This window comes from Aethalodelphis obliquidens, unplaced genomic scaffold (genome assembly GCF_003676395.1).
Source record: "Aethalodelphis obliquidens isolate GAN/ISIS:26980383/991018 unplaced genomic scaffold, ASM367639v1 scaffold1, whole genome shotgun sequence".
Lineage (NCBI taxonomy): Eukaryota > Metazoa > Chordata > Mammalia > Artiodactyla > Delphinidae > Aethalodelphis > Aethalodelphis obliquidens.
In genome coordinates this window covers 58,806,392-58,950,570 of record NW_020837945.1, presented here as the reverse complement: position 1 = coordinate 58,950,570, position 144,179 = coordinate 58,806,392, and the positions used below count along the sequence as shown (strand labels likewise).

Below are 144,179 nucleotides of genomic sequence, written 5' to 3'. Positions count from 1 at the left end.
CTGGTAGGTTATCCTGTTACAAACACCAGCAACCATACTGATGACTTTGGAAGTAGAAGGGTGAGACAGGGTGGTGTATGGGTCTACTCATTGTAGAGTGACTGCCTCCAGGTGCTGTCTGCCTCCTCGTGGTTTTCAGTCCTTAACTTCAGGGCATTTTTTACCCAATGCTTTTAGCCATTGGGATACCTGCACTATGTCCTCCTCAAGGACAGGAGATAGTTTGGGGGCTTACAATTATAAAACCTTCACATTCTTGGTCACAGGTAAAATAAGTTTTTATTTTCTTTTCATCATTTTTGTTAAGAACAGCTTCTTTTTACTCAGAAGCAGTTAAGGGGTCTAAATGGCTCTAAAATTACTTACATTCTGTAATTATTTTGTCCTAAGTCACAAGGTGTATGTGTATATTTATTTCCTCATATTTATATGTCTGTTTCTGAATCTGGGATACAAGTTTCTGAATCTAGAAAGGAAGTGGGGTGAGTTTTATTTTTATGTCTCAGAGTTTGAACTAGAGTTGGATTGAATTAAATGCTAATTGCAAAGGTCGAATTTAATAATATACAACAGTCCATATATCAATGTAGAGATTTGTGTTTCTTTGAAACCCTGTTCTTCTTTAACAGCTCTTTCTTATGCATAGCTTGTAACTAGATATTAATTCCCCTAACTTGATATTTAATATGAAGTTAAACTTTTAGGGAAACAGTTAATTTATATTCTTGGTTCATTGAGTCAGGGAAATACCATGGGTCAAACATATTCACAGCTAAGGCAAACCCCTTGGTTGGTGGCAGCTGCTAAAGGAACACAACAAAAGAAAAATGGCATCTTTTTCTTTATGGCAAATATCACAAGATCCTGACCAGCTGAGTTTAATTTTCCTGTTTCCAAGCGGTGAAAACAAAACCTCTAAGGGTTTCTTTGATCTGACCATGATCGTGCAACAGAATGCCAAAGAGGAAACTCCGGGCTATTCTAGGTACCAATGTGTTCCATTTACCTAGTTCACTTCCCTTCTACTTGCAGAACTCAATCTGATCTCAACTTTACTGACTTAGACATTTCCTCAGATAAATAACCCCAAAGTGGATTCTGAATCATATTTGCCTCAAAATATTTGAGTACACTATTCTATGAACTCCTGGATCTAAGGGCTTCAGAGAAGAAGTAAAAAACATTCTGAAACATCCTAATGGGTTGGCAGAGGCCAGGAAAGGCAGCCCTGTTATGAAGAGGAGTTTCACTGAGACTTCTGAAGGAAGGGAATGTTTTATTGTCCTACTTTCAACACAGTCAGTGAGCGGGGTGTCAGCTGGATGCCAGATAAGGAAATTAAACCTGTAATGGAAAAAACCCACATCAGAAATCCAGCCACATCTATCCTAATGTTCATTTGAATTTTGTAAAAAGGCTCTTACAAAGTAACCTGATAAATTTAACATTACATTCATTTCCACCTACTGCACCAGTGTGCTTGGGATTGGAATGCCCATCAGCTCCACCAACCAGAGAAATAAAGGCATTCCTAACTTTATCCCATTCAAATGATTTGTGATCTGAGCCAGGAAGAAACCCAGATAGGAAAGCCAAGCCCAGCCCGCATTGGCTGCATTCTGCCTGCAGAAGACAACTTAGCTTCTAAAGAAACTCCAAACAGCCAAGAGTGAAACTTGACAAAGGCCAGAGGGTTATCTCAGCAACCTTCACTTAGACCTGCCTTGGAGGGTGTACCTAGATCAATATGTTTTAAATGGCTGAAATCACGTGAAATATACTCTCTGACCACAATGGAATAAAATTTGAAATCAATAATAGTAGGAAATTTGGGGAATTCATAAACATGTGGAAATTAAACAACCTATTCCTAAATAACCAATGGGTCAAACACTACTAAAATTAACTCAAGAAGAAATAGAAAATATGAACAGATCTATAACAAGTGATTGAGTTAATAATTTAAAAACCTCTTAACAAAGAAAAACTCTGGACCAGATGAGTTCACTGGTGAGTTCTACCAAATATTAAAAGAAAAATTAAAACCAATCCTTCTCAAACTCTTCCAAAATAATAGAAGAGGAGGAAATAGTTCTCAACTCATTCTAAGAGATCAGCATTACACTGATACCAAAACCAGACAAAGACTATAAAAAGAGAAAACTATAGAACAACATCCCTCATGAATATAGATGCAACAATTCTAAACAAAAGTTTAGTTATTTGAATCCAAAAATATGTAAAAGGGATAATATAATATGAGGAAGTTGTGTTTATCCCATGAGTGTGTAGTGCTGGCTTAATATTCAAAAATCAATCAATGTAATTAACCATATTAACAAACTAGAAAATAAAAACAAACCATGCTGTAATAATTGGATACCTTTATGCAAAACAAAGCAAAAGAGGTTTGATCTATCTCACACCATGTGAAAACTTAACTCAAGATGGATCATAGACCTAAACTTAAAATCAAAGCTATAAAACATAGAATAAAATCTTTTGTACTTGGGTTAGGCAAAATTTTCTTCTGTCCAACACCAAAACCACTATCCATAAAAGAAAATAAAAATAAATTGGACTTAATGAAAATTTTTAAATTTCTACTCTTTAAAAAGCACTGTTAAGAGAATGAAAAGTCAAGCCACAGACTGGATGAAATATTTGCAAAGCACATATCTGAAAAAGGACTTGTAGGCAGAACATATAAGTAATTCTCAAAAATCAATAATCTGAAAGCCAACTATCCAATTTTTAAAAATGGGCAAAATACTTGAACAGACACTTCCCTTCATTAAATAAGACAGATGACAAGTAAGTATATTACAAGATACTCAGCACTGTTAGTCATTAGGGAAATGCAAATAAAGTCACAAGGAGCTAACACCACTTATTAGAATGACTAAAATGAAAAAGAGTGACCACTGAGGGGAGTCTGGGGGAGAATGGACACATGTATATGTGTGGCTGAGTCGTTCTGCTGTGTGCCTGAAACTATCACAACATTGTTAATTAGCTATACTCCAATATAAAATAAAAAGTTAGTGGCTTCCCTGGTGGCGCAGTGGTTCAGAGTCCGCCTGCCGATGCAGGGGACATGGGTTAGTGCCCCTGTCCGGGAGGATCCCACATGCCGCGGAGCGGCTGGGCCCGTGAGCCATGGCTGCTGGGCCTGCGCGTCCGGAGCCTGTGCTCCGCAGCGGGAGAGGCCACAACAGTGAGAGGCCCGCGTACTGAAAAAAAAAAAAAAAAGAAAAAGAGTGACCATATATAGCATTGATGAGGTTGTGGAGAAACTGCTGGTGGGAATGTAAAAATGACAAAACTACGTTGGCAAACAGTTTCACAGTTTCTTAAAATGTTAAAAATATATTTACTCTATGATCTAGCCATTTCTTCTCTTAGGTATTTACATAAGAAAAACAAAAACCATGTCCACACCAAGAGATGTATACACATACTCATAGCAGCTAGTTTTGTAGTAGCCCAAGCCTAGAAACAACACAATTATCTATCCACAGGTGAATAGATAAATTATGGTGTATCTATACAACAGAATGCCACTTAGCAATAAAAAGGAATGAACTATTGATACGTACAGCAACATGAAAGGATATTAAAATAATCCTTCTGAGTGAAAGAAGACACAGAAAAGAGCACACATGATTCTATTTATATAAAATTCTAGAAAATGCATACTAATCCATGGTGACAGGAAGCAAATCAGTTGTTTGTTGGTAACAGGGAGTGGATGGGAGTGTGGAGGACTGGAAGGAGGGACAACTAAAGACCACAAGGAAGATTTTTGGGGTGATATATATGTCCACTTTCTTGATTTTGATGATGGTTTCATGGGTGTATATAACCTCATATATATAATATGTGTGTATATATATATATGTACTCAAAATTTATCAAATTGTATACTTTAAATATGTGCAGTTTATCGTATGTCAATTATAACTCAAAACCAAAATTTTGTAAATAACAGAGAATTATGACTATAGGTTGAAATTTTTTAAAAATTTAATTCAGTGATCAAAAAAAAAAAGTTGTGGTATTGTGACTAAACTCCCTTATTCCTCCCAGCATTAAGTAATAATAAACAGCTTACCATGAATGAGGCCAAATTTTTAGCTACTTTACATGTATCAGCCTTTTTAGTACTCCAAACATCCCTGGGAGATCAATAACCCCATTATAGCATTTTATAGCTGGGGAACCTGAGGCCTGGTTAGACTCCACCAAGAACTCACTGCTAAAACTAGCCAAGCCAGGATCTCAGTTCAGACTACCCTGCCCTCCTATGTTCACGCATGACCACCTCACTGTACTACCTCTCAGAAAAAAGTCTCAGATGGTTGGGAGCTGAGCTTACTGGCTTGAAATAGAAATATTAGGACTAGGAGAGAGACCTCCAGGGAGCCAGGGAGGAGGGCTGAATGGGGGGCAGAAAGAGTCCAGATCTGGCTGCACACGTGTCCTGCAAGGGCCCACCTGGCTCTGTGCCTGATACATCACCGCCTGTGTCAAAGGGCTTAGCCTAGACCTCGACTCTCTCCCTGGGTTGTGCATGCTGACTGCTTCTGCCCCAGGCCAACCTTGATGCTCAAGGCCGTTTACCAGCTTTCACAAGAAATTCAATCACACAATTTTGTTTTTAGTTTTCACAAAGATCTGGGGGATTCGTGGGAAAGGGGCACACCTCCCAATGCACCGGATTTACTCAATTCCTCCACCTCAGGTAACACGAACTTCTGTAAGTCTCTCTCCCCTTCCCAACGAGTCTCCCGTCATGCCTCATGTTTGTCCTGCAAGGCTTGGTCCCAGTCGTTTTAAAATTTTCTTTCTCTACTTAAAACCTAGACCATGGCTTTTAGCCTCATCGCAAGCCCATCAAAACCATTTCTGCCTTAGGAAACTCTCAGATCAGCCGCTGAGAAGATAAAGTTGTCAGCATATCCTAGTAGAAGCAGACTTCCTAAGGTGAATCTATGTGTAGCTGTTGGGACCATATCCGTAAGAAAGGCATAGCCAGCGGACAAGGACCTTCCTCCCAAACAGAACCTCAGCCCTTGGTTATTGAACCGAAGGCCAAAGCTCAGTGCACCCCTCAGGAACCCCGCCGAGATTTCCTCAGACCAGTACTGGGTGTTCCCTGGTGGCTAGTGGACTCATCTGCCTCAGTTTGTGTGGTTCTGTTTTGGGGGAGATTAAAAGGCTTGCACACTTCTCTCTCCACAAGCTTTGTATAGCTGCCTCACTTGGGCTTGCAAAACATAGTTATAAATGTGAAGGTAGCATTGGCAGCGGGGAAATTTATACCTCAGGATCTCAGGTCTCCAAGGGTGGAAAAAGCAGAACTGGGATGATCTCAAACACCAGTCTGGATTGTCCCAGACGCGCCCTCTCTACGATTGCACATGGGAGGCCAAAGGCTGGAATGGGAGGAAGAGAAACACATGCGGCTTCTCTCCAATCGTTCGTGCAGTGTGAGGTACGGGAGTGAAGTGAAATCCCCCGTGGGACAGTCTTGGCCAAGCCTCTTGTTTGCTAAGTCACCCCCTCACTCCAGCGATGACTAAGCTGATTCATTCATGGCATATCCATTTTCAAATGTCGAGAAACAGGTCTTGAGAGAGAAGAAGGAAGGTACAGGCCACAGTGTCCCCTCCTACAAGAGGAGAGATGTGTGTATAGGGCAGAGGGGTCAGTAAACATGTCCTTTGATTAGCAGTCGCAATGTTACAGAAAGGCCTGAATCAGTTGCCATTTCTTTTCTTTTTTAATGGATTATTTTACATAAAAAAACAGAGTTCGTGACTAGCAGGTGATCTGACAACCTCACCTATATTTACTTTAATAGCTTCTTAGCAGGTATCACTGCTTCAGTCTGTTTTATTTTTTTTAATACCATTTGTTTTATTTGGCAATAGTGACTTTTTTAAAATAAATTTATTTTTGCTGCATTGGGTCTTCGTTGCTGCGTGTGGGCTTTCTCCAGTTGCAGAGAGCGGGGGCTACTCTTCGTTGTGGTGTACGGGTTTCTCATTGCGGTGGCTTATCTTGTTGTGGAGCATGGGCTCCAGGCACGCAGGCTTCAGTAGTTCTGGCGCGCAGGCTCAGTAGTTGTGGCTCGTGTGCGCTAGAGCTCAGGCTCTGTGGTTGTGTCACATGGGCTTAGCTGCTCTGCGGCATGTGGGGTCCTCCCGGACCAGGGATCAAACCCGTGTCCCCTGCATTGGCAGCAGATTCCCAACCACTGCACCACCACGGAAGTCCCTACAGTCTGTTTTAAGCCCAGCAACCAGACAGATCCTTTTACAATGTAAATCAAATCATATCACTCCATTGATTGAAATCTTCCCATGGTGTCCCGTCTTGCTCAGAGTAAAAACCAGAGTTCCAGAAGTGCTCTGCAAGACCCTACAACGGTGGGACACCCCCTTACGTTTGATGTCCTCCCCTTCCTCTTCCTCCTCCTTCTTTCCATAGATTATGCAGATTCAAACCCTGGCTCTATCTTCTGTGTGTCATTGGGTGGATAACTTAACCAATCTGTGTCTCATTTCCTCATCTGTAAAATGAAGCTAATAATCCTATCTTGCTCATAGTGTTGTTATGAGGACAAAACATTTAATATTTTAAAAGCCCGTAAAATAGCCTGACACGTAGTAAGGACAATCCTATTTCTCCCCTGCTCCAGCCATGCTGGCTTCAGTGATTTTCCTCAAATAAGCCAGGTTTGTACCTGCCTGAGTGTCTTTGCAAATATTGCTTTCTCTGCATGGCCCTGGCTTCCACAGATACCAACCAGACTTCCCCTCATCGCCTTCCTCTCATCGCCTTGCTTACCAGTATTTGGGATGAATCAAAAATTTAAAAATTCAAAGCAAAAGTAGACCAAAAAAAAAAAAAAAGCCAGTCAGGAAGAAGTGAAATGAGTAGTGATCAAATTCAGGAAAGAAATGGAAGAAAAAGACAACATTATCTCACAATGAAGACTCAGTTACAAGGTGGCTAAAGGTGAAGAGATTTTTAAAAAAATTTAACAAGGAGCATAGAACAAAGACTGGAAAATAACTAAGAGAATTAAACTGTGTGATAACTTTTTTTCCTAGAAAATCATGAGGACACCTAAAGTTATAAACTAGATATAGATCAGCACTGTCTAGTTGCGGATTTACCAAATTATTGTTCTAGATATTTCTGTCTGAGAGCCCCAGGCCAGCTTGTCACCATCCTTGGCTATCAGAAAACCTTTTGGGGGCTTCCCTGGTGGCGCAGTGGTTGGGAGTCCGCCTGCCGATGCAGGGGACGCGGGTTCGTGCCCCGGTCCGGGAGGATCCCATGTGCCGCGGAGCGGCTGGGCCCGTGAGCCATGGCCACTGGACCTGCGCGTCCGGAGCCTGTGCTCCGCAGTGGAGGAGGGCGCGGCAGTGGGAGGCCCGCGTACCGCAAAAAGAAAAAAAAAAAAGAAAACCTTTTGGCCGGTACCTCCATTCTGCTTCTTCCCCTCGACCAGGCTGACGTGTCTTTGTCTGGCCCTATGGCCAGCCAGGAAACAGAGAGCTCTCACTCTCTGAGGCCGGGCTGAGATGCACCCATCACCAGGCTCCCCAGACTTTCCGAGCAACCAGTCATGCCACATGCCTGGTTCCCCTACTCCCTGTCCTTTCTCCTCCTTCCCCTCCATCTCCAGGGCTGCCTTTGACCCATTGCTTCTTCCAGCAATCACACTGCTTCTAATTCTGTTCAGCATGCTGGTGGTTATTACTTTCATTCTTTCATCAACAAGATTTATTTTAAGCAATAAGCGCCTACTTGTTTTCTTCCCCAGAGAATTCTAAACAACTTTATATATTTTTTCTCATTTCCAGAGAGCTCTAAACAATTATAAATGGAGACTTCCACGTGAGCACTGTTGAGGCCCGGGGCAGGCTGCTGCAAAATATGGCTCAATGGCATATTGATTATTTTGAATTTTAGTTATTTGAGAAGGAGCCAGTGGGGAAAAAGCGATATTTAAAAACCCCATCCTGACCCCTTTTTCCCTCTGAAAGCAGGAAATAAATCTCCCCTATGAAGGTATCCTCCCCATACCAGGAGGATAGAAAGCATCCTTATCACCAGAGTTAGGGAATTCAAGGCTAAGAAAACTGTATAAGCAAGCTTTGTTACTTCTCCATTAGTCGACTACCCCAAGCATAAGCCCATTCTTTTGTTAAATCTTCACAGATAATTGTTTCTTTGTCTAAAAACGGTATATAAACAGCCTGTTTGGTGACTTCGGGGGTTCTATTTCTATGAGACCTCTGTGCACTAATTCAATCAGTCTTTTCTCCTGTTAATCTGTCTTGTGTCAAGTGAATTATTAGGCCAGCCAAAAGAACTCAGAAGGGGTGGGAGGAAATTTCCCCCTCCCCAACAATACAGTGGACTCTTGAACAACACGGGTTTGAACTACTCAGGTGGATTTTTTTCGATAGTGAATACTACAGTCCTCTAAGTTGGTTGAATTCACGGATGTGGAAACACAGATGTGGAACATGGACTGTAAGACTATAAGTTATATGTGGATTCTTGACCATGTGAAGGGTCGATGCCCCTAATCCCCTCCACCTCCGGCATTGTTCAAGGGTCAACTGTACTTTAAGTAAATACCACCTATTCAGAGACGAAAGTCAGGGGGAACTCTCCATACTCCAACTTTGCTCCTGTGGGTGGCGGGACTACTGAAAAGGGTATCTTCTAGGCAGTTTGGAAGATTGTAACTCCTTACCCATCCTGCCCTTGGCCTTGCCTGTACTGCACTCCATGGCTCTGTGGGGCTGTGTAGGGAGGCCCGGTGCAAACTATAAAAGAAAAAGATATTTTCTCTCACTCCTGGCATGAACCCCCTCTACACTCTATCCTGGAGAAGTGAGACTTAAGTCTGGGAAACCCAAACTCACTAAAGTGGCGTCAGAACTAAATAAGCTGTCAAAGAGATACAAAGAAATGTCACATGACTGAAAAGTTTTCAAAATACTAAACATCTCGGAGTGGGGAAGGGGAACAAAAATATAAGAAGAAAAAATTTCAAAACACATACGAAGATTTTGTTTGATGTCCTTTGAATTAGAGCTGGGGGAAGAGTGAAAAGGATGAAGTTACGGGCATCTCCCCCAGGAGAATCTTTAGGGGAGGGAGGAGGACTTAACAATCCTCAGGTGTTGACCAGTTTGTTTTTCTTTTTTTTCTTTTCGGGAAACTTACCTGCTGGAGTCCTCATCTAACAACTGCTCTCAGCACCTTCAAATGATATCATTATTTTGCTGACAAGTTTTGGTGTGAAAAAGAGTTCTGTGAATTTGTCCCGGAATAGAAAGTGTCAATTTCACTGAGGCTCACTCTTTGATTGCAGAGTTTTCCTGCAACCTGAAACAAAACCAACTTCCCCATTTTGCCACATCCGTCTTCTCTCTTCTCCTTTAACCAGAAGCATGCTGATGCGACCAGAGTGGAGAGGAAGTGAGCTGACTCAGTGTTCCCACCCCAAATAGAACCCTACAGAGCATGGAATGACCTGCTCAGGATGGTCGTCATCACCGCCCGCTGGCTCTGACCTATGGCAGAAGGAAGAAGGAATGAGAAGCATGGGGAGGGAGAGGATTAAGTTAAGAGACCAAACATAAAGAACATTCATGAATAGTTTTAAAGTTGGAGTTTACATGCACGTTGATTCTATAAATACAAATTCTAGAGAAATCCTAAATTTGTTCATTTTCACAGTTTGAAGGCCGTATTGGTTATCATTTTTGTAGTTATGCAATATACCACTTCCCCTAGTTTCCTATTCAACTCCAATACTACTGCAGCCTGAATTTAAGATTTTACTCCTTGAGTTTTGACTTTTGACATTAGATGTTTGTAAATATAAAATAAACTGCCTTTGAAAATCTAGAAGTGAATGGCTTTTAGTCTGTCAGCCACACTGAGAATATTAGGGTTTGGGGGGCACTTCTGTATACCCACCCCACTCCCTTTAGCTTTTACTCTCTGCCCATGGACATACCTGCCCACCTCTACTCTCAACCTGCTGTGCCTGGATGAAACTTGGCTGCTGTTCACACATTCTATGGGGTGTAGTGGAAGAGTGGTTAAGACCACATTCTGAACACGACTGACTGAGATCACAACGTGACTTTGCCACTTATTGGCTGTGTGACTTTGGGCGAGTCACTTAATCTCTCTGTGCTGTATTTGCCTCCTATTTAATATAAGGGATAATTTATATTGGAAGGAATAAAATAAATTTTTGTGTATAAAGTGCTTGGAACAGAGCCTGGCAATGTTACATGAATGTTAGATACTACTTTCCAGTCCTAGAGTTCATATTATTCCTCCATGACCCCCTCCTGAGTTGCTCCTCTCTCTGATAATCTAAAACTTCCCTATTGCTTTTATTTATTTATTTTCCAAAGAGGTCTTTATTTTGATTATTTAACAAAGTCACAATGAAAGCCAATATTTTAAAGTAATTATACTTTTAAAATAAGGTATATAAAAGATCACTTTTTAGTGTTTATAACCAATTTATATAAATAATAACATAAATCACAAGATATATACTTCAAAATGTCACATCAAATAGCTAATGGAAAGCAATATACTGATTTAAGCGATAGTATCTAAATTATTTGGGCCTCCTATTGATTTCTTTTCAGGATTTCAAATGTTCCTGACAACAAAATCAATACGGCACTTTACAAGACAGTTGGCCAAAAGTGAGGCCATTCTCTAGGCAGTACTTTCAGAAACATATCCACCCCATACCGATCTAGTTACCCATATCAATTTGTTAATAGAGATATTAATTTGAAGAGTACAAGGGACAACATATATTTGCAACTAAGTACAGGACATTCAGATATTTTGTACAACTAGTTGACAATGAAAAAAGGGTTCTAGATCTGGTTTTTAGACTGAATTCCCAAGATGGTTTAGAGAGATTTGAGAGATTTGAGAGATTTGAGAGATTAAGAGAGTGAAGACTCTGCTCTCATAAACGAGACCCCAACAGGTGAATTGGGATGTACATAGTTGCACTTGTCTAGTATGATATTTCAATATTAGAAGGTTATGGTCTATATCCAAAGAGCCAATTTTGATGAGAAATATGATGGAACACATTGTTGGGTATTGGGTATAGTTTTAATGGTACTTAATGGTATTTAATCAGAATTTAAAATTATATTTTATCCTAAATGATAAACTATGAAATATTTTATCCTAAGCATTCATTTTGCATCACCATTAAGATACTTTCAATTTTATGTTTTCCTCTGTTGGAAATCCCCTAACATTTTTTTTCAAAAGACCAGAAGTTAGAAATAATATAATCAAGAGAAAAATGTTTATGAAGTTAAATAATACCAAATAAGAAGATGTAGTTTCAGCAAGAGTAATGAGACGGGACATTCATTGACAACTGCTTTCTCCTGTTAATGAAATTATTTAAAATATTACTATGTACTTCACAAATAATTCAGAGAGATACATTTTGACAAAAAAGATATATATGCTTTTATGTTATTGATTCATAAGTACATATCTGGTTATTTCTGTTTTTTTCTTAGGATTCTCTAAGACATATATGCTTTACCTAAATATACAATAGCATTGTATTCTATACATAATATAAAGTAATACTTCAGGAAGTTTACACCCTTGGTTGTAAAAATAGAGGAAGAAATAATCCCCAAGAAATTTACAATTACATGGGGGAAAATAAGAGAAATAACACTGTGGTACCAAATTTGAGAAGCGCCAAACTATGGTCACTGTGTTGGCCTGACTCACTGTTGGCTCTGAATCTCTCCAACCCATGCAAATAGAACACATTACTCTCCAACTAAATGCCCTATTTCAGATCTGAGGACCAATTCTGCCTTTAGGAAGATGGATTGTAAAGATCTCCATATCTATAGCATATTTTTGGAAATACATTTTTTCTTTCGGCAACTCATTCTGCCAGATGCAGATCCCTAAGAAATACAGCTGGGGGCATGACCCAGCCAAATGCATATTCTTATCTTTGCCCCATCTTATCTTTGTATACGGGCTCCATAGATAGAAAGGAACATAAGCTTTCTTGCTGAAGTCTAGAACCTCGAGCAAGTTTAGAGGAATTATCTCTACCCTGGGACCCTACCAGTCTTTCATTAAAATATGCCTTCTGAAGATTGAATCTCTCACTCTGTGGATCCCCTGAACTTTTATAATCCCCACTCTCCTCCTTTGCAAAACCCAACTGGGGAGTCAAACTATACCTTCTGTGTGAACAATGGCAGGCTGTCTATGTCCTCTCCTCTTGGAAGTAATTTTTTGTAATTTTTTTCATTTTAATGTACTAATTAGATTCTATTACTATTATTATTTAGGTGATGAACAATGTCAGTTAAGAAAAAGAAAACCAATAACCAAACATTGTTATTGACTATATGATCGATAATAATATATTGTAAATATGTGTGCACACAAAAATATGAAAATATCATTAAAAATTATATCATAAAATGTTTAGGTTAGTTTTGAAATTATTTTTTAGTCCAAATATTTACTTTTTTTTTTTTTAACTGGAATACCTTTCAGGTTTATACCAGAAAGTATAAACCCTTCCTCTCACCCTTATTTAGTATATAGCACTTAATCAAATTTTACAACACAATGTTTTGTTTTTTAAAGTTAATTTTAGCTTATTCAGTTATAATAATATCCACAATATAGATAAGAAAGATAGACTCAACTTTTCACCATTGATCTTCTATTCATGCTAGAAAACTTCATAAAGTTCGTGGAAATGGCAGTAGCTATTCTCCTTTCAGAAACTTCGGTTACAGTATCAGGAGTCTATTTGCTTTTGTTGTTTTTTAGTATATCTCAGTAAACTTTTAAATGTAATCATCCATATGTACCATAATGGGCATGTATCTCTCATTTCATATTTTATTTCTCTGTTATCCTTTTCTCCCTATTGCTTTTAATCTCTGATAACTCTCCTCTTTTCTGTGAAACCATTGTCTGGATGATGTACTTAATACATAGCCTATTTTACCTTATTGTGTTATTCATTTTTCCTTATACCTGCTTCAGTGAGACTGAAGTCTTCAAGGACAGTGATGCTCTATTATGCATGTTTGTATCTCCTGTGCCCTGAACAGTGCTTTGCACACATAGGTCCTCAAGTAATTTGTTGCTGGGACTAGTGAAAGCAGTGACAATGTAGAATTTGGAAAGAAGAGCATGACAGAGAAATAGAAAAACTCTACTTTGGGTATGTTGGCTCCTAGTCTAACACTAAAGATTCCAAATAATCTGTGCAAGCAAGAAGGATTGGAGAGCTGGGATGATCACAGTTTCCTTTGTGGACACCATGTGGGTTTTATTTGAAATGTCTCTACAAATGACATGGGGATTTTCATTAACCTCAGATTTGTCTGACAAGGTAAAGATGCTGACATGCTTTAGCCAATGCAGTTCTGATTCCAGCTTAGCATTTCGCCCACAGTAGTCTGCAGGGCCCTCTGCAGAAAGCTCTGCAGGGCTTTGGCATGTGGGTTGCTCAGCACTTTGTCACCACACATGATTATCTAGAAGGCAGGGACTCTACATGGACCAGTGTGACTGGTGTTCCCACTGTGATTCTGATAACGAAATGGATGCACAAAGCTAAGTGCAGAGGGAGGGTGGAGAGAGAGGTGCATAGAGCTGGCTCTACATTCTCTCCTGCTTAGGGGGAAGAGTCTGCCTCTTCTGGCTTAGCTTAAAGGATATGGATTTGTCCTGGGGCCAAGTTGATGGGAAGCGTTTGCTCTAGCTTTGAGCTCAGTTCTTGGAAACTCATGCCAAGTTAATGTCTGTTGAATGAAGAATGAGTTGGTAAGTGTGTGAGTGAGTAACCTTAAGAAACTGAGGTTTCTCAATAAGATGTTTTTAAAAAAGAAAAAAGAAATCCAGATTTGGTTCTAGGTCATCAGCTCGAAAATGTGAAAAGGACTACGTTGTTTTGTGTGTTTGTCCCATTGGCTCAGGTGTCTCCTGAGTTTTAGGATGAAATGGCATCATGAATTTATGCAACCTTTCCACCCAGGGCTCTACACCTTATACAATACTCTGATCCATTTTTAGAGTTATCTAAGAGGCAAATGTTATCATGATACACTCACTCCTTCAATGGCTTTTTGCCGCACTCAGAACAAGTCCAACACCTTTACTGTGGCATGCCAAGGGCTCTCTTCCCTCTGCCTTTTCTTCCCATCTTGTCTCTTATTGCTCCTCCATTCAAAATTCAAAATTCCATTTCTTGTGCTCTGACTATGAAAAGCTGTCTGCTGTCCTCCAGTGTGCCAGATTCTTTCAAGCCCCCTCACATTTGCATAAATGGTTCCTTCACCAGGCATGCCCACTCGTCTTTTTTCCTTGGCTAACATCCACTCTTCTTCCAAGGATTAGCTCAAGAGTTTCCTCCTGGATGAAGCTCCCTCTGGTGTCTTTCTAAGCAGAGTTAGGTGCTCTCTTTCTTGTATTCTCCAGGCAACCTTTGCCAATTTCTATTGTAACAAACTTTCTGCCTCTCCAAACACACTGTGACCTGAGAAAAAATATTCTATCAGTATTACCACTGAGCATAATTCTGGTAGAGAGCTGTTGTTGTCCACAAATATAATTATGGAATTTAACATAGAATAATGGTTATTTTCTGGATGTTGAATTTAATCTTGCCTGAGTTTGTATCATAGAACCTCCATTTTCTGAACTGCACCAGTTTTGTAACCTCTCTAAGCCTCAATTTCTCTGTCTGTAAAATGAAGTTAATAATCATGACTACCCCTTAGTCTGTGTGAGCATTAAATAAAATGTTGACTGTAAATGTCACAGTGCCTTGAGCACAGTGTGCATTCCATATTGTAATGCAGGGACTTCCCTGGTGGTCCAGTGGGTAAGACTCCACACAGGGGCCCTGGGTTTAATCCCTGGTGAGGGAACTAGATCCCACATGCATACCGCAACTAAAAAACGATCCTGCATGCCACAACTGAGACATGGAGCAGACAAAATAAGTAAATAAATAAATATTTTAAAAAATATATTGTAAGGCAGGCACAGCTGGGGATAGAATTTGTTTTTGTTCTCTCTGCTTCAACAAGAAAGAAGCTAGAAAAGCACTTGAACTCACTGATGCCAACATTTCTTAGAAAGAGGTTGAGATAGGAAATGTTCTCTAGAGTCTCTGTAGGTGGCTACCTTTAGAAGGTGACTGCCTCATTATCTGGGGAAGAAAAGATGGAATAAGACTCTCTGTTTTGACGCCCAGACTCTGGGCTAGAGGGGAGGAGAGGAAGATGGGTCCCTGCTTTGGCAGACTTGAGCCAAACCTAACTCTGTGCTCTAGGTCTGACTTACGGCTAGAGTGGGCTGTGCCTAAAAAAGAGAGAAGAAGCACTGATTGAAAGATGCTGAAATAGAGGCCGGGCCTTGCAACCGAGTGATGGCCTCACTTCTCCTTAATTGTCAGGGCACAGAGCTCTGTGTATGGTCTTTGCAAGATGCTTCCTAAAACCCACATTTTGATTTTGAAATAGTTAGTGGTTAAAATTAATTTACATAAATTAATGTTTGTATAAAATTTGATTATACCTTTCAGCTGGTCTTCATGGATTTTCTGGCTTATTCCTCATCAATTGAAGGTATCAGAATTGTTCCCTTGGTATTGGCCTTGTGGTTTTGTTTTATCTCTTCTCTTTCACTTATTCTGATTCATACTCCTATATCAAAAGAAGAGTAAAGCAGAAAAGGGCTGGAGACACACAGAGAATTAAGAGAGAAAGACAGAGTTTATAGGCAGTATAGGCTGTCTTATGATATTAGTTAGACAACTATTGCCTTCAAAAATCATTATCTCCATTCATTATAATGTGCACTCACTGGGTATATCTTGTCAGAATCTGAAGGATGAACTTCTTCTGTGTCAGTCACCTGGGGTTATATCTGCTTTGAACGGGAAGAGGCATTAAATAGCTATTATGGTGGGAAATTCCAGTGGAAAAAGGGGACTAGAGAAGTTTACAAAATAGGCAGTAAGGATGAAGTAGGCCAGAGCTCTACAAAGACCAGAACCAGACAACTGAAGAGAAATGATGTTAAACTTGATGGCCAAGAAATGACAGTTAACATCAAGGTGTACGATAGTTATAAATCCTGAGAGGTCAAGACTAAGGACTATGGTAAGGAAGGAAAATGGTGCTCATCACATTCAGCCAGAAGTGGCAGGGGTGATGGACAGAGCTCTAGAGGCATCTGCAAGGACGCCTTCTCTTGCCTTGTGGTTCTTGAAGGATGCTGATCTCTCTGGACCTGGGGACTCTGCAGAACTGACCTGGAGCCCTGGAGTATGTGTGTGGATATAGGGGCCCATCAAAGAAAAGACTACTTCCCTATCTTCAGAAAAGGAACTTCTGTTTCTATTTAAACTGATGCAATTATTTAGAAAACTCTAATTTAGAAGGTACGTTTTTATTTTTTTACAGTTGGCATTTCCATGTCCCAAGCTCCCTTTGCAGATGTTTCTTTCAAGGTTCTCTTGCTATAAAAGGGCAATAAATTTGAGGTGAGACCATGAAGACAGTAGTAAGAAGACATGAGATGATATGGTTTCAATAGTCACTTTGAAAAATTTGGGTTCACATAAGTATTTTGCACTGCAAGAATAGCTACAGGAACAGAAATTTCTATAAAAGATTCTCTGTGATGTCCGTTTTAGATGCATTTTGAGAGTAATGGCTCCATCCAGGAATGATTAGATGTTGCTAATCTGTCATGTTTTTAAAAGCTTTCTTTAAATCCATAACATAATAAGAAGAACATGCTGTGGAAACCAAGCAGGCTCAGGGGAATATGGTGTTAGAGAGCAAAACTTTGGCCTTAAGGTCTTTTGTTTTGATCAAATAGACTTTGTGAAAACTAACTGCTTACCAGTAGTTTAATAATTGAGGTCTGCACAGAAAAAGCAGAACACTCTGTGACTAAAGACACATTAAATATTAAATACTTATTAAATATTAAATATTAAAGATGCAAATTAAATGATGGGTAGTAAATATAGATTAACGTAGATTTGTAAAATATGAATAAACTGAACTTCCTCTTAGAAATCATGTTGAAACCTTTCAAAGCAAGTAGTTTCAGTCTTGACTTCCCAAACGTGGGTTGAGAAGGAGAAGCTAAAGAAATATGCAGATCTTATGACAAAAAGAATACAAACACGTTAACTCATTGTCATCATCATCATCATCAGACATTACTTAATTCCACTTTTGCAGGCTTGTGTTAACCAAACACAAAATTTCGAGCCCAACGGCTTAATCACAGTATTAAAACACTATGAAAGAAGACTGAAAAAAATACAAATTTAAAGTTTCTCCTTTTGATTTTAGGTATGAAAAATGTTTAATCAGAAGAAAATCTTTGCCCAAATTTCACATAAAGAGAAAACAGTGTATTTGGACAATTGCATGATAAATTCAATTTTTTAGTTGAATTTTAATAGATATGAAAATAAACTGTGCTTAGAAATAAAAGCAATACTGTCTTCCCTTGTAAAATAGAGGAGATAATAATACTTACTCATCAGGTATTAACCTAAAGAAAGTCCTGGCTTGAGGAGATTGCTCAATATATGTTCATTTCCTCTCTTCAGTGACAGTGATCAAAATGTAACTATGAATATTCCTCTGGACCAATTAGGACAAAATAAATTGCGATGGGAATTTAATTATGTTTCATTCTTAGATCAAAAGAAGGAAACTACAGAGGCAGAGAAATCTGTAAAAACTTATTTCCTCTCTTCCAAGAGTGAACTCCCATCTACCCTCAATGATACTGTTGAACTTGGCAAGTGACTAACACACTATCCAGTATTTTGTAACTGTTTATAATTAACAGAGTTAAATATTTGAGTTAAGGTAACTCTTGAAATTTCTTTTTTTTAAAAATAGAATTATAAAGCAATTAAGCGTGAAAACAACAACAGCAACAAAAGAAAGACAACCAAAGGCACTGATGGTGTCATGATAAACACATAACACCTATAATCATGAGATCTGGGTTTCAATTCTAGTAAGCACTGTGTGCCCTGGAGACTTAATTTCCTTGCCTGTGCGATAGAGATGACATCCGCTGTGAGAGTAAAATCGTTCCGATAGAACATTCAGCCCACTGCTTGTCTCACAATATTGACTCATTCATTCATTCAGACATGTTCAGTGAGTTTTTACACTATGTCCGGCACTGTGCTAGGCACTGGAAATACAACACTGACAAAACAGACACAGCTCTGCTCTCAAGGAGCTTAAAAATGTGGCAGAAGAGGGCTTCCCTGGTGGAGCAGTGGTTGAGAGTCCGCCTGCCGAAGCAGGGGACGCGGGTTCGTGCCCCGGTCCGGGAGGATCCCGCATGCCGCAGAGCGCCTGGGTCCGTGAGCCATGGCCACTGGGCCTGCGCGTCCGGAGCCTGTGCTCCGCAATGGGAGAGGCCACAACAGTGAGAGGCCCGCGTACAGGAAAAAAAAGTGGCAGAAGAGGCAGACATTAAGAAAGACACAAATAATAGTTTGATAAATAAGTAAAAGTTAATTCTGACTAAAAATTAATTCCCTTTCCTCTCTCCTCATTTTTAATAAAGGGAACACGTGTGCTTTCTACTTTCACTTATGAGAATTAAGTGAGTTAATGAATTAAGTGAATCCACTCCGGACACTTCAAAGCTCTCCACAAATGTCTATGGCTATCTCTGTAACAAAAATTTATCAACTATGTACTAATTGCAAGGACCTAGGGAAGGCAGAAAGACTAACGGGATGCAGGTTCTCCCTGCTTCTGCCGGGGGAGGTAGGCAACTGGGCACTGTGAACCACAAGTCCAGACATAAAGTATGCGGTAGCCAAAAGGTTCATTCGAGTTTTTCTGTAACATGTTATGGACAAACCGGAACGAACTTTTTGGACTTCCCAATACTAAAATGTGCTTTGAGAGAGGGTGGGGAGAGTCATTGGCTATCTGGAGGTGGCAGAGGTGGGCTCAGCTGGGAAGGCTCTATGTAGCAGGTGCATTTGGACTTGACAGGGGACAGCTGGACTTGAGATCAGCCAACAGAGTAAGCAAAAGTACAGAAGGGGGAGATCATCAAGGGGCAACAAAGAAAACATATGTGGTGTATTTTGGCTAGATTGAAGAAGGCACTAATGGCAGTAGTTGGCAACAAGAATTCGGACAAGCGGTTTAAGATCAGATCATAGAGGATTTTGAACGCCGAGCTAGAGTGTGACCTGTATTGTTGGCAGCTGCAAGTCATTAAAGGAGTTTGTATAAGACAGTAACAAGACTGGAGCTGTGAGTCAGGAAGAGTAATCATCCTACAACAGTGTGTCAAATGGATGGTTACGACTACTGGTATGATTTGGCTCAAGGGTTCGGGGAAAGAGCTTCAGGGTCTTATACTTTGGTCCTCTTGAAAGCCAGGGTCCTGAAGCTATCAGAGTTGGAGTGGTCTGTGGAACTTGAAGCATTTGTGTATTTGCTGGTGCTGAGGCATAAAGAAAATAAACTTCCTTTTATGAATAACATGGAACTCATAATGTAGATCCAAAGAGCATATTTCCTTGGTGAAAATAAAGCACTCATTGCAACTACATCTCTCATTTGCCTTAGCACAGGTCACATTATCTATAATGTATATCATAGACATAGGGAAGAGAGACACCAGGAGGTAAAAACAATTGCTCTGGGCTTCCCTGGTGGCGCAGTGGTTGAGGGTCTGCCTGCCAATGCAGGGGACGCGGGTTCGTGCCCTGGTCCGGGAAGATCCCACGTGCCACGGAGCGGCTGGGCCCATGAGCCATGGCCGCTGAGCCTGTGCGTCCGGAGCCTGTGATCCGCAACGGGAGAGGCCACTACAGTGAGAGGCCTGCGTACTGCAAAAAAAAAAAACCAAAAAAACAAAAAAACAAAAAACAATTGCTCTAAGCACTAAGCTGCTATGACCCACCGTTTTAAAAGGCACAGACCAGACCCTCTGCCTGCTTCACATACACACAAAGTCCAGTAATGGCTGCTCAGAGCAGCTTAATTAAATATCCCCGCTCCTGGAACTCCCATGGGCTACATGCACAGAACAAGCTGACCCTGACTCCCTCCCTCCCCACCCTGGAGCCTCTCAGAGCCAAAACAGCTGTGGGAGATGAGTGGTGGCCTGTCAGCCAATCAACAAGCAGATGACAGGCTCCATTTGTGACTCTGCAGAGGTAGTGGAAGAAGCCAAGCTGCCCTGCCCAGCTGGGTTCAGAACCTTTAGACTGAAAGAGAATAACAGATGTTCATTTAAAAAAAAACAACGACAAACCCCAAACATAATTTTATTACACAAATTCATGCCAGTGAATATTTGGAGAATAAGAACATTTTTGCCAGCCCTCACAGGGTGTCTGGAAGACAGCACAAAGAAGGGTCTACATATTTCTAATCTCTATCACATTTCCATGATGAACTCCAGAGGGTGTGAGACACTGCCTTGGTATGTCCCACAGAGGAGCTTTCAGGGTTTGCTCTGGGTTTATTTAGAGCCAGGAGGAAAGAGGGGATTGGGTTTCCCATTCCCAACGCAAGGAGATCTAATTAAGTAGGAGCAAAATAGGTAGCTGAAGACTTTGTCCTATTACTTCATGTAAAAGTCATCACATTAAATAAACACATTTGGCATGAATTTACCAACATAGAGGAAAGTGACACTAAGCCACCCGGATAAGCTTTTAAAGAATTCAAAGTCCAGGATTTAAAATTCTCTTCATCCAAATAAGCCACCAGCAACTAGGTTGGGCCCTCAGTGATGAATGGATTATGTAATAAAGGAAGGCAGCCAGAGGTTAAACCCTTTCTCCCAGTGATGAGCAAATAAGCGAAAAACTCCCACAGAGAACGCTACCTAAGGGCCCTTTTGCAAAAGCCTCACCTTGCTGCCTTGGCCCAGAAGCCAGTGTGTTTATGGCCAACATGTGAGGTCATAAGCTCTGTAAAGGGCAAGGAAGGTGCCTTGAAAGGCTGTTTGGGCTGATCTTTGGGCTCTTGTGTACATTTGAAGCTCTGTCTTTTCTGACTCTTCCTCCAAAGTCTTCCTAGCTCAATTATGAGAAGATCTAAATGTCCACCTCAGTACCAGGATTTCCTGACCTCCCAACTCTCTCCTGGGGCGTTACTCTGTAACTAGGAAAGAACCAAATTGGCTTCCGGTAAACTAGAAGTTGTGCCTATCCAAAGCAGTCTTTCTTGATAATTTACTGTTAAGATGGAGCCTTGGGGGTAGAGATAGATTTACTTTAAGAACCCTAGGTAATACCTGTGGAAGAATTTAACCTGAAACTGGAGGATATAAAGAGAATCTCACACACATGCCCTCAGGAAGACAAAACTTATGAACTAAGAGACTAATTTCCTATAAACGCCTGATTTACAGAAAACTGATAGTGTGAGAATTCTCTCAGATGATGGGGGTTGATCAGAGGTTGTCTCACATCAACCGTGAGAAGTTTTGCCAAAGGCACGAACGAGAGATGACCCAGGTCGTGTCAGTCTCACAAAGTGGGCTGGATCAAGCTTTGTTTGTGTGACTAGACTGATTTTGTCTGCTCGGAAGTTTTCAAGTCTGGTCTTCGTTTGTTTTTGATTTTAACTGACTCTAACTGAACCCTCCCCTCTACATCCCCTGCCTGCAAATACAACCTGTTATAAACCCTCAACTGACTCACCTGTAGCTTGCTGTAATTTGCTTGTCCCAAATTGCAATTCCTCCGCTATTCCCAAGTAAACTCATTCTTTTGAGTTTGCCTCACTTTACCTCTTTATTTAGGTCAACATACCTGTGAGGATTGTGGGAGTAGAAACTGACTCTAGTAGGTACTCAGACTGATATGTTGGACCCCGAAACCCCAGAGGTAGGTCAAGAGGCCAAGGCAGGGTTCATGGAGCAGAGGTCATAGGCAGAGGGGGGACCGACCTAGTCCAAGAGAAATACCTGACTGTAGGTATGCTGAATCACCTAAAAATATGAGCCATGGTCATTGCATTCAAGGACAGACATCCCAGGGGATGCTTCCTGCCTTGCACAAACTGTTTTTGGTATAATTAATTAATAGAATTATCTTAGATTTCCAAAAAAGCTTCAGATTAGATTTTTTTTTTTTAACAGGCTTAGATTTTTCCCTTTGAGGTTGACATACGTCGGCTATCTCTGCTGTAGATTTGTGTACGGTAGGAAAGTTTAAATAATTTCTTAAAAATTATTAGTAAAATGCATCTCATTTTACATGTTTGTTTTCAGATTGTTTGGAGGAGCTCTTTGTGAAAGTGCAAGAGGTCCATGTGACTCAACAAAAATTTAATCCTGAAAAAAGGCCATTAGGATTAACCCATCTCAACAGGTACTAAATGTCATAGCAAATAATTTAAAGTTTGTTTGCAACCTTATCTTGAAATCTGAAAGGAAAATATGAAGTTTATTTCAGATTTAATAAATTGAGTTGTAATTGCAAATGTGCGCTAAATTTCTTTTCTTTATGGCTGCTCTATGCAGCTTGCAGGATCTCAGTTCCCCAACCAGGGTTGGAACCCAGCCATGGCAGTGAAAACCCAGAATCCTAACCACTAGGCCACCAGGGAACTCCGTGCACTGAATTCTTAGGATGATGGAGTGACTCACCTATTGATTTGGGGGAGAGTAAGATTTTCCCAACAAAACTGCATAACGTGACCTAGTACCCATCACTTCACAGTTGGACTTTTACAGCACGGTCCCCATGAGGATCACATTTTTAAGCTTATTCAATAGCTTTTCAATGGCTTAACTGATATTCTAAAAGACTTAATCTGTTGATATCCAAATAATTTTCCCTTGAGGTACCATTTTTTTTTCCATTCTTGTTGATTTTCTCTTCTGCCAGATCTATTTGTTAATATCTCTGCATGTAATTTCAGCAGTTCTTTATCACTTCTTATTAGATAAAGGTGCTAATTGATGGGCAAAGTTGTTATATGGAGAAAAATGTTTTGGAACTAACTTTGTAAGTGAACAACCCACTAGTAAATATTTCTGTGTTATGATGACACTTCCTTCTCTACCTTGTGCCTTTAGAGGTAAACTCTGATGACAAACATTTCAAGTAAATTTTTCTCAGAAAGAAGCCAGGGAAATTCATCAGTTCATACCTAGTAATCATAGTAACCGTAGACTCCTACAGGCTAAACTTTCACCTGAGTTAGCCACTCACCTAATGCTTAAATTCTTTGCTAAGGAACCCCTATTTTAACACCTCCAACAGGGAGCTTACTGCTTCTGCATACATCTCTCTTCATCTTTGAACAGCTCTGACACTTATAACATTTTCCTTCTAGCAAGCCGAAATGTTATCTAGTATTTGGGCATATGAAAGTGCAGCTATCAGGATGCTGGAAAAACACAGTTGGGAAAGGGAGGAACAAAAAAATCAATGGGGTTATTTTTTCCACTGAGATAAATTGAGTTTGAAAAGTTGGATGAACATTTAGCTGGCTCTACTGCAGTTGAAAACACAGGGAAGAAATTGGTTCTTTTAAGCATCGGTCAGATTGTCATGCTCTGAATATCTGTGAAACAGGTAGTTTCAAATCTCTCGCTAATACTTGTGTCATTTGAATAAACTGGGTGAATATTACTCATTTACACATAATAAAATATTTGTTTTTCAAAAAACCTCTTAAAAATAACATCTGGGTTTAAAATATTGTTTGATGCTATATTTCTATTTATAATCACTTATACAGAAATCTTGATAATTTAGACATACTAGCTCACCATGAATAGTGTACATATGTCATGTTATAATGTCCATCTATTTTGAGACATTAAATTAAAAATAAAAGTCAAAAAAATAAATTAAAAAAATAGTCACAGTCTTTTAAAAATAACATAAATTATTTTGTTTATAAAATTAAAATCACAGTCTTCTTCCTGCCTTTTTCCTTTTTCGAAGTTTTAAATATAACTAGGTTAATTTAGGTCTACCGTGCTGAAAATAAATTATTTCCGTCTTATTCCAGGTTTACACTCAGGCAAACTTTCTTATAACCAAGTCGTTAAGACCCATAATTAATGGAATCAGTGCTCTTCAATTTCCAAATCATGCAGTTGAGCTGCTCTTTAATTGGAAACAGAGGCTCTGGGGCTCTGCTTTCCCTTCATATATGGTGGTGTTCTCTATTCAATTTACCCTGTGAGATGTGTCTCTAAGGGGTTTCATAGTTCCAGTAAATTCTGTGCCACTCACACTCAAAGTAGCAAGTGGTTTTTTTCCTGAAGACCATGGCCTTGAGGCCATGCATTTCTCTTGCTCCTTAAGCCATCTTCTACACCATATTCATCTGTTGGTTAAAGTTCAAAACCTTCTTTGCAGGAGGAAATCTCAGGGTGCCAAGCTCCACTCGGGTATTACATTGCAGGCATGAAGTCTCATTCCTCCTTTCAACTTGATCCAACTTCACACCACCACCAGTTTTCCATCGTTACTGCTAGCATCAGTGCCTACTTTCCCATGTCACTTCTAGGCCAGGGGAGCCTTGAGCTTTCTCTCTGAAGTTCTCTGCTCACTGTTGAGGAATTTGCAGCAGGAATGAAACGTTGATGTTTGAAGAAAATTATAGTGACAATCATTTGGAGGATGGATTGGAAAGGATGAGTCTGGTGGCCAGAAGACCAGTTGGAAGACTATTACAGCCTTAGAAGTGAGAGCCAACAGGAGACACAAAGCGTAAACACTGCTCCAGCTTCTGATTTCATGACAGATTGGCACAAAATACATAATAGGTGAGTCTCCTTCCAATGCTTAGTCATTCCTCTTTGTGTTTGATGCTTAGCACCTCTGTCTGACCCTTTAGCTCCTTCCCATGTTGTTTCATTTGCCTTTTGCCTTAGGCTAGAAGTCTGAATTTATGACTGCTCTTGTGTGGATACCATTTCCCCCACCATTAAGCTGAGTATTAGGCACGTTTCATACATTAAAACTAGCCATTCTCAGTCATAGAGACAGATTCATAGAGACGGAAAGTAGAATAGTGGTTACCTGGGACTGAGGAAAGGGAGGAACAAGCAGTTATTGTTTAATAGGTACAGAATTTCAATTTGGGAAGATGAAAAAGTTATGGAGATGGACAACAATGTGAGTGTACTTAATGCCACTGAACTCTACACTTAAAAATCATTGAAATGGTAAGAGTTGTGTATATTTTACCACAATAAACAAACAAACAAGACTGAGAACTTTTGAAGCAAATCAACCCAAAAGCTTGCCACACTTCAGGATGTTTTATTTGTGTGAGCTGACAAATTTCCTGTCATTTACAGCAGCGAGCCGCGAATTTGCATTTGAACCGTGAAACACTGTCACAAAACCATCTTTAGAAAAAAAATTGAATCCTATTATTTATATAGAAAATAACCATTCACATTTTTATAGATGAAGAAACTGAAGTTCAGGGAGCTTGACACTTTGCCCACGTCACACAACTAGTAAACAGTGAAACTGGGATTCCAGTCTAAGGTTTGTTGGGCTGCAAATTTTGTGCTGCTTTCTCAGAGGCAAAACAAATCCTATCCAATGAATGAGTGAAATCTCCAAACATGGAAACTGTTCTCTAATCAGGAATTCTTTTTCAATCTAAGCTGTTCCTCTCATTTTGATGCGGTTACTAACATTTATTTGTACTGACTGAATTTTCCCAATAGTTAATGCCAAGGTTTCTGCCAAAATCCACCATCACAAATTATTTGTAAAGGGACCACATGATTTTATTTCCCATACTTAACTTGTAAATAAAAATATTATTTAAAACTTTGGAATGTTACCTGTTAACATATTCAGAACGAATTCGACTTTGAACTTTGAACTTGCTTTGAAGACCACATTGTATTTGATCTTCATTCTGGAGTTTTTGCAACAGACTTTGGTTAAAAGCATTTAAGTTCGAACAATATCATTTTTTAACAGAGATTTTTGAGATGTGATTACAAATGAACGTGACTTTTTTTTTTTAAACAGCAGAGTTCAAATTAATATCGTTGACTTCAAAGCAGTCATCTTAGGAGACTGTAGATAGTGACGTTCCAATTATTCATTCATTGAAACACGTAAGTACTTATTCTATGCCAGACACTCAGAGCTTTTTCCTCGAAAACTAATTAATGAACCATGCAGGAAACTTATTACTTTATAGTCATTTATTATTTTGACCCCAACCAGAATTATACAGTTTGGTCATCTACCTCATTCAATAGACTTAGCTCCTTCAGACTATGACTAATACTCAACTCCAAAATCAAAGGTTGAAGAATTGACAAAGTTGAAGATATGCCAAAGATTCCTTGACATGCAGCATATAACCACTTTGATGAGGCTAGCCCCGATCATGTCTGATCACCCCATCTTAAATGGTACATTTCTTCATTCACTATAACTTTTCCCTTCATTGTTTTTCTTTAGAGTGCTTATCTCTCACTAACAGAATGTGAATTCCATGAAAGGAGCGATTTTTGTCTGTTGCCGTATTCCCAACACTGGAAGAATGTCCAACACATAAAAGGTGCTCTATAAAGAGTTTATGAATAAATGAATGAATAAAATGAAGATTTATATTACTTTACATAAAATGTTTTGCCTCAATGTCACAATTCCATAATTCACTGCACGTATAAGGTTTAATTTTGATGGTTTATAGTGCTATGTCTTTTGTTTCTACTATTATTATTTAATAAATAGAGATAAAGGTACCCTCTGGTTCATTAAGTGTAGTTTTGTTTTTTTTCTTTTCTTTCCTTCTTTAAAGTGATATGTTGTAGTTGGGTTGTGTTCTGGGGTCTTGCCATTGCTCCTTTTAACTGTAATTTTTTGTGCCTTAACTATATGCAGGGTGCAGTGAAGGATGCAAAATAAATGTAAGGCTATTCCATGTTCTCAGAAGCTTAAAGATCTGCTTGGAAGGAAAGAACCCATATATGAAGGACAAAAAGATCAGAAGAGTGATGCTCTACAAAATACCTTCTCAGAGAAAGGAAAGTGATTCATACTGGAGTTTCTGGAAAAACCCCATGGAAGAGATAGTTACAGGGCCTGCACTTTGCAGAATGAACTGAATGTGGGCACATGTAGAAAGGACTTGTGGAGAGAGGGCCAGAGGTAACCTATGGTTCAAGTTGTGAGTGAGAATAAACCCCCATGAGCTCCTGCCTTTCTCCCACCACGAGCTGCCCCTCCTCCCCGTCCCTTATCCTCTTCTCATCTTCTAAATATTGTACGCCAGGCCACAGAACTCTTCATCTCCACCTATACTTGCTCCTTAAGTGATTTCTCCCAGCCTCGTACTTTAAATAACCTTCCAAATGTATAATCCCTGCTCAGTCCTCTTTGAAGTTTAGACTCACGTACCAACAGGCTAATCAACCTTTGTACCAGAGTGTTAAGTGGGAATTTAAAAAAAAAATTGTGATTGTTTCTGCCCTTGTTGGCTCTATCTCCAAAACATCTACCAAAGAGGTTGACTTTTCTGCACCTTCACGGCCCCTGGCACCCCAATTCAATCTACCTGACCTTTTGCTCACACTGGTACAATAGCTTCCTCACTGGTCTTCCTGCTGCCATTCTTGCTCCCATACTCCGTTCTCCATGTAGCACCCATTTCACACCATGTATCAGGTTTTCGGAAACTCTACTCAATATTTTGTAATAACCTATAAGGGAAAAGAAGCTGAAAAAGTATCTGAATCGCTGTGCTGTACACCTGAAACTAACACGACACTTGTTAATCAATTATACTTCTAATAAATAAATAAATAAAATTTTAAAATGAAAGAGAAAAGCCCTCACCGTGTGTCAGGTTCTGACACATCCTCACTTAACGTCTTTCAACATCACTCCTCTGAGACACATTTATGACATAGTCCCTGCTTCAGTGTCTATGTGCTTGCTGCTCCCTCTTACTTAGACTGTTCTTTCCCTCCCCTGATACTTGAGTGACTTGCTCCCCTAAGAATCATTATCCTTGACCCTTATCTAATACGGCCTCCTTCCTTTCATCACCTTATACTCCCTTCCCTTTTAAAAATCTCTTCCAAGCACATGTCTAGGTCTAGGTCTATTTATCTGTTCATATTCCTATAGTCTGTTTCCTATTACTGGCACAGAAGCTCCATGAGATCAGGATGTGTTCATTGTTATATCCCTAGTGACTAGAGCAATGCCTGGCATTGAATAAATATTTGTTGAATGAATGCATTACCATCCTTATGGCTCACCCCTCCTCATGTAAATAAGGTGATGTCCTGAGTGATGTGATCAAAACCTGAAGTGCGGGGTCAATACAGAGAAACAAGTGAAAGACAGGGCAATCCTAGCAGGACAAATGCAGGATACAGAGCCCAGATGGGAACTGGGAAAATGAGGATGAAAGGCCTGTCAGGCAATCTAGCACGTCCTGCGAGGCAGAGTATCTTGGACTCTTGTGGACCCTAGCGGACTTTAGAGCCAACGGAATATACCGAGCAAGTTTTCCAGGTGCCACTCAGGAGCTGCCATGGGGAGCCTCTTTCACGGTAAAGCCTGCTCCAGGAATCAAAGAGGCAAAATCTCCAAGAGGAGTGGGGCCATAGTCATGCACTGAATTTTTACATGAAGATAAAGTTGGCAGAACTGCTGCAGAGAGTATAACGGACTAATATTTGTTTATCTTCTCCAGTGGGCTGTGAGCTTCTGAGGGGAAGACACTGCCTCATTCCCTACCATTCCTGGTATGAAGTCTGCACTCTTGCAAACATTTGGGAGAAAGAAATTGGACCATTGCTCTCTACTTGGTTATACCTAAGGGCATGGAGAGCAACATATTCAGAATTTTCCCCTTGAAACCTGATTGATATAAACTTTTGTATGCATTAAATGGCTAATAGCTGACTTTGAACTCAGTACAGGTCACCCCCTCCCAATTCACAACTAACCCTTCAAGCAGCAAATTGAGGGGTTAAAGACTTAAAATTTAAATGTTAAAGATTTAAAATGAGCCATGAAGTCATTCACATAGTTCCTTAATCTCTGCTATGGCAAAAACCTTCAATTTGCTCTAATTAGGACTTCAACATTTTCTTAATTAAACAACTTTCCATCTGGAAAAAAATGCCTTCAAGGTCCCTCTCACCCAAAGAAACCTCTGAAGTAATCAAAACTAAACGAATAAAAAAAGAATATTAAAACTGTTCTTCCCAATAGTTTTGGCCACTATGTGTCAGATAACTTTTATTTTTATTTATTTTTTTAAAAACGTATACACATACCTCAACTTCAGATTAAACCTGCGAGCTTGTTGACATTTCAGAGACAATTTCAGAGTGTTCCTTTTTGGGGATTACCCTTTCTCAGAATTTCTCTGGGTAGCCGCAGCAGCGGCATCCTGAGTTCATGGTCATTGTGGGCTTTCCCCTTGACTTTGCTGTTCATTTCTTCAGTTTGTCCTACCCTGTGAACGCTGAGAAAGAGAAGAGTTCATTTTCATTCTGAATGACATAAACGTGGCTGAAGACTGAACATTGATTACAGTCTGCAGATGGAAGGGAAAACCACGTAGCATGATCCCCGATGTGAATACTGTTTGTGTCTCTGCCACAAAGACGTGAAAAAATGGCTCTGCTATTCTTCCTGCTGGGGGTACAGGACACTGAAGAGTTTGCACTTTTTTCCTCTTTAATTTTTTTCTGGCTTCCTCTTAAGCAAATGATTTTTTCAGGCACTAGAACAATGTTTTGAATCGAGTCGGTAAGATCCACCGAGGTTTACTCTGTGTAGGGGACCAACTATGACAGAACCCATAGTTCTTCTAGGGTGCCTGGGACAGGTTATCTTCCTGAGTCTTGGTCTCAGGTCGCTGCAGCCTTAGGTCAGCGTGGTTCTGATCAGTTAGCACACCAGCTTCTGAATGTCTCCTTACGTTTACTCTCATTTTCATCAAATAATCACCCCCATCCCAGTGTCTCTAAAACAAACCTGTTTTGCACATTCTTTCCTTCCCTCCCTCCAAATTACTATGTGACCGATGTCAAGGCAGTGTCTTGTCCGTGAATCCCTGAATTAGCATTTCTAAAATCTAGTTTTGAATTTTATTCTTTTTACCTTTCTCTGACTCAACATCAATCCCCCCCTCTCTAAAATCTCTCTCCTTTCTTTCTCTCTCTTCTCTGCAATTAGTTAATGTTTCTTTCTTAGGTTACAGAAGAAAGGGAAAGATCTAGGTGGGAAACGTTTAAAAACAGGGCTCTTAAATCATGGACTGGAAACTGAGAGTCATTGCAAATCCTACATCATTATGGGCTTTTTCAGAAAGGGGTGCATGCTAACTTGCTTCCTGGCCCTTATCAGACATGTGCTCCCTGGTCTTCCCTGGGAGGTTTTTCTGAGGTCCCAGGGAAGGCTTTGGGTGTTGAGGTTGAAAAATCCTGAGCAGGCAGCAGAAGTCGCATGCTGCCAGTATGTCTGCTGGACGTGTGGGAGCTTTGGGGAGACACTGAGGTGGAGGTATTAGGTCCTCTCCCGCGTGTGTGTTTAGCACGCCATCTAGTGGCTGAAGCTCACAGAAGGGAAGAAAGCCTAAGTACCCCAGAAGACCCAGCTCAGGGTTGGGCAGGCTTCCCCTCTGGGTCAAACCCAGGTCGCTAAAGTGGCTTTATTTCAACTTTACCCGTGCATAGGTGACAAATGTTGTGCACTTCGTTGGGAGGTTGGTGGAAGTCATGGGACAATCAAGAAAAAAGATAAAAGAGGATCTATTAAGAAAGGCAAAAAGTACTGCTAAACAATTATTCCAGAAAGTAGGACTCTAAAAGTGTAAGTGCTCTGACTGAGCAAAATAAATGAGACTCTTCTATGAATATGGGGAACACAAAAAGAAATTGAAGGAAGAGAAGAAAGAGAGGGCATGGGAAGAAAGTGAAAGGGAGAGGCAGGATAGCATAATGCTTTGTAGACAGTTCTCCACCTGGGTTAAAATTTCAGGGCCACCTCTTAGTATTTGCGTGACAGTAGGCAGTTACTTAAACTCACTCAGTCTCAGGTTGTCCATCCGTAAAGTGGGGACGATCCCACCTATCTCTTAGGGAGGCTGTAAGGGTTAGATAAAAGAATATAGGAAAGTGCCAAGACCAGAGCCTCACGTGAAAATGCTCAATGAATAGGAGTTGTTATCAGCAGGGAGAAGACAGAAGGAGGAGAAAAGAAAGAAGCGGGGAGACCTAGTAAGGGATTGTGCGGAACACATTATGGTATGAGAAAGGAAATCACATCTAGGACTGTCCAACTCAGCACAAGGCATTTGATCAACTTCACAGGTGAATCCCATGAAAGGGGAAATCTCTGCCTCCAGGGGACAGACAGAAGGTCTCTGCCTGAGGCCCACCTTTTTCCTGGACTCACAAGGATCTGAGATGGCTCCACAGAGGGGCCTTCCTTCCTGGCACCCCTTGGTCTTCATGCTGTGGACTGAGAGCCTGACACTCAGCCCTCTACAGATCTTCAATTCAGTGCTGAGAGCTTATGTGAAGGAAAAGTCAATGACCAGTCGGAGATGGGGCTGATTAAAGGGAGCAAGCAGGGACCAGGTTTTATTCAGAGAGGGCAGCCATTAACATGGCCTAGCGTTCAAGGGACCTCCTGCAAACCCTGGCTCACCACTGTCTGTAGCAGTTGATGCTGACTGAATGCACTTGGAGAGGCTGGAAGAAATATCTGTATAACCCAAGGCATCTTCCCTCCCCACTAAAAGCTGAATCCTCATGGCATATCCAGGTGGTGGATGCACAGAGCTGCCTCAGTATCTCCTTTGGAAACCCGATATGGCTACTTCTAAGGATTGCCTAAAGCCCTCTGGACACCTGAAGCCTCCAGAGAGCAAGACATTGCGACACACACACACACACACACACACACATACACACACACTCGTGCCCTCTGAGGAAGTTCTTAGCCTACCATCTCTAGCCAGAGCCCAGAATTGGAGGTCATAATGGCCTTTCCCTGTGTAATGGCTGCCCACAATCTCAGGGGAACAGCAGCCACTGCCTGCATTTCTAACCTTTTACCAGCTTCCTTTCATGCCAAGGAGAAACTAGGAACAAGAACACAGTAATATGATCCCCAGTTAGCATAAAATAAAAACAACCCAGCCATGTTTTCCATGGGCTTTTCCAACCTCAAACGAAATGCATGAAGCAGGGAGGAAGAGATAAAAATACATGCATGGAACTATAAATATACATACTGTCTGTGTATGTATAGCCAATCATCCTCATGCAAATGAGTATCTGTCTCTAGGAAAACCAAGCAGTCAGATGTAGAAATCTGAGAATTTTCGCTTTCCGAAGTGCAGTCTGTGTACAGACAGGAAGGGATAGTGCCCTGATGACTCAGTGGGGAAGGGGTTAAGTCCTCAGCCATCCTGTTCTAAAGTGATTTATGATGATGTGCAGTGTTTCAAAACTCTCCCCCCCCCGCCCCAGCCCGACCCCAAAGAACAGCCCCTCTCTCTCCCCCAGTCCAGGCTCAGGCTCACCATGCTGAAATGCGAAGGAGGCGGTGTTTTGCTGATCTGTTAAATTCTTAGTGAAGTTTCCTTGATTTCCAGTGGCTGCTGTTGTTTGAGTTTGGTTTGGATCAAAACTGAGGTTGTCCTGGCATTGCTGGGACTGAATCCAGGCAAGAGGAAGAAGAAAAAGGAGAAGGAAAAGAGGAGAGAAAAAGGTGGGAAGAAATAAAGGGAGGAGAGAAGCGTAAGGAAAAGAAAAAAAGTCCTTTTTCAACATCACATTCCTGTGTTTTCCCTCAGCCTGGAAACTATATTAATCCCAGTGCTTTTACGCTCGGAAACAAAGGGACTAAGCCAGACTGTGGGGGAAAGGGTGATAAGAAGGATCCTGGAACTCGAAAAAGAGAAAGAGCGAGATTCAGAAATAGCTGGGGCTCCACTTTAAGGGGCGTCCAGTACTGTCGGCCGGGGGCATTGGCACACACAGACACACGAGCCTGAGCAGAAAGAAGATGCAGACAAATGGAGATGCAAAGACTTAAAAGGACAGCTCCTTTCACCTCATTCTACTTGTCAAGAAGGTAAAAAGGAACAGCCAGAAAGAAAAGAAAAAGCTCAGCCCTCAGGTCCAGACAGGCGGTGGTCTGCGTGTGGCTTTGGGAGCTGGAGCTGCAGTACACCCCTTTGTATCGGACAGCCTCGCAAAGGAGAAAGAGAGTTGGGAGGAAAAGTGTTTCATCTAGGAACTGTCCTGGGAGCACACTTCAGATTACATTTTAAAGCCTCTGCATTCCATCTCCATGAGCCACCATGTAAGTGTGTAATCCTGCCTGTCTTTGCTGTGCTTGTTTGTTTCTTTGTCGCTCATTTGAAGAAATGAAATGGGAATGTTGTCATAATTGATATGCTCAGTGTGCATTTTCTCTGGAGCATCAGACAGTCAGTTGAAACAGTGCAAGCATGTTGAATGGGTTTCCTGCTTAATATAGCTGTCTCTGCTAAGCACTGACAAATTACAGGGACTTAAATGCAACGGGATCTCATCCGACTTTCCATTCCCTGACCTGCCTCCTTCTTCTTCTCTAACCGCCCCCCCCTTCCCCTCCCCTTGGCCAAGATAGAGAAAGAGATAATGCCCAGCTCTGTTTGCAATTAAATGATTTTCTTTCTTTCTTTTTTTACTCTGCCCTCCCCTTTCTGTCTTTTGACCCTGCTGCCTCCCCAAAGTGGATTGCACAATGACATGGAGAATGGGACCCAGTTTTACCATGCTACTGGCATTGTGGCTGGTGTGCGGATCAGAACCCCACGCGCATGCCATGAATAGAGGGAGCCGCGGAGGGCAGAAAGCGCCTCCGGTTTCCCCCGTCAACAGAAGGCCAGCTCGGTTACTGAGGCACACGGGGAGGTCTCAGGGAATTGAGAGAACCACTCCGGAAGAACCAAACCTCCAGCCTCTCCAAAGAAGGAGGAGCGTACCGGTGTTGAGAGTGGCTCATGCCACGGCACCGTCAGCCTCCCTGGGTATCCACGGGGCCCCAGTGAGAACTGAGCGGAGACCAGCAGCCCGGAGCTCTCCCCGTGAGATGGTCCGAGATGAGGGGTCTTCAGCTCGGTCAAGAATGTTGCGCTTCCCGTCTGGCTCCAGCTCTCCCAACATCCTTGCCAGCTTTGCAGGGAAGAATAGGGTGTGGGTCATCTCGGCCCCCCACGCCTCGGAAGGCTACTACCGGCTCATGATGAGCCTGCTGAAGGACGACGTGTACTGTGAGCTGGCGGAAAGGCACATCCAGCAGATCGTGCTTTTCCACCAGGCAGGCGAGGAAGGAGGCAAGGTGCGGAGGATCACCACTGAGGGCCGGGTCCTGGAGCAGCCCCTGGACCCCAGCCTCATCCCAAAGCTGATGAGCTTCCTGAAGCTGGAGAAGGGCAAGTTTGGCATGGTGCTGTTGAAGAAGACGCTGCAGGTGGAGGAGCGCTACCCTTATCCGGTCAGGCTGGAGGCCATGTATGAGATCATCGACCAGGGCCCCATCCGCAGGATAGAGAAGATCAGGCAGAAGGGTTTTGTGCAAAAATGTAAGGCCTCCGGGGTAGAGGGTCAGGTGGTGGAGGAAGGGAACGATGGCAGAGAGGCAGGAAGGCCAGGCCTGAGCAGCGAGAAGAGGAAAGAGGAGCAGAGGAGAGCACAAGTGCTGCCAACCAGAGAGAGTCGGCTGAAGGCGATAAGAAAAGCGGCCACCGCTGCGGGGGCCCCTCCTCCACCGCCCACAACCCCACGGGCCACCACCCTGCCTCCTGCTGCAGCCACAGCAGTGACTCGGGCCACCTATCGGCCGGTGACGGTAACTGCAAGACCTACAACCCCCGTGGGCTTTCCGACCACCCAGAGGCCCTGGACCCCCCGGGTGCACCCTTCCTCGGAGCCTCACAGGGCCTCAGCAACAGCCGAGGTGGCCACTGCCAGGGGCCCCGTGGCCTCCAAGAACCTCTACCCTCCACCCAGGAAGGAGCAGCCCAGGGAGAGGCCGCAGACCGCCCGGAGGCCCAGCAAGGCCACCAGCTTCGAGCGCTTCACGGCTGCCCCTCCCACCACTGTCTCCGAGCCCAGCACCAGGGCTGGCGCCGGCCGTTTCCAGGACAACCGCACGGACAGGTGGGAGCACGGCCCCCGGGACCCGAATGTGGGGCCGGGTCCTCACAAGCCTGCAAAGGGGAAACCTCCCCAAAAGAAAGCCCGGGACAAAATCCTTAGCAATGAGTACGAGGGTAAGTATGACCTCAGCCGGCCGACCGCCTCTCAGCTGGAGGAGGAGTTGCAGGTGGGGAATGTTGCCCCCCAAAAAGCGAAGGAGTCTAAAAAGCACGAAAAGCTTGAGAAACCCGAGAAGGAGAAGAAAAAGAGGGTGAAGAGTGAGAAAGCAGACAAGTTACTCAAGAGTGAAAAGCAAGTGAAGAAGGACAAAGCTGAGAAAAAGAGCAGGCAGGAGAAAGAGAAGAACAAGAAGAAAAAGGCGGGGAGAACGGAGAAGGACGGGCACCTGAAACCCACGAAACACTTCGCTCAGAGTCCCAGGAAGTCGGTGACCGACCTGCTGGGGCCCTTGGAAGGCAAACGAAGGCTCCTTGTAAGTAATCTTCTCCTTGGCATTGTTCTGTGGGCCGAGGCAGTGTCCGGCCTTGGTGTGTTATTTTTCTAAAATCACATTGTTGGATGGCAGCCTGTGGCTGAACAGGTGCTATGTTCATGCTATGATCATGAGGTTTGTCAAGGAAAGCCAGCCAGGCCAGTGGTTCCTTTTGGTTAAGATATTCTATGAACCTCTATCCACACAGACCCATGGCCCTAAGTACAGAATCAATGACTGGGGGATCTTAGCCATGAGCCCAGGGAAGCACCTGTACTCAGCTTCTTCCAAACCCATCAGGCCCATCCTCACTTTACTTCTCTCTTCCACAGGACAGTGGAAAGATACACAGGAGGATACTGCTCCCTTTTGCCAAGTGCAAAGAATAAAAGAATACCTAAAGTGGAATGCACTGGCCGTGGTCACAATTTAGGAGAAGTGTTTCTCTCTGCATGAGCTTAAAAACTAGAAGCATATGCATGGGTAAATGGCAGGTGTCCTCCTTTCCCCCCTAATTAGGTATATATCAGCAGTTGGAAGACTCAAAGGGGAAAGTAGAGCAGCCTGGGTGGGGAGTGGGTATGACGGGAGTGGGGAAGGGTCCTTGCTGGTCTGCCCTCACGAATATACTTTTAAAACCAGCTGGCTAAAATCTTCTCCCCTAAAGGCTGCCTCCCCCACTGCTTTGCCACCGTCCAAAGAATGATACCAGAACATAGTCAGACCCAAGAGGGCTTTGGACGGGAATAAGCACCATCTTAAACGTACAGGCATTCTCATCAGTGTAGAGAAAGGCTCTTCTTCTCTCAATGTCTCCTTGCCCCTATTTTAGTGCCCTTCCAAGAAGGCACTAAAAAGGGGCTAGGGGCCCTTTTTTGCCCCTGGCTTCTTAATGTTACATTTTACTCCAGGCTGCCTGGGAGGAAAAGGGCATAATGCAGTTAATTCAGAGAAAAAGATCAGCAAATGGATGTTGGGTAACCTGAGTCAGGAACAATTCTCTCAGCTAGCTGGGTGGAAGGGAGCTGTCCCATGCCATTGAGGACAGCATCTATCCTGCTGAAGACACAAGGTGACTCCATGCCCTGTGTTCCTGCCACCGAAAGAGATGGCATCTCTTAGAGGGTCTTTTAGTTTTTCCAACTAAATTTCGATTAATGATCTGAGCAAAGTGACTCTGTGTCCATGTATTTTTAGTGGTTTCAAAAAGTTAAATGTGCATTTGAAATACTATTCAGAGCAGAGTCCCTTGTGATATTTATCATGGGTGGGGCATATCCCCAGATTCTCTTAGCTATTTCATCCATAGTGTGTGTATCTATGTATTAGAACAAAGCCTAAGTTTTGGTTGATTCTACAGGTTCATGTGTGTGTGTGTGTGATGTGTGTGTGTGTCTTTTTACATATTTTTTGTATGCTGTTACCTCGTTTTTCACCAGAGCCTTAAAGTAACTATGTAAACTTAGGTTAGCAGAGGATAGGCTGACTGTTAGAGTAGTTTAACAGCTGCTTGGTTATTCCCAGAGTACACAGGTTTCCAGTCAGAACCAGAAGAATCACTGATTTCAGAGTAGAATTCTACCTAGTACAGAAAGTCTGGGGGCAAAGTGCTGTCTCCGGGGTATGGGAAAGCATTAGTAACGTGCTCTATTGCTCTCTTCCTGAGTACCTGGGACTTTGTCCAGCCTACTAAAGCATATCACCCAACCCTGGCCATTTGGCCAGCAGGGCAGACATAGTGTTCCTCATGGTCAGGTTTTAACCAGGGGGGAAATAATCATGGGTAAAATGTCAGGATTGTAATTGTGCACCCATCTGGCAAATACTTCCACCGCCCCTAGCTCGTGAGTCAGAAGAAAGGGGTTTTCATACTATATCCCTGATATTAGTCATGCCTTTCATTTCTCTCTCTTTCTCTCCACTCCCTTAGTCAGGGATTTGAAAGCCCAGCTGGGTCTTTTCTGCTTTTAACAGTATCCCTGATCATAAATTTCTAGCAAATGAAACTCAAACGACAGGTTCTGCTGATGTCATGTGAGGCAAAACAGAAACCAGCTGGGATTGCTCATGGCAATGTTGCTCTTTGGGGTTGGACAGAGAACTGGGATTGTTATTAGAAAGAAAATACCAACAGGAGGCATTTCAGTCCCACGTGTGTTCAGCTGATGATCATATCAGAACTGTGTTCTCTGAAGCTAATGATGTCTAAAAGAAGAATGGATTAGAAAAGGCATGATAAAAGAAACACAACCTAAAGTCAAAAGATGGAGAGAAAAGTGTCTTTTTCACCAGACAGAGAGGAGACCAGTATCTCTGGGTGAAAGATTTTGCTGGTGCCATGTATCTTTTTTCCATTCATTTTTCCTGTCAGGCATGGCTGATGTTATTCAGGAAGTTTCAGTGATTCAATTAATATTCATTAAGGCTCAGCAGCCTCCAAGCTGTTCAAGTACAGCTGACAGCATAGCCTAACCCAGTATGCTCAAACTGAAATGAGGTTTGCATTCCAAGAAGTTGTGCTGACCCTTTAGCTCACCTTCCCAGATTTTCAGTAACTTGCTGCCCAGCTACAGTTAACCTACTGCTTTGCATTTATTTATATCATTCTTTAGATGTGAAAACATCACATAACTGCTACTTAACTACTTAGAGAAGCACTGACAGAGATGGTATAGGTTATGGTCAGGTGAACAGCATCCTAATGGGCTTCAAAAGGAGCTTCAGGTAGAGCCAGGTGTCCTATTCTTAGGCCAGAGGTCAAGCCTCCAAACCCGCTGCCTCTCAGCCTGTCAACTGAAAGGGGCACATCCTGCAAGGTGCTTTGCTGAGACTGTGAATTAACTTTCACAACAGTCCCGTGAGGAAGGACTAATCAACTCCATTTACAGAGGAGGCAACAGAAGCTTAGACAAGTTGAGAAGTTTCCCAAGGTGTATAGCTAATACGTGACAAAGCCAGAATTAGAACTGAGGTCTGTTTGATTTTTAAAACTGAGGGTCAAACCACTGCCCCGCTCTGCCTTCCCATGGGTGTGAGCTTATCATGGACATATGCCATAAAAAGAAGGGGAAACTGAGAAATGGACGTTAGTAATATGGATGTTTTAAAATTCATTTTCAACCTTGAATTACTCATATAAAGGTGAGGTACACCAACTGTCAACATTTTGTGTTGAGCACCAATGTACAGTTTCTGTCTTTACTACCCAGCTAGTTCTTTGCACCTCAACTCACCGGCTTTCCACACAGTCAGTGGAGAACAATAGATTGAATCCCAGTTAACCTAATCCCTCAGACTGGTTGGTGTTGGTTTGGGGGTGACAACAGTGAGAATATAGATGAGCTGTTTATCACTAAAACACTGGAGTCCAGAGTGTAGCTGAAAAGCCATCGTGCTGTGCCCTGAGATCTACCTACTTGTCAATGAGCAAGAGGGCTCATCACGCCAAAGTACATAGATTCAAGTTCAAGTTTAAGCATTCTTAAGACTGAATCTCCCATAATTCAAGTACGTTCATACTTTTAACCTTACCTCAGAAATTTGGATATTGGGACAACAATCTACTTATTTGGTTTAATTTTAGAAAAGGATATAAAGCTCCCGTTTACTAAGGCAGACTACCAGCTGGGACGCTATTTCTCAGAATCCTGTCCTAGTATTTTGACCTTAACACAGTATTTGGAATAAGTTGAGACTTAAAATGTCTTCCCCCTGACATCTTCACATTCCTGTTTGTGCCCTTTACTTATGCAACCTGGCTTCATTATACTCTGAGGCTGCTTATGCCAACATACCAGTTGGAACAGAAACATGAAAAAGAACAACACAATTCTAAATTCACTTTACATGCCCTGATTTATCACCACCAAACTGGAAAGAGGCCAAGTGCTAGACAATAATGTTTACTGAGAAGTTCTAGAATGCTCTTTTTAGGAAGCGGGGACTGGATACCATTTTAAACACTGTTTGAAGTAGTGCCACACTAGAAAATGAATGGGACGTAGATGTCAACACACAGGGAAAGAGTTGCTGAAATACGTTTAGATGATCAGCCTCTTTTACTTTCTGTGCTGCAAACTCGAGGAGCAGATTGAACATAAGGGAGAGTGTCTTTACCAACGGTTCGTGGGCTGCATCTTGACTTACATAACCAGGAAACCACTCCTGGCTGGAATGATCTGTGTAGCCAGAGGAACGTGGGCCAGAATTGTGCTCCTACTGTCTGCAGGGCAATGGAGCTTCAGTGCCTTGAAGAATGGATCCTCTGGTTGGGGAGATATGACATAAACATGAAACAAAGAGGTAAAAGGAAATACATAAATTTCAGGTGAGCCGTGCAGGCAATAAGAACAGTAATTAAAAGGAGAAAGTGAGCATTGTGGGCCAGAAGACACTTTAAGGAGGATGGCTGCATTTGAAGAATGACTCAGATTCTGATAAGATGGAAGGGTGGGGAGGACTTTCTGGGTGAGAAGGGTGACATGGGTGAAGGCAGAGGAAGGAATGTGAGTGAATTATTCAGAGGCAACATACATCTGTGATGCTCTGGTGCACGCAGCCTGTATATATATATTATATATAATATATATACTAATGTATGTGCTTGATTCTCACTACTTTATGAGCTCATGGGGAAGTTGTTCCATAGTAAAGATGAGAAAACTAAGGTTCAGCATGTTAAGTGGCCTTGTTGAGGTTACAGAGTAGCCAGGGGTTGAACTAGGACTAAAATGCAGGCCTTCCAATTTTGACTGCAATCACCCTGCCTTCCAATTTTGACTGCAATCACCCTTTCTCTGTGCCACTCTGCACAGATTCCTCTCATTTCACAATTTAGGCCGGTCTGGCTACAGGGTGAAGAGGTCACGTAAGGGAGGAATAGGAGGAAAGTTAGCTAGAGAAAGCCAGAGGCCAGGTTGTGGAGGGCTGGAAGCTAGGAAATGAGTCATGCTAAATGAATGTCACCTCACGGGTGGGTTAAGGCTTCCTTGGGCAAAGGGCCTGAGGTGAAAGTAAACATCAGAGCCCTTTACTTATTTAAGTACAGCTCCCACTGGGTATCCAGGGCCTAAGGCTACTGTATTCAGAGATACAGGGGAGAAGCTGCCAGGCAGGGGAGAATGAGGTTCTATTTGATTACATATTCTCTGAAATTCTCAATTATGCACAAGGGGGAGAAAAAGACCAAAGCGGGCTTTGAGGACTCTTAAAATCCTGTCATATCATGGTCTGTCCATGTACTGTAGGGGTCCATGAATGGAATGGAGTCTATGTATGGATTTGAAGTTACAGAGGCAGGTAATTATCAGTCATCTAGCATATATTCTAAATATGGGCCTATCCTTCTTTTAGAACAGGGAGTCCAGACTCATTACCAGTAAATCTTACCTTCGTTTTTTTACTCTTTTGTGTTCTCACTTAAACATTCATTTTATTTATTTTAAAATAGTGTATCTGTGAACAAAAAAAAAGCCAGAAAGAAAAACCTAAAACATACCAACTAAAAACAAAACTCCTGGATATGGGCTACCGTGAAAACCTAAAGAATTATTTTCAAACGTCATGTAGCTAATTAAAAAACTAACAAACAAAGCGAAAATACCATCACTATATCTTTTTATAGCCACCTTAAATCTTTTTTAAGACTAAGTATGAATCAATGAATAAATAAGGGGAAATTTTATTATTTTCCTCTTGGGAAATTATTTTTCTAAAACAAGCATTTCCTACTCACCCTGTCCATCTGAAGAGGTATATAAATACAAAATCAAAAATAGATGAAATCGGGTTGAGAATCTGCCCGCTAATGCAGGGGACACGGGTTCGAGGCCTGGTCTGGGAAGATCCCACATGCCGCGGAGCAACTAGGCCCGTGAGCCACAACCACTGAGCCTGCATGTCTGGAGCCTGTGCTCCGCAGCAAGAGAGGCCACGATAGCGAGAGGCCCGCGTACCGTGATGAAGAGTGGCCCCCGCTTGCCACAACTAGAGAAAGCCCTTGCACAGAAACGAAGACCCAACACAGCCAAAAAATAAATAAATAAAAAAATTTAAAGTAGCTAAAATCATTTACATTCCCACCAGCAGTGTATGAACTTCCAGTTTCTCTACATATTAAAAAAAAATAGATGAAATCATGTCTATTTAAGATAAATAACAATCTGAGAAAAACGAAACAAAACAAAACTTCATTCCGGATAAACTTTTGTTCCAGTTTTGTTCCACTCAAAAGCTATTGAACTCATTTTGATTTCCATGAAACATAGTATCTTCTCAAGCACAGAGAATTCTTAGAAGGGAAAGCCTGCAGGCAGCAATAATCACATCTCTGACAGAGCAAAATAAACAGCAGGATGAGCTGGGAGCAGATTTGTTACCATTTTGATAAAGTATTCGATAAAGAGGTTAACAACATGGTGACTTTCCCTCTGCAAAATGCCAAGCTAATAGCCACAAACTTCAGAAATATTTTATAAGGTTAGATGGGTAAGTAGAAAAGTGGTTGACAAATTTGAATTGGTCAAAGGAAAGAAACCGTATAGACGGTGGTCCAGTGGTTAGGACTCCATGCTTTCACTGCCAGTTCAATCCTGGCCTCTGAACTAATGATGAGCCTGCAAAGGGTGAGTAGACAGTGTTTACTGCAGACATCAGCCTAGTGAGCTAATGGGGTTAGAGAGGTCAACAAAGACCTGGTCATCATCAGCATAAAACTTCATGTCCTTCCACTTCCAGGGTGAACAGCACATGCCTACACACTCATGGATTGTGGTACACAGTTCTGGTTTCTGCTCAGGAAGAACCTGTTAAAATTGGAGAAAGATCGGGAAAAGGCAGCAAAAATAATCACCAGAGTCAAAAGGCTTTTATTTTGGACTCGATTAAAACACTGAGTCAGTCTTAGGGAGAGGGTTCAAGAGGAGCCCTAAAAAATAAGAGTATCCTCATTTTATCCAAAATAATGAAATATGTTTTCCCAGATAGCTGGTGACTAAATCATCTCTTTCTATTGCTGTATCTTCTCTTTCCCCAGAAAACGTCAGAGTTTCAAAGTGAGTGTGAGAGACACAGGGGCTAGGTGAAAAATACAGTTTTGAATTGGAGAGAAGGCGAGCTGAAAGAGTAAAACCCATCCTGTTCGAGGACTCCAACATCAGACATCCACCACGAGCTCTATGCAGGCCCAGTGTGACAATGACTATATTCTGTGACAATACTGGGCCAAAAGGCTGTCCTAAAAATTCTCTGCAAGGTTGCCCCATAAAAATTCTAAGCCGTCGAATGTTCCATAGTGCCTAAGGCCTGTCTATGAAACTCAACCCCGTGAGACATGAAATAATAGTGGTAACCACTGAATTCATGAATGTTTGAGCAGCCAATTAAGATAATGAAGATCAAAATAGAGGAAGAAATGGGAATTCCCTGGCGGTCCAGTGGTTAGGACTCTGTGCTTCCACTGCAGGGGGCACGGGTTTAATCCCTGGTTGGCGGACTAAGATCCCGCATGCTGTGGGTGGTGCAGCAAAAAAAAAAAAAAAAAAAGAGAGAAAGAAAGAATACAGTCATTTAAAAAATAAATAAATAAAACATAAAACAAGAGAGATAGCATTTATTGAACAATTGTTGCATGCCAAGTATCATGTAATGCTTACATCAGCCTTGCGAAAGAAGCATTCCTGTGCAGAGTTCACAAATGAGAAAACCAAGACATGTGGAGACTGGTAATGAAGGCAGACAATAGTGGAAATGAATAGAAAACTCTAAGCTGTCTGGAGTCATTAAAAAAAGGCCTTTCCAAATGGTCTCTTTTGGCCTTAATTATACTATCTATTCAACAAAACAATCTAGTTTCTTCGTTTAGGTGTCAGTCACTACCAACCCTCTATTCCAAATCATCCCTTTGGCTTTTGCCTCTGTGTGAAACTATCACCATGAGTTACTATTTTCTTGCTTTCACCCTCTTCCAGCTGATCACTGCTCCCAAGGCTGAGAACAATATGTATGTGCAGCAGCGAGATGAGTATCTGGAAAGTTTCTGCAAGATGGCCACCAGGAAAGTCTCCGTGATCACCATCTTTGGCCCTATCAACAACAGCACCATGAAAATCGACCACTTCCAGCTAGGTTCTCTGAAACACTTTATTATATTATTGCTTTTCTCTCAGCTAAAGTGGGGCACACCTTATGGGAGAGGTCGGTGGGGAATCAAAAGGAAAATTCAGGTTTCAAGAGGCCTCTTTTCTTGTGGTAACAAATGTCAGTCTGCCTAATTATTGATATGTAGCCATTCTGAATGGTTCTGGTTTAAGTTTTGGGCACTTTAAAATGAAAAATATGCAAACACTGTATGGTTTGAAAGTCAGTAAGATGGAGGAAAAGGGGAGAAGTAATACAGTGTGTCGGGGGCAGCCAGAGAGGTATCCTGACACTTTCTTCTGGATCCTGAGTCGTCTTTTTTTTTTTTTTTTTTTTTTTGCGGCACGCGGGCCTCTCACTGTCGTGGCCTCTCCCGTTGCGGAGCACAGGTTCCGGACGCGCAGGCTCAGCGGCCATGGCTCACGGGCCCAGCCGCTCCACGGCATGTGGGATCTTCCCGGACCGGGGCACGAACCCGTGTCCCCTGCACCCGCAGGTGGACTCTCAACCACTGCGCCACCAGGGAAGCCCCTGAGTCTTCTTGCCTGTGAGCAGCACCATCTGATATTCCTGTAGCCTTTGTGCTGCAGGCGACTCCCTCACAGATGGGGTTCCTGCAGACCCTTGGGGGTCCTTGACTCTGGCCAGGCTTGGGGGGAATGAGCCGGGGCTGAGAGAAGCTGTGAAGCTAAATGAAAAATCACTGGAAATACAGACTGAATGGCGCCCACGTCCTTTTGGAAAGCAGAGGGATTTGGCTGAATGTAGAGTTTTCACAATTTTTCATATTAATGATGCGTGTGAGGCGTACAGCTCAGCGTTAGGCAGCTAAGGTCTAACTCACTGCGTTCTCATGGGAACATGGCAAGACTTACTGTGAGCAGTTATGCCTCATGGTCAGAAGCCCCACCTCTAACCCACCCAGTTTCTTTTATAACTATTACATCTCTAGAGCTTTATTTTTTTAAAAAAACGTTTTTTCTTACATGATTTCTCTACTTTTGTTTATTGTTGTTTCAACTATAATGAAAATCCTTCTTCTTGTACCATTTGCGTATCCTACATATTTTCCATAAAATATATTTCATCTGAAAGCATATAAAACATACTTTTTCCATTAGTTAACTTTTTTTTTTCTGGCTGCACCGTGGCATGTGGGATCTTAGTTCCCTGACCGGGGATCAAACCTGCGCCCCCTGCAGTGGAAGTGCGGAGTCTTAACCACTGGACCACCAGGGAAGTCCCTCCATTAGTTAACATTTAACTTCATTACATGTAACATGTTACCTCACATATTTTTCTGTCATGTGATCTTGGTATCATTGAACACATATCAGTCATAATTATGTCATGATAATGTCAACTTGATTTTAATATAGTCTGGCTTTCTAAATCGTATTTTTTTATTGTCGTAAAAACACTCAGCATGAGATCTATCCTCTTAACTAATTTTTAAGTGCACAATACAGTATTGTTTAGTATAGGTACAGTGTGGGCCAGCAGGTCTCCCAAATTTATTTGGGTTTGAAGTTTCAGTTATGCATTCTCTATTTTTATTAGCTCACTTTTCCCTGAGATAGTTCTAAAGGAAAATAAATAGCATCCTTTCCAATGTCCTCTCATAAATCATTGTGGATCAGTGATTGGTTTGTGGACATTTATCTCTGTGCTGTATGTATGTCTGGAAGGAGAACAAAAAGAGAGAGAGAGAGAGTGTGTGTCCTTACCAACAATAACAATAATCATACAAACAAAAGACACAAAAGAAGTTCTAGAGTTAAATAAAGAGGTTCAAATCCACGGTCACAATGTATTTGTTGTGTGACTTTGGGCAATTTATTTCCTAAGTCTCAGCTTAGAACATAGTTATATACATTTCACAGATGATGGTGAGGATTTAATAAGAAGTTATATGTAATTACCTGTCACATAAGAAGTACTACTATTGTCGTCATCACCACCATTTGATCTGGCAGGCATCTGGAGATCAATGCGCTGTCACAGGGACTAGAGCACGTATAATTGAAAAATACTTGTAATTGCTTTCTGCTAATTACACAGCGTTGACAGGGAACCCTCACAACTGCTTCTCAGGGTCAGGCTGCATTACTACTCTTGGTGACAAAACTGAAGCCCAAGAGGGACTTCCCTAATGGTCCTGTGGCTAAGACTTCGCGCTCCCAATCCAGGGACCCCGGGTTCGATCCCTGGTCAGGGAACTAGATCTTGCATGCATGCCGCAACTAATGCTCCCACATGCCGCAGCAAAGATCCCGTGTGCCGCAACTAAGGCCCGGCACAGCCAAAATAAATAAACTAATATTAAAAGAAAAAAATTTTTAAATGGTGTATTAAAAAAAAAACCAAAACTGAAGCCCAAGAGACTAATACTACAAAGCCACATATTCTGTGGTTAACTGGGAGTCAACCATTGGCTTCCTGGATTTTCAAATAGTTGCATGAGCCAGTGAGCTTGGTTATAATCCAGATGTCTAGAGAGGAAGTAGGTATTCAATCCAGTACAGAAACATGCTGGCTGGTGATGAAAGCCTTCCTCCACCAGGTGTTCCCAGTGTCAAATATGTTACGCACCAACTCACACAAAGAATTGTCATTCCTTACTTCAGAGAAGTTTGGAAAAATCATTATATCTTCCACCTCAACCTCTACATGGTCCTAACTGTTACAAGCATTTGGTGCTGCCTTGGCAAAATTTTAACATGAATCCTGCTGTCTTTTAGACATCTGGATTGAATATGAACTGTAGAGGCCTGAGATTTTCTTTTCTGCCTTATTGGAAATCAGGTATTGTGATTTGGGTGTTTGCCACTTACTGAATGGGAGCTTGGACATGATTTGGGGGCCTTTTATTTTGTTCCTTATCTGATTCCTGGAAGGCCTTTCTCTCCTTGTGTCATGTCCCAGGTTACCCTTATGGGAAAGGCTGTAGTACTTTCAGCCAAGACTGGGAGTCAGCCATGGGAAAACAGGAGTTGGCGTGTGCCATGGTCTCAGTGAACCAATCTCCAGCCTTGACCGATTTTCAGCTGGAAATCTATCAGATGGCCTTACTTTCCTCAAAATAAATCAGGCACTCTCTACTCTTCCAGTCTTTCACTGGTCCTTAAAAGCAGAGGCCCACATCCAACTACAGTGTGGGCTGTACTCATCAGCTGGCCTGTCTTGCTAAATGTATTTGAGTTATAGATGATGGACCTACAAACACCAGGGAACTTACTTTAAGGTTTCAGTCATCATTTGTTCTTGAGCAAATTCCAATGCAGAATAAGCCCATCTGGCTTTGCCAGCCCAGAGTATATTATACGTGATGGTTTAGAATGACCTAACACAAAAAGAAAATAAAAATTAAAAAAAAAAACCCAAAACCAAAAGACGAAAAATAGAATGACCTAACACATAAAGACATTCTTAATTGTTAGAGATATTTAAAGTATCAATCTAAGATAGGAATATTGGTGTCTATGTTAAGTGTATGAATTATAGACAAAGTTTGTCAGGTGGGAAGGAGTTCCTAGCTAAAGACATTTATTGCAGAATGAAAAGAGAAGTGAGGAAAGCACAGCAGACATGTATATATATATATTTATGTGCTGAGCAAAATGTAGAGATGAAAAATATTTTGACACTGGTATTGATCACCAAATTTTAAGAGTTAGAACACAGGACATTTTTATGGGCAAAGGCAGTTTTTGATAGTTTCTTTTTTTTTTTTCGGTACGCGGGCCTCTCACTAGTGTGGCCTCTCCCATTGCGGAGCGCAGGCTCAGCGACCATGGCTCACTGGCCCAGCTGCTCCGTGGCACGTGGGATCTTCCCGGACCGGGGCACGAACCTGTGTCCCCTGCATCGGCAGGTGGACTCTCAACCACTGCGCCACCAGGAAAGCCCTGATAGTTTCTTTTTAAAGAATAAAAAAAGGGAGGTGGAAGAGTTTATGGAAGTGTAGTGTGGCAACAAGGAGAAACAGTGTTGATTCCTTATTCATGTGAGTAGAGAATTCCTGGGTGAATCTCTAACACAACTTTCCTAAGTGAGACTGATAGAGTACATTTCAGCCTAAAACACTCTACCTTCGATCCTGTTGAAGAGAATTGCTCTTTGTGAACAGCTCACAACCATCAGGATCCATAACAATGCAGACATGCTGCTTTCCCACAGGAGCACCTGAAAAATTGACCCTTTGCCCCAATTCCTCCTTTCTTCAGTGGTGACTATGCCCGGCAGCTGCCTTCTCTAGAGCCTGCCACCCTGTGCCGGGAGACAAGGCTGGGTGAGTGATCAGATTTCCAGACACTGCCTGTGGTCTCCCTCTCTGTTTATTCAGTCTTTGATTATCAATCACTCTGTGCCCTAGAGGCTGGAGAGGCTGCCCCCTAACTTGTCCAGTCATCCCATTCAACATCAAGTGTACCAGTGTCAAGATCAACCCCTGCAAGCAAGGGGTGAAAAACACCTGATAAGTCAAGTGTATAAAACAAGTGCTTGAAGAATGTGGTAGAGGAATAAGCTCTTCCAATTGCAGTCATCACAGTACTGTATGTATCACAGAATTTTGAAAAGCGGGTGGATTTAAAGGAGGGGCCTTGACACTGAGTAGATTTTTTTTGATAGATGATGACTCTATCATAGGTGCTTTTTGTTTTTATTCTTTTTTTTAAACAAATGATACATTTTTTGGATTCCAAAGTCAGAGCTGCATAAAAAGGCATACACAGACAAGTCTTACACCCGTTCCTGACCCTTTACCTTATTACTCTCTGCCCCCATAGGAATATTTATGATTCCTTGTTTATCCATTTAATGCTTGTTTGTGCAAACACAAATAAATATAAATACCTATATTCCTCTTCTCTCTCTCTTTCTTTTTCTTTTTGACAGGAAACTGTTTTATTACCTTGGCTAGGAAAGACCTTTTTTTTTTTTAAATTGAAGTATAGTTGATTTACAAAGTTGTGTTAGTTCCAGGTATACAACAAAGTGAATATATATATATATATATTCTTTTTCAGATTCTTTTCCATTATAGGTTATTACAAGATATTGAATATAGTTCCCTGTGCTACAACGTAGTTTCTTTCTGTTTTCCCCTTCTTTTTTATACAAACTATAGTATACTGTATGGACTACTTTGCGTTTTGCTTCTTTCATTTAAATATATTTCCTGGAGATCTTTTCTTATGAGTACATAGAGATCTTTCTCATTCCTTATTAAGCCATTGTGAGATTCTACCACAGTCTCTTTAACCATTCCCCTTGATGGACATTTGGATTGCTTTCAGTATATTGTTTTTATAAACAATTTCAGAATTAACCCATACACATGTCACTCTATGTATGTGGGTATATCTTTACAATAGATTCTGAGATGTAAGATTGTTGGGCCAAACAGAAAGTGTATCTAGTTTTGGTAGATATCACCAAATTTCTCTCCATACAAGTTGTATCATATTGCAGTCCCACCAGAAATGTGTAAGAACGTCTATCTCCCCAAACCTCTTCAATAGACTGTACAATCAAACTTGTGAATGTTTTTAAGGAATGCAGTGTGTGAAAAATGGTATCTTAGTGTGATATAGTGTTAGGTTGCATTTCTCTTTTTATGAGTATGATCGAAGATATTTTCATATGTTTCAGGAACATTTATGCTTTGTTTTTAGTGTCCTTTGCTTAGTTTTCTATTGTGTTGTTGGTCTTTTTAATCTCACTTTATAGGCGTTCTTTATAAAACAGAAGGAAAATTCAGACTCCCTGGTCCTCTCCCCACTCCAAGATGCTGACCCAGTTTGGGGATGGGGTCCAGAAATCTGTTTTTAAAATGTTGCTCAAGGGATTCTGATTTGCAGATAAGTTTGATCTAGAGCAGAAGGTTGGGTGTAGGATAGAAGGGAAGAGAGGGCTAGAAATATAGATTGGCACCTGATTTTAGAGGATTTCAAATACCAGGACAAAGAATTCAAACTTTATTTGGTAAACCATGTGAAGTCACTAAAGATTTCTAAATATATTTTTCAAATAAATTTTAAATAACTTTTAAGGTTTAGTAGTCAGTCTGTAGGACAGAAAAGCACCTGGCAGGACACATTCTTCATAGACAAGACAAATTGGCAAATTGGTCTTTCTAGACAATTGAGACAATTGATTAAGGCAGAGGAATAGTGCCCCACAGGGAGCATGGACCAGATAGATCTGGATTCAAGGACTGTAATTTTAACATGCACTCCAGGTTCATGATGAAGGTAGACAGTGACTCATACTTTGAAAAACTGCAAGAGGAAATTGGGAACTTCTGAAGCAATGGGGGAGCTGAAGTGGTCCCAGGACATTGGAGGAATGGCCTGAATTTAGGGATGAAGAGAAAGAGGAGAAACCATGGATGTCACAGAGACGCAGCAGTCACAGAGGGAGGCTTCAGACACAATGCCTGGCACACAGTTGGTGTTTAATAAGTTGTAATTGGAGCTGAATTTTTCTGCAGTGTCATTGCTGTCTATAGTCAGACATGGAAGAACGAATACATGAAGAAACTTACTACTACCTGAAGACCACTGACTTTTGGAGTTGGAGTTCTGAAAGGGTGGGAAACTAGGCAGGTGTTTCTCTTCTAGAGCCAGTACTCATCAGCACACAGCAGAGTTCATCCTCCCCCCGTCCCTCCTCAAAAATCTTAGGTCCAGGGGCTTCCTTGGTGACGCAGTGGTTGAGAGTCCACCTGCCGATGCAGGGGACACAGGTTCGTGCCCCGGTCTAGGAGGATCCCACGTGCCGCAGAGCGGCTGGTCCAGTGAGCCATGGCCACTGAGCCTGCGCGTCTGGAGCCTGTGCTCCGCAATGGGAGAGGCCACAGTAGTGAGAGGCCCGCGTACCGCAAAAAAAAAAAAAAATCTTAGGTCCAGGGGCAGGTTGTGTGGAATGACCAAATCCTACCAAATGGGCTTGGATCTGTGAATCATTTTAGGTGGATCAGGACCATATGGACAATTTATAGGATGTGTTCTAAAGAATGTTTGCTTTAAGCCCTGCCACCCTTGAGGAGGACTAGAGATCTTTGGCAGAACTTGGATAAATTTAATAAGAATCTGTCAAATTCATGTTGCTTTTCCAGACTGAAGAGAACCTCTTGTTCACCCAGCCCTGATTTAGACAGAATGCAGAGCGTAACAGAGACCTGTGTCAGGAGTAGGCAGCTGGAGACAGGAACTGGCCTCACACTTACCCTCCTCAGAATTCAGCCAGAGGTAGACTCTGTCTTGCTCTAGAGTTGTCCCCATCCCAGTTGGATCCAGTGTTCATCAGGCCTTTCATTGTTTTTCTTTGGCAGATTCTCTCAGCACAAACATGCTTCGGGATGTATCTTTCTGTAGGCTGGGAGTGCAAAATGTTCTGTTTATCATTTTTAATTTGATCAGATCATTTCAGAAAATATTCTAGTTGAAGGGAGAATCCAGACCATGAAGTTGGGTTTTTTTTTTTCCCCCTCCATATCTTAGTAGAATAAAATTTGGTTTAAATCTTGTTCTTGGGTCATCTCTATCCTTGAGTGTGGTGCATTTTGTGAAAGTAGAGAGAGGACTGGATGGGAATGAGGTCATGTTACCTGAGTCCTAACCTGCAGTCTGTTATTAACTAGCAATGTGAACTTGAGCAGATTGCTCCCTTCATGGTGTCTGTGATAGGTCGGTTCTCTGGGAAACAGACTCTGAGATTTGCATGCAAGAGGTTAATGGGGAGTATTCTCAGGAATAACGCCTATGAGGGGAGAGGGATGCAAAGTGACAGAGAGAGAATTTGAATGCAATTGGCCCTTCAGCATTGTTCACTTTGAGGCAAGGGGGCAGCTGTTATATCTACTGCCTCCACCCCTGCAGCAACCACTGAGTGTGGGCTGTCTCTTTGTAAGGGTGTGATTTGGGGAAAGGCAGCACTTTTCTAAGGAGAGCAGTTTTCAGAGGGATTCAGCTGCTAACATTCACAGCAGCTTTAGTCCTGAAGGTAGGATCTGGCCAGCACTGCAGAGTGTCCACTGCAGTCCTTGGTTTCATCTTCAGTAATGTGACTGGGTTGGTCCAGATAATGTCTGTAGCAGTTATCTATTGCCGCAATAAGGCTGTGTAATAAAGACCCACACACCTCGGTGGCATACGACATTAAACATTCATTGAGTCGCAAGCCTGAAAGGTTCAGCTTTGGGTTGCCCATGTGTTTGCAGTCAGCTGCCTGTTGGTTAGGTGGTTCTGCTGATCTTGGCTGGGGTCACCTGGCTGTCAGTTGATCTGGGATAGCCCTGGCTGGGGTGAGACCAGAGTAACTTGGCTTGACTTATCCTCTTCAAGGCTAGTGTGGACGTAGTCTCATGGTAATGGCAGAAGCAGCAGGAATCCCAAATGTGCAGGCCCATTTCTAGCCTCCATTTGTATCACTTATGTGAACACTGGCTAACCCTGACCGAAGCAAGTTATATAGATGAGCTCAGAATCAACCCATCCACCATAACAGGCAGCTACAGCTACTGGGCAAAGTGTAAGTATAGGCAAGGGTGGAGAATTGGGACCATTTTTTTTTTTTTTTTTTTTTGCAGTGCGCGGGCCTCTCACTGTTGTGGCCTCTCCCGTTGCGGAGCACAGGCTCCGTACGCGCAGGCTCAGCGGCCACGGCTCACGGGCCTAGCCGCTCCGTGGTATGTGGGATCTACCCGGACCAGGGCATTAACCCATGTCCCCTGCATCGGCAGGCGGACTCTCAACTACTGTGCCACCAGGGAAGCCCTGGGACCATTTTTGAAATCCACTACAGTCTCCAATTTCCTTTCATCTCAGCCATTCAGTGGTTTTTGTGACTTTACCTGTTAGGTAGATGTAAATGTTCTAATTGTGATTCTACTTAGGAACTTGAACTCTGTTCAAGTTACTTATCTCTGAATTCAGCATCCAGCACAGAATCAGCTTAGGACACTGGCAGCAAATATTTTGTTCAATGAACAAAAGCAAAAATGAATGTATGTTATGGATTAAAAATAGCAATTCCTAGGTTCAAGATAAAATCTGGTTTGTAAGGTCTTAGAATCAGAACATTAGTTGTTGAGGACATTTACAAATCAGTTTTTTTAAGATTTCCTTCATTATTATTATTATTGTTGTTATTAATCACAAAGTAAAATATGCTTCTTGTTAAAATTTAAATAATATAGACTTACATGGAGTAAACAGTGAAATTTTCTACCTCACCTGTTCCCACTCCCCAGAGGCAACCATTTTTATCAGCTGTATGTCCTTCTGGACTTTTTCCTATGCATATTCCCATATAGATGTATTATGTTTTCTTTTGCTTTATTTCCTTTTAAGAATAACATCATACTATGCACTTTATTCTGCAAGTTGCTGTTTTTATTCAATGAGCTATACTAAACAAAAACCAACACCATGAACCTAACAATTCTTTTAAATTAATTTATATTTTATTAATGATAGCATTCTCTCCCCTCTCACTATGATCTGCTTGGGAGAATGAAGCTTTTTGTTTATATACTTTCAACTTATATACTTTCACTCCTAATCAAATAAACCAAAGTAATACTTAAATTGTAATTGTCCCCTTTATATCAATAAAAGAGTAATAGTCTGTGGTACTCAGCTGTGTAACCTCTGTATCTGCAAAATTGTGTTTTTTTCTACTGTAGTACTATTCATTGGGTAGCAGTATTGATAATAACTGATAGATTCCCTTCTGTAATAGATCTGTTATCACGTATTTGCTAACTTTAACTTTTGTACATTTTTTTAAAATACAGGGGATTATTTGCAGATAAAAATTTTAATAGGGTTGAGGGAAACACTGTGACCTGTATGGGAGAGAAGAAGTAAGTAAAGCTGTCCTATCTTTTCCAAAATGCTTTCCAGACATAGTAATTTGCCATGTTCATACTTTCCATTAACCCAGTAGCACCTTTAGGAACCATTCTGAATTATAATAATTTGTTTTCAGGGTTTGATATTTGAAAAAATACCTAACACTAAAAACTTCCATAAATTCAGTAACATTTTACTTAAAATTGTATTCACTTACAAAATTTATATTATGAATAGCTTGACTTGTTTTGGAGCCAAATGACCAGATTTGAACATAGGCTTTTTATTTTTCTCTATGGCAATGACATAGTTCACTGAGTCCCAGAGTGATTCTCTAAGTGGGAAGAACAGACACTGATTTTAGACTTAAACAAATAACTAAAACTAAAATAAAATTTAAAATGAAATAAAACTTAACCAAAGAATCTGGGTCTGGTTCCCTGGTGAGCTAGGGTGATGACTCATCCCCAGAGTGAGTTGGCAGTCTTCTTCCAGGGATGACTCAGCAGCTTCACTCTCACGTTGCTGCTTCTGATTCACCGTGACCAGGGTGGGCAGAGATGGCGGTTTGATCATCTTTGGAAAAGTGATTTTCAAAATGAGTTTACTCACTTGTTTCTATATTTATTTGTTCACTTTGGAAATGCTCGTTCAAACAAAATGTTAGTCAAATGTGTGCAACTAACAAAAACTGTTTTAATTAACTTGGGATGAAGGCTCAGGGCCTCCACCCTTTGGTTTCCCACTGATTTCTGTTTTGTCACATCCATATTTATTCACATTTCATTTGCCTTAAGATAATGAGAAACCTATGCGTGTTGTGGATGATGAGGACTTGGTAGACCAGCATCTTATCAGCGAGCTAAGGAAGGAGTATGGAATGACCTACAATGACTTCTTCATGGTGCTCACCGATGTGGACCTGAGAGTCAAGGTATGGGTTCCTGTTTTGGATGATGCAGTGACATTCCTTAAGATAGCAACTCAATTTTTTGTCAATGAGTCTATTAGACATATGACTAAGCACAAGTTATTTCATAAATGGGAAGGGTTTGAAATGGTCCAAATAGTTCCCACTGTCCTGTAGAATTTGTGTCTAGAAATGTGGTCTATGGAAAATATTGGATTGGATGACCACCTATGGCCTAGCTACTTGACTCAGACTAAATTCTTCTGTAACATCAAAGTCATGCATTCGCCAGACAATTGTTGAATAGCTATGATGTTTATCACCAGCCAGGCCCTGGTGATAAAAAGTAAAGAGTATTTAGCTTCTGTTTTCAGAAAACCCAGATTTAACATAGGTCTACTTTGAAAGGGCCTGGAAGTTTACCTCCTGATCCAACATGGGCAAGACAGTAGGGTTTTACACCTACTTTCTTCCTATGATAAGGACAGAGATTCTGAACCCTGAAAAACTGTGCCATGTAGTCATAATAATATTAACAATAATAACTAACTTTGTTTCATTATGTCAAGCACTCACCTCAGATGTTTACAATCCTTGTCTCAAACCTCTAAGATAAATAGCAAGTATTATCATTGTTTCACAGAGGACAAATAGAGACCCAGAGTAGTTAGGTAACTTGCCCAAGTTCACCCAGTTAGTGTTGGGCTTCATACCCACGCAGGTTGACTCCAGAGCCCATGCTTACATGAAAATCCTTTTGAAGAAAAGCTGCCTGGACTATTAGAATAGCTGATTCAACCTGCAGTAGTTTACTGGATCTGGAGAGAGATCCCTTCAATAATTCATTCCACATTTGTGTTGTGCCACCTCTGATGTGAGAGGTTGGACTAGATGATCCCCAAGGTCTCGGCCAGCTTTCACATTCCATGATTTACTAAATTCCCATTGAGGGCACTTATGCTGATCAGCCAGCCCTCAAATCCACCTCAGGTTGCTGTTCTAAGTCCAGACAGCTCTGATGCAGGAAACTGAATTTCATTATCCCCCAAAAAGTTAGATCCAACTTTTTTTCTGAGAATACATAAGCAAACATGACCTAATTTTAAGTAATGCTCACTCAATAAAATAGTCTCTGGGAATCACAAAGAGTTTATGTAGATTTCTGATGACCACAGAGCAGGCCTCCTTCTGGTGGAAAATTACCCTTATTGCTCAGGTCAGATACTCTAACATGTTATTCCATTTGTTTTCTTGTGTTTAGTACAGTGTTTCTGACCTTCTCTCCAGTTGTATAGTGAAGAGGAACCAGCTTAGTCCCAGAGGTAGGGAAGTGAGCCTAGAATATGTGTGGTGAGGAAGGCATGGACCCTTCCCAATAAAAAGAGTGAAGTTAAGACCTTCATGGAAGGTAACGGCTTTTGTTTCATGGATTCAAAACCTCAAAAAATCAGCAGAGGTACTACTGCAGGAGAGAATTTATAAATCAAAGAGCCCTCCAGGCTCTGATTTCCCTGGAGCCACCCTGAATTCTCTCAAGCTCTCTATCCTCTGGACATAGGGAAGAAACACCTTCATACATTATATACTTTTTATTTTTCCTTCAACAGCAATATTATGAGGTGCCTATAGCAATGAAGTCTGTGTTCGATGTGATTGATACCTTTCAATCCCGAATCAAAGACATGGAAAAGCAGAAGAAGGAGGGCATTGTTTGCAAAGAAGACAAGAAGCAGTCACTGGAGAACTTCCTATCCAGGTACATCACCTTTGGAGACCCCGAGGAGGCAGACAGGAGAGTGTTCTGAGTGAGCTAATGAAAACCCCAGAGAAACACAGAGCAGACATGTGTGTGCAGAGTGACCTTCCCTGTGAGACATCTGTCCTCTTCATGGCACTCTAGCCACCAGGCTTAGTCTTGTCCTTTTGGAAGTTGCTCTGGTGGCAAGGCTGGCTGGGGTCAGCTCCAAGCTTGAGTGTTAATTGGGTGGCTTTGGATAGGTCTTTTCTTTTTTTTTCCTGCCTTTTTTTTTTTTTTTTTTTTTTGGCACAGATACAGAATTCTGAACTTCTGTGAGGGTTAGTTTATTCATTCAGTCAATTTGGAGGGCTTTGTATACTGTACTTTTATTTTACATATTTATTGGGCCTTTTCTAGTTCCAAACAGGATTTGGAACACTGCTTGATTTTCTGCTTCCTTCCAACTCTGCAGAGAACAAAAGCTCCACTAAGACCTCAAAAGGAGAAATCCTCTTGACCCAGCTCCCTGATTCCTTGGGGAGTATGGTTTATTGAAAACCATTATAGGGAAACTCTAGTACATACACCAAAAAGAGTGTAAAAAAAATCACTCTACTTCTTCCCTTCTCCATCCCTTCCCTCATGTTGGATGAAAATTCTACAAATCCTTGGGACCTTAAGAGGTGCAAGGATGCAGAAATTTCATCTAAGCATCAAGAATTCTGTGATTAGGAAATGGATAATCTGAATTCCTCTAGATTCAGAAAGCTTGGGTCTTTTAAGAGATAACAACATGATGTGTAAAGAGCATAGGACTTGCCATTCATCCAAATTTTCAGTTTACAATTTTCTAGGTATGTTGCCCCTATGCTTCCAATTAACCCTATCTTAAAAATCTCTCACCCATGAGGATAACGACAGCAAGTAGCCCTACTTCCACTCCAGGGTTGCTGTAATCACCTTTCGTGCCAAGCACTTCTTCTTCCCTCCTGAGTTTAATCTTCACAACAATCCCATGATCTAAATACTGTAACTACTGTCTTGCTGCAGACAAGACAACTCAGGCTAATGAAGATTAAATAACTTTCATCACTGAACTAGTGTCAGTTCTAGAACTTAGTGGTCCCAGGATAATCTGGTTCCCAAAGTCCATGCTCTTATCTAACACTCGTTTTGAAAATATAATGTGAATTAATTTTAGTGTGAACCCAGAGGCCCAGAGTTTGAAGTGAAGAAAGATACTCCTAAAACCACAGGATTTCAGAGCTGAAAGGAACCCAAGATTCTGCCTTCATCCAAATTTTCAGTACAGAGCAAATACCTGGAGTGGAGATGAAAGGTGCATGCCTCCCTAAGGACATAAGGCTCAGTCAGTCTTCCGGCCACTCTCCTGGCTGAGAAACGGCTCTAGGGCTCTACTGGGCCGATGGCTTCTTGTCCAATCCTGGGGGCTCTGAAATATCAACTTTTAGTTCAAGGTCATCCTTCTAGATGTCAGTGATTTAGAAGATTGAGGATAAGAGCTTGCTGTTGTCCTTGAGGTATTTTCTTCCCCTCCCCTTCCCTCTCCTTCCCTTCCTTTTATTTCTTTTACCTTTCTCTCCTTTTTTAGGCAGAAAAGATTCTTTAGAAGTTTACTTTTGATTTTAACCAATAGTGTTAAATATATCCAAGTTATAAATTCAAGACCTTAGTTTTCTCTTAAACTTTTAAGTTAGGCTTTTAAATCTTATCATTTTATTTATAACCTGGCAAATTTTAACTATCACTCTTAAGGGGCTTTGAATAAAGTTTAATCTCACTTATGAACTCAGTAATTAAACAATGTCATTATGCCAAACAACCATTTTACATTTAATATATTTCTTTCAATTCCTTGAAATAAACAAAACCTTTCTGAGTACTTAAATGAGCCATAAGTTTAATAAGTTAATCTTGTAAATACAGTGAATCTAAAGTTTTCTCAGATGTTCCAATAACTGTATATGCTTAGTAAGATTTCAACCTAAAACTATACATCTAAACCAAATACTCAATTACACATTCTAGTTTGGAGTTTCAAGGCTATCATTTTAAGCCAAATTCTCTTAAGTTTCACAAGAACATAAATTATATAAAGAAAATCAGAAATGTATATTATTACTACGGTTTTGATTCTTTGCAAACTTCTTAATTCTGAATCTTCTAGGACTGAAAGAGGCATACCCACTGAACCAACCCATTAAACTCACATAGCCTGATCTCTAAAGCAGTAACCATCTAGTTCATTGATATTACTTATAACCAAGGATTTAGGCCATCCATGAGACCTGCAACTACAAACATTCTGAAGGATTATTTTCACCATTTCCAGGCAGAGGGTCTTTTTATAATCAAAGTGTCATGGGTTTCAAAACTTGAAATGGAAAACTGACATTATCTCACTTTTGTTCACTCACAAAGCTTGCAATGCTCATTCAAGTTGATCACTGACTTGAATTTGTATTTTTTTGATTCTTAAGACATTATACATATTTTGCATCTAAAGTCTTTTGAACTGGATAGGGTCCTACATAATGTAAATGTATTTTCCTTCTAATGTTAGAGACTTGTGAGCTCTTATATTCACTACTATTTCAGGAACATACATCTTTTATGGATATTCAGAATGGCATATGATTATAAGTTAGATGTCCTATGGCTATCTATGACCTGTGGTCATGGAATCATCGTGCTGACAATTATCACTGATCTTAAAAATTAAAGTAGAATAGTGTGTTACTTAAAGGCATGAGTAAGACAGCCCTGAAGTTGATTCCTGGTTTCTCCACTTATTAGCTGTGTGACCTTGGGCTAATTGCTTAATCTCTTTGGGCTTTAGTTTTTTCATTTGCAAAATGGGCATAATAAATTTAGCTATTCTTAAGATCGTTGTGAAAGGTAAATTTGATACTAAAGGTAATGAGCTAGAACCTAGCACAAAGCAAGTAATCAATAAATGGTGGTTATTAGTAGTATTAGGGCCATTTATTCAGGTCCTAGTTAGAGAACTTTGTCATCAAAGGAGAGCTAAGAGGAGATATAATAAACACCTTCAGAACTGAAACCCAGGCAAAAAGAACTGAAAAAAAAAAATGTTTTTTCTACCTAACTGTTCTATAAATAAAGGAGTATCCAAATGGGAATTTTCCTTCATATTTGCTGAGTTGTTGGTGGGCCTATACAGCCTGGTTTCAGCTGACCAGACTCTGAAGCCAGTCTAGTTTTTAGTGACACTCATATGATTCAGGCTATAATTACCTTTCTCTGAGACAGAAGCCCTAAAGAGTGGGCAAATGCACACTAATTTGGAAATGCCAGTTAAAAGAAGCAAACACATGCATAGCTTATAGACTTTCCATTTACTGACAAAGTAAAGTGACGGAAAAACAGTTTGTCCAAAATAAGGATCTGGGCCACATTCACATCTCTTGTTACTTCCCACAGAAGTTAGTTCCATTAACATTTGTCCTTCAGTGTTGGGAGCTGGGGCCTTGTATCTTAATGTAAATGTCTGTGGGATAAAGAATCATCACTTAGGGGAAATGACCTTCTCTTGATCGTGTCTGGGACAGGGAGTCTCAGATCCCATCCTTCTCCAGTCTGACAGCATTCAGTGGTGCACACAGGTAAACAAGCCAAAATAGACCTCACCCAAAATAGCTCCCTCCAGGATACTCTGAAGCTCTGTGTGAGGCCAGGAAGGCTGGCCTGCTTTGGGTGCTGGCTGGGGTGCCGGTGCTGGTCTGGCATGCCTCCTAAGGAAGCAGGGAAGATACAGGAGACCCTTTTCGTGATCCGAGAGCAGTCACTGTTCCGTTTCCCAGGAAACCTCAGACAGTCTCAGACTCTCCTCTCCCCTCCTTTATGCAAATACATTCATCTTCCTATCCTCAGTGGAGATTTTAGTTTTTCTTTCCCTTTGAAGAAAAACAAGCAGAGGAAGCTAATGTAATGTCACAGCAAGCAATTCTTGGCGAGCCTTGCTACAGGCACCCATTCAGAGGTTGTATTTCATCAGACTATCATTTTCTCCCATTCATCCAAACCACTATTCCCCTAAGAGGCCATTTTCTTTGGGACTGAAAACTCTCCTGTTCACTGTGAGGCTTGAAGGGGCACAGGGAGAGAAGCCATGAATAAAATCAACTGGCTTCCGGCTCCATGAGTGCACTGACACCCCGCAGTCACCAGCACTGAGGGCAGAAAGCAAAAAACCCTTCTCCAGTGAAGGTGGAATTTGAGACAAATGCACGCAGCGGCCCCTGGATGCACACCCTCTCTCCTTCCTATCCTCTTTGGGACCCTGACGCGCCAGCCAAGCATCAGCACCTCTGAGGGGGTAGACTAGGGAAAGCACTGCACCAGGAGTCAGAGAAATCTGTATTTCGGTACCACCTCTTAGATTTACTAGTTAGGCAAGTTACCTCACTTCTCTAAGCCTCGTTTTGTTATCTGTGAAATGGGGAAAACAAGTCATGCCCTCACTGAACGCTAGTGAGGATCACATATTGTGTAGGTGAAAGTGAGCTATAAAATGATACACAAACATAAGGATTAAATGGGTTGTTGTATGACATCGTGATAGATAATGTCCAAGATCTGTTAATGGGGAAATGGACATTATCCATCAGTAGGACAAAGTTCTAAATCAAGAAGCCTGCAGAATAAGACATGATCTATAGCCATGCCATCACACGCATAACTTCCATTGATGGGTTTTAGAGTTTAATTCTTATAACACCTCTTTGAGGTGGATGCTCTTTTTGATTCTAGAGCTAAGGAAAAACTATGACTTAGATGAACAGAGTGACATGCTCAAGGAACCCAAGAAGTGGCAGTGACAAAATGTGGACCAAGCTTCCCGGCTGTAAGACAAAAGCTCTGTCCACTGCCCTGCCGTGTTGGAGCTGTAAGAGCAGAAACAAGTTTATCATATAATCTAAAATCCTATGGCTCTAGGTTTAGCCCCATTCTGCTTCATAGGGGTACTCTGTAAGTGGTGGTTCTTACTATGATGATAGGGTACATTTTAGAACTAGCATTTGCCCCTGGAAGAGCCCCTGGCTATTGAGGAAGGTACACAGGGCTTTGTTTTTCCAGGAACCCTCCTTGACCCCTTAAGACACTTTCCTATTTTCCTTCTTCCTGTCACTGTCATCTACTTAAAATGCAGTTCTTTTTCTCCATACTATTTCCTGTCCATATATTCACTGATCCCTGCCCCACCCCAAAACCCTAGGGAACTCTACCAGAACCTGAGTTTTCTTTTCTTTTTTTTTTTTTTTTTGCGGTATGTGGGCCTCTCACTGTTGTGGCCTCACACAGGCTCCGGACACGCAGGCCCAGCGGCCATGGCTCACAGGCCCAGCCGCTCCGCGGCATGTGGGATCTTCCCGGACCGGGGCACAAACCCGTGTCTCCTGCATCGGCAGGCGGACTCTCAACCACTGCGCCACCAGGGAAGCCCCAGAACCTGAGTTTTCTTCAGTTATTTTCTGATTCCCTTATTTCTGTTGCTACAAGTTAACATACAATATCAGCTAGTTTTCATTATATCTGAGAGCTTTGTCTCTCCCTAAGTGACCTCATCAGGCATGGGGACCAGACTCATGCCTGATGACCAGATTCATGCCTGACACATCACGCAAATGTCACAGTATGGCAGACTGTGAAGTTACAAAAGAAAACGTGCAAGAAATGTGGTAATACCGTTTAATATTAGGCTTTGAGGAGCTATGAAATATTTGTAAGGGTCACTGTTTTTTATTCTGGGCGCAGGAAAAAAAAGACAGCCAAAGTTCCTCTGCGTTTTCACACTGGCCTCTATTGTTTGAAGCAGCAGTTGTGGCCTTCTGCTTCTTTTCCAGGTTCCGATGGAGGAGGCGGTTGCTAGTGATCTCAGCACCTAATGATGAAGACTGGGCCTATTCACAGCAGCTCTCTGCCCTCAGTGGTCAGGCATGCAATTTTGGTGAGTGGGAAGCCTCACTGACCTGCTTGTCTTAAAGCATCACTGCTTTCCCATACCACTCTCTTCCTGGTCTGTTCTAAAATGGAACATTAGGTCATCCAAATATTCCCCAGTCCAAACTGTAGATTCCTAGACACTTACTCAGTTATACTGAGGATAAAGTTGCTTTCAGACTGAAATCTTAGTCAACTGGGGTCTATTTTTCTTTTTTCTTTTTTCTCAATATTCTGCCCTCTCAGGTTCTTCATTAAAGTGTTTGAAAATACCTGCTGCTTTCCTTTAAGTGATCTCTATTATGTTGTCTTCTTGTTTACTTTTTAAAAACTTGTCTCAAGATCATAAAACTCAGGTATTATCATTTTCTTACGTAATAATTAGGTACCAACATGGTGTACTTCTCCACAGATTAAATATCTTTTGTAAAACAGGAATGGCTTTGGGAATTAATGAACGAATTGAAGCACACTGTACTATATTGCCATTCCCTTAGAAAGGATTTTGATCTATAACTGGGCACCAGGAAGACAGCAAGATCTGTTAAACAGAACCTTATGCTTTAAGACAAGCAGGTCAAAGAGAAATGCAGTTTATTATTACTATCATTATTTGCAGTAAATTGCTCAGTGTTTTGAAAACTAATGTATGCTTTCTTTACCAAACATCATTATCCTAGTGGTCAGAAAGAGCTAGTATCATTTTGAATATGGACATATAGAAAGGAAAGGAAATGCATAATACAGAGAACTTATTACTAAGTTCTGTTTTGAACCAAAGAGATAATGGCAATTTCAAAAGTGGAAATCACAACTGAAGTCTCATGTAAAATACACCTCTGCAGAGGAAGAATTTTGAGAGAGTCATTAGAGGGGGGAAGAGTAGCTAGGGGGCCACAGATTAAAAAATTCATAATTGGAACATAGATGAATCTTTATTATTTTGATACTTCTATTAGGAAGATTTATAAAAGGTGGTGTGGTGGCATAAGTCTTGTAAAACATTACCAGAGCCTGGGCCCTTGCTATGACCCAGTACCTGACATTATAAATACATTTCAATTTTAAGATGTGAAATAATAACTCAAAAGAAGGCAGAAAATGAGCTCATAACAGTAAAAACAATTAGAAAATTTGTGAATTTTTATTTATACTCCTATTAACAAGGTTAATGCTTTAAGAACTTGTATCAATATATGTAAAGAAGATTTGATTGTGCCAGTATTCTTAGGCAAAATTTAAATTATGTATAGCCACCAACAGTGCTGGGTAAGACAGAAGTTTTTAGAGCAGTTAATGACCCTCCACAATAAGAATATAAATAAAATCATGGTTTGCTAATTTTCTAAAGATGTCTTTGCAGCAGCTATTAGGTGATGTTTCATTTTGAATCTCTGCACAGAGCCCAAGTCAAACACTTTTGCAATAGACAGGAAATGTGAACAAGTCATGTTTTTAAGGAATAATTAAATTCATGATCTTCCCTTTTGAAAATATGACTCAACAACATGTAGAACAGAAATGCTTCACTTCTCTGGGAGAAGAGTAAAGGCCACAAAATTTTTTTGTAATAGCATTTTGCCTGGATTTCAACTCTTCCTTAAAAAAAGCCCTCCATGGTGGCTTTCAGTTTTCTCCCCTGGACAGTCAACACCGTCAACATTCATATTTCGTTCCAAGTTGCTACCATGACTAGGCTCGGATTTTGTCTAAAACCACGAAATCTGAATAGGATGAATCTAGAGCCTCCTTGTCCTCCGGTGTTCTTTCTCCTGAATCTTTTCATATGCGCTTCATCTTCAAAAGAATTCCAACAAGCTACCAAGGCATGACCTTCTTTCCTTTCCTGAAACTTTAGCTGAGGCTGGGAAGCAAGCTCTGCCTGCTGTGCTACCCCTTTGAGTCTTCTAAAAAAGTGCTAAGAACCTGCCCTTTAAACTGACAAACTTTTCTTTGAGGAAGCCAGAATGATTTCTTAAACAATCACAACGGCTAGGGTCTGTAGTCTTTTCTTTGAGAGAAAATTAAATTATCCATGCAAGCTGTTTAGGCATGACTTTTTTCGAGAACACTAATCAGCTGAGATCATCTTAGATATTTTAAAGTTCCGATGGCTTCATTTTTGTTTTGTCATTTAGTAGAGTGAGAATCACAGTTTAAAAGCAAATTCTCCTATTTCAATCTGCAAAAACAAAACAAAACCAGACCACATCTGACCCTGTTGTTAATCCCAAAATCTGCAATTAGTCTTTTTTCAAGATGTTATAAGTATTTAAATATATATTTTTAATTAAAAAACTTTAAAAAAATGAATTATTTTACCTAATCAGGTTATGTTTTATATTCTTTTTAAACTTAGAGATTTTTAATTCTCAGACGTCCAGTCTTTGGAGGTGAAAGAAAACTTACAGATTCTACGGCTTTCTTTTTTCTCTTAGGTCTGCGCCACATAACTGTTCTGAAGCTTTTAGGTGTTGGAGAGGAAGTAGGGGGAGTTTTAGAACTGTTCCCGATTAATGGTAAAGTGTTACTTTAAAACAGTATAAACTACTGATAAGTTCAGTTAAATTATGTTAATTTATATGTAAGCAGTGGGTGTACCCCTCAGGTGAAGAAAGGTCACAAAATCCTCCCTCTTCATGTTTGCCGGGGTGTGTGTGTGTGTGTGTGTGTGTGTGTGTGTGTGTGTGTGTACACAGGATGCATGTAGAAGAAGGGGAAGGAGAGCACAAGCACTAATATTGTTTTTACCAAAAAAATCGTAAGTGACAGCAAAAATATCCATTTTCTTAACTGAAATAAGTAATTCCTTTTTGTCTGCATGGGGCTTTATTGGCTTACAAAGCATTTTCATCTATGTTATCTCATTTAATTCTCGAAATAGTTTTATGAGGCACAAAGGTCATATCTCACTGATTCCCTTGCAACAGATGAGGACATATACTAAAAGGCTCAGAGAAGCTGAAAGAAAATGACAGTGACTAAAAGTTTCAGAAAGTAAACCCAGTCCTTCCATCCAAGATCAAGCACTTTACCTGAGATAATGTGGATAAATCCCTGGCACAGTGCTGGACAGAGCAGATACGCAGAAAGTGTCAGTGCCCTTCTCCCTTCGCTTTCTTCTTTTCACTAATGAGAATAGTTTAAATATATTCCCGGCTCTTAGATAATTGGTATTTTTCACCTTTGACAATGAAATAAGAGTTTTGTTATAAAAACAACAGCATCAAAAGTAAAACTGTAACCGCTAAGAAGAAACTAAGCTAATTGGAAGTAAATTTAGAAATATAAACAATATAATCTTTGTTAGTGACAAATTTTAAAGCAGTTGATCTTGCCAGGATTAAATGAAGGGACTGGTTTTATACTTTGTAACATTCCTATAAGGAGACATTATGTGCCCCGAAGTTGGATACACTAATAATGTTGTAGAACAGCAGGGACATTTCTTTGCTAATAGAAAAAACAAGCAAACTTTTTTAATTGGATTTTTGAGCTGAAGAGAAGAGACTCCTGGGTCCTCTCTCTATTCTCACAGTGGTTTCTTCTCACTTTGATGCTTTCCTGAGTGCTGCCTCTTCAATCTGCTAACAACTTTTCTAATCCTATTCCAGGGAGCTCTGTTGTGGAGCGAGAAGACGTACCAGCCCATTTGGTGAAAGACATACGTAACTATTTTCAAGTGAGCCCAGAGTACTTCTCCATGCTTCTGGTTGGAAAAGATGGAAATGTGAAATCCTGGTATCCTTCCCCAATGTGGTCCATGGTGATTGTGTACGATTTAATTGATTCGATGCAACTCCGGAGACAGGAAATGGCTATTCAGCAGTCACTGGGGATGCGCTGCCCAGAAGATGAGTATGCAGGCTATGGTTACCATAGTTACCATCAAGGATACCAGGATGGTTACCAGGATGACTACCGTCATCATGAGAGCTACCACCATGGATACCCTTACTGAACAGAAATATGTAACCTTAGCCCCAGCCAGTTTCCCCTGCAGCTGTTGAAGCCACATGTGGCCAGCTATGTAAAGGAGAGTTCTTCCACACTGCCTACATTCCCTGCCTTTTTCTTTCAGTGTTCTTCCAAGATTAAATAAATAGCAAACTTTTGCCTACTCTTGAGTTGTTACTGAAGCCTTAAATCATAAAGATGTTTAAAAGAATTGTTTGTCTAACTGGAGAGGATCTGGTGCTGAATAATGTTATTGAAAATGGATATTTTCCTTTTCTTAATATGGTGGATGTGATTGGGAATACAGTATTCTATAGCGTAAGTATTTATACCTCTCTTTTTAGTATTTTTAGTATTAATTGGTAAGTGAAAACCATGATTGTTAAAGAAAATTAAAGATCACAGCACAGATATTTTCAGATGAACATCTGAGCAGATGGAACAGACAGAGCAGATAGCTTCTTAACCCTTTTTGAAATGTTAGTCTAAAAATGATTAAGACAGCTCTGCTCTATCCTGTGAATTTCTTTCCTGAAGTTTGATACTACAGGAGTCCGGTGATATTGGCTACCAAAGCCAGGGCAAGTACCAAACTCAGCTTTGTTATCATAGCCACTTCCTGCCCTGTTTCTGTTAACTTTTAGTGTCTTTTCAGGGAAAAGGAACTTCTAAATCACCACCAGAATCTGGCTCTGCATCTAGAGGTGCTACTTTCAGAGTTCTATCAGGTACCATGGAATTTCCAGCATGGGAAACCTTGACTCTTCACATTTGACTCCCTAATGGGCCCATTATCATACTGGCACCTTGTAAAATAAAATTACAAAGGAGATTATTTTTAGGGGTTCTTTTTGTTTTCAAAGGAAAATGTTACTAAATTAACAGTGGATAAAATTGTAACTGGATTGCAGAATATAATCCTTGTCTTTGAAATAGAGCATTTATTTTTTACATATGGCATATAAACTAAATATTCTCCCTTCCTCCCTCCCTCTTTCCCTTCCTTCCTTCTTTCCTGCTTTTCTTTGTTTTTCAGCAAAGACCAAGTAATATTAACTAATATGTATGAGTTTGCCCTAAGGTGATCAGATTCCCCAGCGTTTAGCATCCAGACAGTGCCAGCCTCTATCAGTAATGGGGATGCTTATTTTTTGTCACTGTTATTAACAACTAATTCTCCAAATAGTCTTGAAATTGGTTGTTAACTCTAGTGAGCCTAGATATTAATAAGTGCATTCAAGCCACATGTGAATACTACTAGCGTTTAACTTATCTATGCCTATTTGTACGAGTTTGTCTTTACATCATCTGAACTTTGTTATAATTATAGTAAAAGTGGAATTTGTACCTCAATGAACCTGAGGAATCACTTGTTTTGTCCCTTTTTCTCTATGAAGACCATTCATTCTTACCTGTTTTACAGGTAACTGAGGTCCAGAAAGTACAAGTGACTTCAGAACACAGTTTTCTTATTATATAAACTATGCTCCCACCCTACCCCTCTCCCATGGTGGAGAGCTTTCCTCCTCTCTCCTTCTAGAACAATCTGTACCAGCTGCCTGAAGGGTGAAGGTGAAAGAACCAGGTTGATGTGCGTTGCTCTTACATTTTTGCCAAAGTGAAGCACAGCTTAAAATTGCCAATAAGAATGGTTTTCTTTATGATTGTTTCTGAAAGTACATAAGGACAATTTCTAAGGGCCACAAATTGTCCAATTTCAGGAAATATAATAATGAGGGAGTTTCATCTCCCAAGGAAACTAGGTAGGGATAATAGAAAATTTACTTATAGAATAATATGAATAAGGTTTTAGTTCCTACACCCAAAGAAAGACAACACTTTTTCATAACCTGAGATTACTTTTTCAAGAATTCTTCTGGTTTCAGGAACACTGAAATGATCATTAGCAAATGCATTTGAAGACTCCTTCCTCTAATGAGTGGAGGCAGAAGTCGTGTATAATCACTTGGGGGACTGTAGTATAAGCCATAGCTCAGCAAAAGGACACATTCAGAGGAAGATGTTTTTGGTAAATTCTATAATCTGGAAAAATACAGAGTAATTCTCACCAAATGGGAGGATTGGAGAACTAGGTAACCTGAATCTCTGTCTTCCAGGCGTATAGATCAGGTTGTTTGAAATCTGAGTATTGTTTTTTTCCTATAAAACCATTTCCTTCCCAAAACAGCAACAACAAAAGGTAAGAAATAAATAAAATATAGTCTCTGAGAAAGTTTATGGTATTTAGAAAGAAAAGCACCCAGTTGAGTTAGGAAAATCTGGAAAACTCTGTAAAGGACACAGCCTCACCAAAGTTGCTGGTTGTCATAATTCCCTTCCATGAATTTCCAAGAATTGGTTTCTACTAGAGAAATTCCAGGGCTCTAAGGTGAATATTTTTTTGTTTGTTTGTTTTGTTTTTGTTTTTTTGTTTTTGCATTACGTGGGCCTCTCACTGTTGTGGCCTCTCCCGTCGCGGAGCACAGGCTCCGGATGCGCAGGCTCAGTGGCCATGGCTTATGGGCCCAGCCGCTCCGCGGCATGTGGGATCTTCCCAGACCAGGGCACGAACCTGTGTCCCCTGCATCGGCAGGCAGACTCGCAACCACTGTGCCACTAGGGAAGCCCTCTAAGGTGAATATTAATTCAGCAGAGAGATTCTTCTCCTGCCTGCTACAGGGGCTGGTGGCCCAGACGCAGCAGAGTCGGTGGAGCCCACTGGTCTCATTTTCTGGATTATAGTTAATAACGAAGCTCACACCTTCTCAACTCCTAGAGCCTTGAGGATAAAAATAGCTCAGGACCAGGGTGAATGATGGCCTCAGCTGACCCTGATTGATGATCTCAGTGCTCAGCACTGTAGGGAGATTCCAGAAAAGGAGAAGCCTCTTGAAAAGAACCTCTGTCCATTTCTGTGCCACCACAAATTCCCCTTTCCCTGCTGAGGAATCCTTTCTGCTCCATGGTTGCTCTGTACTTGATGGTTTGGTGGGTGTGGACAAAGGGTGTGGTTGGTGAGTGCTCTTACCTCCAAGTGAAGCTCAGTTAAAATGCTAACTACTTCTCTTCAGTCCTCTCAGAGTTGGTGCAAAGCCCCTAATGCCAGACTTTCCTCTTCATTTTTTACACGTTGTTAGTTATTAAGAACTCAAGAATCAAGGTCGGAGTGGTGCTTCCTGATGGCCTCAACCTGTCGATAGTGATGCTATCAGCCAGGAATGCCCGGGGGCACTCACCTGGGCCTGTATTACAGACATTTCCCCATAGGAACCAATGTTGTGGCTGGACTGGCCTTTGTGGTTCTTATTATGATCGCAAAGTGCACTTCAGCAACAACCATGTTGATGAAAAATTAATCAATAGCAGATCTAAGAAAGAAATGGAAATTTTTATTCAAGCCAACCTGAGGATTATAATTTGGGAGACAGTCTTTCAGAAAGCTCTGAGGTTTGTTCTACCAATTAGAGGTCAAAGCTCGGTTACATACTTTTTTTTGAGACAAATAGTTATGCATCATTTGACAGTTTACAGATCAACATGTACAAAATGAGTAGTGGGTCATGGGTCATAGTGGCCCCTTATGAGGTTAGGAAGGAAGGTTATCTCCTAAGGAGGTCTGGTTAGTACAAATGCATAATACACACTAAACGGGAGGGAGGAGGCCGAAACAGGCAAAGAAGAATTTTACGTGTTTTTCATCTTGCCATAAAATATGAATTTTATTTTATCAACCATCACAAAACTCTGTAAAAAACAAGATTTATTATTCACAGGTCCTGGAGGATACACACGGCAAGGCTGCAGGTAGAGAGCAGAGACCTGGGGCTCTGCCTGTATTGGGGTTGAGGGTGAGGTGCCTAGGGTTTCACGGGTTTACTTTTTATTGGTGAACTTAAACCTAAGAGTGGGAATTTAGGCACATGAAGGGAAAAGTAGGGTCACTCAAGGGGTCAGTTATGTAGGTTACCCAGGGCTTTCCAATAGGGGAACTGCATGGGGGTTGCTGGATCTTTAGGTAGTTGTGTAGCTGGCAACATGTTTATTTGAGACGGATTCTTTGACATGGATGCCTTAACAATCAAAAGATTAATGTTAAGCCTTTACATTACTCTCAGAAACGCTAATTGTCAGGCACTTACACAGAAGGTGATGAAGCGCAAAGGGCAAGTTGTAACAGAATTCGATGGGTGTTTTAAAAGGGCCACTGGACTTGGGAAAACTACTGGTCCTTGCCCTGACCTGAGATGAGTCACTTTACCTCTGGGACTCAGCTTCTTATCTCCAAATGAGAGAGTGGGACTAGACATTTAAGTTTCTTCTAACTCTGTGACATTTATGAATCTTTCTTGGTCTTTAGGGAGTAGAATGCTAAGCTCAGAGAAGCTCAGAGATTTCCTATGATCCAATCAATGTTAATTCTCAGAGAACCCAGACTTCAGAGTTCAGAATCCAGTTCCAAATTGTTATGGGAATTGGGAAAGGTATTAAGCAACTTCACTGAATTCTTCCCAGCACAGTACTGCTGCTGTGGCTGTGATCTAAAGAGGTCATCACCTCTAACACACAGAAACCCTCATCATCACCTTAACAGCCAGGCTGGAGCTTCCAAGGGATTCAGGCTGGCAAGGACTGTGAGCTTCCTGAACATTTAAGGAGTCCCTTAATGTGGTCCCCAAATTAGGAAATTTGTGTTGCAGCATATGCTTGTGCTTCAAAACAAATTTCCTAATTTGGGGACCAAATGCATCACCTGAAGCTTGGAAACTGGGCAGTCCCTGGGCAGACTTCAGAGACCTTAAATATTAGTACTTCCTTCTAGAAAGCAAAAGGATGGTCCTCCACCCTCCACTCCATGGGTTGATACATGTGCCAAGGAGGCTGGGCGAAGGGGTGGGGTGATTTTAAACAGCTAAAACTGACCCTGGGCAACATTTTCTTTGGCTTTCCTCCTCCCCCATAAGCATCCCTTTCCTCTCTCCCTTTTCTCCTTTCCCTGGCCCCTCTCTCATGAACCATTCTGGCTCACAGATGACTACAACTGATTAGGTATAACTGACATGCTAAAGGTACCACCCTTTCTAAGGACATCTGCAGCACAAAAGGAGATCCTTGAAGAAGGACCATAGGGAACAGCTTGGCAAACCATTTCTGAAAGATTGCTAATCCCTGGAAGCAAGCCTCACTTTCCTTCTCAAAAATGTTAGAGAAAGAGTAAATTCCTCCTGTGGATTTCACCATCATTCTTTTTTTCTCCTTTAGTCCTCTTTTCTATCTTTGGCTCGCCTCTTTTTGTGAATACTCTTTAGAGAAGCCAAATTAGAACAGGGTAGGCAGAGGCAGGAATATACCCAAATTTGGCAAGATTTGATCAAGAATGGCTGAAAGCCTTGAGGTGTGAAGAGAACCATCTAGTCATTCCAGGTCTTAATCCAAGATACTCATTTTCAGGTTATGCTCAAGTTATATGATGATTCCAACATTTATTGTATTTATATTATTTTCTATGTACTTTGCTAGAAACCAGTAATACAAAACTGACATTTTCCAGTACAGATTAGTAGAGAACAGCCATGTACACAGTCAATTATAAGATAGTATATATAATCAATGATGGGGAGGAGAGGTATAAAGAAGGGACCAGGGCGATATAAGTGATGATAGTTCTTCAATCTTCTGGAGACTAGAATTATTACATTGCTCTTCCTGTCAGCCTCGACATGATTTGAACAAGTACCTCATATTGACTCCACTGTCACCAGAGTCAATGGCTTTTGGATACTCACAGTGTAGGTACTTCTTCTCCTGGGAACTTCTTACCTCTCCCGGATTTAAGAAGTTGTCCAGATGTCCATGAAAGGATGGTGGCACTAATATTAATTCATTCATAAACACTACCCCCTTGCTGAAATAAACTAAAATGAACAATAAGCATGAATTTATGGAAGAAAACTTCATCAAGATTGAAACTAGGGAATAGCTTTAATCTCAAAGCATGAACTTTGAGTAATGTGTGTCTACTTACTATCCCCAACTTGGGGAAATTGAGCACTAGGAAAGATAGGAAATACACTTGTAGTCTATTGCTCAGGCAAGGATCAGCTATAGCTGAGAGGCCAAAGTTAAGTGACACGGCTATGCCCTGCCCTTCTTTCCCCCTAACTTCCTAATTGGAGGAAGGAGGTTTGGAGATAAGGGTATATATATATGCAGGATGGAGTTGGTTTACAGCTAGACTGGAAAAGCTCTATCTCTGGGGACATGATGGTATCTTTTTCGACTCTTGGTCAAACTAAGGGCAGTGGGATTTATGATGTGCTGTTTAAAGTTTGAAACTACCCCGGGGATCCCCAGGGTTAATTTCTTTAATGATGGTTTCCAACTGGCCTAATAGATTACGAAAACCTGACTGATTAGCTGGCTAGAGAGGCCATGAAAAGCCTGGGAAATTCTACTTTGAGCTCTCCCAAAGTCAAGATTCCTCCCACAGATCTTGGTAGCTCCAGCTGGAGACAGTGGAGACAGTGCGGTCTCTGTGTAATAAGGACCCTGGGGAGCTCAGGCTTCGGCTCTCTTGGAACCCCAGTGTTTACACTCTCCTTTTCTTGCGGCACCATGTCCTTCGCCTTAAATAAAAGTCTTATGTGACTGTCCTCTGTGGAGTCTGGTGAGTCCTTTCAAATATATGAACGTGGGAAATCTTTGCAGCAGGGCAGTGTGTATAAATTTTACATAAAAAACCTTACAGAATATGAAATGTTAAAATATTTTATACAATATGTTAAGTGTCTGTAACATATTAAATGTAAGAATATATACAAATATTATATAATTATATATAAGTATACAATAGAAACATTCTAGTAGCAAATTTCACAGTTGTAGAGAAAGTGTGTGCTGCTTTCAAGGCACTTCACTTAGCCTGACTTCTCATCAAAGCAGGGGGCTCAGTCTCAAACAGAGGAACAAACTAAAAGTCAAGTGATACCCTCTCCTCACAACAGGAGACAGTACTACCCCTATCTCTATGGAACTGGCACTTAAAGCAGGCATTTCAACAGAGATAGAGGAAAAGTACACACCCAGAAAGTTACCTCGTTGCAATTTTCTATGGTCCTGCTTCCCTTCCACCTTCTTAAAACACCTTCTAGCTTTAACACAACTTCAAAGATGCCGTTCAGGGTCCAGGTAAAGAGCAATTGGGTAAGGGAGATTTCACCTACACCATTTTGTGGGAAATACTGGGACTGATTAAAATTTTGTTTAAAGATGAGTACACAGAAATCTTAAAGAAAAGATCTGTACAGAGGCATCCATGCACCCAGGCTTAGAAATCAGCTCACCTACAAAAATGGGGGAAAAAAACATATATATATATATATATATATATATATATATATATGTGCATATACGCATACACACACACCTAGACATACATATACACATACATACGTACATATGTAATAGAGCAGGGAAACAACTTTTCGGCAACGCTAAATGATAAAAAAGGAGATTTCTAAATGGAAAAAAAAGATGACTTAAGAATTATTTTTCAGACAAGCCATTATTTATATTATATTAAATAGCTATAGAAAGTAATAAAAATGCAAAACCTCTGAACAATAATATGACTCGAAAAAACCTGCAGTTAGTAGTTATTAGACACCAAAAAATATTAAAACCTCAGGAAGTGTATCAGTCGAAAACACTTCCGGAAGAGAAAAATCTATTTTAAGACAGCTCCCAGCTGAGAGATGAACTGGCATTTAAAGTTATGAATAAACAAATTATGTCATGAACGAATAAAGTTTAATTAGCTGTGATAATTGGGATTACAAACTAAAAGGCAAACTATTAATTCTTGAAGGAAAAGGTGCATAATAAAACATTTTAAAAAGAACTTCCAGGGCTTCCCTGGTGGCGCAGTGGTTGAGAGTCCGCCTGCCGATGCAGGGGACACGGGTTCGTGCCCCAGTCCAGGAAGATCCCACATGCCGCGGAGCGGCTGGGCCCGTGAGCCATGGCCACTGAGCCTGCGCGTCCGGAGCCTGTGCTCCGCAACGGGAGAGACCACAGCAGTGAGAGGTCCGCTTACCGAAAAAAAAAGAACTTCCAAATTTCATCATATCCATGACAACATCAAATCTAAGAGACACCACTATTTCATGTCCTGCTAACAAACAGTCAATTAAACATATTACTTTCTTGTCATTTAGAATTTTCATTTTATATCTCTTTTTAAAGAGCTTTTAAAGACTTTGCATTTATCATGTAGCATTTTCTGATTACATAAAAAGGGAAACTATAAGTTAAATAAATTAAGCTATTTTTAGAATATCTTCACATTTTGAGCCAGAATCTCTTGAATCACTTTTTGACGCAGAGTCGTAGATGTCTGAGGTTTTCCAGGCAGATAGTTCCCTGCACCACTGGGAGACGTGATGATGATGAAGCATTTTAAGAGAGTTTCTCTGCTGTCTCCAGGGTCTTCTTCCAAGCTATTGACACTTATTCTGTAAAATTTGATGCTGGCACGTTCTTGATCTTACCAGGAGGTACCAATGAAAGATTTTCAGACAACAACCAGAACTCTTATCCTCTCCTCAAATGGTCTTTAAGTGGTTTGTTGACTGAAACATCAAGAAGTTGTATGCCCGTGCCAAATGCCTGCATGTGCAAGCAAAGACAACTTCATTACTGCCAGGAGGCAGCAGCTATATTAACATGCCATTGCTTAACACACCCCAATTTCAGAGATGGTAATGTGAAAACATGTGAGTCCTAGAAGAGATGAAATACAGCATAGCAGACCTAGATAAAATTCTCAGAGCTTATTATGAAAAACAAGGAGTTGGCAGGAAATATAATAACCTAAGTTCCTCATCTTTCAATGAAAGAAGTCAATGACCATATTTTATTATTGAGGTTTAAACATTTATAAATAAGGTTCTAAGTTTGCTTTTAAAAATGTAGAAGTAACTACTAGCAGTGAAACAGACTAGACATGAAAGTTGAATAAATCTAAAATATGACAAGAAACTTTCAAACTGGTTCAAAATATCAAACCAACATCAACTTTCTCAAAAAAGTTTTTACACAAAGGATGAGCCAAACTACAATAATAAATTCAATAAAAATATGCAAATAACAACAGGAAGAGCACAGATCTCATTTTCCAACCAAGTGTATAAAAACTAGAAATTAACAAAAGTATGAATAAAATCCTCAATGACACTCCTCTTGACTCGAAACAGAATTAGAAAAAATAACAATGATAATGCTATATTTTAAAGTCTTTGGGGACTGGCCTGGAGTCTACTTACTTCAAGGAATTTTTCTACTAGTTATAAACATGTTCATTAACAAGCAAGAAAGAAAACAAATACATTTGAAGAAGATGGAAAAAGAACAAAACAAACTTTAGAAAAACAGAACATAATAAATTTTAATAAAGTAAAAATTAGAAGCTGCTCGTTAACCTATTTTTTAAAAAACCAAGAGACACCATTCATACACAAAATCAAAAATGAGAAAGAAAACAACTATAGCAAAAGAGGAAATAAGTAAAAGGATTATGAGCATGATTCACGAATTCCTGTGCAAATAAGTTTGAAAATCTGGATGGTTAATTTTTTAGCAAAATATTGAATATAAATGATCAAGAGTGAATCAAGAAGAAGAGGAGAGGAGGAAGAAACAAAGACTGTTGTAGGGAAAAAAGTACTCCTCAAAAAAGTGCCAAGCCTAGGCAATTTTATTTGTGAGTTCTTTCAAAGCTTCGGGGAACACATAAAGCTGACGTTTTTAAAATCTTTCCGGGGCATCGCGGCCAATGGGAGCTGGCAGCTTGACACACACCACATCCGTATGGGATTGTTAGGGACATGGGTTGATAAATCCCAGCAGGATTAAATGCATTACCAGCATTGTCAGCAGGTTTCAGTTATCTTTCTTGGCAGAGACAGGATGGTGCTTGAAGCAAGTAAAATAGCAAGCGAGGACAGAAGTTCTGCAGATCTGTTAGGAAGTTTACTGTGATTCCATTTGAGCAAAATATCACCTTCTCACTAAATTCCTATTTGAATTGAAAATGTACTGCTTTTATAGCTTTATACTTTCATTGTAAATTTGTTTTGGTTTTCATATAAAAACTATAAGAAGTTTATACTTTATGTTCATATGCATTTAAATTACAGTAAAGTGAAAAAAAGGTCAACACTGATCTGTGAGAGGTTTTTTTTGCCTTTAAAGGAGGGATATATATTACTCAGTATTAGAAAGTCTGCTCTCGGCTTTAGAGAAGGAAAACCACTCTCTTTCCTTTGGGTTTGACTTTCTCTGCCCCTTCACCATACTAGAATGGTAAGAGTTCGCAGGAAAAATCAGGACTTAAGTAAAAGGAGAAGTTGCCAAGGAGGACCTGGGCTGTGTCTGGTCAAGGTTGGGCCTGTACAAGAGCAAAAGGTTTCCCTGCAGCCCCACATAGTCTAACCCAGGTCACCAGCAACAGGGCTTCCACACGTGGATTCAGATGCAAAAAGCCTTAGAGTTATAAACAAAGTAACTCTGCGCTGAGTCTCCTCTGCATATAGACCTTGAAAACCTATGGCAGCAGGACACAGTTGGCCAAGCATTTGGGATCTGGGTCTAAGCCATCTTTCCCTCTATAACCAACAGCCACATCCTGCTTCCCCTCAGGATTAGGCACATTGCTGGATAGAAGTTTGACCCTAGGATCAGTGACAGAGCTGGAATCAGGTCACTGTAGGCCATACTTGTGGTCCAACCAAAGGCTAGTCAGCTCATTAGTTGTAGGTCAAAACTGCTTAGAAGAGAATCTAAAAATAGGAAGGGACTTTAGAAATCACTTAGTCCAACTTCTATACCAATGATGGAATCTCTTCTAAAACATACTGCTGATATAATCTCTCCTTAACACTTCAGTGATTGAGAATTTACTACTACTCTCTACTACTCTTCAGGAAGGCCTTCTCCATTATTGGAAAGTATCATTTGTTAGGAGAGTCTTCCTTATAAGGAAAGAATAACCATCACCCTATAACCTGTTCTTTAGAACAGGAAAGAAGTCTACTTCTTTTTCCACATGACACTCGTTCTCCCCAGATTACACACTTGATCCAAGAGCACCTAAGATGATAGGATATGGTTTCTAGACCTCTCACCTTCCAGTTACTCTCCTATTAAAATAGCAGCGCCCACAAAATACAGTTGTCCCTTGGTATCTGCGGGGGATTTGTTCCAGGACCCACTGCGGACCAAAATCTGAGGATGCTCATGTCCCAGAGCCGGCCCTCCATATCTGCAGTTATGCATCCGAGGATTCAACCAACCGGTGATTGCACAGGACTGTATTTATTGAAAAAAAATATGCACATAAGTGGACCCGTACAGGTCAAACCCGTGTTGAGGGGTCAACTGTAGTCCAGTGCATCCACATCAGAACTTCACATTTCAGTCCCAGCTCCTTCCCTCTCTCTACTTAATTTGTAAATTAAGATGAGTAAACCTTCCTTTGGGCAATAAATGCTTTCCTGAAAAGGAGGGTGAAAAAGCAACTGTAAATGAGAAAATCAATCTCCATGAATTAGTGGGATCTGCTATTTAATATATCCCGTAGGCAATACCTTCACAAGTAATACTGTTGCAATTTTATGTGTTTAATAAGTATGTTTTATATGCTATATTTCCTAAAAGTGAGGTCTTCCTATAGCTGATTTTCTTTACCTTAAAATGAATTGCCATAATAAAGTAATCTTTCTGTTTCACATTACTCTGATGGAACGCCTATGATAAGGTAAAGTTTTGCTATTCTCAGAAGTCAAGATCTACTGAAAAAGAGACAGTTTTAAAAGTTCTTTTGAAATTACGTTTTGAAATTAAAAATACTCTGCATTCCATCTCATATAACAAAGCGGCAACACAAGGTAAGTGTTTAATAGTTATTTTATTTATAAATTTCCACCAACTCTTGCCATTCATATTGTTCTGGATATCACAGATGGATTATGTAATAGTATTATCTTATATTTATCTGTATGAAATTTAGGGGAAAGAAGAGATGTACAGACTGCATGAAAACGACAACTTAAAGCTCACATTTACAGTGTAGTGCTCTATAAACACACAGGTCTATTAGCTGAAGCCAACACTTGTCCCATCACCATCCACCATATGGCCTTGGGCAAGTCATTTCTGTTTTCTCATTTTTAAATTATCTATCACCTGACTTCCTACCTCATAGACTCAACTGGATGCATGCAAAAATACCTCAAAAAATACCATGCAGTTTAAGGGTGCAATATGGTTACTATAAAGTGCTTTATTTATTACTGGCCTTCCTCTTTTTAGAGTAATACTATTCATATTTCAGTAAAAGTCATTTGTTTGCAAAGTGACTCTTCTAAAAGAACTCTTCGGCAATAGTCTTACTGACAACCTGGCATGATTCTGAAGCCAGTGTCTCAACCTTTAGGAACAGAGTATGATATAAAGATATAAAATAGTCATAAGTTCTATTTAATAACTAATAAAAGTGGGTTATTAGTTCTCCAAAATAGAGTAATTCAAGAGTCATGTGGTCAAACTGAGGAGAAAAAACCCACCATAGCTCGTTTAAGTGATGTAAAATACAAGTGATAACTGTGGGGACTGGAAACCCACTTTCACCTAAATGGAAGCTTATTTGTGTAGAAAAACATCAAAAGACAACCACTAAAAATAAGATTTCCCACAAATTCCTAAAAATTAAAATTCTGAGATTTTTCTTGAAAAATTTGCTTCTTTGGCAAAACATTTAGCACAGACTACACTACTCTCAAATCAATGTTGTGGCCAGTTATTAAGGTCCTTCAACCACATTTTTAGAGTCTCATTGCTTTTTAATTACAAAATGACTATCTCCATGGTCTCAAAATTCAAGGGTCAACCTAGGTGATATTTATAACGATAAAAAAGGGAAGACTATGGCATGCAGAGCAGAACTACACAATTCTGAAAATCTGGCAAACTGATCTCTATTTGTATATTTATAGGGTACAGCTAACATGATTATTACAAGTTTTCTGGAATGGAGGAACAAGGAAAATAATCTGCAAATATATCTTGACCTACTAAGTACCAGGCCATTAATGCAGTCTCCATACTATTATTCTTACGTCAGTTCCTTAGAACTTTTTAGCCTTTGGGTACTCTAAGCTTTGGTTGGAATTATTTAGGGAGCGGTTAGATATATGCAAAGAGTTTTATGCTTTAGAAATGTTCTTGGTTTATCAAAGTGGAAAGATAAATATCACACATGCTGAAAATGTGAAGATAAGGTTTATGAGAGCTGCCAACTATTTGGGTACCAGTTAGAAAGCATCTTCATCTGATTCAATATCACTCTTGGGTTTGGTAAGTCTCTCCAGTTCTTCTCCATCCTAAAAGGAAACATGAAATCAGTAATTAATTAGGACAAAACTAGAAATGTCCCATTTTTAATGATTACTAAGGAGAAACCTTACTAACAAATCATGGATTTTATTTAATTAAACTATAATCTTGTTAAATGAAATTAAATAAATAAGTTCTTGGAAAGTTAACCGCAGGCATACAATGAGATAAAAAATTGGAATGCACTTCAGTACTTTTGAATTTCAAAGTTAACAAGAGCAAAGTAAGGAGCGGCCTCTGCTGGTCTTGGAGGGAAATGACTAAAGGCTGCAGAAATAGGTATAAACTAGGCCTTGTTACCTACATTGATTTTCTTCTACCTAAAAAAAGTAGGGCAAGCAATGTTATTAGACTGTTGGAAAAGAATACAGGATTTCTAAATCTATATTCTAACTGATATCAGAGCAGCCTTCTAATTTTTTCATCTTAAGAATCTGTTGTAAATATCATCACTTCAGAGGCATTACTGAGGGAAGCTTTGCCATGAACTGTATCTAATAAGAAATAGGTTAACTTTCCTGAAGAGTAAAATGTTCATTGTGTGAACTATCTCATATTTTGTGTTGTCATGAAAACTGTAAATTTAAACCTAGATAGAGGACTCCATTTCATGTTTTATTTAAATATATATCTCGTAACTTGAGCCTCCAAGAGATCACTATGCATTTGCAGCGATCCTTTTGGGAACCTTGGGAACCACCGTCTTAGCGAGATAAACAAGGTTGCCCTTCTGGCACACTCTGGTTTACGAAAAACTACAGCGAAAAGAAAGAAGCCAGGCTTTTGACTTACATTTAATAAGACTTACTAATGTCAAAGATCAACTTTTCTTACGAATGAGGCTTGTTTCCCCAACTACAGTGGGGTGGAAAGAGTAATGAATGGGTTTGGTACCAGTTCTTTCACTTACTATCTGTAACCCAGTTAGCCTCTCTGAGTCTGTTTCCTCACTTGTAAAACTAGGAGACTAGACAAGATAACCTGTGATGCATCTTCTGGTCCTGTGACTGTAATATTCTATGATACAACTAATGCATAAGGTCCTTGAGACTGTGATTTATACTTTTTCTCAACCCCTGACAGCATTATCATGAGCCCTTATACATAAGGAGTCCAACAAATGTTTGTTGAACGGTAAGTCACAGAAATCCAATACGCCCTGTGCCAAATCAGCACTGATCTATTTCTTTTCTTGTATAACTACACTTTGAATTTGGGAAGAACAGGCAAAAATGCAGCATCGTCACAAACTTACCCCACTGGAGCGCTCCCAAAGACTGCCGCTTAGATCTCGGATCCTTTCTTGCCTAGGTGCGTATTCCAGACCTTGAGGCTTGCTGGCATTATAAATAAATATGGAGAGAAGAACTGACGGGGCTTCTATGAAAAACTCCAGGGAGGGCCTGAAGTCAAAGACCAAGACAGACACCGTTGTGATGATGACAGTGGTGACCTGGGCCATCAAGACATGGAACATGTTATCCAGGAACTTCAGAATAAAGGCCACTGAGAGGCCCTGGAATGCAGTTACAAAAATAAGGGCTACTGAAAATGCATTGTGGCCATAAAAAAACCCACAGTTCTTAACCTGATCACGGTTACTGCTCTGAAGGCCCAGGGTCAGCCCATTAAAAAGAATGCCAAAGAAATAGAGTTTGCTGTTCTGTACAAAGATGCTTTCAGTGAGCTGGTTCCCTTCCTTCAGTATCTTTTCATTATAGATATTGGCCATCGAAGAAATAAAACACTGGACTATAATAAGAACATGGCCCAAGCCAAGACGGATATGACTGAAAACCCTGGCCGTGGTGTTCCACTGAGCTTCAGAAAAAGTCCACTCCTTTGCCGTGCAATTGTCTTTTCCGGAGCACTCACTTCTGAAAAGAAGACAGGAATTGGATGGGCTGAAGAAGGCATCGTGATGAAATCCATGTCCTGCCAGGTTATGCTGTGAGGTCTCAGTCCCAGAAGTGAGGGCCACAATAGACAAAAACAAAATCAGGAGGGAAGCCCACTGTACCCAGTTTAGATGCCTCCTGTTCAAAGATGAAAAAAGAGATTTTAATACTGGTCTTTTTTCCTCCTCCCCTATCAACTGTGTCTACTGAAAACTCAAATCACTTGAGTACTTGGTTGCATGAACCATACTGTTTTTGCCTGCATTCCCCACAATTCAAGTTCAAAGGAAACTCGTCAGGGTGTGTCTGCTTCTTGAATTTATTATTATTATTTCTTTTTTTGGTACGCGGGCCTCTCACTGTTGTGGCCTCTCCCGTTGCAGAGCACAGGCTCCGGACGCGCAGGCTCAGCGGCCATGGCTCACGGGCCCAGCTGCTCTGCGGCGTGTGGGATCTTCCCGGACCAGGGCATGAACCCGCATCCCCTGCATCGGCAGGCGGACTCTCAACCACTGCGCCACCAGGGAAGCCCTTGAACTTATTTATTTATTTTTTGCAGTACGCGGGCCTCTCACCGCTGTGGCCTCTCCTGTTGCGGGGCACAGGCTCCGGACGCGCAGGCTCAGCGGCCATGGCTCACGGGCCCAGCCGCTCCGTGGCATGTGGGATCTTCCCGGACCGGGGCACGAACCCACGCCCCCTGCATCGGCAGGCGGACTCTCAACCACAGCGCCACCAGGGAAGCCCCTTGAACTTATTTTTTATCTGCTTTTATAGTAGCTGTCCCTTAAGGCCATTCAGTCATTTCTTCTCATTTTAAGTTTCCTTTTAACCTACAGGTTTAACTAAGCCTCCTTCCTACCTTGGGAACTGATCTTAGATGTTTGGTACGATCACTTTTTAATCTCGTGATAAAATAAGTTATAGCAGGGATTCTCAATCTAGTTTCCATGAACCAGAAAAAATGTGACGAGCTTAGGATATCTGTGAATTCTTGCAGTGTGTGCCAAATCTTCTACATAGGTGAATTCCTGGTCTTCCCCACCCCCACCAGGTGATCCTTCAAAGATCCGTCAACTTTTCAAAGGTATTCATGACCCAGAAATGATTTAAGGAGGAAGCTAGTTCCCAGATTCATGGCCTGATCATAAAATATTATACAGCAAACTGTTTGATAAGGCAAGGAAAAAATATTTTCAGTGTTTCAGTTGATGAAGTCCTAACAATGCTTTATTTATTTCTTTATTTTTCCTAACAACAAACTTTTCAGATATGGAGGATGTGATGATTATTATTCCATTTTGCAAATTCATTCAGTTCAACAGACATTTAATAAGCAGCAACTATGTGCCAGGCACGCTGGGAAAAGAAAAAAGACTTGGTCTCCATCCTCAAAGAATTTACACTTTAATACGGAGTGAGCCATGGAACTAAATAATGACAATATAATGTGTGACATATGATACACAGAACAATTGGGGTACACTGAGGAACAACACCTGAGTCTGGAAATAGAGTCAGGTAGTGCTTCGAAGAGGAAATGACACTTAGGCTGAAAGATGAGAAATAAATTGAAGTTTCTCATGTGAAAAGGGAGTTGGCAATATACCCAGGAAGAGGCAAGAGTCTATACAAAGGCTACAAGAAGGTACATTAACTAAGGAAAGAGGGGTATGGGACTCAGGTGGGGGCATCCAGGGAGGCTTTTGGGGGGAACACCTTCAAGTTTGAAGATCGATTAGTCAGGTGGAGAAGAGGCACACCAAGCACAGAGAGTAACATGAGCAAAGGCAGACATGTAAAGCAACAGGTGAGAACTGAAGTTGCAAGAATTTTGGAGCCTTTGTTGAGCACCTACTATGGGTCAGGCAGTTTCCGTTCTAGAGGAGGAAATGGTTCTCAGAGTTTAACTGACTTCTCTAAGGTCATGTATTTATGAAAGAGCAAGGAAGGAGTCTGAGCCATGGTTTTGTAAGTTCTCCTTCTGGACCAATGCACCTCTTAAGTATAATTCTGAGTTCCCAGGATGCCTGTACAGGAATATGTGTCTGATTTCACCAATGCTTCCATAGAGCTTCATGCTGTGAAACTGCTAACTGCACAGATAGCACAGGCAGCAGCACACCTGTGCTCCCTATATGTCTTCTTGTGTATACACTTTCATATAACCAGATCTAGCATGCAGTGATGAGACCAACAGAGCCTTATAGTCCATGAGGTCAGAAACTGTCAGCTAGTCACATACATTTCTGAGGGTGCAGGTGGTACACATTTAGTAGTAGAAAGCAAATGGAACAGAAACCGAAAAGACAGAGATGAAAAATGGGTGCTCAATTTATAAAACTCATTATATAACCAAGTACTGTAAGTCAAGATAAATGAGGCAATGATATACTCTACAGGTCCTTTAGAAGTTTTCAATTCTGACGGCTATAGATCTTCCACTAATATTGACATGGAGAAAAAAGAATCCAAGGAAATAAAGCCTTAAATAAGCTAACCGGTAACTACTGCAAATAATTACTCATTCAAGATAATGTTCTAGGAAGGTAAAAATTATTAAGGATTAGGGTGAAAACAGATTTTTAGCAAAGAAAATAAAACAATAAATCATCCTATAAAGGCAGCTGAGGATCTGCACTCTTATAAATGATGACTGATTAGGCACGGAAGAGTTTGAAAAAGTTTGCTCCTTACGGCTTAGGTGATTCAACAGTAGAAACTCACTTAACCGACCTCTCCACTGCCCCAGTAAAACATTCAGATTGATGCGCAGAGCTGAATGCCTCTGGCTGGAAGGCTGCTGAACCTGAAGGCCTCTGCTCCCAAGTGAACTGTTTGCTCACAAAGAGTCTCTGTTCCAAAACGTGTTTTTGCCAGGTGACCTCATTATTGTAATTATATATTTTAATGATTACAGAAATCATAAATTATGAGTGAATGAAAAGGATTGCTGTTTTCATGAAAACTAAGTTGAATGCTTTGGGAGGACAAAAGGCAAATCTCAAGACAAAAAACCTGCCTTTGAATTAGGTACAGGTAAGTTAGTTTAAGCTTAGGGAATGAATAATAAAAATCCAGAAGAATCTACTTTAAAAATATACTTAAGGCTTGCTCCACTATAATGAAATTGAAACCAGAAACCACAGACGATGTGTAATGAATGTAGGTTCAAGCAAGAAAGAAGCCAAAGAACTCCAATCAGCAAACCCCACACGTATGCAAAGGAAAGGTTGCACTTTGAACCATGGTTCCACTTTGAACCATCAAAAGAATGATGAATCGACACTTACATACCTTAAGTTAAATTGTCTAAAGTATATATATATATATATTTTAAATGACATCCCTACTTTGAGTTTTCCTAGTAACTCAACAATTAGGTCCAAATTGTGTCAGATATGAGCATTTCTACCATATCTGGTGGTAAACAAAAGCAGAGCAAGAAAATATTTAAGTGGAAAGACATAACTTTTTACAAGAAACCATGCATCATAACTTTCTAAATAGCACAAAGAGTGACCAAGGGCAGATTTATCAAGGGAAATTATAAATATTTATCAAGTGAATGAATGGTTTTGGAGAAATGCTTGTTATTACTGAGTGGCACTTTTATTTTTTCTGCTGGTTCAGAAAGTAAAGTTCACCGTAACTTCTAAGACATCCAACATATGTTTCAAAATGTGTTTTTTAATAATTTTTTCCCTTCCCTTTGAAGAAATCACAGAAACTTATATACATTCTTTAGGTAAAAATAAGTGCTGGTCTTGGTTTCGCTCTCTAATCTCCCAAATCTCGATGTTCAGGCTGACATTATTATTCCCTAAAGCCTAGCAAACAAGATTATACAACTTTGCCAAGCCTTAAGAGCAAACCAATAGGGCTTTGAGGCATGCCTGCCACATTTCCACTTTGAACCAGTAACTATACTTCAAGGAGGAAATCTATGCATTCACATGGGGTTTAGAATAAGACATTTGAATGATGATACTTTTCACTTTTTCTCACTTTCAAATTCTTACAAGTAAGTTTTACATTCGTCACTGGACTTATTTTTTTCTACCTGTATAGCCTTATATCCTTTACCTGTATGGGAAAGGTTATTTGATAGCTCTGCTAGAGGCAAGTATAAGACAAGAGCTTTGATATTCTAAATGAGTTATTTATGGCAAACAAATTAAGAACTTGTGATAGAACTCAAGCTATTCTTAGGTCAAAATTTTATTGCCACGGGCAAAAGACCATCAAATGACTCATGAAGAGTAGATTAAATAGGGAAAAACTAACAAACAACATACACTATCACCAACAAAAAAGATCAAAATAGAACAAAGTTGATTTTAAAATATAATAATAGGTAATACTTAAAAGGCATTCCCATAAAAGACATTATTAATTACCACATTTTAGCTTCACTATTTAGAGTAGCTTCAAGTGCTGATTTGTGAATTAGTCAAACTAAGACCCATTCTGGGAACTAAGTGCTTGTGGAAATAATAAAAATGGAGTGCTTTTATTGTTTCTTTAATCTAAAGAACTTCTAAGGATTCAAAACAGAGTGGTATTAACAACAAAGCAAACACATGCCTAAGAATCCATATTACTGCTTTGAATATTAAGAGGTAAAATATGTTAAAAAAAAAAAAGTTTGAACTGTAGTTCATAACGTTGTTTGCCCCTCTGCCCCCAGCCTATCCACCTACACTCCCTCTTCTACAGCCAAAGGGAGCTGCCTGAGGGCTGCAAAATGCTTAGTGGCTCTGGGTTCCAGGCACAGACTCAGCCTAACTGCACCTATCTCATGGGGTCATTGTGGGGTTAAGTCGAAATAGGGTAGAAAGGCCCTGAGGAGACCTTAGTGTTTTCTAGTCACTGGTGGAGAGCATCCCCGCGCAGCTGCCCACATGGCAGTCGGGCCACCCTGGGCAGGGCTTTTCCAAGTGCCCCTCACCTTGGCCCACAGCCCTGCTCATGCTCTGGGGTCATTAAAAAAAACAAACAACTCTGGGCATAGCTAGAGCTACTAGCCAATTTCAAGTCAGGAAATACCTTTAAACTTCTCTTTGGTAAATTCAGTTATTAATTTAATTTTGACATAATACTTATGTATTATATAATAACTTAAGTATAATACCATGTGTACTCATAAACTGTCACTTCACAGGAAAAAAAAATTTTTTTTACTTGAAAAAAAAGTGAAAAGAAAAGCCCCAAACAAAACAAAAAAAATACATGTTTTTGAGACCATCACTCCCCTATTAATAGTGAGTATTTTATTGTGTGTCAGAGCCAACAATTATTCCTTTATGGAAGTGCATCCCTAATTTTATCACAGGAATCAATATAAAAATATGATTGCTTACATATGTTTTCTCAGAAGCCAACTTTTATCCTACAAAGTGACTTTCGTGCTGATTTTAAAGACTTTAAAACGTTTTTTTGGATTAGCATTCTTTAACTTGCTAGTTGAATTGAATTATTCTCACAATTCATAAATAAAATGAAGAAAGTGATAGCAAAAGCAAATTTCAGTGACTCTAACATTTAAATTGGATGAAATGCTATGTTCATTTTTTTCCCATCTCTTACATTAACTATTAAATTGAATGTTTCCTCAGGGTAAAAGAAAACCTTTCAAGAATTTCATATAATTTATGTACTGGATGCATCATGGGATTCAACAAATAACTACTGAGTGCCTATGGACCAAGCCCTTCATCCTTCTGTACACATCAATTATGAAAACACACTATGACACAGCACATTGAGAAACAAATTAAAAAGAGAATGTGAATGTAAAATTAAAATAAAAACAATCACAACAAATATAACAGAGAGTTAATTTTATTTTCATCATCATCATCATTAAATAACAAATTAAACTGGAGTTAAGTACCCAGATCCTGTATCACCTTAGGACATTCTGGCCTTTGCTTTGCAGCAGAGCCTATCTAAACTAAAAATGTTTATTTTATTCAAACGTTCTCCTGGAGATGAATTAGTGATAGCACTTGGAAAGTTTAATAAGTTCACTCTTATTAATTGGAATTTTAACTAGATTCCTCATGCAAATCCTCTGCCAGTTAGAGCTTAAATCACGTAGTCACCTCAAGGAGTTTAATAAGGAATTTGCCACTTTTTATCACCTCCAAACTCCAAATAACAAATATATTAATCTTAGGAACTTCTTGGTTCCCTATTAGTGTACAGAGAATCTGCAAAAAAAAAAAAGCTATTGAATTCTTTGTTGAAAATCTGGCACTAAAAATTAAAATAATTAAAACCCAATCATCTCTTGTCTTTTGAGATGCTAAGAAAATACATTTCAAACATTGAATCGCAGAGGATTTAGACAGGCTAACACTGCAGCTGCTTTCCAGATGGGTTAAACAACTTGCCCAACACACAAAGCAAATTAGGAATAAAATCCCGGCCTTGGGATTCAGAGGGTATATCATCTGAAACAAGGCGGTACCATTTTTAAAGTATGATATATGCTTTCACAACAAGTTACTTACTTCAGCACTATCCTGAATAGAAGAGCTGTTGTTATAATGCTAAAATTTGAGAAGATAACAGCCATGGCCTAGAAAGAAAGAGAAGATAGAGTTACAATCCAAGCAAAGCACTGACCTCAGAAATCTCCCAGCTTGGTGCAAGTTCACCTGACAAAAAAAGCTTTTTGGTCAAAATCCAGAGGGGTTATTAGGGCAGCTACTTCACTAGAGGATTAAATTCTATTTTTATTGCTTGTTAAACTTACATAGATATGATCAAATTATTGTACAGGCTTTGAAAATGTGCTGAAATTCAGCAAATGCCTGTGTAATAATCTTTATGTGCAGATCTGGAAATACGTATAAACTCTATAAGTTTAGGTCCAGAAATAATGGTTACAATGATTATAAAGCATACTTTTTCAAGCTCTCAGAGACTTTTAACACTGATTCTGTGGGTAGAGAGAAAGCAAGTACTGTTAGGCCCATTTATACATTAAGAAGATGGAGGTATAGGTTTTTAAGCGTTTTTAATGCTCTAGGAATTAAATCAATTTATACCTGGTTGAACTGTAGTGATTCAATACCAGTGATTCACTACCAAACTTATATTTGACAGTCCTTTGGATTTATTCACATTGTTCTAAACACTTAGAAAGGTGTTAGCCAGATTTTATTAAGGTTTGTTTTTGTGAATTTAGTCAAATTTCACATATGAAAATATTAATCTGAACATATATACATTTTGGCCCAGAAAATATGAAATTTATCACTGCCCCCATAATTGGATCTGACAATATTAATAATTTCTAAAAACAAATCCTACTGCCTTCCTCCTTGCTGTCACTTTAAATTGACCAAGCCTAAAGAGTGTCCACAATCTTATGCAACCAGCAAACATGACTAATATGCAGCTGAATTAAAGAAATAAGAGTAAAATCCAATAACAACTAGCAAAAATTCCAAGAATACAATATTGCTCTTTTCCTATTGACTTTTATGGGAACCATTATTTTAAGGTTTTCTTTGCAGATGAATGCTTGTGAACCCCTGGTTAGGAGACAAGTAAGAGGAGATAAGAAAAGTACGTGGCTGGTTAAGAGTGGGGAAGTGGCGGCTCTGATCAATCAGTTACAGCGCTGCTGCTGGCCTGGGGAATTGTGTCCACTTTGTCCAGGCAATAGTATAGAACAAATAAAATATCACAGCTCTTTGCCCCCGAACTTCCATGCATCTCTATTTAATTCTTTCCAACGAGGTGTGGGCATAGCACTACACAGAATATGTATGCCAAGTAATTTATTTTGTAATATCTGTGGTTGTACACAATCAGGAAGGAAGAGCAAAGCAAGAAGCTGTAAGAACAGGAAGTTGCACTCCTGCTTTGGTACTAGGGGTTTAGCAAAGGGATATAAATTTAGAGGTAGTCTGTTGGATGCAAATAAAACACAACAAATATACACTTCTTGAATGTGAATAATTATGTTGTTGGGAGGAATTCTCAGATCTGAAAAACAAAGTGAAAGAATTTAGGAGAGGACACATTTTAAATGGAATGAACTTTTACTAATAAAATGGATCACAGAACTGAAAGCAACTTCATGTGATCCCCTGGCCTAGGTCCTTACCTTTGGGCCGGTATGGTAACACTATTCTATTTTACAGAGCGGTTTGGCCTTGCCTGGTTCTAATCTTTTAAATTGTGCAAAAGAATCAAACTCCTGTTTTCTACCTCAGTGCCCTCTTGACCCCTCCTTTTCACCCCTCTTTCATACTGATTTGGATATACTTAAGAGGCTTCAAATAGAGGACTAGTGTCAACAGAAATTCTATTTATGATCAAAATGCCTGAACTTGCTCCTTAAAGAAAATTAAAACACATTTTCTTAAATGTGGCAATAGAAACCTTCGTTTTATAAAATGAAAATATAGAGGGGAAAATATACACGTGATCCAAACTGAGTAATAGGTAAAAGCAGAAGAGACCAAACTTTAATTCTGATTACTAACAGCTCTCTAAATTGGCGTAGGGGATGCCAGGGGAGATGAGAAATATACCTAGTATTATCAGTTATGGATAGCAGTTAGATTGGGAGGATATAATCTCTACCCTTAAAGAACTTGGTTAAATGACAGGACTAACAGAAAACGAAAATCATACCAAAAGAATACATATACACCACATTAAAACAAGTGTAAGAAAGAGCGGTACACTGAGTGTATAATTTTCTGAGTTACTCATGGGAGTCTGCTTGGAGGTCCTGGATGTTGAGATTAATACTAGAGGTGGGTGACCACAGGATGGCTCAGAAAATAGGCAGACTGGTTAAGGTTACACAGAGAGAGATGGCTCTAGATTCAGTGGTCAGGAAGCAGCTCCCACACATCAGTCAGCACAGTTTAATAGTTATCTTTCACAGCGGAAGAGTCTTGCAAGTGGATTGGTAAGTCAGTGCTCAGATAATTCTGCTCAAACCTCAGGAAGGCCAGTGAGGCAATGAGAAACTAACAGTGCCAAGGAAAACGATTAAAAAAAAAAAGAGAAAGGTTAGTTCCAGGATTCATTTCTCTGTCTTTTCAATGCTATCTTCTTTGTCATTATTTACTTACAGGCTGAAGATAGGAAAGGACATAGAAGACAATCAAATTATCCAGGAAATAAAGAAAGGCAGGAATGGACCACTTCATGAAATTAGAGAATTCCTTCCAGGAACCACATCTCAAGTTTCTATTTTGATGATCTTCTAAAGAAAGAAATACAGCAATAAATATATGAGCTTGATGAGAATGCACATATTTTTAGAGAAAGTAAATTGTATTTAATTTCTGATATAATTCTTTAAAAGAGACTTAATGAACATGCTTTCATAAGTGACTATTAGCCTTGAGAAATCACGGACTACACAGGATTCCATTATGGTCTTTCTTCACCCCACCACCGTGCTCATCTCTGACAACAGCAACACTTTAGGAATACTGATTTTCTTAGTTCCTGCTAACTTGAGACAGACGTATTACTGAAGAAGGCAACTCAGGACACACTTATGTTTTCTCTTACTACTCTGAGCATAAAGCCAAGAGAGATCAACAAGTTAAAATAAGTGGAACAAAAAATGTAGCGTTCATGCTGGGATTTTTTTTCCTGGGGCCGGGACGGTGGTGCTGTGGTGGGTGAGGGAATCAGGAAAGGGAGATAACTAAGTGAAAGTTTATATACAGGGGAGTAGAGAAAATTAACCTTTGCTCATCCTAGTATGAGTTATTCTCCTATCTCTAGGTTTACAAAAACTTAAGAAGGTACTATAACGGAGAATGTAAAATAAAATGAAAAGATAGAAAACAATTTAAGTCTAACCCCTGTAAATACTTCATGAATTTCATGAGATTAAGAAATGTATTCCACTAACTAGAAACTCTGCAAAGATTGAAACCTCTGAGAATGAAAAGACAACTTCTTGGGCAAGCCCTTTAATAGTGTAAACTCTATGTCTACCTCATGTGGGAAGGTGGATCAAAGTAGTAGAGAGAGCTAAGGTTCAATAACTGGAGAATTAATAGCCACAAAAGGGTACATACTTTTGATCTGAGGAAGGATTAGTACCCTTATTTGATACTATTTGCACCCTTATTTGATACTTATTTGATAGTTGATGAAACTGGAGCTCAGAAAAGTAAAATAATCTGCCCTAGAATACAGTCTCTCTGACTCCAAAGCGCTATGCTGTCCCCCTAAAGGCAATGGGGATTGTTTTGCAGTATGCTACATATCACGTCAGACAGTAGTGATTTAGATAATCCTGAATTTGAACAAAAACTAACTCGCTGTGTGACCCACCACAGGAACAAGTCAAGAGGCAGCACAGTGGACGGGACGCTAGGACATGTGGGTTGGAGTCCAGGCTTTGCCCCCTCCTACCCAGCACCACATTAACACTTACTACTTACTTTCTGAGTCTGCTCCTCACCTGCAAAACATGAGTAATCATATTTCTATTTGTATCTTAGTATCCTCATATATAAAATTAATGGGCTAGACTAACTGATACGAAATGTTCCTTTCAGTTCTAAAATTTTTTGATCCTGTGATTTTTAACCAGTATATAATACCATTTCAAGACTCACCTTTCTTTAGAACCCAGAATGACACAAGCACACAGAAAACCAGCTTCACCAGTTCTGAGCACACATTCACAGTAGTTGGAAGATAATCATATTTGTTCTCTGAAATGTAACAGAAATGTTTTTTAATTATAAATTTTGCTCTATATAATGCTTACATACAGTAAATAATTTAGAGCTGTTTCTAAACTTAAAAGTTGGACTTTAAGACTGGTTATATTGGGCTTCCCTGGTGGCACAGTGGTTGAGAGTCCGCCTGCCAATGCAGGGGACACGGGTTCGTGCCCCGGTCCGGGAAGATCCCACATGCTGCGGAGCAGCTGGGCCAGTGAGCCATGGCCGCTGAGCCTGTGCGTCCAGAGCCTGTGCTCCGCAATGGGAGAGGCCACAACAGTGAGAGGCCCGCGTACCGCAAAAGACTGGTTATATTAAACTTCATCCAGTTGGTTTTGGCTCTTTTGGATTTTTGAATCAATTCACCTAACGTGAATTCCCCTTACCTCATTGAGCGTTTTATTATCCTTGAAATTGAGAGATATGCCTCTCATGTTTTCCTTCGAGTTCCTGAAAAATGTGTTGAGGAGGCTAGGGCTACAGGTGAAGAAAGCTTTGTGGCATTAGAGATCACCTTCTAAGTTGACCATTAACTAACAATCAGGGCCTGACTAATCAAACAGCTATCAATCTAGGTGGCTGAATTATTACCCAGCTCATGATTCCTCTTGTGTGACTTGTCTGCCTTGCTTAAATACACTCTGTCTGTGATATTCCCTGAACTCAGAGTTTTCCTATCTGTTTCATATCATGGTACACATGGAAAACAATATTTGTTAGGCACTCTGGGACAAACAGTATGTTGTGGTAACAGAAGGAAGCGGCTTGAGGCAAGAGGCAACTGGCCCAGGGCTCTTCGGTGGACAAACACACTGACACATCCAAACCCACTGACCAATCAGGAAGCTATATCCCAACCTACAAGTCAATCTAATTAGGAAATGAGGTTTGGTTAGTATATCTTGACTTAGCTGTTATTTCTCTCCTTTTTCTAAAATGCTTACAAACAACTTGCTCTATGATTTTGCCAAGGACAAACATAAATTTTATTAGTTACTATTTTGAGGAATGCATTTTCTCAAAAATATTTGCTTGTTTCCCTTGGTTGTCATATGAAAAAACTGGCCAAGTACAAAGGAAAAAAGCCAAGTACAAAGGAAAAAAGCCAACTCGACATTCTTGCTCCCCAGAACACTCTTTCTTCCTCTTTTCTGTGGTTTTCCCTGACCTTCACAACCTATGCATAATCAATCCTTTATTCATCTCTGATCCTGTAGCACTAGTGTAAACAGATAGGGTAGGGGGTCCCCAGAGAAAGAGAACCAGGCGTGGCTTTCTGGACATAAGAGAAGCCATTTTTGGCCTAAGCCATCTTGTGACTTAAGCCTGGCCATAATGCTGGTCCTTGAACAGGTCTCAGTAATTAAGGATCTTAAGGGAACAAAAGAATGCAGGAATAAACTGTTATCCAGCAAGAGAAGTGACAATAGCAAAGATAATATATCAGTTGTAAAGACTCCCAGTTCAGTTTCAATGGTAAAGATGAGCCTGCATTGCTCAACCACCAGATCAACTAGAACTGGATGATGATGCTGACCTTTTCTGACCCTCCTGACTTCAATCAACTAAAGCTGGATTCTGTCAACCACCCAAGCCCCTTCATAAAATGCATGTACCCTTTAGCTTAAAATTTCCCCAATTTTGCTGTTTGGGAAGACACTGCTTTGGGAAAGATCCCTGGTGTCCTCCTTACTTGCTACAAGTAATAATAAACCCTTCCTTCTCCCGATCTTTGGCTTGGTTGTGCCTTTTGGCTCAACACCTACCAAGAGGTGAACCCTGCTTTCGGGTAACACTACCTATAAACCTCTATAACAGTACTTGTAACATTGTATTATAGTTATTTTTTATGTTGTATGTCTTACCCTTAAAATGTAAGCTTTGAGGCTTCCCTGGTGGCGCAGTGGTTAAGAATCTGCCTGCCAATGCAGGTGACACGGGTTCGAGCTCTGGTCCGGGAAGATCCCGCATGCCGCGGAGCAACTAAGCCCATGCGCCACAACTACTGAGCCCACGCACCTAGAGCCCGTACTCCGCAACAAGAGAAGCCACCACAATGAGAAACCCGTGCACCGCAACGAAGAGTAGCCCCCGCTCGCTGCAACTAGAGAAAGCCCGCGCGCAGCAACGAAGACCCAACACAGCCAAAAATAAAAACAAACAAACAAATTAAATAAATAAATTTTAAAAAGTAAGCTTCTTACAAGACAGGGATCATGTCTTGTAAGACATCCTAAACCTGGCAGTTAAGTGTTCTGCACTTAGTAGGCACTTAATTGGCTGTTAAACTTTCTCCATTATTCAAAGCTCAGTTAAAAACATCTCTTCCTCCCTCTTCTGAGCTCAAAGTTATACTGAAATCACATTTCCATTATCCTCCAACAATACTTTGCTTTACTTTCTAGCACGATACACATGAGCAAACATGCACGCACACAAATGGGGGGGGGCTTCATATCACAACTTTCAAACTCTTGTCACTGCTCTTTAACTCATTCTTGCTTTTCATCATTTTTGTTTTTCTCCTTGCATTTCTCTCATGGTTGATCCCGTATCGTATCACAGCATCATGTGTGACCTCTCTCCACTCTTCTGCCCACACTTCAACCTTATCTACGCCACATTCATCCTTATTGGTTTCCCTTCACTCCCAGAGAGAGGAGCCATGGCCCCACTGTTTACCCATTCTCCCCATTAAAACCTTCCATTCTCTTCGGGGGCTTTGCTCCAATAATTATTTCCTCGGGCTTCAGTATATCTCCTTTATCTTTCAATTAACTGGCTTCCTCTCCTCTCCTACAAATATGTTCAAAACTCCCAACCAAAAAAAATAAAATATAAGATCCTCCCTCTCCAGCTACCATACCTCCTCCTAATCTCCATAAAAGTGTCAATATTCATTATCTCCACTGTACCCACTTTCCACTCAGATCTTGCCCCCAAGCAGTTTGGTTTCTAATCCCACCACAGTACTCCAACTACCTAGTTCCTGAGATTACCAAACATCTTCTAATTACTAATTCCCAAGAGTGGGTTTTAATCCTTATCTTATCCTGATGTTGCAATTTCCTCCCAAACTCCCTTCTATAAGTCACATGCATTTAGCTCTCTCACCTCTCTAATTCCTTCTTAATGTCCTCTGAGTGTCAGCACTCCTGTTAAACGCTGGCATTCCTTGGCTCTTTGTTATTTTCTCATTCTGTGTAGTTACCCTGAATGAGCCCTCCGCTCCTCGGAGGGCTCATTTATATTTAATATAAACGTTTCCAAATCTGTATTCTGGAACATTTAATGCTCACTAAACATGTCCATATGAATGACTATCTCCTATTTATTCACTTAACTGGCATTTCCTTGACATGTGTGAAGTGCTAAACACTGCAGGATACAGCAGTAAACAAGGACACAGCTCCTGGCCTCATGGAAGGTACAAGAGCTAAAACTGTTAATTTCTCTGAGCTCTGTCCAACTGCTCTTCCTTCCTTAGTCTCCATCTCAGTTGAGAACATCATTGATCTACTCAGCATCCGAACCAGAAACCTCTGAACTATCCAATACTTCATCTCCTTTAATCTCCACATTCCACACATTCTCCAGGTCTTATCTTTTCTATGTTTAGAATATTTCTTGAATCTATCCTCTCTTCTCAATTCCTACTTCAAAAGCCTTGGTTAGTTTTCATCATCTGTGGCTTGAATTTGTAATAACCCCCTAACTGGCTACTTCTCTTCCCCTTTAATCCATTCTCCATCCAGCTACCATAATAGTCTTTCTCATCTTAACCTGCCGTCTATATTCCTCCAAGTATTCCTTGTCCCCCAGACTCTAGGGCCTAGAGAATAAAGTCCCAGATGCTTAGCATGACATATAAAGTCCTCAGCGCTCTGATCATTACTGCCCTCTCTGGCTAAGCACTCCTTCCCCCCTCGTCCAAGTCCTTAAAACTTTTTGCTCAGTAATTCTGAACTACACATTCTCACAATCCATCCTGCTTTTTTAATACATCTGTTCGTTTTTACAGGCTGTTGCTTCTGTTTTGAATACCTCTGCCCACCTTGTCTTCTTGTGGATCAACTGTCACCTTATCAGGGAAGTGTTCCCTGACTGCTTCACAGTCCACATCATGCTCTCCCAGACAGAATATATCACTTTCTATATAAAACTACCTCTGTATCTTTGGTATAGAACTGCACTTATTATACTGTATTTTCATGATGCATTTACATGTATTTCTCTTCTAATAAACTGTGAATTCTTGAGAATAAAGTCTATATCTTGTGCACTTTGAACTCTGCTAGTAATATCTAGCACAGCCCCTGGCAGAGAAATGTTAACTGAAAAAGAGACTTATGTACACATCTGACTCCCCAGGCAGACCATTAACGATCATGATGTCATGATTTTACGTGTACTCAATAACTAGTGAGAGGTTCTCAACACAGTTTTGTGGAATTAAACTGTTTAAATACAAATTCTTACATTAAGAATAATAAAAGATTTCCTGAGTATGTATTTATCAAAGCTAATAACCTGTACTGCTCCACTGATTATGTAGTTAAAATAGTACCTCACAAACCCCAAGTGACCAAATGTATCTCCTATTTCAAAATAAGTTATAATATATATTGCTATAGGCCCAGAAACACCTGTTGATTAAACCAACAGTCAGATGTTATGATCTGTTCTGCAAAGGTTTTGATCCTGTACTTAACTGACCCAAATTTCACTCAGCATCAAAAATTTTTCTTGGTAAGGAATGACAGTTTAAAGAACCAAATTTAAACATGGTTTATCACTGACATGAAGCAGAATACTTTAAAGGGTATTATCCCCATTTTATATACAAGGGAAACTAAAGACAAGAAAGATAAAGTGTGATTAGATGGCAGTGCTCCATACATATTCCAAATCTTAACTTACCTTCATTGGCTGAATATTTTACAAGTAGGATTCGACTGGAGCTTAAAGCAATGAATATGGCCCCCAGCAGGAATGTATACATTGCTGAAGAGGAGCTTAACACGGGATGACCACAATAATTGCTTTCCATTCCACTGTTTTTTAATTGCCTTAAAGAGAAGAACAAGTTCATGAGCAACCCTGCTGGCAGATTAAGCATAATGCAAATACCACTGATTTGTGAAGAACAGAAAAGGAATTTTTTAGATGTCTGGTTATGCCTATACCCAAAGCAAAAAAGTTGGGGAGTACAAGGGAAACTATGGGGAAAGGAAAGAGTCAAAATTTGATAGGAGGGGGAACTCTAGAGATTGAAAAGGCAAGAGCCAGCTTAGAAGTGCTGCCAAAGGTAGGACATTTTAGGACTGCAGGATTCTGCAGAAAAGCAATTCTTTAACTTTCATTCTTATGAGCAACTTTTTTCTAGAAGATAATTTCATACTTGTTTTTTCTCCTCAGTAGCAGTTTTTCCATAGGAGGAAGAAAAAGAGCTTGATGGGAAAGATTTCGTTACAATAATGACCGAAATAGAAATATCTGAAACACTGTGTTAATTTATACTGAACTACTGTTGGAAGTAGAAGACGACTTAGAAATCAATGGCTCTAAGGCCCTCTTTTGATATGTTAAGGCCATTAAACTCCAGGTCGGGTAACTACCCAAAGCAACCCAGAGTAAGGATAGTGCACAGTGCCTGGGGGATTGGTGAGAGATGGGCTGGAAATACCAATGCCCACAGCCCAAGGTGGGCATAAACCTACCAAGGCCAAAGAGACACCTCCCCTTCTCGGGAAGAGCAGCTTTCCCTCCACGATCTAGGAACGCCTTCTTGTCACACATGCGCAGGAGGCATCTCGTCTGGGGCACCCTCCCCTCAAACGCACGCGCACTTCCTTGTCCCGGGGGGCGCGGTTACCTCGGTCCCTTGGAAGAGCTTCTAGTGGAAGAGCGTACATCCTAAAGCTAAGACAGTAACTGTCTAGGTCCGCAGCAGCAGCAGCAGCGGTAGCTTTTAGGATCCATACGCAGAGAATCTATGGGAGGAAAAGAAAGGCGAATAAGCCTTTGGACCCGACCCTCCTATTCCGGAACAAAAAGCACAATAACTACCGGACTGAGCAAAAGCGGACCTGGCGCCCATTGCGCAGGCGCGCTCAGTGTTACGCTTCCGGAGGGAGGGGAGAAGCGACCCGATCCCGCCCCAGCGCGGCCTTTGTCGCGTCACGTGCCCGGAGGCTCCTGTGTCACGTGAGGCCCAGGTGGCGGCGGAGCTACGGCGAGAGGGCGAGAGTAAGAAGCGGAAGCCGGAAGGGGCGCGAGTGAAGGCTGGCAGAGAAGACTCCTCCCGAGAGGGCAAGGGGTGCGCGTGCGCCCTCTTCTTCCAGCGCAGCCCCGCCGCCCTCGCTCGCGGCCAGGTGACAGCTGGGCCTGGCCTGCTGCGCGCTGCCTGGGGCGCGAGGAGCGCGCGCCCTGCCCTTGCGCGCCGCGCCGGCCGCCCCTCCCCCTCGTCCCGTCCCTCCCGTCGCGTCCCGTCCCCTTGGGTGCTGCCGGCCGGTGCTGAGACGAGTCGGCGGCAGCGGGGACATTTTCTGACTCCCGACCACTGTCCCGGCTGCCCTTTCCTCTCCGACGCGGGGCCGGCCGCTACTCCGGCCCCAGGATGCAGAATGTGATTAACACGGTGAAGGGAAAGGCACTGGAAGTGGCTGAGTACCTGACCCCGGTCCTCAAGGTAAGCCGGGCTTGCCGGGGGTTGTCAGGCTCACGCTTGGCTCTGCAGGGACCGAGGACCGGACGCCGGGGGAGTCACGGTGTTGTCCGGTGGGGAGCGGTGTAGGGTGGTACGCGGGAAAAGGTGCAGCCCCCTCCCGCGGTCTTATCCAGCTGTTCTCTAGGGTAAACTTGGAGCGACGCTCTGTGCGTACTTCACCCGCCAGAACTCAGCTCGTCTGGGTACATCGGGTTGGAGCGTAGTCCGCAGCTAAGTGGGTTTTAGAACATTAAATCCTAACCTCGGAAGTCTTTCGAACTTTTTAAGCAAGGATTTTGCTTATTTTAAAGAAATGAATCTGTTTGGTACTAAAATGACATGTTACTTTTTTTCTTTCAAATTTAGTAGTAAGTTTTGTAATTAGGAGTTTGAAATAGTAAGTTGTGAATGAGGTCGCAGCTTATTAGATTTCAGTGGAACAAGGTGAAATTTGCAACATTATTTCTTTCAGTACCGTTGAACCCAGTTTACAGGCAAAACCCCCTTTCCCAAGTTTTAAAATAGCTGAAACTAGTTCATTTTGGACGTCAGTGATAATACGGAGCAGCTTGACCCTTCTAGATACATAATTTTTTTTTACATTGGCAATAACAGCATTTTTAAACTAAAAATTGTGGCACATTAGCTATTACAGCAGTGACTGACTTTCTTATTTTCAAAGATAAATTAATAGAATTGCATTCGAGTTTTTCTTTTATAACCCTTTATGGTAAGTTTTTTGTTACTGTATCTTTATTTTTCCTTTCCGAAAAGCGAGCAATGATAGTAAATGAATAGCGATTTCTTGCTTAAGTGTTTTTTTTCTTTAAGCTTTTATTAAAATTTTACAAATCTTAGTGTAGGATGAAATATCCATGGAAATGGTTGTTCCTCTCTATTCAAGGAGTTACTCTGGTGTTCTAAGAAGATTTTACTTTGCTCCCTTTCCATGACAAAGCGAAATATTAGTCCTGCAGTTTTTAAATACTTATTTCTAAGAATGGTTTTAAAATGATGTCTTGTTGGGCCAAGTTAAAAAAAGTTTATAAATGAGAACTCCAACACTTGCTACGCTTACATTTGTTTACCGTGAAACCCATCATAATTAAGATTGTGCAGTCAACTTTGAAAATTTTTTTTTGACATTTGAATCGAATGATTCTTTTGCATATTATGTCATCTTATCAGAAGCGTCTAATTTACTAGGCATACAGCATTTAAATAATACATAATTATTAAAACTTTTTAGTTTCAGGGAGAGAGGAGCAAGAGAAAAAAACCTCCCACATAAAATATAAAACTGCTATTTTGAACTTATAGATGTATTGAGAAAGCATTCTACTTGTTCACCAAACTGAAAGGATGTGTTAGCTTGTTTATGTATTTTTAGTAATAAGGAAAGCAGAATTAATGACCCTTGCCTTGATCTTCCCTGTGCAAACTGTTGGTTTACAGAGTGAATTCTTGTAGTTTCCTACTAGACATGGGAAGGCAAGGAGAAAAAGCTAAATCCCTGGGAAATAGATGATGATTTATCCCAACGAGTAAAAATTAAGAAAAATCATGGTTTGGAAGGCACATGTACAGTAAAAGCCAGAGTCCTTACAGTGAACTTCAAGCCTATACTTGTTTGGTAGAGGGTCCTTTCTCACCTACTACTGGATTTTAAGCAAAAGCCCTTGTTCACTTTTGCTTAAAAGCCAGTCTGACCTTCTGTGTTATCCATCAAGCACTCTCTTGCCTTGGGTTTTGCATTTGCTCTTCCCTCTGCCTGAAATGCTCTTCCTCCAGCCAGCCTTGTGGCTGGTTCCTTTCCTTAAGGTCTCTACTCTATAGTCACCCATCAGTGTAGTCTTTTTTCTCTTACCATCCTAGTTTAAATAACCATCTCTCTCCCTCCACCCCTGACCAGTTTCCTCTCTGCCCCATTTTTCTTTTTGATATTGATGACCATTTGGCTTTTCTCCCTGAAGTAGAGTTTAAACTTCTAATGAGGACAAGGAGGGGTATGGTCTATTTTATTCACTCTATGTCCCTATTACCTTAAATAGTGCTTGGCATATAGTAGTTATTTGGTATGTTTTGAATCAGTAATGTTCATAAGTGAATCTTCATTTTTGTAGATTTCTACCACAAAACCTTATGTATAACTTAAACTTTAGAAAAATTTGGTAAGTTGCATCCTTGCTTTAGAGGAGAGAATATTGTATAATATCTTGGTGGAGATGAGAATAATGGGAAAGTATTAAGTGATTTAGGACTTCTAGATTTGGTTTCTAATATTATTCAAATGAGACATTGGCTGAATTGTAATATGTTTAAACATCTTTAAGACGTTTTTCTGTTCTGTAAAATAATGATATTTCGTCATTTCACAAAATTATTTTGAGGTTTAATGTTTGTATAAATCTCTTTTTTTTTGCGGTACGCGGGCCTCTCACTGCTGTGGCCTCTCCCGTGCAGAGCACAGGCTCTGGATGCGCAGGCTCAGCAGCCATGGCTCACCGGCCCAGCAGCTCCGCGGCATGTGGGATCTTCCTGGACCTGGACCGGGGCACAAACCCGTGTCCCCTGCATCAGCAGGCGGACTCTTAACCACTGCGCCACCAGGGAAGCCCCTGTATAAATCTTTGAATGTTTTTCCAAAGAGCTTTGCTCTAATATAGCACTGATCACATTATATTGTGATCATTTTCATGTCAGTTTCCTGTTATACTTACATATTCCTTGAGGTCAGGTACCAGTGACAGATTGTTTTTTTGCACATGCTCCATTACCTAGATGGGTACCAAGCACATAGTTGCCCACAAACATTTTTCAGTTGAAAGTGAGAGAGAGTGTAATACTGTTATTCTTTTTACTTTCTATAGGAATCAAAGTTTAAGGAAACAGGTGTTATCACCCCAGAAGAGGTGAGTATTGAAGATATCAGTATAAAGCTGTTATTTTCTACAATTACATAAAACTGGGTGGCTTTTGTGTTTTATAAGAGAACATCTTGAAATTTAATCTTGATTTGAGTAAAATTAGATCCTGTTGACTATATTAGCAATTTTGTAATTGTAATTACAATAATAGCAGTTTCTATTTCCCATAAAAGAAAATGTAACTTCCCTCTCAGTTTGCCATTTCTCATATTTTTCTGTAATTTCTTTTTATTTAGAAATGAGGGTGGGAGAGGAAATGGAAAAGATTCCTATAGTGACTTATCTTTCACTAATATTTGTATTATACTGAGCTGTGCAGTGGGCTCTGGCGTTTGTTGTCTTGCTTCTTTCTACCCCAAACATGAGTTTTTATGGCTTTCCATTTGGAAACTTTGTCTCAATGCTTGGATATTAAGTTTTCTATCAGTATTTAGCTTAAATATTTTATTGCTACATATTTAACATTGATTTTTTTTCCCACCATTCTTTCACTTTTTCTACTAACCAGACAATGATGAATCTGCTTAATGCTGAAACAAATGGCTCTTTTATAGGCCAGTTGTGTTTTATATACTTTTAATACAGAATTATGTTTTGAGGAATCATTTTACTTGTTCACTAAATCTATATAATAAAAGTATTGTCTTTCCTTTAGGTAGTGTATTTTGTTGTCTTTAGAGAAATACATTCTGGTCTAAAAATCCTTTTGGACTCCAGTTTTATGAATAGTTATGGTTACAGCAGACTTATTTTTTAGTCTTAATGAATGGTAAATAATTTATTTAAGCTTCACCTTTAACTCTCATTAAAAGTACCAGTCATTGGCAATGGAACTTTATTGAAATGAGGCATGTTGTATGATCTGGTTGTAAATCCCAAGACCTCAAGCCAGGGAATTAACTGATCTTTTAGTTTTCACTTGTGATGGAATCTCTTCAGTCCCAAATCCTTGTAAGTTCAGAGGATGGTGTGCTTAACTGAAAATTTTACCTAAAATTTTATCTAAAATTGTCTTCATGTTTAGTGAAGACACAGAATAGTATGGATAAAACCTAGAAGACCTGCCTTCTAGACCCATTTCTCTAATTTCTCCTATTCTGACTTAGGCAAATCAATTAATCTAGGCACAGGCCTCATGTTTCCTCATCTTTAAAATGAGGGATTTTGACTTGACATTCTCTAAAGAACCCAGTCTGCCTTAGGCATCATGAGTTTAATACCTTGAATGCCAAATAAAACTAAATTTTGAGCTTAATCATTAATGTTCTTGAAACTCAGTATCTAAAATAAAGAGCAGAGATGAAAGTGTGCTGTTTTTCTTGTACTCTTCGACTTTATCTCCTCTATGTGAAAATGGCTAATTGGTAAATAGATACTTGGATTTAGAGATACAAGTCTGTGGTCATTGAATAGAATTAAGCAAACCATTTTAAAACAGCTACTAATCCTACAATGAATAACTCTTACACTTAGTTGTATCATGAAGTGATTTATGAATTTCCTCATTTTTAAACAAATGCAAGGCAAAAACTAGCTCAGCTGGGTACCAACCACATAATGCTGAATTGAGATAGAGTGCAATTATGGGATTTAATTAGATTAGAATGAGTCTAGAGGAGGAAAACCAGAAGACAAAATGCTTTGGATCTGTACTGAGTTGATCTGTTCATTTGTTTTCTCTTACTGTTTCTGCTTCTGGCTGTCAGCCTCTAACTACCTTTTTGTTTTCATTGAGAGGTGTGGAAGTCTTGTGTTTAAAAATAAGGACAGGCATTATCTAATATGGTACTGTCTGACTAAAAATACTTTAATGTACAACATGTGTATGACTTGAGTAAATAGAGTACTAGTAATAGAGGATAGCTTGAAGAATAAAGTTGTTCATCAGAATGTTAATATTGATTCTACCTTGTTAAAGTTATTCAGTCTTATCCAATATTTAATCACTAAGAGAAAGCTACTGTAAGCAGTATTGAGAATTTAGAAACTTGAATCTTTCTTTTGAACATAGGAAACATGTAATAATAATCATGGCCACTGCTAATGAGAGCAGATATACACATGTACTAAATACCATTAGTAGCATAGCAATTCTATGTTCTTTTATATTTTCCCTTATCTTCTAGTGTTTTTGTTATTTTTTCGATGGATGCCACCAGAGGTGCTGGGGAATAAAATATTAGAGTCTTGTGATCTCAAGGCAGTATCATTAAAGAATTTTTAAGTTTTTAATTCTTTGTTTTGCTTGCACTTTGTTAAATTAATACTTTTTTGGTGATGATGAATTAGTTCCCAATAGCCGTAGAGTTATGCAGCATCTGGTTGCAAAGACCCAAAATGCTTAAAACCTGGGGGAGAGGGTATTGATTTCATTTGGGTTTTTGTCTTTACCTAATCCCTTTAAGTAGTAAGGAAATTATTCAAATAAAAGAACAGAAACATTTTGTAAAGTTACTGTTGGGAGTATGCTGCTAAAGCTTATCTTGTTAATCTATCTTCTTAAAAGAAGTTACTGTCAGAACTCTTATTTTATAGAGTTTTATTCTCTTAAAGCAGAATATCGTACATAGACATACTTTTCTCAGAAAGACATTAGAAGGTTAAAGATAATATAATTTTTTGCTGTATAATAAACCCATGAACAATACATGATTTTAAGTTAGAGCTGTTGTGAAATAGTAATTGGGGACGTATGTGTGCATATAGCTTGAGTTGGGACACTGCAGTTGTGTTTAACAGACTTTCATTTTCTGCTCTCAAGAATAAGCAGGACTTCTGTCTTACGATAAGATCAGTCCATGCTCATGTATAATGGAAATTCTCAGAAGGTTAAACTCTTTATTCCTGAGTCTGTTTTTCATTTCTGAAGAAAAACAAAAATTTGTACAACGTTCAGCCTGCCCATAAAGTCCAAGATGTGTTAGAGGATTCAATTTTTTAATTGTCTTGGTGTTTTCTGATTCAATCCAAAAGCTTCTAACTTTTTCCCCATTGTTTGGCAGTACATTTCTCACTTTTATTAATGATTCCTTTAATATTGTGAAAAAGCTTTCAAAATAAGATGTTACTTAATTTTTTTTTTAAATGAGGGAGAAAAACTGTGTGCACTGTGATGTAATAAACTATTCTTACATCATAGACCTGTAGTTATTTAGTAATTTTTTCAAAGATCTTCATTGACTTTTCAACCATTAGCAAGAATCGCTCTACATTTCATTCATCCATAAAGTGGTGTTTGGCATTTTAAAATCCTGTTGTGTTACCCTTATTCATTTCATGGTACTGTATGCTTTTGGCATTATCTAAATCCAGTGATTACAATTGAATAAAAAAATTAACAGCACTCAATATTTTTTCTTCCAAAATTAATATACATTTTCATGGATGTTAAAAATTTTGTAGTTTTAATAAATATTCAAAAATAAATCTTTAGGCTGGTAGAGCAAGTTGGTGCTGTTTGCATTTTAATTGATTATTTTGAATCAAGTTTACACAGAATGATCCCTTTGGTATTTTGCCACCTTATATTCAATGATGTTCAATTTTTCTTTTTTCCTTTTTTCATATTTCTTCTAAATCTTCAATAGTTTGTAGCAGCTGGAGATCACTTAGTCCACCACTGTCCAACATGGCAATGGTAAGTACTCTTGAGTGAGGAATAGAAAGTTTATAAAAGGTGTGACTTCATAATTTTGGCAGTTTACAAAATAGATTAGTGCATGAAAATTAGAATGACCTGTTTAACCCTCCTCCAGTAGATTTTTCTATTAAATAGTGCTCCAGTGTTGCTAAAGTAAAATCAATGAAGAAAAACTGAGCATTATGCCTGTTTTGTTTTGCTCTGTTAGCACGAAAGGTGGAGATTTTTGAGATAAATGCCTTACTTCCTTTACCAGTATTCTGTTTCTTTATAGTGTCTAAGTCTGTTCTTGTGGTGGGTCTTTAAAAAATAATTTTCAAAAGTTTAATAACTTTGATTAGCTTTTTTTTCTGTTCATAAGAGTAATATTTAACATCTTTATTGGAGTATAATTGCTTTACAATGTTGTGTTAGTTTCTGCTGTGTAACAGAGTGAATCAGCTGTATGTATACATATATCCCCATATCCCCTCCCTCTTGCATCTCCATCCCACCCTCCCTATCCCACCCCTCTAGGTGGTCATGAAGCACCGAGCTGATCTCCCTGTGCTATGCGGCTGCTTCCCACTGGCTATCTATTTTACATTTGGTAGTGTATATATGTCAGTGCTACTCTCTCACTTTGTCCCAGCTTACCCTTCCCCCTCCCCATTTCCTCAAGTCCATTCTCTACATCTGCATCTTTATTCCTGTCCTGTCCCTAGGTTCATGAGGACCTTTTTTTTTTTTTTAGATTCCACATATATGTGTTAGCATATGGTATTTGTTTTTCTCTTTCTGACTGACTTCACTCTGTATGACAGACTCTAGGTCCATCCACCTCACTACAAATAGCTCAATTTCATTTCTTTTTATGGCTGAGTAATATTCCATTGTATATATGTGCCACATCTTCTTTATCCATTCATCCGATGATGGACACTTAGGTTGTTTCCATCTCCGGGTTATTGTAAATAGAGCTGCAGTGAACATTGTGATACATGACTCTTTTTGAATTATGGTTTTCTCAGGATATATGTCCAGTAGTGGGATTGCTGGGTCATATGGTAGTTGTATTTTTAGTTTTTTAAGGAACCTGATTAGCTTATTTTTCAAATTCAAATGTATTGAATTTTTTTTTTTTTGTGGTACGTGGGCCTCTCACTGTTGTGGCCTCTCCTGTTGCAGAGCACAGGCTCCGGACGCACAGGCTCAGTGGCCATGGCTCACGGGCCTAGCTGCTCCGTGGCATGTGGGACCTTCCCGGACCGGGGCACGAACCTGTGTCCCCTGCATCGGCAGGCGGACTCTCAACCACTGCACCACCAGGGAAGCCCTGAATTTTTTTATGACATTAATAACTGCAGAATTTTGCAGAATCTTATGGTTCTTTACCATAAGACCTTCTTTAAGGTTCAAAAGTTTCTCCCCTTTTTAGGAATGAGCTCAAAAGTTGAGCGATTCATGATACCAAATAAGGTCTTAATTGGAAATCTACTTGTAACAGACTTTTCAAATTTTTATTTTCCTCATTAACTTTTCTTTTAATTATAAAGTAATTTAAGCAACTAGCAGTTCTTGTAATGTGTTTTTTAAATATCTGAATAATAACAGAATGTTTTAAAACAACTTCAGTTTCATTACTTTGAATACTTACGATAAAAGCATCTGGCAGTAGCTGCAAAATTGATCCCAATACTGGCAGACTATTTTAATTAGGCTAGAATTGTTTGGAATTATCATCTTGTTTGTATATGAGTGGTTCAACTTGTTACATCCTTTTTTTTCCCTCAGTGACACTTTTTCAATTGTAGTTGAAAGGTAGAGTTTTGATTTGGGAGCAGGGGTTCTAGAATTAACAAGATTCTAATTGATAATGTTTTCCTTAATATCTAAAGAGCTTAAATAATTAAACTATTTAAAATCACAGTTAGAATTCTCTTTCATCTGTGGCCTCTTCTATTACCCTTAATTTTTTTTTTTTAACAAGTCCTTGCCCCTCTGTGAGTTTCATGATTCTGTCTGTCCCCTGTTTGGGGACCGTGGGCCTTTTGGGATCTATAAAATAATAAAGTGGGTTCCTGGACTGTTTTCAATATTTCAGAAAGTCAAAGAGAAACTGCATTTGTGTCACCGAGCCTTTGGCCAATGCCCAACCTACCCTTAATTTTTATGCTTAACACGTATCCAGAATAGTTCTTACTGCTTTTGATCAATTGCTCTTTATCTTGTAGAACATTGTTTTTTATGTAACAAGGAAGGCCGAAATGTCAGGTTCATTTATTTTTATGTCCTTGTCTTTCCTATGTGTATTTCTGTTCCATATTTTAAATTATGTTCATATTATAGAAGCGTTCTGATTTTAGACTTTTTTCCTCCCTAAATTGTTAAAATTATATTTAGCTATGTTGTGGTCTACAATATATTTGTATATTTCAAGTCATATAGATATATAAAATTTAAGGTAATAGTGATTCTATGGAAAAAGAACTAAAGGATTTTCTTCAATACACATGTGATAGATATACATTTTCTTTATTCAGATTTCTTTGTTGAAGCCCTTAGTTGTCTAGTTAGTTTAGTTGTATAATCTATAGTATTGTTATAGGGGTTGGTATATATAGACAGGATCTTCTTTTAGCAGGTAGTAGTTTATAGTTCCATTTCATAAATTGTGATGGTTTAAATAATTTTATTGTAACTTAGAACTCAATTATATCACACTCCAATGTCTATACTTCGGCTAAATTGTTGGGGCCAAAGGAGCAATTCATTTTAAATCAGTGCTAGAAACAGACCATTTCTATGCTGTATGTTCATGTTTACAGATGCCATCGTGACTCTATTATATCATCTTCCCGCAGAACTTCAGGCATTACCATGATGTTGTTGAATTTGACACTTGGAAATGGTCTAAAGATACTAGAAGCCTGCCAGATGGTTTTAGGACATTTCCTGGCTTTATCTTATGCTCAAATCTATGGTTTGAAGTTTAGACTGAAGCTTAAGATGGCAGCAGAACTCAAAATTTATGCTCATTTATATTTTTGACAGATACCACATGCCACTCTAGCTCTGACCAATTCCCCTAGGTGACCCACAGAAGAATCTTTGAACAAATTTCTTAGTGAGATATTCCACAGTAGCCCCCCAAAATCAAATAGCTGGCTCTGACCCACAGAGGGAGCAGTGTTCAAGAGCAGGAGCCCTAGAGTCACTTGGCTCCATCCTGGCTCCTCTACCTTCTGGTTTTGTGACTGTGGGCAACCCGACTTCTTTAAGCTTTTGTTTACTTATAAAATGGGAATATAAATATTACTCAGTATTTAGATATCTGAGGACTATATAAAAATACTGCATGTTAGAGTTCTAGGTCCTATACTTAATATGCACTCAATAAAAGGATTTTTTGTTTGTTACAACCATTATTCTCAACATTATCATCTTGTGATTCAAAGCATCTTTTATCTCTTAGTTCCAATTTTAATACAGTGGTAGGAATGTGGATCTTGTGAACCACCTACTTTGTTATGTAATGTCATGGAGCTATTTTTCTGCCTCTTCTTGGTCTTCAGATGAGCAGTACTTTAAGATTAAAAATCTGAATGAGATTATATTTGGTTAGAGGCAAACACAATAGTTGCATAATATAGTTCTGTATTATTCTACCTTTTTGTCTAATATTTAATCCAAATTCTTTTGGTCTGTCTGCATCTCTTGGTACATTTCACTTACAATAAATATTGCTGTGCTCTTCATTGCCGTGACGTGTGTCACTTATGGCATCCTTCCCAAACCAATCCTAAAATAATTTTCTCAGGGGTGTGGATTGTGTAGTGTTGAGATTAACATGTGATACCTTCTGTCTTTGTCTTTTAAAATATTTTTTGTATTTTGGTGCTTTTCACTCTTTTTAAAGGGCTACAGGAGAGGAATTGAAAGTGAAGGCTTACCTACCATCAGGCAAACAATTTTTGGTCACCAAAAATGGTAAGAATTATGTTGTATGTATTAGTTAATTTTGCGCAAAGAGTTAACATTTTTTAAAAAACCTTAGCACTTGCTGATCTTAATTCATGCTTAAAGCGGTACTTGCAGCTTCCCTCATACAGAAATTTGGAAATTTAATGAAACTCTGGATTTTCTATGGGTAGAGTATTTTTTCCATACTTGATTTTATCTCCTTCCTTTTTGTTATTTCTTTTTGCCAAAAAAGTCTAGTTTTAAGATATGAAGGAAAAGAGCTTTAAGCAAAATGGACTTTTTTCTCATTGAGCTTTTTAAGCAGACTTCATAATCATAATCTTTTTAGCTATTTTAATCATCTTTAGACTTAAATTTTTCATGGAAAGTATAACTTATACTATCTTTGATATCTAAAATCTCAAAGCTAGAGGTTTTATTGTCCGTTGTGTCATTGAAAGATTGCCTATAGGCACAAAAATGTTTCTGAAACAGGTATTTATGAAGTTAGTGAAGTTATTTATGAAGCTAATTTGAAAACAACATCAAAACGTTGTTACAGTCCCTATCTAATCACATAACAATACATTGATTTCTATTCTAATTTGCTCATTATAGGAAAGGGAAAACATGTACAAAACATCAGTTTTTTATTTCCTACAGTATATGTTTTGATAGGATTGGTCATTTATATCTTGCTTGTTTTAAAAAAAAATCAGGAGATTAATAGCATTTTGTTGACCCCATGTCGTAATGTTGTTACCTTATAATTTTTCAATTTTAGGCTTATATGAATTATAATACCTGTTATTCGATACATTTGCTATATGAAAAACTTGGCACCAATTTGTATAAGAGAGTAAAGTTTAGCAGGTTAGTGAACTTTAAACTGGTTTATCCATTATGAATAGCTGGAGCTTAAATATGAATTATGAAATACATGTTGAAAGTTATTTTAGGATTGCAAACCAGAGGTCACCTCTACCGCCTCCGAGTGTGACAGGTGGTGCCTCCATGTCCTGAGAGTAAAGCTGTTAAAATAGTACATTATTCATTAGCCTGAGGTTGAACGATGTCATCTCTGACTTCAGCTTTGTTGATCTTCACAGATCATCAGGGTAGAGAATATATAGAACACTCCCAGTAGAGCCTTTGTATTTGTCTTCTAACAAAGCTATTTAGGGAAAGATAAGTGTGGTCAAATAATTTTGTGGGTTGAATGTAACTCCTAAATTAAGTACTCCTATTAGAAGTAAAATATAATATTTTCCTAATATTTTGGTGGCAGAAATATATTTTATGGAATAAAGTTTCTCTTTTTTTAATGGATTTATAGGAAGCAGATTATGTCCTAGTAACTGTTTTTGCCATTTTTTTTACAGTCCCATGCTACAAGCGGTGCAAACAGATGGAATATTCAGATGAATTGGAAGCTATCATTGAAGAAGATGATGGTGATGGGGGATGGGTAGATACTTACCATAATACAGGTAAGAGGAGATTAGAATGGCATGTATTTAGTTTAAATTGTTTTAAACTCCTTTACAATCTTTTATAACAGCCTTCATTTTTAAAAAAAGGCTACATAAAGGCATATTATGACTTAGTTTTAATAAAGAAAATACATTCTGAGTTTAAATCTAGGATACTAAAAACAAGTTTTCTCCCTCTAACTCCTAGAGAATAGGAGGTATATCAAATGTAGTGGTAGAGCAGGGTTTCCCAGTCTTAGTACTATAAACATTTTGGGCAGGATAGTTCTTTGTCATAGCATTTTCTGTGCATTGCAGAATGTTTAGCAGTATCTCTGGGCTCTACCCACTAGATGCCTGTCACATCCTCCCAGTTATGACAACCAGAAAAGCCTCTAGACATTGCCAGATATTCTGCGAGGGGCAAAATTGCTACTGTCAGTTGATACTCACTGCAGTAGTCAGAGGGCTAAATAATCTGCACAGGAAAAAGTACCTCATTAAGTCTGTTTCTCCTCTTCTCTGAGTAAAGGATACTGCCATCATTTCCTTATGATGATATAGAAACAGATTTAGGAATTGAGCTCCTTGATTTGAAGCTCTTTTGTTCCTTAATGAGTTGAATGTTGTCATGTCAAGGCCTAGAGAAAATAGATTGAACAACTTCTTAAAATAATTTCAAAAATCATCCTCTCTTCTCCACTGAGTAGTGCTGTTGGACATTTTTTTTTTCTTTTTTCCCCTGGATCTTTCCAGAATCTTTTAGCTGCTCTGCTTTAGTCTTCACATGACTGGGAAATATGAGTAGCACATCTGTAGGAAATTGCCTGTTGACTGAATAGAGCCATTGGTTATAGCACTGTATTTCTGATATCAAGTTAGTGAGTTTCTCAAGCTGTCTAGTTGTATTTTATTCCATAACCCCTACCCCAAAATCCAGGTACATATTTACAGAGGCATTCATCACAGAGATAAGCAGGTGCCGGAATGATTGGATTGACAGAAATCTATTACAGAAATTCTACAACTAAAGAAATGTTTGCCATGTTGACAGAAGACAAGTAGCATCATTTTCTTACATAGAAAGCAACATAGTATTATACTTCATTTGATGTGGTGTACATAAATTCTAAGTAATGTTTATGAGAGATACCTTTAGAATTTTAGGTTTAAACTATATTCTGATTGGCTTAAAGCAGTGCTTCCAGCTGACTCATGAGGCTAGGTGCCTGGTTCTTTATTCACCTCAGTTCCCTTTGCTTCATTACTGCTTTTCTTCTCTCAGGTTTCTTTTATTTCTGTTAGCCCTTGTGTTAGTCATGATTCTCCAGAGAAACCATGGATATAAATACAGACAGGTTTGTTTTGAGGAATTGGCATATGTGATTGTGGAAGCCAACAGTTCTGAAATGTACAGGTCAGGCCGGCCAGCAGCCTGAAGACTCAGGGAACAGTTGATTACTGCAGCTGGAGTCTAAGGGCAGTCTGGAGGCAGAATTAATTCTTCTTCTTGAGCACTCAGTCTTTTTCTCTTAAGGCCTTTGACTGATTGAATGAGGCTCACCCACATCATGGAGGGTAATCTGCTTTACTCGAAGTATACTGATTTAAATGTTAAGCACATCTAAAAAATACCTTCACAGCAACATCTAGACTGCTGTTTGATCAAACTATGGGACACAATAACCTACCCAAGTTGAGTTGACATATGAAATTAACCATCACAGCCTTATAGAGTATTACCTTCATGAGAATCATTTGAGCTGTCTTTTTCTTTGCCAGGATGTCCTACTTTTAGGAGAGTCTGGTTTAATGGGGTACTACTACATTATATTTAAACAGATTGAAGAGATTTATTTTCTTTTGTTTCTATGTAGTAGATTCAGTGAATTGTTTTGTAATAGCAATTTATTACGTTAATATTTGGGCTTTACTGTTATAAAATAATCATACCTATCGTAAAATAATTTCTAGAAAAACTACTGTGAAGTAAAAGTTTTATGCTAGAGCTGTGGATTGTGACATTTTCCATTTGTGAAAATGAGTCATTCTTTGGTTTGGATATATTGAACAGATATATCAAAGCTTTAGAAGATTAACAAGGGAGCAAAGCATATTTTGTATTTAGGGGTTTTTTTTCTTTAATATTTCCCATCCTTGAACTATTTAATTGAGAACACTGATGGGTATTTTGAATTAGAAATATTGTTTAACTGACTTATGATGCTGCCATCTGCTTAATGTCCCTTTCATTGAGATAAGTAGGTTCCAAGGTAGTTGCTTAATGAGGTGCACTGGACAAAGCATTGAACCAAAAAGGTATGGGTTGAGTCCCAGATTATTCATGTAACTGTCTGTGAGATTCATGCAAATTACTTTCTTTTTCTGGAGACTTCATTTCTTTATAGGGAGAAATCATTACCTTACAGAATAGTGTTTGTAAGGATTATATAAGATATAGAAACAGTAAAATAAAAAGTCCTATATAAATCTGATATGATATTACTACCTCTGAATGTCCAGGATTTCTGAAGCAAATAGCATATATTTTTTAAATTTTAAAAATTAATTTATTTTATTTATTTTATTTTTGGCTGTGTTGGGTCTTTGTTGCTGCATGTGGGCTTTCTCTAGTTACGGCAAGCAGGGGCTACTCTTTGTTGCAGTGCACGGGCTTCTCATTGCGGTGGCTGCTCTTGTTGCACAGCAGGGGCTCTAGGCACGCGGGCTTCAATAGTTGTGGCATGTGGGCTCAGTAGTTGTGGATCACGGGCTTAGTTGCTCCACGGCATGTGGGATTTTCCCGGACCAGGGCTCGAACCCGTATCCCCTGCATTGGCAAGCAGATTCTTAGCCACTGTGCCACAAGGGAAGCCCCTAAATAGCATATTTAGTATAACCAGTATCTTGTTGAAAAAATTTCAGTGCAGGTTTAAATATAAATACTGGGTTGGCCAAAAAGAGCATTCAGTTTTTAAATAAAAATAAAAGACACATTTTTCTTTTTCACCAAGAACTTTCCTGAACAACGTATTCACCCTTCTGTTCCACTACCTTCTGCCATTTTTCAGGCAACTTCATAATTTCATCTTCCCAAAACTTTATATCTTTTTTTTTTTTTTTTTTGCGGTACGCAGGCCTCTCACCGTTGTGGCCTCTCAGGCTGCAGAGCACAGGCTCCGGACGCGCAGGCTCAGCAGCCATGGCTCACGGGCGCAGCCGCTCCATGGCATGTGGGATCCTCCCGGACAGGGGCACGAACCCATGTCCCCCGCATCGGCAGGCGGACTCCCAACCACGGCGCCACCAGGGAAGCTCAAAACTTTATATCTTTTTGAGCAAAGAACTGTTCCAGGTGCCTTTTACAGTCTTCCAGGGAATTTAAATTTTTTCCATTAAGAGAATTTTGTAAAGACTGAAATCATTGGAAATTCGAAGGTGCAATGTCTGGTGAATATGGCAGATGAATCAGAACTTCCCAGCCAAGCTGTAAGAGTGTTTGCCTGGTCATCAAAGAAACATGTGGTCTTGTATTATCCTGATGGAAGATTATGTGTTTTCTGTTGACTAATTCTGGACGCTTTTCACTGAGTGCTGCTTTCAGTTCGTCTAATTGGGAGCATTACTTGTTGGAATTAATCGTTTGGTTTTCCAGAAGGCGCTCATAATAGAGGACTCCCTTCCAATCCCACTATATACACAACATCACCTTCTTTGGATGAAGACCGGCTTTTGGTGTGGTTGGTGGCGGTTCATTTTGCTTGCCCCACAGTCTTTGCCATTCCACGTTATTGTACAGTATCCACTTTTCACTGCCCGTCACTGCTTGTTTTAAAAACGGAACGTTTTCATTATGTTTCAGTACAGAATCGCATGCGGAAATACAGTCAAGAAGGTTTTTTCCAGGGACTTCGCAGTGGTTAAGAATCCACCTACCATTGCAGGGGACTTGGGTTCAATCCCTGGTCCAGGAAGATCCCACATGACGTGGAGCAACTAAGCCTGTGCGCCGCAACTACGGAGCCTGCACTCCAGAGCCTACGTGCCACGAATTTGAAACCCGTGTGCTCTAGGGCCCCCATGCTGCAACTACTGAAGCCCGTGCACCTAGAGCCCATGCTCCACAACAAGAGAAGCCAACACAGTGAGAAGCCCGCACACTGCAAGAAAGAGTAGCCTCTGCTCGCCGCAACTAGAGAAAAAAAAAAGCCTGCACACAGCAACAAAGACCCAATGCAGCCAAAAAAAAAAAAAAGGTCTTTTCTGCTTATCTTATGTGGAACCCAAACATCAAAGTGATTAACATAACCAAGCTGGTGCAAACGATTTTCAACGCTTGATTTGGATATTTTGCGTATGTTGGCTATCTCCCATGTGGTGTAACGTTGATTGTTCTTAATTAATGTCTCAAATTGATCAGTATCAACCTCAACTGGTCTACCTGACCGTGGAGCATTGTCCAGAGAGAAATCTCCAGCACGAAACTTCACAAACCACTTTTGACATGTTCGATCAGTCACAGCACCTTCTCCATACACTACACAAATCTTTTTTTTGCATTTCTGTTTTTACCTTTCTTGAAATAATAAAGCATAATATGCCGAAAATGTTGTTTTTCTTCCATCCTCAACAGTAAAATGGCTACACAAAAATTCACCAATTTTGATGTTTTTTTTTTAAATGCATGCTGATATGACAGCTGTCACGTACAATCTAAAAAAATTGTTTGGAATGAAGTTAGATAACTAAATGCTATTAGAGCCATCTTACGGAAAACACCGAATGAACCTTTTGACCAACCCTGTATGACTCCTGTAATCTCTTAATCTGTTCATTTTATGAGGATGAATATTTATTTAGACTCACACAAGGAAAGTAAATAAGTGAAGAATAGTAAATGAGGAATGATAGAGTAGGATAATTTATGGTAAAATATTAAATTGGTATTTAAAATTTTAATTTTATTTTTAATATGAAAGGACCCTTTGGGATTATTTATTCCTATTAGAGTTCATTTGTGAAAGTGCTGCTAACATTGCCTCCTCGTTTCAGAGAACTTTGAGAATTTAGGTAATAAGTATTTTTATATTTCTTAAATCAGGTAAATGGAGGATGTTTACAACTTAATTTTAGTTATATTCTGCTGAATTTTAAACAGGTATTGCAGGAATAACCGAAGCAGTTAAGGAGATTACACTGGAAAGCAAGGTACTGGTTGTTTACTTATGTTTCTAAATTCAGTGACCTAGTTATTTGCATGTATATTTATTTTGAGATTATTCATATCATTTTTATGCAAACTCTAATTATTTATTATCAAGCTCTTTTAAATTCCAGCTATTTTATTCCCTCTCATTTTTCTACATCAACATACCCAAACACTGCTGTTTCCTAGTGCTTCTCTTTTCTTTAATCTGTCAAATGGTTAAGAAGAACATTTTTTGAGATTGTAACTGGTTAAAATCTACAAATTTTTTTACTAATTGGGAAGATTTCTAGACCATTTTAAAAGAAACGGCTTTTTTAAGTATAAGTACAGAATGGTCTTCAAGTGGAGGTTTTGAGGGGATTTATTTACTTGCTGATCAGTAGCTGCTGATGGTATCGTGTTTAAATTTGTAGTTTAAACATTAAGTAATTTACTCATTTCTTCTGTAGTTTCTTAATTTACTGCTAATTTGAAGGATTCTTGTTTTTTTGTTTTATTTTATTTTATTTGAAAATTTAAAGGAAACTTTAGTTTATGTCATCCAAAATCATGACATTTTGGATGAGTGGAAGCTTAATGGGTTTCATTGTACAGTTTATTTGAAGGAAGGGTAAAAATATATAATTGGGTAGAAATTTTCTGCTTGAAAGTTTTCAGTTAATTTAGACTATCTGTATTACATTAGCTTTTCCATTTCTAGAGAAAGAATGATTACAGTTGTCTTCATATTTTTGATATAGTTGTTTGAAATAATATAGAAAAAAATACGAAATGCCTTCACCCTTATCTTTTCTTAACTATTTTGTTCACAGTCAAATCTCTTAGAAGATAGAATATTTGGACAGAATAATTGTGTTCCTTTTGTCCTTATGAAACATTCAACTACAACAGTTCCTAGTTTAAGATAGTTTTCTTTATGTGTTTTTGTCATTTGGATCTTTTGGGATTTGTTACCTGGGGCTTAACAGAAGGTGTTAGAAACCAAAACAATATTTTTTTTCCCTGTGTACAATTTTATGCTTGCTAGGGATTTAAGGTTCAGTTCAGCCTGAGAATTCATCCTTTTGAAGTTTTACTTTTTGGAGAATTTGAATGATAAAGGAAAAATTACATAAATGGCTTTGCTGCTTCAGAAGCTCCTGTTTACTCCAGCCATTAGTATGTATGCTTCAGACTTTGGGAATGATAAATGGCAGAGGAGTGTGGATAGCATTATTTGATAGGTTTATGGTAATTCTTTTAAGAATTTTTAATAAATGCAATAATGGTTAATATGGTACTTTGTATCCCACTTAACATTCTTATGTCCTAGTAAAGGTTGAATATTTAGAATAATTTACAACTAGAATATATCTTCCCTGTCACTTCCTGTTTAATATAGAATTTACATGATTATTTATAATTTAGTGCTTAGAATACTTGCTATCCAGAGTAAAATTATAAATTAGGTGAAACTAAATGTCCAATTTTTTTACCTACTACATTGACTTCAGATTTGTAGAATATTAATTTTGTGAAAATGATAATTGTATATTAGGCTTGGCTTTGATTAGCATTATTTCATTCTAGTGCAAATGTAGTTAAGAACTGAAATCTTATGTGTTCTAGTAACTGTAATTGCTTAATTCAGTCAGGAATGTTAACAAATTAGAGAATATGATATTTATAATAATAAATTTAACTTATAAATGTATTGTGATTTATAGATATATAGCTTTTTCTCCTTTAAGTGTGCAAGTTAACTTTGAATTGGTTTTCTAATACTAATGAATTGCTTAACTAGAAGTATTGTTTTGTTGGAAGTGCAACTGGCAACTTTTTTAGATGACTTGGTGCTTCTATGGTACTTTTATATTTTTCAGTCACAGCACTTAGCACATCACTCTTAAAGATTGGCTTATGGGTTTGTCATCTGATGGAGGAGTTTCTTGAGCATAAGAACTATCTTATCACTCTTATTTTTACAGTGGTTAGTTAGCACTGCCGGCATGTGGGTGCTCAGTATTTGAACTAATGAACATATTTAAGTGACTTTAAATATAATCAATTTCAAAGGACAGTATAAAACTCCAGGATTGCTCAGCATTATGTGAGGAGGAGGAAGAGGAAGATGAAGGAGAAGCTGCAGATATGGAAGGTATCGTGTTCTGGATTTGCTTTACTCACAATAGAATATTGCTTTTAGAATTGGTGTAATTGATGTGAGTTAAGAATTCTACTCCATTGAGTTCTAAATTTAACATTTAACAGCCTAGAGAGGATTTGTTTAGTTTAAATTTAATCAGCACAGAACTTATCTTGGTCTTAGACTCTTCTACTTCACCCAGAGCATAGCTGTGATAGCATTATTTCTGCTGAGATCAGTACTGATCATAAATCTTTAATGCTGGGTACAGCCGTAAGACACAGATTCTTAAGCTAATTCTTAAATTCTTTCAGAACAGAACAAAATTTGTTCTGGCATTTAGTATTTTCTTTTTCCTTTTTGATAACATCTTACTACTAAAACCTTATGATAGTGATTCTTAATGGGGCCTTTTGAACTACATGGAATCCCCCCACTGCTCCCTGAAAATCTGAAGTGCCTTCCTAGGATTGCTAGCTGAGACTCACTGTATTAGTGAATCATTGTTACAAGAGATTGAAACCCACTGTACTAACAGAACACAGTAATACGGGTCTAAAAGTATACGGCTTTGATTCTGTTAACCATTTCCTCTTTTTTTTCCTCCCTTGATTTTTTTTTTTTTTGCATTACATGGGCCTCTCACTGTTGTGGCCTCTCCCGTTGCGTTGTGGCTCCGGACGCGCAGGCTCAGCGGCCATGGCTCACGGGCCTAGCCGCTCTGCGGCATGTGGGATCTCCCCGGACCGGGGCACGAACCCGTGTCCCCTGCATCGGCAGGCAGACTCTCAACCACTGCGCCACCAGGGAAGCCCCTCCCTTGATTTTTTGACACAGGATTTCCCTCCTCTTTCCTTGACTGTTTCTTGTAAAAAGTCATCTTGCTGGGCTCTTTTACTTCTGCTTCACTGTTAAATGTTACTATTTCATGGGGTTTCACTTTTTTTTTTTTTCTGCTCACTCCCAGGTAGATTTTTATCTACTCTTATGACTTCTGTAATTGAATACTGTGGTCTGGCACAGAATTGTTTACAACAGGAAAAATGGTATATAAATTACATTAGATTCTCTATGAGAGTTTAAATATGAATATGTGTATGTATAGAGAGAGGGTTAGTTGGAAAAAGGAAGAGGATTTAAAAAAGACAGGGCAGATATTTTGGAGGCTGTAAGGTGGCTAAATTCCCCCAATACATAGGATTTAGTGAGAGAGAATGCAAATGTAGAAGGTAGTGTCAGTAGAGTTGAAGCACCATAATGGCAAGTGGTGTTGGATGATGAGGAGGTGACAGCATAGCCTAATCAACCAGAGTAGCCTTTACTTAAAAGTACCTTTTTTAGTTTTGTTTCCTAAATTACTTTGAGTTTCTGTGAAACCTAGCTGTATATCTGTTCCTGAATTCTAGTAAGAGTCTTGTCCTTATTTCCACCGTGTACTCCTATTCTTTGAGGAAATCCAAATGAGTTACTTGTAACCGAAATTGCTCACAGCAACCTCATATACCATTTCTGCGCTCAAGACATCCATGTCTAAACCCCCAACCCAGATCTCCTGAATTTCATATCTACCTGTTTAGTTTCATTTCTACGTGGATGTCTCATAATTGTCAGAACCACCTTCTGTACAAATACTCTTTCTGGGTTCCATTTGTCTCTGAATGGCATACAGTTGTCCCGGTTGGAGTGGGGAACCTTATGAATAAAGTACTGTTTTTAGAGTACAAGCTGTGGGACTGCCTTAAATATCTGGCAGCCTTTTAGTATGTTTGTTACATTTCCCTTGGATAGAGTTAAAGAAACAATTGCTATATATGGAATTTTGCTTAAAAACAGTGTTGTTGGTATCTAATATAACAGTTAATTTTCATCCATCATTCATCAAATATTTATAGCAATACAGTATCTATGTATCAGACACTGTATTTGGTGCTGGAGACAAAGCAGTAGACATGATCTCACGGAGCTAACATTTGATTTAGGGGACACAGACAAAAAACAGTAGATAAGCAAAATATATACTGTCTTAGATGGTTATAAGTGTTAGGGAGAAAAATAAAGGTGGGAGGGGATAGGGAGTCTTGTAGTACGATGAGTGTTGTAATTTTTAAATAGGTTAGTCAAGGAAGAACCTCATTGAGGATATACCTTTAAAGTAAAGTCTGGCAGGAAGTGAACGGACAAGCTGTTTGGATATCTGAGGAAGAGTGCAAAGGCCCTGAAGTGGGAGCATGTGTGGCTTGTATAAAATACTGCAAGGAGGCGCCTATGTCTAGAGAGGGGAGAGTAATAAGGCATGGAGTCAGAGAGGTAACCCGGGGACCCGATCGTGTAGGGCCCTGGCTTTAACTCAGAGTGAGACAAGAAGCCATTGGAGGGTTTTTCTAAGTAGAGGAACAGCTGAGAACGAGATTTAACATCTCAACAGAATCACTGTGACTTCAGTGTTGAGAATAGAGTGAAGGGATAGGGACAACAGTTAGGTGGCTATTTTGATAATCTAGGCAAGAAATGACTGTGGCATGGCCTCAAGTAGGAATTGGAAGTGATGAGAAGCTGCAGATTCTGGACATATTTTGAGGGTAGGGCCGAAAAAGGATTTGTTGCTGGATTGGATGTGACATGAGGGAGAGAGAGTACTCAAGTGTGACTCCAAGGTTTTTGACCCAAATGTCTGGAAAGATGTCATTATTGGGATGGGGAAAACTGTAGGAGTGAATGGCTTTGGAGGGGGAGTCAGGAGCTCAGTTTTTGACATGTGATATTTGCTCTGCTCCTTAGTCACTCATTGTAGTCCTAAGTAAACAATTAGGTATCCATGTTTGCAGTCAGGGAATAAATTTAAGAGTCATCAGCATTTAAAGCCCTTGGGACTAGATGAAATCATCAAGGGAGTAAGTGTGGATAAAGAAGAGACAAGGTCCAAAAACTGAGCCCGTAGTTACTATAGATGATGAAGGGGAACCAGCATAGGAGATAGTGAAGGAGAAGCTAGTGAAGTGGGAGGAAAGCCAGGAAAATGTAGTATCTTAAAGGCTGAGGAAAGAAAACGTTCCAAGGAAGAGGGAATAAATCATGCCAGATGTTCCTGAGAGGTCAATTAAGATGAAAACTGGGAATTGGATTGGATTCAGCCAAGTGGAAGTCAGTGATGTCTTTAACGAGCACATTTTATGCAATTCTATAAATAGCCTTGTGCACCCTATGGAGTCACCTAGGGCTCTGCAGTATTATTGTGCCAGTTGGTATTAGTAATAGACTGTTGTAGCACAGGCCAAGCCTTAAGCCTGCTAACTTTCTCTGGCTTTGTCAGGTAAAGTGTCTGCTGCTTTGGAAGTATAGAATTAGCTCCCTCATGTTTATTCAATATCTTCAGTCAGAACAAAAGCAAAACCCCAGGTTTTGAATGATACTCTGAAGTAATATGTAATTTGGTTTAGGAAATTACTTCGAACTTGATTAGTCTTTTGTTGCTTTTTTAAACAGAATATGAAGAGAGTGGATTGTTGGAAACAGATGAGGTTTGTAAATCAAGTTTCTTCTTTAGTTAATTTTTAATGAGTAAACTTGGGGATTGGTGTTCTTAATATCTTGATCTATCAAATGAGTTTTTAATATGTGTACATTGTTTACAGTATATAACATTTTAGCTTTAAATTTTGTTATATCTGCTGTTGAATAAAAAATATATGGGATGGGAAAAATAGATTTTCTAAAACAAGACATTCATAGTGAATTTAATGGTTGTAAATTTTTCTCCACTATTACCAGGCTACTCTAGATACAAGGAAACTAGTAGAAGCTTGTAAAGCTAAAACTGATGCTGGAGGTGAAGATGCTATTTTGCAAACCAGAACTTATGACCTTTACATCACTTATGATAAATACTACCAGACACCACGACTATGGTTGTTCGGCTATGATGAGGTAAAAATAAAGAAAGACATTTTAATGTAAATATTTTAAATTTTTGTGTTGAATTCTTTTGTCATTAGGCCCATGGATATATACTTTTGCCTTTTAAATTTTACAAATCATTTGTTTTATAATTTTGTGATTTATGTTGAGTTTGATTCTTATTTTGAAGAAACTGAATTATCCATTGTAACACCACCACTGCTAAGAATTAAACAGAAATAATCTGTTACATTTATTTCTTGGTCCCTGAGCTTATTTATCCCTTCAAAATGTGAGGAAAATTGAAGTTGGTTTGTTGTATTAAATTTTGTTTGAGATTATATCTATTGGATATATAGGCATTTGTAGAATGATCATATTGCATGTAGTTTTTTTCCTTAAGAATTTCACTTAATTGAATTAAAGGATAACTGAAATAAAAGTAACTTGTTTAACCTGTCATTCCAATGACTATAAATGGGAAACAAGAAAATAAAACAAAATCGGCCTAAAAGATGTTAGAAAGTTATAAAATGTTTTGATAGCCATGAACCTGCCTTTTTGTAGGATCTTTTCTGTATTAGATGGTGGCTGATGTCACATAACCTTGATGGACAGACTCTCTCCTCCCTCCCTCCCTACTTGGTGTAAATAAATCCTTGGCCCAAAATAATCTGGTGATTCTAAATAGTATAGAATTCAGAACTGCAAGTGATGTGGGAGGTGGGGATAAGTATAAACCCTTAAGTTTAGGCCTAAAAGTTTTTAAACAGTAATTTCAAATGAAGCACTTTTTATGGTTTTAGCAACGGCAGCCTTTAACAGTTGAGCACATGTATGAAGACATCAGTCAAGATCATGTGAAGAAAACAGTGACCATTGAAAATCACCCTCATCTTCCACCACCTCCTATGTGTTCAGTTCACCCATGCAGGTGTGTCTGTGTGTGTGTGTGTGTATTTGTGTGTGTGTGTGTGTGTGTATACTTCATGGATTTACTACTTGGGAGTCTGTATAAACATGGTGCCCGAACAGAAAAAATTTACTTAATAAATAAAATTCTCTTTTGTCTTCCTTAGGAATGTTTTTGTGCTTAAATAATAAGACAAAGAAAAAAAAACCTTACCAATTTCCTTTAAGTTTAAATTCATTAAGAATAATTTTTGTCCTTTGTGTATGTTTAGTTATAGTATAGATCTTTGTGATTTCACTCCTGTTATTAGCTCCAAGAATACTTTGGAAGATCCTTTTTAGATTAAAAAATACTAATCATTTAGACATGGCTTGCTCTATTGTGATATATCTTTCTGCGAATGTGCAATGTAAAGTTAACTTTGTGCTTTTTCTAGGTGACCTATTTATCTCTTTTTATTGGTTAGTGAAGGGAGATGTATGTAGAATTTCTATTCCTTTACTTTTCAATTAAGAGGTTTTCAGCCCTACCAAATCAAGTACATTTTATAATTTGGGATTTCTTTGTATTAATGTGTTTTCACAGGGCCAAATAAGTGAAACTGAATCTATATATATGATCTGCTTAGAATTTTCCTTAAAAAAAAATTACATGCTAAATTCTTTCAGTTATTTCTAATGGGTAACTTCTACAAATCATTGAGCAATTTTGGTGACAGTATTTTTCAGATGAAAACTCTGATATTCCTTTGACTAATTAGAGGCAACAGTCTTGTTTTAAAAAATCCTTTAATATTTTCTTCTCATTTTTAACAACCTTTTTATTCCAAAAATCTATCCCATAGGAAGTCTAGTTCATTTTTCAAGTTTATTTATATTAAGAGTGTTAATAATGCTAACTATGAAAAGTATTTCGAGAGTCATTAGTTTAAAACTAAAACTATCTAAAATTACCTAATCTAAAAGGTTTTCATTTTTGAGAGTTATTTTTTTGGATCCTCTTATGGCTTGAGAGTTTAGGACAGAGCTAATCAAACTGAGGCAGGTCTCTTTCTGAAGTATAAACTTTACTCAGTGAGAAAAAGAGATAAGTAATTTAACTGGTGATGTTAAACATTTTAGTAAATGACTGTATTATGGAATATAATATAAATAAGGCAAAAAAAAGCTGGGGCCCTGTAAAATGAGACTGCAAGGGCATTTTAGGCCTTGCCGTTGGCTGCCTCAGATTATGTCTTCATATTCTCAGGGCCAATACATTTATTCTCATCTTCTAAGTTGACTGCCTCTTTCATGAAGGTTGTACTCATAAAAATTGAAGTGGTGTTATTTAAGCCAGGATATGTGTAAAAGTTCATTTCTTTTGTACAGTGCCCTTTTCTCAATTATATGCTCAGGCAATTACTTTGATGCCACCTTTTTCTATAGCATAGGAGATTCACCAGTTGGCCACAAAAAAATTTGTGGAAAACTTCAGATAAATATCCTTCTTTATATAAAGCCAAAAAAATTTTTCTAAATAGAATCAGATAATTTTAATCTGAAAAAATATATATATAAACCTCTTAACTCTGACCAGTTGGCTTTTCTTTAACTCAGTTTTGGTTTACTCTCTGTTAAACATTGAAACAGTCAAAATCACAGCCTTATAAATATCTTTGTGTTTTTTTTGACCAGCTGTTAACCATGTAGCTTTTTTGAATTTGCCTGTTTAGGTTCTTTTTTGTTTCTCAGAGCAGAAAGCCCTTGCTCTGCATTTATGCCCTGGCATGATTTCCCTTTCTCTGATTTTCTGCCCTACCTCCCTTCCACCCCCATTATAGGAAAGCTAACTAGTCCCATTGTGTTCATTTGTGACTACCATGGCTACAATAAAACTGTCTGCATGACTCAACAATCTGGCTTGTTGGGGAGTAGGGAGGAGAATATTTTACAATAGTACTATTACATATTAAAATTAATTCACAGGCAGTAATAACGTAGGTGTAATAATGTAGGTTTCTTCGCAAACAAAAGCTTGCTTTTCCTACTTTGATCCAATTGATCTATACTAATAAGATGTGTTCTTTTGCTTTTAGGCATGCTGAGGTGATGAAGAAAATCATTGAGACTGTTGCAGAAGGAGGGGGAGAACTTGGTGTTCATATGTATCCTTACCTGTGTATGCGACTAGAGGAAAATTGCTTCTGGGATTTTTTTTCCCCCTTTTTGGGAAATTTAGTATAAACTTTAAGGCACAGTAGTATAACTTATTTTAGCCCCACACATCTGGAAGTCTTAATGGGAGTCCTTAATTTATTTAGAAAATGTTACATTGTGGTAGTTCTGGCCTTGTTCAGTTGATAAGTACATGTCCCTGTGTGCACCAGTTAGCTCTGCCTTGTTACAGAGCTTCAGAGCAATATGTACTTCTAGGTAGCATCTTGCCAGTGCTTTTGTTTGTTGAGGCAGTGGCTGAGAGTATGCAATTCCACAACTGTGAACTCTTTATGGAAAAGAAACTCAAAGTGCTTAATCTGTTGATGAAAGATGAATAACCTGTGAATTTAGAGGATAACACATGAATATCTTTTCAAGTATATTTCTGATTTAACATGTTATCAAAAACGTACTTTTCTATCAGGTAAAAGTAAAGTTGGGTTTTGTCAGTCTGAGGTCTCTGAAGCAAAGAAAGAATTCAGATTAAATAAATAGGTTAATTAAAAAGTAAAGCACCTGAAATCTATTTCAGGTTGTCTTCAAATGTAGTATTTTCATTTTTCTCCAGATAAGAGCACCTCTTTCTTTCTCTGGGGTTAGCAAGAGGAATTAAGTAAACTACTGGATCCTGAAATACACGTACCCATAGCATGGATTCATCAAAAGCAGTCAAGAGTCAATGATTTAAATACCAAATAGCTTGAATTAGTTTGATGCTAGATTGACATTCGACTTGGTGGTCCCTGCCACTCAGTGTTAGGTGTAGACTGAGGGGTCACCACTGTGTTGGAACTACAGATAAACTAAGCATTGCTAATAGAATGTGTGCCTCAGAGAAACATTGGGCTGATTTGATACTGAAACAAACCAAGAACTTTTGGTCCAAACCAGAATTACTCTTAAAATTCTATTATGCATAATTTGAGCATTTATCTCTGTTTTGGAAGCTGTGTAGCAACTTGGAAGACTCTATATATAATTCATAATTGTCATCAATTCCCCTGAGAAAAATTAATCTCTTAATGTTTCTAAGTGCAGTGGAACATAGAAAAAAATTCAGGAATTTATTAAAGACAGTCCAGTATAGCAGATTTATTAAAGACTATTCCAGTATAGTATATGGCAAGTACATATACTAACCAAGAATCATTCCTTATGGAGGGTTTTTACTTATTTTTTGTTCTTTTCCTTCAGTATTTTTATATTCTTTACACTGTCTCGTTTTCTAACATACTCTAGCAAACTTATAGGCAATAAAAAGACCATCTCCCAATCATTTAAACATGTACAACCTTGTCCTTATTTTTATATTAAAATATTTGGGCTAATATGAACTTGTACTCATTAAGAAGTCTTACATGCAAATATTAAATGCGGCCGGGTCAGTCATTCTTATAGAGAGCCTCATGCTGAATAGACACCAACTGCATGAATGAATTTTTTTAATATAATATACTTGATTTAAGATTTTGTCTTCTGTATTTTTTCTGAGGAGTTATTGCTTAATAAAATGGATATTTACAATGTTAGCTTAAATCATAGAAGTATTTACCAATCTGTTTTCCTTAGCTAAAGACCTTTAGGTATCTTCTAATTTTCTTGAAATTTGTACAAGCTGTCATTCCAACAATAGAATATGACTACACAAGACACTTCACAATGTAACAAAGAGAGCATAGAATCTATCCTAATTATTGGTTCTGATTTTTAAAGAATTAACCCATAGATGTGACCATTGACCATATTCACCGATATGTACAATTTCTCTAATAAAGACAATTATATGTTTATGCATTAAATAAAAGTTCCTCTACCAGCCTTATTTGTTTAATAAAATGAGTGTAAAGAGACCGTTTTTCTTGCTTCTTATCAAAAGATGATAATTCTTCAAGTGTAGAAGTATCTCATACAGAATGATGGTAAGAGTATTTTTGGTTCACACTTATGAGGAAGGTATTTAAATGTGTAATAATGTGAGAGCTGGGGCTAGAAAATACTTCATGCTAGACTCACCTTCCCTTCTTCTTTCTGTTCCTTTTGTTTCCCCTCTCTGACCATCTCCCTAAGTCTCCTATCTGCTAGTAGTTAATATTGATGAAGTACTTACTGTGTGCCAGGAAATGCGTTAAGTGCTGTTACTTATTTTCTTTCTGGATTGTTTTACTAAGTTTGTATCACCAAAGTTATTTTTTTATTAAAGATTCAGGAATATTTTTCCTATGGTGATTGCCTGATAGAATATTAGAATTTAAAGGGATCCCTTTGTTGTATCACATCAGTTTACAGATATGGGTCTGGGAGTTCAGAAAGGTTAAGTGAGGTTCTACTCAGGGACACCCGCTGAGAGCCGAGGAGTAGAACCCAGGCCCTTTGAGGATTCCTCTTACATTCTCTTCGTACCCCACATTGCCCCCTCGTCCCCTTTCTTTCTGTCTTGCACATAGTGGGAGTGGCTAACCCGGCCTCTAAGGAACCTTCGTTTCTTGGTTTATTTTTGTATTCCTCATCATTCAAGAATACTTGCCTTACCTTCAATGCCCCTTTATTTTTACCCCTTTTCCAATTGTAACCCAATTTTTGTGTTTTAAGGAGCTCTCCATAATGAAAATCTTGATAGAATTAAGGTGGTGTTTGATATGGCATAATAGATGTAAACATGGGTGTCATCTTAGAATACACATCAGATATCCTGCTTGCTCATGTAGGCAGCAAGCTACTCTTCTGGCTTTATTTGAATTAATCTTCCCAACTGATTTTACTGAAATATCCTATTTTTGAATACCTGTAATCTAAATGATATGTAGTAATAGATGTTATCACATTGTCAACATTTTTCTCCCAGTTAAGCCTTATTTATAGTACAGATACCTTCAAATCATTTTTTTTTAAGCCGGCAGTCATATTTATCTCAATCACCACTAGGTGGCATAAATCAGAAGATCTTTTTTTCCAATTGAAATCTTTACATGGGTGCCTAATGCATAAAACAAAAGTGGATTTTTTTAACATCTTTATTGGAATATAATTGCTTTACAATATTGTGTTAGTTTCTGCTGTATAACAAAGTGAATCAGCTGTATGTATACAGACATACCCATATCCCCTCCCTCCCAACCTTCCTATCCCACCCCTCTAGGTGGTCACAAAGCACTGAGCTGATCTCCTTGTGCGATGCAGCTGCTTCCCAGTAGCTATCTGTTTTACATTTGATAGTGTATATATGTCAGTGCTACTCTCTCACTTCATCCCAACTTACCCTTTCCCCTCCCCGTGTCCTCAAGTCCATTCTCTACATCTGCGTCTTTATTCCTGTCCTGGGTTTGTCAGAACCTTTTTTTTTTTTAAGATTCCATATATATGTGTTAGCATACGGTATTTGTTTTTCTCTTTCTGACTTACTTCACTCTGTATTACAGACTCTAGGTCCATCCACCTCATTACAAATAACTCAATTTTGTTCCATTTTGTGGCCGAGTAATATTGCATTGTATATATGTGCCACATCTTCTTTATCCATTCATCTGTCGATGGACACTTAGGTTGCTTCCATGTCCTGGCTTTTGTAAATAGTGCTGCAGTGAACATTGTGGTACATGACTCTAAAAGTGGATATGTTAATGGTATAAATGTGTTTTTATGTGTTCAGATTTCTAGCACTCATTAAGAAAAATGGAGTTGGTTTGATAAACAAAGTTGTTTTAATGAACTTAGAATTGGGATTCAGATTACGCACGGCAATCTTACAAGTCTTTGCACCTAGTTTATTTTTTATATTAGCTTTGTGGCATTTTTAAACATTCAATTTGCATAAGTAGTAGCAAATGGTAATGGTTTTTTCTTTTGTTTTATAACTTTTTATTTTGAAATAATATTAGATTTACAGAAAAATTGCAAGTCCTATACACCCTTCATCTGGCTTCCTCTAATGTTAATATTTTATATAACCATGATATATTTATCAAAACTAAGAAATTAACATTGATACAATACTACAAAACTACAGATTTTTTTTGAGCTGTTTGTGCATTTTATTTTTGTTCTTGCCTCTTTTTTTATTGAAGTATAGTTGATTTACAATATTAGTTTCAGGTATACAACATAATGATTCAGTATTTTTATAGGTTATATGCCAATTAAAGTTGTTATATTGGCCATATTCCCTGTGCTGTACAGTATATCCTTGTAGCTTATTTATTTCATACATAGTAGTTTGTGCCTCTAAATCACCTACCCCTGACTTGCCCCTCCTCCCTACCCTCTCCCCACTGGTAACCACTAGTTGGTTCTCTATATCTGTGAGTCTCTTTCTGTTTTGTTATATTCGTTCTTTTTAAAAATTTTCTAGATTCCACGTATAAGTGATATCATATAGTATTTGTCTTTTCGCTGACTTATTTCACGTAGCATAATATCCTCCAGGTCCATCTGTGTTGTTGCAAATGACAAAATTTCATTCTTTTTTATGGCTGAGTAGTATTCCATTGTGTATATATACTATATCTTCTTTATCTGTTCATCTGCTGAGGGACACTTAGGTTGCTTCTGTATTTGGCTATTGTAAATAATGCTGCTATGAACATTGGGGTGCATGTATCTTTTTGAGTTATTTTCATTTTCTTTGGATATATACTCAGGAGTGGAATTGCTGAGTCATATGGTAGCTCTATTTTTAGTTTTTTGGGAAACCTCCATACTGTTTTCCACAGTGACTGCACTAGTTTACATACCAGCCAACAGTGTGAGAGAGTTCCCTTTTCTCCACATCCTTGCCAACATTTGTTGTGTTTTGTTTGTTTTTTTTTTTTTTTGCAGTACGCGGGCCTCACTGTTGTGGCCTCTCCCGTTGCAGAGCACAGGCTCTGGATGCGCAGGCTCAGCGGCCATGGCTCACGGGCCCAGCCGCTCCGCGGCATGTGAGATCTTCCCAGACCAGGGTACGAACCCATGTCCCCTGCATCGGCAGGTGGACTCTCAACCACAGCGCCACCAGGGAAGCCCTGTTGTGTTCTTCTTGGTGATAGCCATCCTGACAGGTGTGAGGTGATATCTCATTGTAGTTTTGGTTTACATTTCCCTGATGATTAGTGATATTGAACATCTTTTCATGTGCCTGTTGGCCATCTGCATTTCCTCTTTGGAAAAATGTCTATTCTGTCCTTCTACCCATTTTTAAATTGGGTTGTTTGTTTTTTTGATGTTTAGTTGTATGGACTATTTGTATATGTTGGATATTAACCCCTTATCAGTCATATCATTTGCAAATATTTTCTCCCATTTAGTAGGTTGTCTTTTCATTTTGTCAATGGTTTCCTTTGTGGTACAGCCATTTTAGAGAGGAATCTGGTAGTACCTGGTCACATTAAGTATGTCTCCTCAGATTCAATTATCTTGCTGAAGTGGCTAACAGAACTCAGGGAAACACAACATTTTTCAGTTATTAAAGGACATGAAGGATACAGATGAACAGCTAGATGAATGGTGAGGTCTAGGAAGGTCCTGGGTCCAGAAGCTTCTGTTGCTGTGCAGTGCGGGGACATCACCCTCTCAGAGTGGATGTGTTCGCCAAACTGAAAGCTCTCCAAACACCATACTATTGGGATTTTATAGAGGATTCCTCACATAGGCATGATTGATGATTAACTCTGTTTCTAGCCCTTCTTCCCTCTCTGGAGGATGGGGAGGTGGGGCTGAAAATTCTAAGCTTCTAATCATGGCTTTGTCTTTCTGGTTATGAGCCCCGATTAAAGAGTCCACCTAGAATTACCTTGACAGAACAAAAGATGTTCTTTTTTTTTTTTTAACTTTATTTTTTAAAATATATTTTATTTTTTTAAATGTATTTATTTTATTTATTTAGTTTTGGCTGCAATGGGTCTTCGTTGCTGCGTGCGGGCTTTCTCTAGTTGTGGCGAGCGGGGGCTACTCTTCGTTGAAGTGCGCAGGCTCTCATCGCGGTGGCTTCTCTTTGTTGGGGAGCACGGGCTCTAGGCACACGGGCTTCAGTAGTTGTGACACATGGGCTCAGTAGTTGTGGCCTGCAGGCTCTAGAGCGCAGACTCAGTAGTTGTGGTGCACAGGCTTAGTTGCTCCGCGGCATGTGGCATCTTCCCGGACCAGGGCTCGAACCCATGTCCCCTGCATTGGCAGGAGGATTCTTAACCACTGCACCACCAGGGAAGTCCAAAGATATTCTTAGTGCTCTTATCACTTAGGAATTTTTAAGGATCTTAGGAGCCCTGTATTAGGAACTGGAGACAGAGACCAACATATATATTTCTTATTATATTACAGGGAACCTATAGAATGTTCATTGCTGTTTTGTTTATGGTGACAGGAGTTGGAAGCAATCTGGGGATTAATCATTGGTAGGGATACCAGGTACTGTACAGCAATTGGATACATAATAGATACACATGAAACAACATGGATAGATCTTAAACATATTGTAAGTTTTAAAAGTTAGTTATTTCCTTTGTAGTTTCCTCTGTTTTCCGTTTTTATTTGGTTATCCTATTTGACATCTCAAACATAACATGTCTAAGCCCAAACTCCTGATTTTATATTCACTGCCAAACAGCAACTACCACAACTGAACTGCTAACAATAAAAAACCACTCACTTCTTCCAATTTTCCACACTTGACGTCACTACCAGCCCCCCCAGTTACTGAGCCAAAATTCCTGGAGTCATACTCTTTCTCTCTGTCCACCCCTCTCCCACTAATACATATCACATGTCTCAGCGGCAAGTCCTGTCCTCTCTACTTCCGTGACACATCCTGGTGCCTGGGGTTCTGTGTATTGAACCAGCAACTCACAAGATTTTAATGAAGGAGGTTCATTCATGGATCACACTTTGAGAAATTCTTGAGAAACACTCTCTTGCCCGTAGTTGAGGAGTAAACTTCCTTTTTGATAAATTTTGGGGCTTCTTAAGGAAAAATTAGAGGAAGATATTTTGGGGGAGCTTTTTAAAATAAAAATCATTTTTGTGATTCCATTGTTAATAGTGAATCAACTGGTCTCAGAAGGTAATACCTTTTCAGATTTGTCTCCCAGTACAGCTGATAGCATGAAGTTTATATTTAGGGAAGAGGAAGTAGCTAAGAGCCGTCTCTAGAGCCAATATTGAATTCCCAGTTCCCTTTGATTGTGTGACCTTGGTTCTGAACCTCCAGATACCTCACCTGCAAAGAGAGGCTAACATTTTCTAGCCATAGAATTGTTAGGAGGGTTGAAGATGATGATGCATGTAAAGCACTTAGCACAGTGCTTGACATTCATGCTGTAGCTAGTGTGATGACGATAATGATTACAATTGCTGCCACTCTAGAACTTCTGGTTTTGAGGTCAGAATTATCACATCCAGCAGAGGGCAGTGGAATAGCACAAGATTAAGCATTTAAGCCTTCTGGATATGGCAGAGTTATCAAAAACTGCTTCTCCCACTTTCTCTTTGCGTTTTTTATCTTAATAGGGGAGGGAGGTGGATGATATTGGTCAACATCCTTTATGTTTGAGATCCTCACCCCTTCATTTATTGAAGAACAGTGAGATCCAGTTCACCCAGTGTTTGCTTGCAGTTATTTGCTGTTTCAATCACCTGACATTTTCCCTGAGCTATGTCCTTCATATCTACTTTTCTAAAATGAGAATGGATTAATTTTTTTTGTTTTATTGATGTATAATTGATAAAATTTTAATGTATTTAGAGTATACAATGTGATGGTTTGATATATAATTTGTAAAGGATTCTCACAACACACCCATCATCTCACATATTTACTTTTTTTTTTCCTTTTTTTGGTGAGGATGCTTAAGATTTATTTTCTTGCCTAAATTTCAACTGTACAATGCACTGTTATCAACTGTAGTCACCGTGCTATCCTTAGATCCTCATACCTTATTCATTTAATAACAAAGTTTATATAACCTTTCACCAACCTCTCCCCTTTTCTCCCAGCCCCTGGAAACCACCATTCTACTCTTTATTTCTATGAGTTTGCCTTTTTTTTTTTTTTTAAAGATTCCACATATAAAGGATAACCTGAGGTATTTGTCTTCTATCTGGCTTATTTCTGGTGAAATGCCCATCTGATTAATCCATGTTGTTGCAAATGACAGGGTTTCCTATTTTTTTAAAGGCTGAATAATATTGCAGTGTATATATTAACAGTAGTCGAGGAGAGACCACGATGCAGGTGAAACAGCTGTGAAAAGAGAAAGAGAAGAAAGGACACTTGGGGAGAAAGAGTCTCATCTTGCAGTGCAGCTCCAAGAAAGTGTCAGACAGATTAATGGGGATCCAGGAGCACAGATTGCCTATTAGAGAAGCACCCCATCTGCCAGGAATGTCCTGGTTCTACTGCTGTGTGCAGATCCCAAAGGTGTGGCAGGTGGAAGCCATCAGCTTATTACATTCCTTGCAGGAGGCTCTCTCCAGAAGGGAGATTTGAGTGGCATGCCTCCATGACAACCACAGTGAACACATTTTGAAAATGCTAAAGAAAATTGTTGTTGTTATGATTATTATTATTCCCCTTGATATTGCTGCTGCTACAACTACCACTACAGAGCCCAAATACGTTCATTCACTAAATAGAGGTCAAAAGCCTATGCTGGGTTAGATACCAGTGGACTCCAGAATTCCAATCCCCATATACCACATCCCCTTCAAAGAACATTTGGGTTGTTTTGAAATCTTGGCTATTGTGAATAACGTTGCAACAAATATGAGAGTACATATATCTCCTTGAGATAATGATTTTATTTCCTTTGGATATATCCCAAAGACATGGGATTGCTGGATCATACGGTAGTTCTATTTAATTTATTGAGGAATCTCCATACTGTTTTCCATAGTGGCTGTACCAGTTTACATTCCCTAACAATGTACAAGTGTTTCCTTTTCTCTGTATCTTCACCATCCTTTGTTATCTCTGGTTTTTTTGATAATAGCCATCCTAACAGATGTGAGTTGATACTTCATTGCGGTTTTGATTTGCATTTCCCTGATGATTAGTGATGTTGAGCATCTTTTCATGTACCTGTTAGCGATATGGATGTCTTCTTTGGAAAAATATCTATTCAAGTACTTTGCTTATTTTTCAATTGGGTTGTGTTTTTGTTTTTGTTGTTTTTTGCTGTTGAATTTTCTATCAGTGGTGATAATGGGCATCCTTGTCTTGTTCCTGATCTTAGCTTTTTGCCACTGAGTATGATGTTAGCTGTGGGCTTATCCATAAATGGGTTTTATTATGTTGAGATACCTTCTATCTGTACCTAATTTGTTGAGAGTTTTTATCATGAAAGGATGTTGAATTTCATCAAATGCTTTTTCTGCAATATATATTGGGATGATCATGTGATTTTTATCCTTCATTTTGTTAATGCGATGTAACATTTATTGAATTGCATATGTTGAACCATCCTTGCGTCCCAGGAATAAATCTCACTTGATCATGGTGTATGATTCCTTTAATGTATTGTTGAAATTGGTTTGCTAATATTTTGAGGATTTTTGCATCTATGTTCATTGGGGATATTGCCCTATAATATTCTTTTCTTGCAGTGTTCTTGTCTGGTTTTGATGTCAGGATATTGCTAACCTTATAAAGTAAGTTTGGAAGTGTTCCTTCCTCTTCAAATTTTTGGAAGACTTTGAGAAGGATTGGTATTAATTCTACTTTAAATGTTTGGTAGAATTCACTAGTGAAACCAGACAGTCCTGGGTTTTTCTCTGTTGGGAGGTTTTGATTGTTGATTCAGTCTCCTTACACATTATTGTTCTGTTCAGATTTTCTGTTTCTTCATAATTCAATGTTGATAGTTTATGTGTTTCTAGTAATTCATCCATTTCTTCTAGTTTATCTAATTTATTGGCATATAATCATTCATAGTAGTTTCCTATGATCCTTAGTATTTCTGTGTTATCAGTTGTAATGTCTCTTTTATTTCTGATTTTGTGTCTTCTCTCTTTTTTTCTTAGTCTAGCTAAAGTTTCTTTGATCTTTGCTATTGTCTTGCTAGTCTCTATTTTTTTTTTTCTGCTCTGGTCTTTGTTATTTCCTTCCTTTTGCTGAATTTGGGCTTAGTTCTTTTTCTAGTTTGTTGAGGTGTAAATTTAGGTTGTTTATTTGTGCTCTTCTTTTTAACGTAGCCATTTATCACTAAAAATTCCTTCTTATTATTGCTTTTCCTGCATCCCATAGTTTTTGGCATGCTGTGTTTTCATTTTTGTTTGTCCGGTGGTACTTTTAAACTTTTCTTCTGATTTTGTCTTTGACCCAATCGTTGTTCAAGAGTGTGTTGTTTAATTTCCATGTATTTGTGAGTTTTCCAGTTTCCTTGCCTGTTATTGATCTGGTTTTATTCCAAGTGGTTATAAAAAATACTTGGAATGGTTTCAGTTTTCTTAAATTTGTTGACTTGTGATCTCTCCTGGGGAATGTGTTCCATGTGCACTTGAGAAGGATGTGTATTCTTCTGCTGTTGTGTAGAAAGTCCTGTATATGAACTTCCATTGATCTATAGTGTTCAAGTCAGCTGTTTCTTTATTGATTTTATGGATGGATGTTCTATCCATTATTGTAAGCAGAATATTGAAGTTCCCTACTATTATTACATTGCTGTCAGTTTCTGCCTTCAGATCTGTCAGTATTTACTTTTGATACTCTGATGTTGAGTGTGTTATGTATTTATAATTTTTATATCTTCCAGTTGAATTGATTCTTTTTTTTTTTTTTTTTTTGCGGTACACGGGCCTCTCACTGTTGTGGCCTCTCCCGTTGCGGAGCACAGGCTCCGGACGCGCAGGCTCAGCGGCCATGGCTCACAGGCCCAGCTGCTCCACAGCATGTGGGATCTTCCCGTACCGGGGCACGAACCCGTGTCCCCTGCATCGGCAGGCAGACTCTCAACCACTGCGCCATCAGGGAAGCCCTGAATTGATTCTTTTATCATTATATAATGACCTTTTTTGTCTCTTGAGACAGATTTAGACTTAAAGTATATTTTATCTGATATGAGTATAGTGAATCTGCTTTCTTTGGTTACCATTTGTATGAAATATCTTTTACCATTTCTTCACTTTCAGTCTACATGTATCTTTAATTTAAAAGCAAGTCTCTGCAGACAATATATAGATAGATCTTGGTCTTTTAAATTCATTTGGCCACTTTGTGCCTTTTGATTGGTGAGTTTAATATTTTAAGTTAAATTATTGATAAGTGATGACTTAACATTGCCATTTTGTTGTTTTCTGTTTGTCTTTCAGTTGTTTTGTCCCTCTGTTCCTCTCATGATTTTTTATAGTGATTTGCTTTGATTTATTTTGCATCTTTTGTGTATCTGTTGTATGTTTTCTTGTTGGTTAGCTCAAGACTTGCATAAAATATCTTGTAGTTATAACCTTCTATTTTAAATTGATAACAAAACTTCAGTTTCGTACAAAGCCCTGTCCTTTTACTCTTCCCACCTCCAGCACTTTGTGTTCTTGTAGACATTTGGTTTCCTTTTATATTGTATACCCATAAACAAATGTTTAAGCTTTATATTAGGGTTAAAAATAATTTATACACCACCTTTACTGTGTTATAGACAGCTCTACATATGTCTATATATTTACCTTTGTGAGATTTGTGCTTTCACATGCTTTTGTGTTGCTGTTTACTGTGTTATTTCATTTGAGCAAGTCACAGCCAGGACACCTCTGGGTGTGGGTCCAGCATGCATGTGCATTTGCTGCAGCAGTAGTGTAGCAGAAGTCTCAGGCACAGGCTCATGTGTAGCAGTTGCAGAGATAGGGTCCAGGGCAAGTGCATGTTTGTGGAAGAAGGGTGTCTGCTCTGGCACTGGGAACTGAGGGATCCAGCAGTGTACATATGGCTCTGGCCCTGGAGAGGGGGCAGCATTGCACAGAGGCAGCTCTGGCCCTTGCGGGGAGGATGCAGCTGCTGCTTGGGGCCCAGCAGGGAGTAGGGGACAGTGGGGGTGACTCTAGGCAGCTCCATCTGCTGGGTTCAGCATAGGTGTGGACAGTGGGAGTCCTTGGCAAAAGCTAGAGTGTCCTCAGCAGTGATTAGGGCTGCTGAGGTCCTCTCGTTCTCTTTTTTCCCCATAGGGGATGGTCACACTCATCCCTCTTGGCAATAAGCTGTGACACACTGGGGGATGAGATGACACAGGTTTGCTTTCTACACTTTTCTATGTGCCGTCCTTAGTTTTTGTGCTCCTCAGGATTTCTGAAGCTACTTTATTGTATTCTGGAGTTGTCCTAGAGTTATTTCCCTCAGTATGTAGTTGGGGGGACGAGCATAGGATCCTTCTACGCTGCTATTCTAATGACATTACCTGTTTTTAACTTTTGGATAAATTCCTAGGGGTAGAATTGTTGAATCATAAGGTAGATGTATATGTAGTTTCATTCAAAAACAGAAAATCCTGTCAAATCTTTTTCTAACATGAGATACTTTTTTTTTTAACCCACTAAGATCCAGGAAGGTTTTTTATTCAACAATAAATAATCATAACATGAGCCCACTGAAGCTCCACAACCCTTTGAGAAATGTACAAGTTCCCCCCTTTTTACAGATGAGAAAACTGAGGCTTAGTGAGGTGAAGCAACTTGTGTCCCACATCACGCAGATAATGAGCAACACAGCTAGAATTTGAGTCAAAGTGTGTCAACCTCAGAATCTACATTCTTCGTTGATGAGATGATCAGCAGGTCAGTCTAGAGGGTATAGAATGTTTGGGTTGGGAAAGAATGGGGGAAAAAAGTGAGAGAGAGAACCCAAAGAATGAGCTTAGAGAGGGAGCAGGGGAAGCTGGAAGTTATAAGCAGATTTGCCATTGGGATTAAGATCATTCAAGGCTATTCTTTTCACCAGGGTCAGCTAGGGAAGCTCCCACCTATGCAAACACCAGAAGGGAATCTGGTGCTTGGCACTCCCTACCAGGTCAGAAGGCCTGGGAGGGCTCTCTTCATCTTCCTACCTCTTCAACAGGGAAGTGTTGGCAAGGATGTGGAGAAAAGGGTATCCTCTTGTGCTGGTGTTGGGAATGTAAATTCATTCAGCCACCCTGGAAAACATTATGGAGGTTCCTTAAAACTAGAACTACCATATGATCCAGCAATCCCACCTCTTCAGTATATATATGAAGGAAAGGAAAACAGGGTCTTGAGACATATGCACCGCCATGTTCATTGTAGCACTGCTCACAGTAGCCAAAATATTTAAATAGCCCAAGTGTCAATGGATGAATCAATAAACGAGATGTGGTGCATATATACATGACATATATATATATATATATATGTATACGTATGTATGTGTACATACATATGTATACACACAAACACACAGGAGTATTATTTGCCAAAAGAAAGAAGGACATCCTGCCGTTTGTGGCAACATGGATGGAATTTGAGGGCGTTATGCTAATTGAAGTAAGTCAGACAGAGAAAGAAAACTACTGTATTATATCATGTTATACATGGAATTTTACAAAGCTGACTCAGAGAAACAGAGACTAGGACTGTAGTTACCAGGGGTTGGGGAGTGGGAGAAAACCAAGATGTAGTACAAACTTCCAGTTACAAGATGAATAAGTTCTGGGAATCTAATGTATAGCATAGTGACTATAATTAATAATACAGAATCATATACTTGAAAGAGTAGATCTTAAATGTTCTCACCACAAAAAAGATGAGATACTATTTTACTTTCCCATCATGAATGCGTGAGAGATCTAGTTGCTTCAAAACCTCACCAACATCGATGTTGTCAGTCTTTAATTTTAGCCATTCTGGTGGCTTTAGTTTTGATCTTAAGGTTTTAATTTGCATTTCCCTGATGACTAATACTGTTGAACGTTTTTTTCTGCTTGCTTGCTGGCCATTTATATGTATTCTTTTGTGAAGTGTCCATTTAGGTATTTTGCCTGGGCTATTAGTCTTTAGTTTTCATTTGTAGTTCTTTATAAATCCTGCACTGGAACTTTGGCATATGTATGTTTTTCAGATATTTGCTTCTGGTCTATAGCTTGCCTATTCATTTTCTTAGTTTTGTCTTTTGAGGAATAGACTTTTTACGTTTGATGAGGTCTAATTTTTCCATTTTTTTCTTTGCTTTCTATATCCTTTTTCAAAAACCTTTCTACCCTTAAACATGAACCTATTTGCTGTTTTTCCTCTAAAGACTCTATCATTTTGGTTATTGTGTTTAACTTTAAGTCTATGTATATGGATGAGGTATGGGTCCATGTTCACCTCCCATCCCCACCCCATCCCCTTTGTTTAAAGGACTTTCCTTTCTCCATCGGGTTGTTTTGGCATCTTTGTTGAATATCAAATGATCTTAAAAATATGAGTCTATTTCTGGATTTTCTCTTCTGTATCTTTAATCTACTTGTCAACTTTTATGCCAATACACCTGGTCTTGATTGATATAGCTTTATAGAAGACTTGAAATCAGGTAGTGTATGTCCTCCAAATTTTTTCTTCTTTTTCCCAGATTGCTTTGGATATTCTAGGTCCTTTGAATTTTCATATAAAATTATAAATAAGCATGTCAGTTTCTACAAGAAAAATCCTGTTGGAATTTTTACTGGGGGTGTTGAATCTATAGATAAATTTGGAGAGAATTGACATCTTAACAAGATTGAATCTTCTACTCCATGAATATGGTAAAGCTCTTCATTTATTTAAATCTTCTTTTATGTATCTCAGCATTATTTTGTAGTTTCCAGTGTAGGTGTTTTGAACATCTGAAATTTATGAATGAATATTTTGGTTTTTACATAATTGTAAATGGTATTCTGCTATTTGATTCCTGCTAGTATGAATAAAAATACAATTGATTTTTTCATATTACTGATATTATTGTGTAACTTTATCACTAACTAAATTGACTTATTTCTAGTAGTCATTTGGAGTTCTGTAGGATTTTCCATGTGAACAGTTATGTCATTTGCATATAGAAATAGTTTTGCTTTTTAAACTTTATGCTTTTATTTCTTTTTTCTGTTTTTATTACAATGATTAGGAGCTTCAGTACAATGTTGAATCAAAGCGATATGACTGTGCATCCTTTCCATGCTCCTGATCTTGTGGCAAAAGCATTTGATATTTATCATTAGTTATGTTAGCTATAGGATATATGTCACCTTTGAGGAGACAGTTCTCCATGAGTCTCCTGTTGCTACATATCTTGCAAGCAGATATACTAAGCACTGTTTTGTTCCGGACTACCTTTTCAAGGATATTTGTATAGCAAAAAGCCTTGGAATATATAGTGTCTCCCTCCAGAGCAAAGGGTGGATCTGTTTACTGTCCAATATGATAATGTCTCCCTTTGGGGCAAATGTTGGGCAGGGTTGCTTGCAGCCCATTACAAGAGATTTGACTTCACTAAACTCAGTGTTTCTCTTCTGTAATGTAAGCTACTGTGTGTGCAGGTGGCACCTAGGCCTCATTGTGTCATCCTATGAAATTGGGGCTTGAGAAAGTAGTACAAGAAAATGATAACACTCTAGCTACTGCTATTGTTATGAGAAATAAACTGTCCTTTACAGCGGACCTAGGAGATTTGTGTCTTCTGCCAGCATCCATGACAGGCTGATTTGTTAACTTGTAAATAGAGAAAAACTGTTTACAGTTCTTGACAATGACCTCTGTCAAATTGTGGAAAGTCCCTTATATTCATAGTTTTATGAGTTTTTTTTTTTAAAGATCTGATTCTCAGGATGCTCTTTCTCTCTCAAATTGCAAATCATTTAATATAGTAAATTTAGAATTTTTGGTATACTTGGTTACCATGCCTGTTCCCTTGCTGAATGATGATTATCAGTGTTCCACCACTACATTAACTTTTGCAAATTCAAATAACTTACTCTTTGTGACATTGAAGGGACTCTGAAAATTAAAAAAATATGTATTCCAAGTAGGGCTTGCTTTTCCAATAAAAAAATCTCAGACTTTTAAAATCATAAATGAGTTGAATTTTGTTAAATGCTTTATTTTTATCTATTGAAACTATCATATACTTTTCCCCCTTTTTTGTGAATTACGTTGATTTTTGAATGTTAAACTAAACTTAATACACACTATTTAGTTATAATGTATTATCCATTTTATATATAGCTGAATTTGATTTGCTAATATTTTGTGGACATTTTACATCTATGTCCATGAGGTATATTGGTCTGTAATTTTTCCCTCTACCTCCCTCCTTCTTCCTTTCTCTCTGTCTCTTTCTCTGCCTCTCTCTCTCTCTCTCTGTATCTTTATTTCTCCTTTTTTCTATATTTTGTAATATTCTTGTCAGGTTTTGATATTTTGGACACACTGACCTCATAAAACTAGTTGGGAAAACTTCTTTTCTCTGCTATGAACCGATAAGATTTATGTAAGATTTTTTCCTTAAATATATGATAGAATACACTAGTGCAGTCATCTGGGTCTATAGTCTTCTTTCTGAGAAGATTTTGATAACAGATATAATTTCTTTAATGTATATAGGCAGGCCTATTCAGATTTTCTATGTCATTTTGTGTTTGTGTTTGTTAGTGGTATTTTTCAAAGAATTTGTCCATTCATCTAAGATGTCAAATTTGTATAAACTTATTCATTATATTTCCTTTATTGTCTTTTTAATGTATGTGTGATGTGTGGGGATAACTTCTTTTTTATTTCTTATATTGGAAATTTATGTTCTTTCTAGCTAGAACTTTATCGATTTTGTTGATCTTTTCAAAGAACTTACTTTTGTCTTTGATAACTTCCCTGTTGTTTGCTTATTTTATTCCAAGGTATTTATATCTTCTCGTTATTATTTTCTTCCTTCTACTACTTTAGGTTTATTTTGCTTTTCTTTTGTTAGTTTTTTGAGCTCTAAACTTAGTCCATTAATTTTGACCTTTCTTCTTTTCTAAAATAAGCATTTAAAACTATAAATTTTCCTCCAAGCACTGCTTTAGCTGCATTTACAAACTTTGGTATATTTTCATTATCATTCTATTCAAAATAGTTTCTAATTCTTCTTATGATTTCTTCTTTGATCCATAGACTATTGAGAAGTCTGTTGTTTAATTTCCAAACTAGGGAGTTGTTCTCTCTTACTATTGATTTGTAATTCAGTTGTCAGAGCACATACTCTGTACGTTTTCAGTAAATTTAAATTGATTGAGACTTGTTATATTCCAGCCTTGGTCTACCTTAGAGAACACACCATATGCACTTGAAAAGAATATATATTGTACTGTTGCAGGATATACTATTGTATAAAAATCAGTTAGATTAAAGTGATTGATAATGTTATTCAGATCTGCCTTTACTAACAATTGCAAGTACATAACAAATATGTCATTCACTTCAGGCTATGTAGTATGTATGAAAAGGAGAGAAGAGAGGGGGGAAAGCACCTTTTATCTATGAGTTTGATATTTTAGAACTCTGACTTTATTATAATTTTACATTAAATCTTTCTCTGTATAGTTACTAATTATTAGAGCTACTGGTTGTGATAATTATGGTTAATTACCCATACCTGCTAATAGAAACAACAAATGGTCCATCTTAAAAATTACATAAAGGTAAGGGGTTGTTGGTGGACCGAGTGGGAGGAAAAATAGTTAAGAGCAGGAAGAATTAGATCAGAGCTATGATAGTTTGAGACATGATGTGACGTGCTATTCCATGAGTCTGTTGAGCTGTTGCAAGTTTGCTACACCATCCCTTTTCCAGTGAAGAAAAAGAATCCACCATCACTGAGTTCCCACAATGTGCAAAACATTGTTCAATGAACTTTACACATGAACATTCATTTTATTTAGTAGATATAATTATCACCATTTTTCAAATGAGATAACTAAGAAAGGTTAATTAAATTTTCAGGTTTATGTGGTTAGAGAGCATAGCAGAAGACAATGCTTTGTGTTCATCAACATTTAGTGTAATGTTTTTCCTTCCTAGACATGAAAAGTTTGCTTCCCATCTCCCTGGTAATTAAGTGGGTCTGAGTAATAGTTCTTATCAATGAGATATGAGATGTAGCAGTGAAAAGTCCCTCAAATGTCTTCAGTCTCTCCCCTCCCCTCGTACTCAGATGATGAAACTATGTATGGAGAAAGCCTGTTGAGTCACCACTGAAGGAGTGGTGCCCTATAGTGCACCAAGCAGATACTTGAAAAGTGAGAAGCAAACTTTTGTTAAACACTGAGATGTGGGAGTTGTTTGTTAGTATATTAAAAAATCTATTCTGAGTAAAATAAAGGGAGCTGTAATTTGAACCCAGATTTATTAAACTCTGAAAGCCATTGTTATTGTACTACCTCTTCTGTTTCCCCAAAGACATAGGAATCAGTGTGGATACAGAAGGAGTGCATAGACATCTTTCATTAGCCAGAGGGGTTGAGCTGGATATGTATATTAAGAACCTAGTAAGCACTAGTTGACTACTTTTTAGACTACAGAAATTGGGCTTTTTATCTGCTCTGTGTTACTTCTAATTACTAACCACACATCAACTGTACAGTGAAAAAAAATCATTCTTGCATAGGTCTTTGTTTTTAATACAGGTCACCTGACCTGAGTAGATATTGCTGTTAATGGCTATTACTGGACTCCCCAACACTGGTTTGCAAAATTTTGAGTGTAAGTATATATATGCATTTTTAGAAGCCT

General features: G+C 39.2%; 3 protein-coding genes across 8 annotated transcripts; 2 read left to right on the top strand and 1 right to left on the bottom strand.

The window, feature by feature from the left end:
• The first annotated feature begins 32,516 nt into the window (after positions 1 to 32,516).
• On the top strand, positions 32,517 to 66,555 carry CCDC80 (coiled-coil domain containing 80). The gene is made up of 8 exons (XM_027104709.1): positions 32,517 to 33,484; positions 33,900 to 35,800; positions 43,768 to 43,924; positions 54,597 to 54,733; positions 56,317 to 56,465; positions 62,336 to 62,439; positions 64,871 to 64,951; positions 66,047 to 66,555. Exons 2-8 carry the CDS (start codon positions 33,911 to 33,913, stop codon positions 66,391 to 66,393), a joined length of 2,865 nt encoding a protein of 954 aa, XP_026960510.1. The 5' UTR covers positions 32,517 to 33,484; positions 33,900 to 33,910; the 3' UTR covers positions 66,394 to 66,555.
• Positions 66,556 to 78,332: 11,777 nt separating this feature from the next.
• Positions 78,333 to 98,487, bottom strand: SLC35A5 (solute carrier family 35 member A5). Of its 6 annotated transcripts, none has more exons than XM_027104650.1 (7): positions 98,342 to 98,487; positions 97,387 to 97,535; positions 92,356 to 92,454; positions 90,844 to 90,974; positions 88,255 to 88,322; positions 81,094 to 81,874; positions 78,333 to 79,825 (listed from the first exon to the last, which is right to left on the bottom strand). In XM_027104650.1, the coding sequence occupies exons 2-7, from the start codon at positions 97,514 to 97,516 to the stop codon at positions 79,757 to 79,759; spliced, it is 1,278 nt and encodes a 425-aa protein (XP_026960451.1). In that variant the 5' UTR covers positions 97,517 to 97,535; positions 98,342 to 98,487; the 3' UTR covers positions 78,333 to 79,756. The 6 variants fall into 6 exon arrangements, with proteins under 6 accessions (XP_026960451.1, XP_026960442.1, XP_026960432.1 ...); XM_027104641.1 differs by having other exon boundaries at positions 90,844 to 90,977; positions 98,187 to 98,486; XM_027104631.1 differs by having other exon boundaries at positions 90,844 to 90,977; positions 98,342 to 98,485.
• A 68-nt stretch (positions 98,488 to 98,555) lies between these two features.
• ATG3 (autophagy related 3) lies at positions 98,556 to 127,345 on the top strand. Its single transcript, XM_027104697.1, has 12 exons — positions 98,556 to 99,157; positions 102,046 to 102,087; positions 105,690 to 105,739; positions 109,641 to 109,711; positions 111,067 to 111,174; positions 116,315 to 116,364; positions 118,421 to 118,502; positions 121,974 to 122,008; positions 122,259 to 122,414; positions 123,191 to 123,318; positions 125,375 to 125,443; positions 127,079 to 127,345. The coding sequence occupies exons 1-12, from the start codon at positions 99,086 to 99,088 to the stop codon at positions 127,158 to 127,160; spliced, it is 945 nt and encodes a 314-aa protein (XP_026960498.1). The 5' UTR covers positions 98,556 to 99,085; the 3' UTR covers positions 127,161 to 127,345.
• Positions 127,346 to 144,179: the final 16,834 nt, after the last annotated feature.

What these genes read in the sequence shown, in the direction of transcription:
- CCDC80 (XM_027104709.1), top strand. Translation starts at nt 33,911, where the DNA reads ATGACATGGAGAATGGGACCCAGTTTTACCATGCTACTGGCATTGTGG. An exon ending in AAGGCAAACGAAGGCTCCTT is followed by an intron (nt 35,801 to 43,767) that starts GTAAGTAATCTT and finishes ACCCTCTTCCAG; the next exon opens with CTGATCACTGCTCCCAAGGC. An exon ending in CTGGAGAACTTCCTATCCAG is followed by an intron (nt 56,466 to 62,335) that starts GTACATCACCTT and finishes CTTCTTTTCCAG; the next exon opens with GTTCCGATGGAGGAGGCGGT.
- SLC35A5 (XM_027104641.1), bottom strand. Translation starts at nt 97,516, where the DNA reads ATGGAAAGCAATTATTGTGGTCATCCCGTGTTAAGCTCCTCTTCAGCA. An exon ending in AAAATATTCAGCCAATGAAG is followed by an intron (nt 92,455 to 97,386) that starts GTAAGTTAAGAT and finishes GTTACATTTCAG; the next exon opens with AGAACAAATATGATTATCTT. An exon ending in TTTGGGAGCGCTCCAGTGGG is followed by an intron (nt 79,826 to 81,093) that starts GTAAGTTTGTGA and finishes GTTTCCTTTTAG; the next exon opens with GATGGAGAAGAACTGGAGAG.
- ATG3 (XM_027104697.1), top strand. Translation starts at nt 99,086, where the DNA reads ATGCAGAATGTGATTAACACGGTGAAGGGAAAGGCACTGGAAGTGGCT. An exon ending in GTGTTATCACCCCAGAAGAG is followed by an intron (nt 102,088 to 105,689) that starts GTGAGTATTGAA and finishes AATCTTCAATAG; the next exon opens with TTTGTAGCAGCTGGAGATCA. An exon ending in GATTGTTGGAAACAGATGAG is followed by an intron (nt 122,009 to 122,258) that starts GTTTGTAAATCA and finishes CACTATTACCAG; the next exon opens with GCTACTCTAGATACAAGGAA.